Source organism: Ovis aries, chromosome 3 (genome assembly GCF_016772045.2).
Source record: "Ovis aries strain OAR_USU_Benz2616 breed Rambouillet chromosome 3, ARS-UI_Ramb_v3.0, whole genome shotgun sequence".
In the NCBI taxonomy this organism is placed as follows: Eukaryota; Metazoa; Chordata; class Mammalia; order Artiodactyla; family Bovidae; genus Ovis; species Ovis aries.
The window spans coordinates 171,354,834-171,476,193 of record NC_056056.1 but is presented as its reverse complement, the minus strand read 5'-3'; the positions used below and the strand labels follow the sequence as shown (position 1 = coordinate 171,476,193).

General features: G+C 39.0%; 1 protein-coding gene across 3 annotated transcripts; it reads left to right on the top strand.

Moving 5' to 3' along the window:
* Nucleotides 1-12,697: 12,697 nt before the first annotated feature.
* On the top strand, nucleotides 12,698-68,823 carry WASHC3 (WASH complex subunit 3). Of its 3 annotated transcripts, none has more exons than XM_012174918.4 (7): nucleotides 12,698-12,770; nucleotides 13,318-13,416; nucleotides 18,518-18,583; nucleotides 20,703-20,810; nucleotides 24,899-25,006; nucleotides 47,118-47,182; nucleotides 68,578-68,823. In XM_012174918.4, the coding sequence occupies exons 1-7, from the start codon at nucleotides 12,720-12,722 to the stop codon at nucleotides 68,660-68,662; spliced, it is 582 nt and encodes a 193-aa protein (XP_012030308.1). In that variant the 5' UTR covers nucleotides 12,698-12,719; the 3' UTR covers nucleotides 68,663-68,823. The 3 variants fall into 3 exon arrangements, with proteins under 3 accessions (XP_012030308.1, XP_004006720.1, XP_060269117.1); XM_004006671.5 differs by having other exon boundaries at nucleotides 24,896-25,006; XM_060413134.1 differs by lacking the exon at nucleotides 24,899-25,006.
* Nucleotides 68,824-121,360: the final 52,537 nt, after the last annotated feature.

Below are 121,360 nucleotides of genomic sequence, written 5' to 3'. Positions count from 1 at the left end.
TTTAATTAATAATGCAAATAAATATTCAAGTTTTCTTTTCATAAGACATCTTAAGTATCTTATGACACATCTTATGAAATCAAAATTATCTTTGAGAGATACAGAATTGTTACAGGTAATTTTTTTTTTAGTAATATCTTGTAATCATGTACATGTATAAACTGCAAATGTGTTTAATTACAAGGAAAAATTGTATAGCATAGCAGTTCAGTTCAGTCACTCAGTCATGTCCGACTCTTTGTGACCCCATGGACTACAGCACGCCAGGCTTCCCTGTCCATCACCAACTACCAGAGCTACTCAAACTCATGTCCATCGTGTTGGTAATGCCATCCAACCATCTCATCCTCTGTTGTCCCCTTCTCCTGCCTTCAATCCCAGCATGGGGGTCTTTTCCAATGAGTCAATTCTTCACATCAGGTCAAATAGCATAGCAGTTCCCAAGTTAAGTACTGAATACAGTAAAATATTATTACCAAATATTAAAAATATTTTCTTTTACCCTTTCATAAGTAGATTTTTAACTTGAGGCAAAGTTGAAGGAATTTTGACATGGTTCCCATTAACAATCTCTGTGAGGGGACAGAGAACCCTAAAAGTGTGAAGATATACCAAAGACTTTGTAAGAGTTTTGTCATTTTAGGGTGTATGTCAAAAATGACAAGTTGGGTCAGTATATTTGAAAATTGTCTTAGACTTAAGAATTGAGTGGGCTTAGGAATAGAGTTTGGAGAAGTATGTTGGGGCTTGGGTATTTGGGTATCTTGGAGATGGATCCTCTGGAATAAGGGCTTACCCATTTATAAAAGTTATCCAATGAAATTACCCACTGGGCCTGGCGTCTATAGGGAACATACTGAAGAAAAACTCATGGTGATTGTGTGAATACAGTTCTACCAAAGAGAGGCGGTAAGTGTTACCCTCAAAAGAGAAAAGGTGATTACATCTGTAAATTAAGGTGACTCTGAGATAAGACATTCTCAAGAAATGAGAGGGATGTCTTTAGCCCTTTGGGAGTGGAATGCATTTTATCCTGAGTAAACTTTGAGACTATTTCAAATACTAAAAGGTGATGCTGTGAAAGTGCTGCACTCAATATGCCAGCAAATTTGGAAAACTCAGCAGTGGCCACAGGACTGGAAAAGGTCAGTTTTCATTCCAGTCCCTAAGAAAGGCAATGCCAAACAATGCTCAAACTACTGCACAATTGCACTCATCTTAACATGCTAGCAAAGTACTGCTCAAAATTTTCCAAGCCAAGCTTCAACAGTATGTGAACCATGAACTTCCAGATGTTCAAGCTGGATTTAGAAAAGGCAGAGGAAGCAGAGATCAAATTGCCAACATCCGTTGGGTCATTGAAAAAACAAGAGAGTTACAGAAAAATATCTGCTTTATTGACTACGCCAAAGTCTTTGACTGTGTGGATCACAATAAACTGGAAAATTCTGAAAGAGATGGGAATACCAGACCACCTGACCTGCCTCTTGAGAAATCTGTATGCGGGTCAGGAAGCAACAGTTAGAACTGGACATGGAACAACAGACTGGTTCCAAATAGGGAGAGGAGTACGTCAAGGCTGTATATTGTCACCCTGCTTATTTAACTTATATGCAGAGTACATCATGAGAAATGCTGGGCTGGATGAAGCAGAAGCTGGAATCAAGATTGCCGGGAGAAATATCAATACCTCAGATATGCAGATGACACCACACTCACAGCAGAAAGGGAAGAAGAACTAAAGAGCCTCTTGATGAAAGAGAAGAGTGAAAAAGTTGGCTTAAAACTCAACATTCAGAAAACTAAGATCATGGCATCTGGTCCCATCACTTCATGGCAAATAGATGGGGAAACAATGGAAACAGTGACAAACTTTATTTTCTTGGTCTCCAAAGTCACTGCAGATGGTGACTGCAGCCATGAAATTCAAAGACGCTTGCTCCTAGGAAGAAAAGCTATGATAGACCTAGACAGCATATTAAAAAGCGGAGACATTACTTTGCCAGCAAAGGTTCATCTAGTCAAAGCTTTGGTTTTTCCAGTAGTCATGTATGGATGTGAGAGTTGGACTATAAAGAAAGCTGAACACCAAAGAACTGATGGTTTTGAACTGTGGTTTTGGAGAAGACTCTTGAGAGTCCCTTGGACAGCAAGGAGATCCAACCAGTCTATCCTAAAGGAAATCTGTACTGAATATTCATTGGAAGGACTGATGCTGAAGCTGAAACTCCAATACTTTGGTCACCTGATGTGAAGATCTGACTCATTTGAAAAGACCCTGATGCTTGAAAAGATTGAAGGTGGGAGGAGAAGGGGATGACAGAGGTTGAGATGGTTGGATGGCATCACCGACTCAATGGACATGAGTTTGTGTAAACTCGGATTGGTGATGGATGGGGAAGCCTGGTGTGCTGCAGTCCATGGGGTCACAAAGAGTTGGACATGACTGAGGAACTGAACTGAACTGACTGAAGCATTGAGAATTCTAACCTCTTTGTTTAGATCTCATATATAGGCTATCTGACCATTTTGCAGCTTCTACTTTGTTAACTTACTGTGTTCAATTATTGGGTTGGCCAACAAGTACTTTAAATGGTACAAAGATACTCTTTTTCCTTAGTAAACTTTGTTCTTAGTAAACTGTGTTTAAACTAAGATGGGAGGAAATGTTTGATGGGGAATTAACTATGGGTCATCACTTCTAATACCTCATAAATAATACAAGACCTGATTGTGTATATGTCCCCTAGTTTTAGTTTTTCCGTGTTTGTTTGTAAATATGCTTAAGAGGTTTCTCTTTTTTGAATAAGTTTTTCTCAGGATTGCTTCTCTTACAAACATTTTAGAAAGAAGAAAAAAAGATTGTGCTTATGTTCTAAAACTTGTATTATTTAGGACTGTTGAAGCAAAAGTCAGGACATCACAAATCTGCAAGATGTCAGAACTAAATCCTACCCTTTCAAAATGATGGGATCATAAGTCTCATTTTATTTTTATGATTTGGCTTTTATGTTATGAGTATTTCAATGTCTCTCCCATGCCAAAAACACAAAATCGTACACCCATGCTCTCCAATTTGTTTCTTTCTTTGGTAATTTGTGACTACATATTGACACTGACCTTGAAATGTTCCTGTTGCTGTTTTAAATCTCATGTCAGTGGAGAAGAAATTGAAATCTGGTTTCCACATTTGTGTCTGGTTTTCTGTAATAGTCCAAAATCTGACATTATCCCAGAAATGCTGATTGGGAGGTTATGAGACAGTATTGTGCCCAAGACTAATTTCTGAAGAGAGAAATTTGCTCCAAATTATTCCCCATATTTTTTGTACCTCAAAAAAAAAACTCAGTTTAACCCAACTTTAGACTATACCAGTAATATCCTTGGTTCTAGGCCCGAATAAAAAACTTTAAGTAAAAACGATCATTATGATGGTCCATTTCCACACATTCTTGATGAGAGCTTGCTCAGGTCCTCAGAAGCAGCATTCTGTTCCAGTATATTCTGTCAAGCTATTGTTGTGCTCAACAGCAGGGACAGGCGAGAACAACAACCTTGCTGGTTCAAAAACATTTATGTTTAACAGGCATCTGAAAAGAATTTCAAACAAGCTAACATTTGTTTCTAATTATACATCTAAAGAAATGTGCCATTTAAAACATAGGTAGAAGTTTTCTTTTGTTATTATTAATGAGGCTTTAATTTATAGCTACCATTTGTTCACTAAGCACAGTAACACAACAAAATAATTAGGATATCAGCTTTGAGGATCTCATTTCACAAAAGGAAAAACGAGCACACATTTGATGACATATCCATTACTCAGACTCAACAGAACCAATTTCTTTTGCGTGCACTGACACAGACATCATGGGAAATCAAAAACATTGAATTGTCTTGCTGACCTACTCGGCTGTTCTTTAAACTACATTAGTAGTTTAGTAAAAACAATTGTTGACCTTACGAGGATCCAGTTACATTTGCCTGACAATTTCTCTGGATGAGCTTATTTCTGTTTTCACTTATGTCTTTGTTATATAGCTATTTGCCTTGTTGACTCACTTGCAACAGAATACACTACCCTGGGACTTGTAACACATATAAGCTTATAAAATCCATATGAACACTGGTAAGTAAAAGTGAGGTCACCAGGTTTCTCAGCCTTTGCAAACAATTTGAATAACCAATAGACTTAAAAGATCTATGAAACAAGCATTTCTATCAGCTGCAGTTTTAGTGCTATATTGAACTGAGTGTTTCCTCCCTTTGTAATAAAAGACAGTAAATGCTGCTGATCCCTTTGCTTCTAATGGTGGTTAAACACAAAACTTTCATCTTTCTTATAAACACAGCTGTTGTCCTATCAGTAAGCCAAATCCAGACAAGATTAGACTTTGGCCAAAATTAAGGTTAATCTCTGCAACCATCTGAAGAAGAGCTTTCTAATACTGTTTTAGGGAATCTGTTTTTGAGACTGTATCAAGGAAATCAGACCCAGACAACTAACTTCCAAATAAGCCAGAGGCAACTAATGGTAAATTAGACCACAGTGATAAAGAAGGTAGAGACTGTCTAAACAAATTTTTGGTTCATTTTTACTTAGACTATAACTGTAAGAAGTTAATTTCTTAGTTGACCTTTAAGTTTAAACCAGACCAATACAAATTATTTTTAAATAACTTTCAATGACCTTTTCTTACTTTAATGTTTCTTTGTTTAATTGCTAGTTCTTTCTTCCACTAGGACTAATGAAAACTAGGTGTTTATTTTTATTCTGTGATCTAATAGATGCTGGCAATTTGGTCTCTGGTTCCTCTGCCTTTTCTAAATCCAGCTTGTACATCTAGAGGTACTAGGTTCACATACTATTGAAGCCTAGGTGGAAGGATTTTGAGCATTATCTTGCTAGCATGTGGAAAGAGTGCAGTTGTACAATAGTTTGAACATCCATTGGCATTACTTTCTTTGGGATTGCAATGAAAACAGCTTTTCCAGTCCTGTAGTCACTCCTGAGTTTTCCAAATTTGATGGCATATTCAGTGCAGTCCTTAAACAGCATTATCTTTTAGGATTTTGCCGACATCCAGTAGATCATAGAAAAAGCAAGGAAATTCCTGAAAAACATCTATTTCTGCTTTATTGACTATGATGAAGCCTTTGACTGTGTGGATCACAACAAACTGTGGAATATTCTCAAAGAAATGAGAATACCAAACTCTTTAAAAAGCTGGCTTAAAACAACATTCAAAAAACTAAGATCATGGCAGCCAGTCCCATTACTTCATGGCAAATAGATGGGGAAACAATGGAAACCATGACAAACTTTATTTTCCCGGGCTCCAAAATCACTGCAGATGGTGACTGCAGCCATGATTAAAAGACGCTTGCTCCTTGGAAGAAAAGCTATGACAGACCTAGACAGCATATTAAAAAGCAGAGACATTACTTTGCCAGCAAAGGTTCGCAAAGTCAAAGCTATGGTTTTTCCAGTAGTCATGTATAGATATGAGAGACCACAAAGAAGTATGAGTGCTGAAGAATGAATGCCTTTGAACTGTAGTGTTGGAGAAGACTCTTGAGAGTCAATGAGGACTCTTGGACTGCAACGAGGTCAAACCAGACAATCCTAAAGGAAATCAATCCTGAATATTCATTGGAAGGATTGATGCTGAAGCTGAAGCTCCAGCAATTTGGCCACCTGATGCAAAGAGCTGACTCATTAGAAAAGTCCCTGATGCTGGGAAAGATTGAAGGCAGGAGAAGGGGATGACAAAGGACAAGATGGTTGGATGGCATCACCGACTCAGTGGACATAAGTTTGAGCAAGCTCTGGGAGATAGTGAAGGACAGGGAAGCCTGGAGTGCTGCAGTCCATGGGGTCGCAGAGTCAGACATGACTGAGCAACTGAACAACAACAACAATACCAGACCACCTTATCTGTCTCCAGAGAAACCTATATGCAGGTCAAGAAGCAACAGTTAAAACCAGACATGAAACAACGGACTAGTTCAAAATTGGGAAAGGAGTACATCAAGGATGTATATTGTCACCCTGCTTATTTAACTTATTGCAGACTACATCATGAGAAATGCCACGCTGGATGAATCACAAGCTGGAATCAAGATTTCTGGGAGAAATAACAACAACCTCAGATATGCAGATGATATCACTCTAATGGTAGAAAGCAAAAAGGAACTAAAGAGCTTTTTGATGAGGGTGAAAAAGGAGAGTGGAAAGGGTGCCTTAAAACTGAACATTTAAAAAAATGTGCCATTGGTCCCATCACTTAATGGCAAATAGAAAGGGAAAAAGTGGAAACAGTAGCAGATTTTATTTTCTTGGGCTCAAAAATCACTGTGAGTGCAGCCATAAAATTAAAAGATGCTTGCTCCTTGCAAGAAAATCTGTGACAAACCTAGACAGTGTATTAATAAGCAGAGACATCACTTTGCCAACAAAGATCCATTTAGTCAAAGCTATGGTTTTTCCAGTAGTCATGTACAGATGCAAGAGTTGGACTGTAAAGAAAGCTGAGTACCGAAGAATTGATGCTTTTGAACTGTGGTGTTGGAGAAGACTCTTCAGAGTCCCTTGAACTGGAACGAGACCAAACCAGTCCATCCTAAAGGAAATCAATCCTGAATATTCACTGGAAAGACTGATGCTGGAAATGAAGCTCCAATAATTTGGCCTTCTGATGTGAAGAGCTGACTCATTAGAAAAGACCCTGATCCTGGGAAAGATTGAAGGCAGGAGGAGAAGGGAGAAACAGACAATGAGATGGTTGGATGGCATCACTAACTTAATAGACATGAGTTTGTGCAAACTCTGGGAGATGGTGAATGACAGGGAATCCTGGAGTGCTGCCATTCATGGGGTGACAAAGAGCCAGAAATGACTTAGAGACTGAACAAAAACAACAGTGTTTATATATAACAGATAAAATAACTCAGATACAAAGTCACTCAGTTGTGTCCAACTCTTTGTCACCCCATGGAATAGTCCATGGAATTCTCCAGGCCAGTATACTGGAGTGGGTAGCTGTTCCCTTCTCCAGGGGATCCTCCCTACCCAAGGATTGAACCCAGGTCTCCCACAGTGCAGGTGGATTCTCTACCAGGTGAGCCACCAGGGAGGCCCATGTTTTATTATTGTTGTATAATAGCTTGCCTCACTTTGGTTTCCAGCCTACCAAAAAAAGGGGGTGGGGGGAGAGGATTCCATTAAGATGTAAATTCTCTGGCATTTTAGATACTTTGCTAAGTGTTCTGTAGGACTGATCCTCCTGAAAGTTGGACACAAGTGCCTCAAGCTGTGTTGTGAACAGCTAACTTTGCTCCGTTCTCTCCGAATTTATATACTAAAGAGAACATTTGTGGGAGCATCCTTCACTTGAAATCTGTAGAGTTCTAATGAGATTTCCCTGGGAAAGTACAAAACCTGATCATATATACAGCTAGCTGCTTCAGAGGTCTCACCCCATCCTGGGCCTCCCCACCACAAGTACATTAACCCATGTACTTGGACCCATGGAGCAATTATGAAATTCTATCAGTGTTTTTGACCTATTCCTTTCCCTATCATTCTACCCACCTACCACAGTAACTAAGATATGTTTGCCTGTATGTATAATCTTTACAAAACCCTGGGTCATTGCTTCCCAACCTGTTGATCGCAAACAACTGGGAGAATATGAAAGTATTGGAAGAGTTTCTCAATCATCTTACCACTATAATAATCCTCTTCTTCCTTGGAAACTGTGAACTCCTGGGGTCCTAAGATAACATAGATGGCCCCCAAATCAAACTGCCCACATAATTCTAACAGACGTTGACCTAAAGCGTCCTGCCATTTCCCACTTCCTCCCCCAAAACGCCCATTAACAGTAGAAGGAATGAGCCTGCCAATAGGGCCTTCCCTCCAGTTCAAAGACATTGGCTTTTTGAAGATCTCATTCAGAATTCTTGAGAGGGTTAAAAAGTTCCCAGATACATCAAGGTGTGCCTGTCGTCTTGATAACTATTTTGTGACCCAAGGTTTGGCTCGAGTTCAGATGAAAGCTAGAATACTTTATCCCTGCCTATGTAATATGTAAGGCAAGATTTTCTAAAGCAGGATATATTACAGGAAAATGAGCAGGACCTGGCCTAGAAAATAAAAGGAATTGAAATACTATCTTTGAATGAAAACTTGGGATTTTAAGATGGATTTCCAATATAGTTAACCCATTTCCATTTAATATTCTCACTTTAAATCCTCAACAATGTATATGTATTTATTTAGCAAATATTAAATATCAAGCCACAATAATCTGGGGCTCCTCAATATATATTTTTATATTAAAAACAGCTTCTCATGCTATAAAATATTGTGAACCACTTTCCTAGACTAACTGGCTCATAGCCCAGTCATTTTTTAACGGGTAATAGAAAAGGTTCTAACATCATCATTTTGAATTCTCGAAACAAGGCTACATGAAGAAATGTTGACATTGAACTTACAGAGTAGTGTTAAGTGATTTTATGAGGTTGTGATTCAAAATAACCTGACTGCTTTAAGGAGTCCGGGTGCTGAGTCACTCACTGAAACTACCAGAGGAGATTAATTAGAAGCAGCTGATAGTGGCATCATTTGCTCCCTTTTTTTTTAATAAATGGAGAATGTTATTCTGTGAAGAAGACAGGGTACTATAGAAGGTGTACAAAGCTAATGACTGAAGCCTTTCTCATTAATACCCCCACCAATGTGGAAAAGAAAAAAATCTGATTTAGGAATTCAAGATAAAAATACCTTGGTTCTATCAAAATGGTAATGGTTAGTTCTAAGAAGAGTGATTGTGGGTTACATTCTTCCTTCCTATGCTTTTTTATTTATGTTTTCCATAAATAAATATTTCACTTTTAATAATAAATTCTTAACTTAAAAATAAGCAGATTCTGCTATCATGTGCATGGCTCTGTAATAGGTATAAGCGTATAAAGAAATGGACTCCTTGGACTGCAAGATCAAACCAGTCAATCCTAAAGGAAGACAATCCTGAATATTCATTGGAAGGACTGATGCTGAAGCTGAAGCTCCAATACTTTGGCCACGTGATGCGAATAGCTGACTCATTTGAAAAGACCTTGATGCTGGGAAAGATTGAAGGCAGGAGGAGAAGGGGATGACAGAGGATGAAATGGTTGGATGACATCACTGACTCAATGGACATGAGTTTGAGCAAACTCCAGGAGATGGTTAAGGACAGGGAATTCTGGCGTGCTGCAGTCCATGGGATCACAAAGAGTCAGACACGACTGAGCAACTGAACAACAACAACAAAGAAATTGAAACCGGCCTGTGATCTCAAGGAAATTACAAAGAGGTTAACAATACCACATGGTCACAATGTGTTAGGTATCAAATGAGTGATGAAAGCAAGTTGCTCTGTGGACTAAAAGAGAAGTGACAGTTTAGAAGACACTTCGATGGGGGGCACCAGTTCTTCAGAAGTGGGGTGCAATGTTTTCAGTTCAGTTCAGTTGCTCAGTCGTGTCCGACTCTTTGCGACCCCATGAATTGCAGCACGCCAGGCCTCCCTGTCCATCACCAACTCCCGGAGTTCACTCAGACTCATATCCATTGAGTCGGTGATGCCATCCAGACATCTCATCCTCTGTCGTTCCCTTCTCCTCCTGCCCCCAATCCCTCCCAGCATCAGTCTTTTCCAATGAGTCAACTCTTCGCATGAGGTGGCCAAAGTACTGGAGTTTCAGCTTTACCATCAGTCCTTCCAAAGAACACTCAGGACCGATCTCCTTTAGAATGGACTGGTTGGATCTCCTTGCAGTCCAAGGGCCTCTCAAGAGTCTTCTCCAACACCACAGTTCAAAAGCATCAATTCTTTGGTGCTCAGCTTTCTTCACAGTCCAACCCTCACATCCGTACATGACTACTGGAAAAACCGTAGCCTTGACTAGACAGACCTTTGTTGGCAAAGCAATGTTTTAGGAGTTATTAAAACAGGAGGCTTAATTGAGAGTCTGGATAAGGGATGATAAGACTCTGTCTCCTAAATACCCTCCCCATGGTTTCCATAGCCAGGCAGCTACTCCTTCCCCTCTGATCACTTCTTGAGAAACTGAATAAGGCTCTAGATCCAGAAATGAGGTACCTTTCTGAAACTGTTACCTGAAAGGTGAGTGTTCTGTGTTTTCTTGGATTCTGTCATTGTCTTTTTAGCACATATTCATCACATAAACTTATGTTAATTATATGTATAATTATACATAAATATATGTAACTGTATATATAACACTATATTTATGTGTGTGTATATATATATATAAATTTCTGTATCCCTGAAGCTCTGACATATGTGAACTTAAAGATCCTGGGAAAGACAAGCATCTACCAGGACTAGCTAATTCCCAAAGTTAGTCAAACAATTTACTTGTAAGCACGTTTTTCCTACACAAACCAACCAATCTGAGACCATTACCCCCAACCACCTCCTTATCTAAACTTTTACACCAAGCCAATATTTCCCCTGCCATAATTTAACCCAGGGCAAGGTACAGACAAAAGGGACAACTCCTGTGCCCTAAACCCACTCGAATTATTCACACCAGCCAGCCTTCACTTGCTTCTCCTGTCCTGCCTTGCCTTTCAACCACAGAAGTCACAATAAAGGATATGGAATAGGCTTTCCCCTGGCTTTTGCTTCTGTCTTCCTCCCAACCAAAATTTGGTGTTTCCCCTACAACCTGTGTGGCATCACGGGTCCCCTTCTCTTGGGAAACATAAGTAACATTCTTTCAATGGTAATTACCATTCAATCATCACTCATCAACTACATAAGTTAAAGTCCCAGGGTACAACATAGCAAAAGGACCTCCCCCCTACTAAGCAAGTTTTCTTAATCATTAGGCTATATGCTGTTTTATTGGGCACCCCCCAACTGTAAATATATCCAGATATCTTCTCCTGAGGTAATCCACTTTTTAGGGACTACTGCCTACAAAAGCCTACAACCCAACTTTGTAGGCACAATTAAGAGAAGGAGCCTAAAACAATGGATTCTTCACTAGGTTAGGTTATATCTAGCCTAGAATGAATAAAGAGGCTAGAATTCCTTTACTTAACCAAATCCCAAAAGATGATTGAATCCGCTTGCAATGCAGGAGACCCTGGTTCGATTCCTGGGTCAGAAGGATCCCCTGGAGAAGGCATAGGCTACCCAGTCCTATATTCTTGGGCTTCCGTGGTGGCTCAATGGTAAAGAATCTGCCTGCAATGCAGAAGACCTGGGTTCGACCCCTGGGTTGGAAAGATCCACTGGAGAAGTGCATGGCAATCCACTATTCTTGCCTGGAGAATCCCCACAGACAGAGAAGCCTGGCTGGCTACAGTCTATGGGGTCACAACGAATCGGACACATCTGAGAGATCTAAGCACAGCATCACTCCTGGGGGAAGTGGGGAGCAGGGTAGGGGGTATTTAAATTTATTTTCCCACTATGCTGAACCAATACTATACTCCTCTAATTGTTCATCCTGAAGCAGAGCAGAAAGAAAAACAAAGAAATAGGAACACAGTCTTCTCATTTCCCCTACCTAAGAACTGACTCATGATAAAAGTGACTTTCTAGTTATCTGCTATGAAAACAAAGATAACTATTAAAAGATTCTTAAAGACTTTTTAATTTAATGGCTATATGCAGGTGGCATTTCAAATGCCTGACTCTTCAAATCAGTATTCATTACAATTTACTTGCTTTGTCTCCAGAATTTAGTACAATAAGTGAAATCCAATGAGAGAAACTCTAGAGGAAGGATTATATATTCCACAGGATTTCTGGCAGTTGTCCAAAACTTCTAGATATTGTCTTTAACAGCCCTGGAAATTCACTTAAGTTGTGAGTGGCACTGCTGTCAGGAGCTATGGATGATTGATGAACAGTAATGATCAAGGATCCTAGGAGATGGAGAGACACTCCCACTTTTCTGTTAACTAGAAATTACATCTCATAGCATTATATTTCTTTTCTTTTTTAAAGAGCACTTAAAAAATTTTTTTTTGTCAATCGTCCGACTTAGGATAACGTTTCTATAGTTCTCTACTGCTGCTGCTGCTAAGTCGCCTCAGTCGTGTCCGACTCTGTGCAACCCGATAGACGGCAGCCAACCAGGCTCCCCCATCCCTGGGATTCTCCAGGCAAGAACACTGGAGTGGGTTGCCATTTCCTTCTCCAATGCATAGTTTTCTCTATAGATACATATGCTAAACCTCATTCAATCTTTGTATTCACCACAAGGCCTAGCATAGTATCTGGCACTTTTTTTTTTTTAATTAACGAATAACTTAGCTGCATATATAACACACCAGACTAAGCAGGGATAAACTCAAACAGACCCCACGGTTTACTTTTTTATTTTGGAGTGGGGCCAGACTGGAGGTAGGTAGTTAAGACTGCTAGACTACAGCCTTGCTCCACCCGACCCCGCCTTGTTTGACGTCACAATCCGGAGCTGGAACTACCATTCCCAGAATGCCGTGCGAATGGGCCGGCTCTCTGGAAGGCGCCGAGTGATTGGCGGGAGGAGGCGTTTCCTTCCGGCGTTTCCCCGGACCCGGAGGCGTGGACTAGGAGAGGCGTTCGGACGCTATTACCGCGTTGGGCGGGCCTGGCTGGGGAGGGGTTTGGGGGTGAGCCCTGAGTCCCCCGCCCGCTGAGGAGATGGATGAGGATGGGCTTCCTCTCATGGGCTCAGGCATAGACCTAACTAAGGTTTGTAAAGATGGAGTTGGATTTCGGCGACCTGGGAGGAGGATGGGGAAGGGACTCTGGGTTCCCAGAAAGACCCCACCACTCTGCCCAACCCTGGCCTGTGCGTGTCTTCCCCCTCTCTTGGGAGGGAGGGTTCCACAGTTCACCTTAAAAATGGGTCCTTCCCGAGCCTTCTAAGGTGGGGCGGGAGTAGTTTGCCTCTCCTCTCCTTCCCTTCCCGAGTCACGAGTTCTTATGTTCAAGGGTAAGAACTCTTACCTGTTCCGACCTCTTTTATATTTGGCCCTTCCAGTTTTTCGTGTGTTTGTGTGTGTTCCCTTTACCTGCGAAAGTTCGCATCTGTGAATCCAGAACCCGTTCTCAAACTTTGCAGCCTCTGTCATTTTGGACACCCCACCCCCACAGTTTAGGAAAACAAGTTAATGACTATTCGCAGTACTTCCAGTAACTATCACACAGGAGAACGCCTCCTTATTATTAATATCAAGGTGATTTCGTGCTGTACGTTTCGGCCTGTACGGATCATGTTTATTTTTACGTAAAACAGGTGCCAGCTATTCAACAGAAAAGAACGGTGGCTTTTCTAAACCAGTTTGTGGTGCACACTGTACAGTTCCTCAACCGCTTTTCTACAGTTTGTGAGGAGGTAGGTCCTTTGATACTGGTTGAATGAGTGGCCCAATGTCACCTTGCACTTTAGAAGGTAACAAATGAGTAAAGTAAGAATTATGGTGTATGCAGTCATGTACTATGACCTCTTGTCCCCCAGTTATTGTGTTGACATAGCTTAAATCCTCTTTGATTCTATTACCGTCAGTTCCTACAGCTCATCTCTGCTGAATGAACTTTCTGGAGGCTTTGTGAAATAGTTCAGTAAGGTTTATTGTGATTAAACAACAAAAGCAGTTCCCAGATTTCACAAAAACTTCTTTTTTTTAATTTTGAAGTTTCTCTTACCCTAAGGATTGCATTTTAAATATATACTGTTTCAGTTTCTATTAAAATTATGTTACATTGCTTCATGGAAAAGATGATTGGGGAGGTAGCCTAGAAACATAACTTGGGCATCAAATATCATGATAGAAGTAAAAATACTTTCTGCAAATGAGTTGTGAATTAAGGATCAAGTAACCCAATGACCCAGGTGGCACAGTGGTAAAAGAGTCTGTCTGCCAGTGCAGGAGACATGGGCTTGATACCTGGGTAGGGAAGATCCCCTGGACTAGGAAATGGCAACCCACTCCAGTATTCTTGCCTGGGAAATCCCGTGGATAGAGGAGCCTGGTGGGCCACAGTTCATGGGGTCGCAAAGGGTCGGAAACAATAGCATGCACACACAGCCCAGTGACAGGTTAGGTACCATATCCAGGGACACCTGTCTTAACAAAAAACTAAAAGAGAGTGGGAAGGAAAATGGGAAGCATGACTTGAAATTGGTTTGAAGAAAGGAGAAAAAGAGGACAAAGAAGTGGGACAGTGATCTAAAACCAAAAGGTGTTCTTGATCAGTTTTGTTTAATACTTGAGGATCATGTAAAACCTTAGGGCTCCACTTTGGGGTCATGAACTACCTGAGTGCTGAAATTACTGTTCATCATTTGAGTATCCCCCACGATCCAGTCTTTGAATGAGACTGTTCATAGAGGGATGGTTGCTGCCTATAAAGTGTAGGAATATAGATGTCCTTGGGGCCATTATTCTGTGTTAAGAACAGGATACACTTATATATACTTTAATATATTAAAATCATTGTGCTCAGTCCATAGGCTAGAGAAAATTCCCACACAGATAGGACAGTATTTCTCCATAAGCTTGCAAATTCTACTTTACAAAAGGTCAGTGACCACTCAAAATTAAATACCCCTTCTGTGGGGAATCCCCGATGGCTCAGCTGAATCTGCTAGCAGTGCAGGAAACGGGAGACGCAGGTTTGATCCCTAGGTGGGGAAGATCCCCTGGAGGAAGAAAATAGCAACCCACTCCAGTATTCTTGCCCAAAGTATCTCACGGACAGAGGAGCCTGATGGGCTTCAGTCCACAGGGTATCAAAGGGTCAGGTCTCTGAGAGTTGAGCCTCAAAGAATTGGACACAACTGAGCACACATACAGATAGAGTATAACAAAAACTATCTTGTTGATTGCTTATCCATTATCAAAGCGTCATGATTCATTCTTTCCTCCCTTCTGTTCCTCTCTCAACTACCCCCCTCCAACTGTTTTGACTATATCACTATTTCCTGCTGCTTCCTTGAACCCCAGAAAAAACTTTGTTGACAAAAATTCATGAAATTTAAAAGTAGCTAATTGCCTTTTTCTCCTTAATGGATGGTAATTTAGGATTGACTGTCACTCATTTAGAATTCAGCTTGTAGCATTCATCTTGGATGTTTATGTCAATTGTAGACTTTTTACTTGGTGTGATGACAATAATATTTATTGTGTACTTATTCTGTGCTAGGCATTGTGCTAAGTGCTTTACGTGTACTTAATTATCACAGCCCAGACCTTTAAGAAAGGTCCAATTATCTCTTTTCTAGAAACACAGAAACTGAGATGTAGAAAGGCTTAAATCATTTACTTAGTCATTTATTCATGCACTCTTCATATATTTGAGGGCATAGTATTTATAGCTGCAGTAGCTACTTGCCTACATTCAAACAGCTAGAAAGTAAGAGCTGGGATTCCAATTCTGATCTGTTACCTGGTTGCAATCTTCTGTTCTGTTGCACCATCTAATTGAATAAGAGGCATGTTTATATCATTTTCAAGTGAGAGATTACACTGTCTTCTTTATAGCTATTTCAAAATTTAGTTTTTAGATTTGTGTTCTCTTCTTTACCATGCCATTTCTATTTAATAAAATGTCTTTTATATGATAAACTCCAGGGATATAATATACATATTCATACATGAAGGGCCATTTTCTCCCAAGTTAAGATCAGTTTCCAAACTGGGTTGTTATTTGTTTATAGCAGCTATTAAACCTGTGGTCTTTGTTTAGTTAAAGCCTTAAACAAGGACCAAAACCACTCTGTTTCCCTCCAAAAAAAAAAAAAAATTAAACTTCAGCTATTACTTTTTGAACTTAAAGTGAACTGGAGGGAAAAGAAAACCTGGTGGGTTTTGGTTTGTTTGGTTTTTTTTGTGAGAGGAGAGGCTCTTGGGGGTTTTTTTGTTTTAACTTTTTCACTTAATCTGCTTTGAACCAAACCCAAACAGTATCTTCAGTCACAGCTAAACTCAAATGAAAATTAAATTTGAAATCAATAGGGGTCTTTCTTCATCACTAATACTGGTTTTAGAATTCTTTGATAAAGAGAAAAGTGAAGAAGTTAGCTTTTAAAAAACTTTCTGGATACTGAACTACTTTGTAACTCTTCTAATGACTAGAACCAGGATAGTAGAAAAGTTACAAGATGGAGAAAGGAAAGCAGTTGAATCTGACCCAAGTTACAGAGTTACTCAGGGTCTGTCTCCTCTTCCCTCACAAGTCTCCAGTAAGCATTTCTATTCTGGTCCTAATCATCAAAATCTTGTGGCAGTCCACGGGGACAGGGATTACAAATTTTAAATAGGAAGTACGTGGAGAACAGCTCAAGTTCTGCGCATAGCACAGATAAGACTGAGTGGAAGTTTAACCTTATTGTAAATTTTAAAGTTAAAGGTATTCAGCAAGCAGGGCAATCAGGTATATTTGACTCAGACTTGTAACATGCCTAGAATACTGGGATTTTAGTCATTTCTAAATATTGTAAAACATTTCTTTAAAAAAAAAAAACAACAACTTTAAATACAAGCAAAAGCTCTGAGAATTTTCACATGACCTAAAAAAAAAATTTAGTGCTTATCTTTTATGTCCAATTTTTAGGCCCACCATCAGACTTCACCTTAAACCAAATAAGGTTTTGCTGAAAACCCTATTTACTGCTATAACTTTTACAACTGCTTTTAAAACTTTTACAACTGCTGGATTTAAGTGTCAGATGAAGCTTAGTAAAACCATCAGTTGCTTCCCTCTCTGGCTTCTAGGACATACTCAACCCAAAATGACTTATTGTTTCTCTTTTAAAGAACCGGATCTGCAAATGGGATATTTTACAAACCTGAAGTCCCACAGTGCTTTTTTTTCCCATGTTCAACTTTTAGCTCCATATTTCTTCCTCTTTTTTTTTCCACTTGAGTAAAATGCACTGCCTTGCAAATAAGTAGGTGGTGCATCAAGAACTCTTCAACTTTATCTGAAAAACTAGGAACCTTGTAAATTCCCCTGTTGTCCCAACTCAAGATATTTCAGGTTTGCTTTAAATACTTATGAAGAGGATGGATGGGAAAGTAGACATACCTTTCTGTTTCCTCTCTGCTGAAACTTTCAAAGGTGGGGACAGTTACTGTTATTGATCATGTTACTTATATCCATAGTCATCTACACTTCAGAGTAGTAGTTCTCAACCAGGGAACATTTGGCAATGTCTAGAAACATTTTTCATTGTTGCAGTTGGGGAATTTTTGTGGCAATTAGTGGGTAGAGGTCAGAGATTCTGCTAACTATCCTATGGTGCACAGGATAGACCTTTACAACAAAGAATTATCCAGCCCCAAATAGAGCCGGTCAATTGAGCTCAGTCTATAGAGCCAAGACTAAGAAACCTGCTTTCTGGTGGTCTAGGAGTTTAGAAGGAAAATGCAGACGACATAAACATCATAGAAATGCGCTTTAGCAGCCCGTAGATGAAACCAGGTGTATTTTGTCAAGGGACAGTGGCATTTTAGAAAGTACATATTTATGTGTATTATAACAGTAATTACATGGGAACAGACTCAAAAACATTTATTATGCTGAATAATCTTTGAAAAGCAGAGGTTCTTAATTTTGCCATGGATCCTTTGGCAGTCTAGTGAAATGAAATTAATGTTTTTAAATGCATAAAATAAAACATATGGGATTATAAATGATATCAAGTGCATACTTTAAAATGGAGAAGAACATGGCAACCCACTCCAGTATTCTTGCCTGGAGAATCCCACAGACAGAGGAGCCTCGCAGGTTACAGTCCATGAGGTCGCAAATAGACATGACCGAGCGACTAACACACAACACATATATATGGCTAATTTAATGGTACAGAATAACTAGAGCATGGTAAGCTCTTGCTTCTAGTTTATCTTGGGTTTTAATGGTTGGTTGATTCCTTTTGCTTTTTTAGTATTCTTTTTTTTTTCCTCTGTTTTAATTCTTCCCAACATTAACTACTTATCTTCCAATTTCATCTTCTTTTCAAACTTGGAAAGTTTGAATTTGGGACTAGTTGTATATATTTCTGTGTTTAAGTGATATACAAAGGCAGACCCTGCTCCTTTCTGTTTGGGGCTAGTTTTTAATCCTGTGTTCTATGAAGAATTCCTTCATTCAGCAACAAGTAATTATCAGGCTTCTGTTAAGTGTCAAGTACTGCTCTGGTCACAAGGGGTATAACAGTGAATAAAAAACTCTGTCTTCAGAGGAGTTTACATTCTGGTCCCAGTGATTGATTGTGGCTCTGATAATGAGTTTCATAAGACTGAAAATGTAACAGCTTCTCTATGAATACAGTTTTATAAAATAACCATGAAACATCCTAATAAAGATAATTGAATACTTGAGTTTCAATTCTTACTCTTGTAAATAAGAGAGTAGTATCTTAGAAAATCACAAATATTTTAACCATAGTTTTTAACTTTATCCTTTTGTTTCTACTCTTTCTTTTTCAGAAACTAGCAGACCTTTCTCTTCGAATCCAGCAAATTGAAACAACTCTCAATATTTTAGATGCAAAGGTTTGTATTTCTGAATAATTTATAGGATAAACTTGCTGTACATATAGCAACTTTCTCAGTTGCATTTAACTTTAATTGTATTTAGGAATGAATTCAATTTAGCTCCTGCATCCATGATGTGGTGCAGTGCTTTCATTTGTTTAATTTATTATAATTGCAAAGGAAATAATCTTCATTATGAACCAGTAACTGAGTCTGTTTAAATATACACGTGGGTCAAGGTTTCTTTCATTATTTAATCAGAAACATAATGAGTAACATGTTAACAAATTGAATGTTGTATAGTTTGCTTCATTTAATGGAAAACTCACAATTATCTTAATAGTAGTCATTGATAACACAGGAAAAAGTTCTGTAAAACTTTACATGTCTCCAGAACAAAATTTGGAGAAAATCTCAGCTATTTTCCATTTGTAAATATATTAAATGCTAGTGAGTAGTACCAGTTCTGATGTCAGATATCACAAAAGGTAACTGTCATATAAAAGCAAAAATAGAAGGTTGTTTCAGTTTGAAAGCTTGCAGGTTTTGTGTGCTTTTCTTGTATATAAAATAATGGAGATGCTAATATATTTTTGTGACTTTGTTCTGTTATCAAAAAAAACTGACCTGAAAAAATATTTATTGACTATTTATAATCCATGGGCTTGCCAAGAGTTGGACACGACTGAGTGACTGAACTGAACTGAAGGAAGTGAAATTACTAATATCTTCTAGCATAGGGATCAGAATGTCTGATTTATGCTTTTACATCTTCCTGTGGTCTTCAGCTACTGTATTTCCCTCGGAACATTTCTTTAGCTTGTAATTTAGGATATTTGGCCTTGAACATGTTCAAAATAGTTTCTTAGCAGCCATACCCACTTGAAACTATTAGGGCCATAGCCAATGTGCTAAATACTGTCATCAGTCAACAGTTTTCAATGAATATTGTTGCTTTAGATCTTATTGCCATTGTTTTTTTCATTATTCTTTATTATGAATATGTATATTATTTTAATGTTTGTGGAATTCTTAAGTTAGAGTCCACGGTCACAAGTTAAGTTGCCATGTGGACAGGTTAACCTTAATTATTTCCATGACCATAGAGTTAATTCCTTAAAGTTAGCCAAACATTTGACAGATGTGTGTCACTGATACCAGAATGAAATCAGAAAAGAATGTTTGCATGGATCTTGGAAATCCAACCTAAAATGCTTAACCACTGACATCATGCTCATTTTTTATGTATGGAAACTAACACATTGTAGTAACATAAAGTGATATTACTAAAGAAAGAAGAAAAGAATAAGCTGCATCATATGTTAACATGTGGCAAGAGTTTTCTCATTTCCCAGATTATTCAAACTTAAAATGTGCTACAGAGCACATTTTGAAGGGGAACAAAATATATTTAATCAAAATCTTTTTACAAATTTGGGATGTAAGTTTTCTTATCCCCCACTGTACAGGTGAGAAAATTGAGGCCTAGGAAGATTTGCACAGGGTTACATATGTTGTCGGAGAAGGCAGTGGCACCCCACTCCAGTACTCTTGCCTGGAAAATCCATGGACAGAGGAGCCTGGTAGGCTGCAGTCCATGGGGTCGCCAAGAGTCGGGCACGACTGAGCGACTTCACTTTCACTTTTTACTTTCATGCATTGGAGAAGGAAGTGGCAATCCACTCCAGTGTTCTTGCCTGGAGAATCTCAGGGATGGGGAAGCCTGGTGGGCTGCCATCTATGGGGTCGCACAGAGTCGGACATGACTGAAGCGACTTAGCAGCAGCAGCAGCAACATATGTTGTGACTTAAACCTTGGCAATCTGACTCCAAAGCCCATGCTCTCATTCCTTACACCAGGATTCCTTATTAAAAAAATAATAATTCCTGAGAAAGAATGGTGACAACCTAAATTAGATTAGTGAAAAATTCTTCAAAAATATTTTATTTGTCAATCCCTTTCACTTTTAAGTAGTTTATGGCATGGAGAATTTCAACCAAAGATGAGATTTTATGAAACCACTTCTATAGCTTTAAAACTTAAGAAAACTATTTGAAACACAACACATACTTAGAAACTTACTCTTTAAAGATCTAATATTATCCTCATATACCAACATTAATTTTCTCCTCTCAGTTATCATCTATCCCGGGCCTAGATGATGTCACATTTGAAGTATCTCCTGTAAATGTCACTAGGATCACAAATGGAACACATTCTGAAGCCACTTCAGAGCAATCACAGGTATGTAATTAAGTTCCGGGAAGCATGAGCACCTCTTCTTGGGTGAACCAGATAGACCAAATCTGCAGGTTCAAATAAAGAAGCTAAATAAAAATATAGCACTTGATTAATAATATTTTAAACTTTAAGATAAAAAATACAGTTTGAAAAAAGTTATTAGCTTTTCATTTTATTATTCTGAACAGTTTCCTGAAGTTAATATTTTTCTTGCCTATAAAACAGAAATTTGACCTATACAGGACTAGGAATAATCTTGACTATAACTACTTTCTTCAAGTTCCCTCTGGAAATTTTTTTCTTGGTTCTTGTAAGAAATGTGTCTTTTAAATGTTTTAGTATGACATTTTCACACATGAATAAAAATAGAATAGTTCAATGACTAACCAAGTGCCCGTTACCTGGATTCACCAGTTGAGATTTTGTTGCATTGCTTCATCTGTCTTTTTTTGTCACTGAAGTGAATTCCAGGCATCATATCTTTTCACCCATGTATAATTCCCTGAGCATCTATGAAAAGTTCTGACATTTTCGTGTATAACCACAATGCCTTCATCATATACAATATAATGAGCAATAATTCCCTGATAATATCTAACTCTTTGTTACCAAAACTCTGCTCCATGGGCCAGCAACCTACCTGAGAACTTGTTAGAAATACAGAATCTCAGGTTCCACCCCAGACCCACTGAGTCAGAATTTTCATTTTAATAAGATCCGTATGTGATTTGAAGGCTCTTGAAATTTGAGAGGTCCTAATCTAAGAAATACCACTTGTCTCAAAGAGTGTGTTTGGGGAGTTGATTTGTTCAAATCAGCGTCCTTGTAAGGCCTGCACTCTATGTTTGGCTCTTATGTTTTAATGTTCATTTATGCACTGTAAAAATTTAAATTGTGTATTACTTTTTATTTCAAGAAATAAAAATTCTTCATTGTAGAATAATTGCTAGTATATCTCAGTGAGGTATTAAAATCCAAAATAAGATAATCAAAAATGGTGGTCTAACAAGTAATACCAAACAAACAGACTTCCTATGTATATGGAATTTTGCATTTGTACCTGGAGGTACTTTTTATGGGATATCTTTTAGATCATTATGATGTTGACTGTGATTGTAATACCTCCCATGTAAAGGTTTCTGACTGTATATGTGGTGTGTTAAGTGCTTTTTATAAATTAACTCATTTAATTCTCACAACAGCCCTATGAAGTAAATACTTTTATAAGTTCTATTAATACTTTACAGGTATATCAAATGAGATACACAGAGGTTAACTTGTTGAAGGTCAGACAATAAATGTAAGAACTAGAATTTTTACCCAAACAATCTGGTGTCAAGAATCCTATCTCTTATCTCCTACACTGCACTGTCTCTAGCACCTGTGTTGAATTCATAAAACATAACTCACTCCATATTCTTGCATGGAAAATTTCATGGACAGAGGAGTCTGGCGGGCTATAGTCCATGGGATCACAAAAAGTCGGCCACAACTGAGCAACTGAGCACATGTGGTCCAAGGCTCTGTGTGGGAGGAGCTATAATTTAGAAATATTGTATATTCGGTGGATGAATTAGATGACTGTTTACTTAACAGTTAGGCCTTCCCTGATAGCTCAGTTGTAAAGAATCCACCTGCAGTGCAGGAGACCCCAGTTTGATTCCTGGGTTGGGAAGATCTCCTGGAGATGGGAAAGGCTACCCACTCCAGAATTCTGGCCTAGAGATTTCCATGGACTTCTCTGGCCTAGAGAGGTCTATGGGGTTACAAAGAGTCAGACATGACTGAATGACTTTTGCTTCACTTCGCTTTACTTAACAATTAGGTATTAGAAAATTTAACATCCATTTAATTAATATAACAAATTCCATTGTGATGATCACTGGAATATATATAATATACAAAAATAAATTCAAATGTTTAGAGGAGTTTTAACTTTACAAGGTTTTATCAATTAAAGATAAACCATCCTTTTTCTAAAACAAGGCATATGTAAAAGCTATTACATGTTTCCATTCTACCTAGTAGGTATTCTTTGGTGGATACTAGCCATTATTATATTTCTATAAATTTATAAAATGATATCTGACTTTCAGTATTAACTTTTCCAGGTGTTACTGTGCACGCCCATATATAATATGTATTTAAAACTTGTACAATTGTGTTGGTCTTGCCTATTTAAAGTCTCAAAAAATTGATTAATCACAACTGAATATCTAAAATTCAGAATTACTTGATATTCTGGCAATTTTATTGAAAAATAGTTATTAATTCATTGGAGGATTTATGAAGTACTGTTGGCTTCCTGAATTTAAAAAATATGGTAAAGTTGTGTATTGATTGGCTTAATATAACTGTTCAGTATGTTCTTAATATTGAAATCAACTCTTTATTTCTCTCCATTGTTTTTAATTGGTATATTTTATATAAAATATTTTGAAATGGACTGAAGTATTGCTTAACACAGAATTTCCATTGACATTACAGTCAACTTGCTTATCAGTTAAAAGATAATCATGAACTTTTTTTTAAGTCATCCATTCATTGCAATCTCCAATCTATATATGAGTCAAAGACCCAAGGTTTGCATACTGATTTTTCTGCACCTTTAATTTCATGGTTCAGATCTTATCATTACTCACAGTAGAACATCTAATTGTACAGATTGAGATTAATTTCAGAATAAAATGAAGGACAGTTGAGAGATACGATAGAAGATTTAATGGGTCATACAAATAGCAAAGGTGTAAGACCTGATATAATTAAACCTTGTTGAGGTCTTGGTTATTAGGCTGAAGTTAAAGGCTGAGTTTTAAAATCTAGTGGTCTTATATGTAATTACCATTTGCTCCATTGTGCTATTGTATGAGTTTATTGTCCTTATTTTTTTAAAAGCATACATGGGTCTTGTTGAAATTTTTTGTTTAATTAAATGTTTTCAATGTTTTGTAATTAATGCATTGTACAGATGAATGTGTATATGTATATACATATTTACACACACACACATATATGCAGTTTTGTACACTTGACACTGTCATATAACTGGAGTAACCTAAAGAATTTGGGGATATTTTACTTGCTTCAGCATTTAAAAGAGATTTAATCTATATTTGAATTATCTGGGGGAAAACCTTAACATATAATTTATATTCTAATAGCTATGAATACTGAAAGATATTTTTTTATTTATTTGTACTTCAACAGAGATATGCAGACATAAAATTGATATCATTCAGTTAAGGAACTACCCTTAATGCTAACATACAGTAAGTCACTAAGTGGACTTACTATAAATGTTTAAGTTGATAGAAAATCAAGAACTATATACAGACAGTCTTGGCTTTGCACTTAAATAAAGATAGGATTCCAGTTTGGATGAGTTACCGTTTACACGGTACCATGCAAAGTTGAGAACTGCCTATATGATGAAACCATTTTTACCCAAATTCTTCATTATAAGTAGTATTTATAATCTTAACCACTCTTTGGAGAATATTAATAATTCCATAAGTAGCTGAAATATATATAAACATAATTTTGTTTGAGAAATGAGCTTCTCTTCCACAAATTCTCCAGGCCTTGCCTTTAGAGATGTTAGAATAGCCATATCCACTTAGAACAAGATTATTCAATGAATGAGAAGTATAATTGTGTAGATGGTATAGATACCTAGAAAACCGATTTTCTGTCCACTGGAGTTGAACAATTGACAAATCAAATAGCTTTACTAGCTTTATTAAAAGTTTTATTGAAATAATAGGTCCATCAATAATTCATGTTTTGTATCCATACTCAAGGGACAAGTAAAGCAGAATTTTAGCTTTTAATGCCTTGAATATGTTTGCACTTTTGTGGGAACAATATAGTGTTGACATTACATGTAACTTCCTCTGCAATCTTATTTAAGTATTTGTAAATATTTGGGAACATATATCCTGTAATTAAATTATTGGTATTTACATTTAGAATATGATTTTTTCTGATATTGTTTGCTTTAGAATAATAAAAAGAAACATCCCTTTTAAGTAACATGATGGACCCCTTTTGTGAATTGTCTAAAGATTTATACACCATGCTCTCTACAGCAGAACAGTTTACAAGACTCTGGACCACAGGAAAGTGAAGTAACACCAGAAAATATCTTAACTGTAGCCAAGGATCCAAGATATGCCAGATATCTCAAAATGGTTCAAGTGGTAAGCTGATTTGGTCTATCTTCTCTGTCTTGCAGCCTCCTTTGAAATTCTTAACCCTGGAGGTTTCATTGTTATTTTTTCAATCTGAGAAAACTGCTAAACCAAGTGACCAAGTTTTCTATCCTCTTACTTCTTTCCTATGTTTAATGAATGCCCTGATAAAGAGTAAGCAAAAGTCAAATCTTTCTAATGAAAACTGATCTCACACTTCAAATTAGTATAGTTTGATATAGATTTATGTAAACTTTTTGCCTTTCATAATCTTTGCAAATCTTGGATGTATCAGAAGAATGAAAGTGAATTATTCACTTAGTACATCACACAGCTTAATTTCCTATATTCTAACACATGGGTTTTTTGTGTATTTTTATTCTGAATTTCACCTATCAATAGTTTGGTTCACAGAAAAGAGCATAAGTTACTTGGCATATAAAGTAATGCTTTTAATATTATGACTTGAGAATGGGTAATTTTTCTAAGAAATCATCATTACATGGTATGATACAAAAAAATATAACAATATTTGCTGTTTTGTAACAGCAGAAGTTAGTTTCTTTTCATTCCTGTGGAAAGTCCTATTACAGCAGTGGAAGGAGCTAACTGTCTTTTTTCAGTTGATCAAAAAATTAATGCTTTTGTAAAATTTTATTATCAGGCACAAGAAGTATACTAAACAGTTCTGCTGACCTTGGCATTATCACCAAAATAATTTAAAAACAAAGACTGTCTGACAACCAGAAAGAGTAGATTGGCTTATTGAGAAGCTACGGTGGTGACAGTGGAGAGAAGAAAGTACATTCACTTTTTCTAACTATCAGAAGAAATGGCTTTGTCACTTTCAAAATTCTTCATTGGCAGTCAGAACTCTGGGTTTTAGGCTTTGAGGAGAGAAAAACAGACTTTGGAGTGAAAATATATAAATTTTTTAAACTAATAAAGATAAAATGGCACTAGTTTGAGTGTGAATCATGATGAATGAATTTTTAAAACTAGAACCGATGAAAGCTTAAGCTGAGCTTAAAATATGAACTGTTAAAAACTATGTCTCTGACTCTTTCAAACAAAAGAAAACTCAAAAGTTTTAGAGTAACTCTGAAAGGCTTTTTATTTAGTCTCTTCTTGCCTAACTGATATAATTAGGAAATAGTAAAATCTGCTTTGTATCTGTAAGACTACCTTGAAATATTTAATAAAAGACCCAATCTTAGGGTAACTGTTATATTCTTAATACATTGCCTCAAATTTTACAAGAACTTGAAAAACTCTCAATCTCCTTTTTCAGTGTAAATTCATTGTCCATTTATTCCACAAATATTTATTAAACACTTGTTCTAAAGTACCATATTAAGTATTGTCTAGATTTATTTAGCCAGCTAAGGTTTCCAGACACCACTTGACATTTTTATTTTGTTATTAATTACTTAGACAACTTTCACTGCTTTTCAGAATCTCATATATAACATATATGTTTGTATGTATATCTGTAAATGGATTCTTTACATATTCATTCTTCTAATCATATAGCTATCATCTCACTAGGAATAACAGTCAAACTCCTTCACAGGCCTGTGAGATCTTATACAATTCAGCTCCCTTATTACCTTTTTAATCTCTTTATCTTCACTCACTGGGCTCCAGCTCTATAGGCCTCCATGGTGTACCTTAAATAAATCGATGGACAGTTGCCTAACTCAGGGCCATTGCATCTGTTCTCTCTCCCTGAAACACTTTTCCCAAATATCTTTAACATTTTTTCCTTTTATTACTTCAAATATTTGCAGCAATATTACCTTCTTTCTGGTCCCACTCCCTTGACTCCTTCCCAACTGTATTTTTCTTCATATGACCATTCAATTATGTGCAAAATACTACGTATTTTACATACATTATTGGTGTCTCTCCTGCTTCTAGAATATAAACTCCACAAGGGTGGGGAATTTTTTGTTTACTTTAGTATTCCCAGATCCTAGAACCATACCAGGCACATAGGATACACCTATGAATGAAAATGAAATGCCAGTTTAACCTTTGATAGGTTTTGGTGATAGATTACTTTTTTTACACTAGCTCAGTGGTCTTCAGAGTAAGAAACTTTCTGGATACAGGTTGCTAGTTCCCACCCATTAAACGAGAATCTCTGCAGTTGGGACTTGGAGCCAGAGCATATGTGTTTTGGAAAATGCTCTTCTGATTAAGAACTGTTTACAAATATTTTACACTGTTTTATAACATCATTCAAGTAATTTTTATCTAAAAACATTTAAGAAGCAATAAATTGTTGTTTTTCTTATTTTTAAAACTATTTCCTTATTTTTTAAACTATTTTTTAAAACTATAGTTTTTTAAATTATCTTATTCTATAGTGGTACCTGGCTCTTAGCTCAAGCACATCCTTTTTGTTTGGTGTGGCCATGAGCAGGAGTTCAATTTCTTCTGCCTCAGTGTTTTTGCTGTTTTTAACCCAACATTCTTGATTTTAGTCCTCTGCCTCCTGCCTTTGGTATGGGTGTTTCTAATTCCTAAACATTTCCAGGGTTCTGGAAGTGCTGCTTCTTTGTGGTATCCTCCTCTTCAGGCACATGGACTTGGCCTTCCTTTGCTCTGCTAAGTCATCATTCTTTTATCTGCTTTTAATTTCCATTTATTGTGGTTCATGGATGCCTCTTAGTCATTAAAATTGGAGTTCATGTTATTTCTTTTTTGCCTTAGTATTTGGGGGTAATAATTTTCAAGAAGAAAGCAGGGACCAACATCTTTGCTTTGAAATTATAAGTTCATCCAAGTTAAATTTAATTTTATTGTTTTTAGTTCATTGTGCCAACCTGTATCCCAGAACCTTATTACCCAACTTTTGTATCCTATTGCTCCCTGTCCTACATTTCATTCTTCAGAGAAAACCACAAAACTTTCTCAATATAAGCTCCATGCTTTTCCACCTCTGGATCTCGATCCTCCTCTTGATCACTACCTGTCCAAATTCTGCTCATCTGACACATTCCTATGAACACTTTGACTGAATTACCTAGGATCCTGAACCCACTGACATATAAAGCCAGAGGTGATGTCTCCCTTCATTTATCTGTTCAACCACTTTATCTGTTTTTTTTATCACTTCATATCTTGTTCCTTGATAATTTAAAAATATTTTTATCTACTGTGTTGAAAAGAAAATCATGAGCAAAAGACCTATGCCTTGACCAATCTTTATATTCACTTTAACACCTTGCTTATAAGGTTGCTCAATCAATATCTGTTTTTTTGTTGTTGTTCTTTTTTGTTTTTGTTTGACCACACTGAATGGCATGTGGGATCATACTACCCTAGTCAGGGATCAAGCCACCACCTCCTGAAGTGGAAGTGTGGAGTCTTAACCACTGGACCACCAGGGAAGTCCCAGTATTTGTTGAATGTACTATTTTATCCTGCATATTAACTCTTTCCCAATTTGTATCCGCTGGAAGTGTATAAATGTCCTGTTTTTTCAAGTTATTGATTTAAAATATTTTATAGACCCAAACCAAAGATAGACCCTCAAGGTTGATGTGAACTTGCTGATCGTTACTCTTCAGATGACAGTTACTAAGCTATCTATAAATCCACTATTTTTCCTGTCTCCTAAGAATATCATGAGTTACCTTCAAAACATCCAATTGCAGATGTGGCAGCTTGTTTGACAGAGCCCAGAATTGTCTTCCATTGGCATGGTCACTCTAGACTTCTTGTCACTTCTGCATCATCATTCAGTTCTGGCTTTTTGTTTAAACTTAAGTATGAAATCATTAAATCAGTTCCTCTCATTGCTTCCTTTGTTGAAGGATGCGGGAGAAGGCAATGGCACCCCACTCCAGTACTCTTGCCTGGCAAATCCCATGGACAGAGGAGCCTGGAAGGCTGCAGTCCATGGGGTCGCTAAGAGTCGGGCATGACTGAGCATCTTCACTTTCACTTTTCACTTTCATGCATTGGAGAAGGAAATGGCAACCCACTCTGGTGTTCTTGCCTGGAGAATCCCAGGGACAGAGGAGCCTAGAGGGCTGCCGTCTATGGGATCGCACAGAGTCGGACACGACTGAAGTGACTTAGCAGCAGCAGCAGCAGTTTTCAACTTAACTTAGCAGTTTTCAAGGTAACTTAGGAGTCTGTCACATGCTCTGATTTGAATGAAATTAAAGCTGCCAGTACATATAAAGAGCTAATGTCACCTGCCCATCATGGTTGTATCTTATCCTTGTGTTTGTTTGCAACCTGTTTCAGGAAAACTTGACCTAAATCCTCCATCTGATCAGGCAACCCAAAAATATGTCCCCTCTGGTAATACAGCTTTTACCTAATTTTAACTTAGCTTGATGATTCCTTTATCCCATGTTCAAGAATCTCCATGTAGTTTATATGAATTGGTTTAAAGGAATTTTGGTTTAAAGGTATCTTCTGCCTTCCATTATATAACATTGTAACATACTCCTTTCAAATGTCAGTTGCCATTCATGAATTCCTTCCCACTAATGTTAGTCCCTGAAATTTACTTACTTTGAAATTTCAAGTTTGCTATGTACAAATACACACACACACTTTTTTTTAGGTGGTTGGATTTGTTTTCTATTTGTTTATATCTTTTAACTTGATAGTTCTTCTACTTTATTTTTCTGTCCTATAATGTTGTGATTGTTCGTAGTCTCAGAGTTTTAGTTGAGGAATTTTCTTATCCTTTGATTTCAATTTAAAGCCCCTTGATCATACCTGTGGGTCTTGCTAAGCATAATTTTGGTTCTTCTAAATTACTTAACACTTTTCCAGGAGTATAATCATTCCAGTGTCATAAGTCATCCTCTAAAATATGATTCAGCAACATGTGCATAAGCTAGTTGTGGTTCCTTTATCATTGTCTTTACAAAACTATAGCTTTAAAGTACAATACCACCCTCCTTTAGAAAACACCTCACGCAAGTGGAGAAGAGTCATTAGAGACCCTTTGCAATCTGTGGCATTGAATCCTTCAGTTTCTGTCATTAGCATGGGAATAATCTAGATAGCTTTGTATCTCTGTACTCCAGGATAGTAATTTACCTTCCTATTCTAAACAGTTGTTTATTCTTCTAAGATGATTCAGTTCCTTGACAGTGACTGAGAGCAAGGAATATAAGAAAGAAAAATAAATTTGATGTCAGAGCCTAACCCCAGCTAATTCTAGAGGGTAGCTTTATTAGAAATTATCTTATCAATACTAGAAAATGATTCACTTTCCCAACAAGGTTGTAGATTTTCATTAAAATGCCCATTTTTTTTCTCAATTTCTGAGAGTAAGATTTTCTTGCCTACCCACTTACTAAAAATTTAGTTATTAACATAGAGAAAGACCATATCAGCATAATTCGTCAAATGAGTTTTACTTTGTCTTATTGTTATGATCTTAAGTGAGAAGGAAATGGCAACCCACTCCAGTACTCTTGCCTGGAGAATCCCATGGAGGGAGGAGCCTGGTAGGCTATAGTCCATGGGGTGTTGCAAAGAGTCAGACACGACTGAGCAACTTCACTATGATCTTAAGTAGTTTGTCACTCACCATAAACATTACTACATGTTATCAAAGCTGAATTTTAGAAGCCTGCATTCTAGAATTTAAGGAATTGTTTGTACAAAAAAAGGAAAGAGAGCATGGTCTGCAGAAAACCTGTCTTTCTGAAAGAAATCTCTATATACCAACAGTAAAAAATAAATCTACTCCTAAGATCCCCAAAATAACCATTCTGTACTCAAAAGGGAGTTAACAGTGCTGCAGGACACTAATATGAGGGCAGTAATATGATTTCTCTTGTTTTTAATTGTCTTTATATTTTTGTCATTTAAAATTTGAGTTGCTGCTCTATAAGCAGTGCCGTTTTTTTGTGAATTAATTAATTTATTTTAATTGGAGGCTAATTACTTTACATTATGTAGTGGTTTTTGCCATACATTTACATGAATCAGCCATGGGTATACATGTGTCCCCCGTCCTAAACCTCCCTCCCACATCCACCCCCATCCCATCCCTCAGGGTCTTCCCAGTGCGCCAACCCTGAATGCCCTGTCTCATGGATTGAACCTGGACTGGCCATCTGTTTCACATGTGGTAATATACATGTTTCAGTGCTATTCTCTCAAATCATCCCACCCTTGTCTTCTCCCACAGAGTCCAACAGTCTATTCTTGACATCTGTGTCTCTTTTGCTGTCTTGCATATAGGGTCATCGTCACCATCTTTCTAAATTCCATAAATATGCGTTAACATACTGTATTGGTGTTTTTCTTTCTGACTTACTTCACTCTGTATAACAGGCTCCAGTTTCATCCACCTCATTAGAACTGATTCAAATGCATCCTTTTTAATAGTTGAGTAATATTCCATTGTGTATATATACACACAGCTTTCTTATCCATTCATCTGCTGATGGACATCTAGGTTGCCTCCACATCCTGGCTATTGTAAACAATGCTGCAATGAACATTGAGGTACACGTGTCTCTTTCAATTCTGGTTTCCTTGGTGTGTATGCCCAACAGTGGGATTGCTGGGTCATACGGCAGTTCTATTTCCAGTTTTTTAAGGAATCTCCACACTGTTCTCCATAGTGGCTATACTAGTTTGCATTCCCACCAACAGTGTAAGAGGGTTCCCTTTTCTCTACACCCTCTCCAGCATTTATTGTTTGTAGCCTTTTTGATCACAGACATTCTGACCAGAGTGAGATGATAGCTCACTGTGGTTTTGATTTGCATTTCTCTGATAATAAGTGATGTTGAACATCTTTTCATGTGTTTGTTAGCCATCTGTATGTCTTCTTTGGAGGAATATCTGTTTAGTTCTTTGGCCCATTTTTTGACTGGGTTGTTTATTTTTCTGGAATTGAGCTGCATGAGCTGCTTGTGTCATTTTGAGATTAATTCTTTGTCAGTTGCTTCGTTTGCTGTTATTTTCTCCCATTCTGAAGGGTATCTTTACACCTTTCTTATAGTTTTCTTTGTTATGCAAAAGCTTTTAAGTTTAATTAGGTCTCATTTGTTTATTTTTGCTTTTATTTCCATTACTCTGGGAGGTGGGTCATAGAGAATCCTGCTGTGATTTATGTCGAAGAGTGTTTTGCCTGTTTTCCTCAAGGAGTTTTATAGTTTCTGGTCTTATGTTTAGATCTTTATTGAGTTTATTTTTGTGTATGGTGTTAGAAAGTGTTCTCGTTTCATTCTTTTACAAGTGGTTGACCAGTTTTCCCAGCACCACTTGTTGAAGAGATTGTCTTATCTCCATTGTACATAAGCAGTGTCGTATACCTGTAATCCCGCATATACTGTTTCTCATCTTTTTCCAAAATCTTAATGCTTACTAGGCCCTCAACCCTCTTGTAATCTTTGCTTTTCCTTCCTTCCTGAAGTATTACTTAGAACCATGCCATTCTCTCTCAGAAGACAGTGAGTGTGTTTCTCAAGCTCTTTTAGCTTCTCCATTTGTATAGATGTTTGAATTTTCTGACTTCCAATGTAGTGATCACTTGGAAGACACAGAAAATCCTATAACTTACAAACACAAACTTAAAAAAAACATTTCAGGCTTTCTGGGTATCAGGATGGACTACAATCTTTTCTAGCTTTCTTTGTAAGCTACCCTGAAAACTTCCTCTTCCCGCGTCCTAGATGTCTCCTGGATTGTGCTACTTTTATATTAAAATTGGCCTTGCTTCTCCTGTCACATCCCTGTAAATCCACTTTAGAGATGAGGCAATTAAAACGGCTTAATTGATATAAACTGCTTTAAACAGAAGCCAACAAAGTCTTTTAAAAATCACAAGTACCAATGCACAGGGAAATAAACAGTACCTTGGTTTTTAGTCTCATTTGTTTTTTCTTTCACCCCTGGATTACTGCCTTCTGTGAGATGCAAAAATGACTACAGTTCCAGGAACCACTTACCTCTGAGACCATTCAGGTGCCTCCGAGGACACCCAGATCTTTACCCTGTACTTCTGGATGCATCATGCTATACTTTCTTAGCTTTGTCACTCAATCCCATGTGACCATATTCTGACCATATTGCCTCTTAAGATCTCAGTCCCTTCATTCATAAAACGATATCTAAAGTTCTTTCTAGATTTTTGACCCATTAATTGATCTCCAAATTGGATCTCATTATTAACGAATGTTCCTGGAACACCTGCTGGCTTTTTCTGATTTTTTTTTTTCCTTTTAAATCAAGTTTTGCACAAGACTTTTCAGTGAGTAATACTGTTGTGTTCCAAATGTGGCAGATAATTGATTCTGATTTAACGTTTGTTGTCATAATAGTGCAGCGCAAGTCTTTACTAAATTACATATTGCATTTATAACTTAACTGGAATTGTGTGCCTAGATCACTTTTCCAACAATTTCCCCCTTTTTTACTGGCAGAGCTTGGTGAATACTTTGCCAGTAATAAATTGTTCATTGGGAAAATCCGACTTCCACATTAAGAAGCTAATGACTTGTATTTTTTGAAACCATATTTGCCAAAACAGTCTCTTCGGACACTTAGTTTTTTTGGTTTTTTTTTTTGGTAAGCTCTGTTTTCTTTGGCTGGATTTAAATGTGAATTGAATAATCTCCTTGGTTCTGATGGTTCTGATGCATCTGTTGCCAGCCTGGATGTTGGCCTGGGGAAATGTGACTTCCATTACCTAAGGAAAGCATCTCCAGCTGATTCTTAAAATGTGCATCAAGAAATTATACACCTTGGACTTGGGGAAACTAATCAAGCATAAAGTAGAATACTTTTTAGGTAAGGCATAGGTTTTTAAGAGTGGTTCAGGGCTTTAAAACCTCCTTTGTGATATGACCTCCATGTGACTTATCATGGTGTAGAGAGTTCCAGGATAGGTTTCTCATCACTGATTAACAATATAGTCAAAAGGAGGAGCTGCTGGTTCATATGTAGTCAAATGTATGGAAAGCTCTATTGCAGATGTAGTTTTAACAACTCTATGTCACTTTTAAAAAATTTTTAATTCTGTAGGTATTTTAATATGTGTTTTGTTTCCTTTATAATAGCTAACGTTTACTGATCAGTATCAAGGTCAATATTTTTTCATTACATAAAGGTTTAGGGGCAGACAGTTTTCTCTGGTGTTTTAGTATCACACTATTCATTGAAGGTAAAAGCTGGCATGGACAGTGACTGATAAAGAAGAGATAAAAGTGAACATATTTGTCTGTTTAATTGTGTAATTTAGCCAACTTTGAAAATGGAAAAGGGAAAATATTTTTCCTTCCCAGTTCCATTTCCATTTGAATATAACTTTCTTTCCATTTGAAAGAAAGAAGCAAAGCTTAGCAGAATGATAAACCACATGAGTAGTTACTTTGAGTTGACATTAAGTGGAACTCAGTGCTTTCTAGGTGGTGCAGTGGTAAAGAATCCACCTGCCAGTGCAGGAGACAGTTCGATCCCTGGGTCAGGAAGATCACCTGGAAAAGGAAATGGCACCCTACTCCAGTATTCTTGCCTGGGAAATCACACGGACAGAGGAGCCAGATGGACTATAGTCCATAGGGTATATAGGCAAAGATTCGGACACAACTGAGCACTGAGCACACACAGTGGAACTCAGTGACCACAGTTATCCTGTTTCCTCTACATTCTGTCTTTCATCAAACGAAAGATTGGATAAAGATTTTTCCTAAGCTAATGTGACAATTAGCTGCCAATGGAGAGCCCCTGAGGTAACAACCCATGCTTTGCCATGGCCTGAGTAATTAGAAAACCTAGAAACAGGTACTTTTCATTGTATTTGGCAAAGAACAAAAAAAAGCACTACTGAAATTACTTATTCTCTGCTAAACTCAGTGAACCAGCCTCTAAGGAAACCACATGTAAAGAATTATCATGCCAGTTTTCCAGATTATGATTTTTCAATATTTTAGCTGTCTTTTGAATCCTTCCCATGTTGTCTTGAAATTGAAAGTTTGGAAGGTCAGAACCAGTCTTGCCATGAACACATTTAAAGTTAAGAAATTTTGCTTTTGTGATGTATTTGCTCTTATGTTTATTCCTTGCTATTTTATTTTTCTTACATGTTTTTTTTAGAGCAGTAAACAATAATACTGCTAAATTCACGTTCGAAATTTTTTGCTTTTCCTTATGTATCTGTTTTCCTGATTTCTTGTTTTCCTTACAACACTGAAGGGAATGCATGTAGTGGGCAGAGACTACTAAGCTGGATGATTGTCAGTATCCATTTGGTGATTCACCTGCCTTGATGCTTATCTGTTCCTCATATAATCTTCACTAATACCACTTTTGCCCATAACCATACAGCTCAGAATGTTAATGCTTCCATATTTTTTTATTATAGCTATCCTTGTATAGCCTTCAGTTGCCATGAAAGTATTGATTTCAATAATTTGTTTATGGGAACTAGTTGTTTAACCATAACTATTTTTATTTATGGTGTTTATAATCTCTAGAAACATATACATGTTTTGAACTGTATACTTCAGGAGAGTTTAGAATTCTTAGTCATATTTGATGAATGGTCACACATCAACAACCTGATCTACACAGATGCCTGAGTTGTAGAGGGTTATTTGGCTGCCGTATGAACTCTTTGTTGTTTAGTAATGTATCAGATAATTTGAATTAATGTAAATAAAAACTTTTTAAAGGAGGAATAAGTGCCACATAAGAGAATTGGGAACACAAAATAATCTTCTTTTAAAAATAATTGATAAGGTAATAAATATAGGATGCTGAATTTGTCACATCAGTTTTTCTTAAGAGTAGATATGAAAAGATTATATTTCTGCAAGAATTTATTCTCTACATCATATTTTGTATCTTCAGTCTCATAAGTAAAATAATTCAGGTAATGTGAGGGACAGCTTATCTGAAACAGTTCTTTCAGATTTAATTCCTTGTTTCAGTTTATTTATTTTGCTAAGCACCAATGAACTTTACTTCATCTGCGTTACATTCATTATAACACCATAATAGTGCACAAAAGAAAGAAAAAGATGTAGAAGTAAGCAATCTAATAAAGGGGAGATAATTTTTAGTGGATAGGCTTAAGGTAGTTTTAAATTTAGTAGGAATTTCCTTTAAAAAAATTTTTAGGGGTTTTTTTTTAAGTGATATATAAATGGGAAACAATAAAGACCAGGGGATTTAGCAGAAAAATATTTTTATCTTTTGACTTCATATCTTTCATTCCAACTAATGTAAACAACTCCTTAACTCTTAATGATAGAAGTTGTGACAGAAAGAACAGTACACCACTATTAAAGTTCATAAGGAAATTTTTGAAGATTTACTAAGAATGACAGTTTTTAATGCTTGCTGAAATGTGTGCTATGGTTCTTTTACTTTGAAACCAACTATAATTTGGGTAATTTTTTAGTTACCCAACTGATTTCCCCATCTATGTTTTTTCCTGCTGACCACCTATGACAGAAGTAAGGGCCCTCACATAAAAGTTTTACAGATTGGTAAGGAGGAAATAATAGTTAAGTAAATCAAGTAGTTGCTTACTCTTTTTAGAAATACTGCGATTTTCACCTTAACTATAAAGAAGTTGTCTAAGATGTGTAAATTAATGGGAGAAAAAGTAAAGACCAGAGAAGCAAATGAGCTTTAATAACTAAATGGGCTCACCTCAGGTGGGATAAAGTGTCATAGAGGTTTTAGAGACCATCAACTTGAGGAAAGCATTTTTTTTTTTTTTTAATTTTGAAAGTTTATTTACTGGCTGTGTTGCATCTTTGTCATCCTATATGGGATCTTTATTTGCGACCTGTGGGATCTAGTTCCCTGATCAGGGATCAAACCCAGGCCCACTGCACTGGGAAATGGAGTCTTAGCCACTGGACCACCAGGGAAGTCCCAGGAAGGCCACTTTCAGTACCATACTCTAACAAGGATCTCAGCATAGGCATTCACAAGGAGGTGGTCAGTCCTAATATAGAAGATAATTTGTCTTGAATTGATAACATCATTGTGAGTTAATTTTTTGGTATTATGCTATAATTTGGAGAAAATGCTAATATATTTAACTGTATGTTTTAAAGGGAAATAAAGTAGATTTTAAAATACTTAATTTTATTGGAAAAAAAAATGAAAGTTATCTTTTCCTTTACCTGAAGATATCTACCTCTTTTGTATTTATCTTAATACTGCAATTTTTTAAAAAAATTCCAGATGTACATATATTTTACCAAAGTTTTTCATAAGACAGCATCCTAACTTCTCTCTTCTTGTTCTGTTTTCTAGCCCAAGTTCACGAATGACTTTCATTCAGTTGGTTGGTTAGACCATGTGCTGATGACCAGTTGATTCAGTCCCCTTCATTGTGGTTCTGAACCCTCATAGAATGCCTCATCTTTGTCATCTTTCTTTGAATGCATCACTAGGACCATTGAATGAAAGACTCCTGAAACACTAATTCAAACACATTACCACCATCAGACTATTCAAAAGTAAATATTCTGTGATTTTGATCAGTAGAATATCCTTATAATTAACTACTAAGAATTCTGGTATGTGTTTAGCTTTTTTTGCCATATTTGCAGATATTTCACTGAGTCCTTTTTAATGGGCATATATAATAATAAGTTTTCAAAAACTGAACAGGAGTCCATCTGAATTTATTACACTTTTAAGCAGCAAATTCCAGAATGATTTGCTAAGTTCTTTTGATGTTTTTAATTGCTAGAAAGCAAAAGTATAATTAAATTTAGAAAATGCTATTAATACATATTTCAGAGAACAAATATCATTTGCGTGAAATTAGAGATTGTAGTGTAGCTGACGTTTATAATGGAGTTATAGCATTAACTGACCTAACAAAGCAAGACTTCAAATTATAGATATTATCATTGCATTATAATGAAGGGGGGAAAATGAGTCTTCCACAGAGTACTGTGAAATCAACAATTACCTGAGTACAAAGAAAACATCATGTGCTTTTTTGGTCATTACACCTAATAGTTAACATATTACAGGAATATCCTGGGGAAAAATCAACACATGAGGAAATTGATACAGCTGTATTGCGAATTATCTCATCATAATAGATCCCTCAGTTTTTGAAATAATTTCTTTAAGGGTTTTTCTTGATAGGCATTTAGGTTAAGGTCTAAAAGCTATAGATGGAACTGCTAACATGAATGAAGTAATAATAACTGCCTGGGCCTTGGTCATCATGGCTGGTGTCAGTTTTGTCCATTTTATCATATGATTTGTTCTTACATCTTTAAAGATATCTGATGGGCAGTCAGTGAGAAACACTTTCTCACTGGGTTAATAATCACTTGAAATAATCACTGAAAAAGAAATTACTTTTAGCTCCATAGAAACCACTGAATTTAGTGCTAGTCAAGATTTGTGGAGAAGGAAATGGCAACCCACTCTCGTGTTCTTGCCTGGAGATCCCAGGGACAGGGAGCCTAGTGGGCTGCTGTCTATGGGGTCGCACAGAGTCGGACATGACTGAAGTGACTTAGCAGCTTAGCAAGATTTGTGAGCCTCTTTTTTGACCACATTTTTAGGTTCAAATTAATGACCCTTGGTGGCAGCAGTATGAGAGTTAATATCAGTGTCATAGCATTTTCTAAATCTGTACACTATTAGAAATGAAGCTTGCTTTTTTTTAGATAGCCATCATCCATTTTACAGTGATTAAGATAAGAGATTTATTTAAATAAATTTTATATCTCTTCATGGAAAGCTTTCACAAGGAGATAATTGAGCATGTAATTGTTTTTATGTTATTTGTTCAGTAAACATTTATTTATTATATAGACTATTTCACCTAAAATGTTTATTCTAAATGTAATACCTTATATTGCATATAATGGAATATAGATATTTTAAATACAGCACTATTGCAAATCAGAAGGCAAAGGAATGGTTGAGTCCATTTACCTAAATTAAAATTTAAGTAAACACAGCCTGATTGGAGGACTGGCTGCTTTTTTCTAACTCGTAGCATTTTTTTCAATTCCCACTCACTCTCTCTTCCTTCCAAAAACAAAAAGTACCATCTACCTATCAACTCCATAGATCCTTATTGTTTACCTAAATAGGAGATAACATATTTTCCATCTTTAATATACAAGCTCATAAACTGAGAGGAAAAAACTTGGAAATATGTGTCTTATTATTTTTAAAAAGGAAAGTCATTTATTTCTGTTAGATTGAGTAAGAGGGTTATTTTTCCCCCCTCCCTCTTCTAATCTTAAACTGTAGGAGAATTTCAACAGGATTTATAAAGGAATTTAGTATCTTGGTTTTCATTAACATAATAATAAATAGATGTAAATACTGGCAGTCCTATAGGCCTCCCAACAGTTTTTGTGATATAAGAAAATAGTGTTTAACTCTTAGTATTGCCATCATAATTTCATTAGTGTGGCTTCTTTACACACTTTCTCCAGTGACGCAAATACAGACATGATTTTTTGGAACATCAGGCTTATGGCTGCCTTCTCTCTTCTTCATTACTTATGTTGGACAAACTACCATTATCACTTGCCAAAAATAATCCCACAGTTTAGTAGACTTTAGTTTTGAGGTCTCTCATGTCCTCCTTAGACCACCAGTAGCTTTGTCTTTTGGAGATCAGAAATTGGACGCTTCTTTTTGATGTCTAACAAACCAGACTGTTTCTTAACCTCTAAGGAAGAATATAGCAAAACAACATTTTCTAAGCAACATCTCTGGAAATATAGCAGCAAATCTGTTTGAAATAGATTGTTTGGAACATAGGCCAAATTATTTTTGTATTGTGCTTTAATCAGATTTGTGTTAAGGTAATGATAATAGTAAAGTCTTTAATATAGGGTAAGATAGTTATATGTATTTTTCTTTATATTCATATACAGAAATGACTAAAGATGCACCAAATTTTGATAATACCTATATTCTCATGATGTAACCAGTTTTAAGAAACTAAGGATAAAATACAGAGCTTACAGATTCAGGCTTCTTTTATACTGTAACCATTTCCATGAAACTAATGTTAAAATAGGAAGCTTTTCTAATTTTACCAACTTCCCTGTTCCCCAGTTCTCCCTTTCCACCCACTACCTCCCCTCTCCAATCCCGTACACACTTTCTCTGCTATATTTTAGGAAACTTTTTTCAATCCTCATTTCTCCTCCCTTCTGTTTTCTCGGCTTTATAACTTATTTATATAACCTTTCCAATGATATCCTGTGGATTATGCTAAATTATAAAAAATAAATCATGTAGTTGAGTTTCAAAGACCTTATACCATCAAACCATAGTTAATAAAAACTGAAAGTTTTTTTTAAAGTATGACCTTAACTCTGTTCTTTTCCCATTTCTCCCGAGCACTTCAGTGTTTTTTATGCAATGTTTCAAACTCCTAACTTTCCCTGTTATACAAAAGAGTTGAGTGGCATTTAAATTATCAACTAAAAATTTCCAAACTTGTATTTCAAGTGATCAGCTTTCTCCTCTACTGTTAAATAATTTTTATTAAAAAGTTATTATTAAGTACATTTTATTTCAAAATCTTTCAAGTCTTTGCTCCAGGTAATATATTTTTAAAGTGGGGCAGGTTTTAATCTTGAGCATACTTTATTCCAAATGTTAGAGTCTGTTCACACTGGATGCCCTAAAGCAAATAATTGCATTTTTTCTCCCTATCTTTCATTTATCCTTAAACCTCATAAGCTAGCAAAAGGTCCAAAATTTTGTCTTCTATCTCCTTTGTCTTCTAAACCTACCATATTTCACTTTGCAGAATACCTTAAAAGATTGCAGTATTGTTTTGAGAAGTATGGTATTAAAGAGAATTCTACAATGATGCTATTTATTTTCATCCATCTAGTATTTAGGATGCATTAAAGTATCTGTTGCTATCAGAGTCTTAATAGATTAGATATAACAAACTTATAAAACGTAGCAGTTATGAAGGTGAATATGTAGATGGGCCTGTAAATGGCAGCCTTGCCTCTTCCACAAGAGAGTCTTCCTGGTAACCTGTGAATCTGAAAGCCATTGCTTTCCCAGCCTTCTCTAACCTAGCAAGCTATAGAGACCTCAACTTTTTTTCCTCCATAGCCAAAATAAGAGATTATAGTTGTAGAAGGCATCTCTGATTCTTGCTGCAGCTCTCTTTTCTGGGCTTTTTTTCTTTTTAAGTAAGGATTAAATTTTTAATACATTTTCTGATTTTAAAAATAAGGATTGTAATTAAAAATAATTTGAACTTAATTTGGCAAGATTTGTCCCACTTCTTTCCCATTCTGTTGTTTTCCTCTATTTCTTTGCATTGATCTCTGAGGAAGGCTTTCTTATCCCTCCTTGCTGTTCTTTGGAACTCTGCATTCAAATGGTATATCTTTACTTTTCTCCTTTGCCTTTCGCTTCTTTTCACAACTATTTGTTAAGGCCTCCTCAGACAACCATTTTGCCTTTTTGCATTTCTTTTTCTTGGGGATGGTCTTGATCACTGTGTCAAGATCTCTATTCAGTGTCACAAACCTCTGTCCATAGTCTTCAGGCACTCTATCAGATCTAATCCCTTGAATCTATTTCTCACTTCCACTGTATAATTGTAAGAGATTTGACTTAGGTCATACCTGAATGATCTAGTGGTTTTCCCTACTTTCTTCAATTTAAGTCTGAATTTGTCAATAAGGAGATCATGATCTGAGCCACAGTCAGCTCCTGGTCTTTTTTTGCTGACTGTATAGAGCTTCTCCATCTTTGTCTGCAAAGAATATAATCAGTCGGATTTGGGTATTGACCACCTGGTGATGTCCATGAGTAGTCTTCTCTTGTGTTGTTGGAAGACAAAGTTTGCTATGACCAGTGCATTCTCATGGCAAAACGCTATTAGCCTTTGCCCTGCTTCATTCTGTACTTAAAGGGCAAATTTGCCTGTTACTCCAGGTATTTCTTGACTTTCTACTTTTGCATTCCAGTCCCCTATAATGAAAAGACAAGAGATCGCTTCAAGAAAATTAGAGATACCAAGGGAACATTTCATGCAAAGATGGGCTCGATAAAGGACAGAAATGGTATGGACCTAACAGAAGCAAAAGATATTAAGAAGAGATGGCAAGAATACACAGAAGAACTATACAAAAAAGATCTTCATGACCCAGATAACCATAATGGTGTGATCACTCACCTAGAACCAGATATCCTGGAATGCGAAGTCAATTGGGCCTTAGGAAACATCACTATGAACAAAGCTAGTGGAGGTGATGGAATTCCAGTGGAGCTATTTCAAATCCTGAAAGAGGATGCTGTGAAAGTGCTGCACTCAATATGCCAGCAAATTTGGAAAACTCAGCAGTGGCCACAGGACTGGAAAAGGTCAGTTTTCATTCCAATCCCAAAGAAAGGCAATGCCGAAGAATGCTCAAACTACCACACAGTTGCACTCATCTTACACACTAGTAAAGTAATGCTCAAAATCCTCCAAGCCAGGCTTCAATAGTATTGAACCATGAACTTCTAGATGGTCAGGCTGAATTAGAAAAGGCAGAGGAAGCAGAGATCAAATTGCCAACATCTGCTGGATCATGCAAAAAGCAAGAGAGTTCCAGAAAAACATCTATTTCTGCTTTATTGACTATGCCAAAACCTTTGACTGTGTGGATCAGAACAAACTTCAAAATTCTGAAAGAGATGGGAATACCAGACCACCTGACCTGCCTCCTGAGAAAACTGTATGCAGGTCAGGAAGCACCAGTTAGAACTGGACATGGAACAACAGACTGGTTCCAAATTGGGAAAGGAGTACATCAAGGCTGTATATTGTCACCCTGCTTATTTAATTTATATGCAGAGTACATCATGAGAAATCCTGGACTGGTTGAAGCACAAGCTGGAATCAAGATTGCCAGGAGAAATATCAATAACCTCAGATATGCAGATGACACCACACTTACAGCAGAAAGTGAAGAAGAACTAAAGAGCCTCTTGATGAAAGTGAAAGAGGAGAGTGAAAAAGTTGGCTTGAAGCTCAGCATTCAGAAAACTAAGATCATGGCATCCGGTCCATCACTTCATGGCAACTAGATGGGGAAGCAATGGAAACAGTGACAGACTTTTATTTTGGGGGAGCTCCAAAATCACTGCAAATGGTGATTGCAGCCATGAAATTAAAAGACACTTGCTCCTTAGAAGAAAAGTTATGACCAAACTAGACAGCATATTCAAAAGCAGAGACATTACTTTGCCAACAAAGGTCTGTCTAGTCAAGGCTATGGTTTTTCCAGTAGTCATGTATGGATGTGAGAGTTGGACTATAAAGAAAGCTGAGTGCCAAAGAATTGATGCTTTTGAATTGTGGTATTGGAGAAGACTTGAGAGTCCCTTGGACTGCAAGGAGATCAAATCAGTCCATCCTAAAGGAGATCAGTCCTGAATGTTTATTGGAAGGACTGATGCTCAAGCTGAAACTCCAGTACTTTGGCCACCTCATGGGAAGAACTGACTCATTTGAAAAGACCCTGATGGTGGGAAAGATATAAGGCAGGAGGAGAGGAGGACGACAGAGGATGAGATGGTTGGATGGCATCACCAACTCAGTGGACATGAGTTTAAGTAGACTCCAGGAGTTGGTGACAGAAAGGGAAGCCTGGTATGCTGCAGTCCATGGAGTTGCAAAGAGTCAGACATGACTGAGCGACTAAACTGAACTGTACCACTTCGGTGACAGATCATTAACTTTGAAATCTCTGCATATAAATTTATAAGCCATTTTACTCTCATATTTTTATATATACTTGCCTGGATCTCAATACATATTTATTGGGTGAAATGTAAAATAAAATCAGCCTTCTGAAGAGAAATACCTATATTTGTTCTTTAAAGTATTTTTGAAACAAGCTTATATATAATAGATTATTTGAAGATTTATACATATTTCTAAGTCTTTGTGTTTGTTTGTTTTTAATAAATTCCCGTCACCTCTTTAAGACTCACCTCAGCGAATTCTTTGCTGGTTTTCACTCAGTCTTCCTTTCCTTGGATCTCACCTTGTCCGTTATGCAGATCTTTGTTACCAATTTTATGACTGTATTGTGATCATCTTTTTTAACACATCTATTAGACTATACTTTCTGATGGCAGGGGCTGATTGTGTCTTTATTTTCTCATCATAAAGCACTATGCTACCATTGTGGTGTTAAATACTGAGGTGTGGGATTGTGATATTAGAATTCTACTGCTAACCCCAGTAAATTTATTTTCACCCTGTAAGATCCCTGAGACCAGAAAACATACAAGGAACAACTGCAGAAGAAAGCAGGGGAGTCTTACCTAGGTTACTGCCCAGAAACTTCCGGGTAAGGCTCTGTGAAACTGGACTGGAGTGGCCTCTTCTATACATTAGGTTCAAAACTGAATGTCACAACTGACTAGTGACAAGGGAGGGCCAAAGAGAAGAGCACACAACACCATAGAGAGGTGATTGAGATTTTCCCATGTGGACCCTGGCTCAGCTTACCCTTTCTGCCTTGTGGGATGAAGCAATATGAGGGAGAAGGGTCCCCACCATATGTACAACATTTTAAAGCTTGGTGACCTCACTTATTTTGAAGGTGATACAATCCAGGTCCTAACATTTAACACATCAGATTAATGTTTCCTCATCTTTTGGGAAAGCGGAGGAGTTGACAAAGAGACTTGATTGCATCTGCTCCCCTTAGAGCTGTATAAGTGAGCTTTCAATAAATGTTTATATCAAATCAGTCCCCTTTTCAAGTAAATTTATATTTATTTCTGACATATCCTCTTCTGTTTTAATGTTCTTACCCTGAACTTTGAAATTCACATGTTCTCAATATTTTTGTGACTTACACACTTCTAGGATTATCATTACATTGTGTTTGTATTGGTATCGAGACAATATATAATGTAATCCCAGAAGAGTTCTTGAATTCTGTTTGACCTTTGTGCGTAATGTGTCCAAGTGAAATTGGACCGTTTGCTTATGAAAGGAACATTGACATAGCTATACTTAAGAGGGGAAGGCCCTGAAATCTTGATTTGAAAAGACATTTATTCATATTGTTAAGTGTTCATGGCACCATCCCAGCCAAGGCCTTAATCATTTGACTTATCAGTGTTTTCTTTTTTTTGGTGATATAAGAAGAGTGAGAATATGATATCTGGCTTCTATCCAGCAGAATCAGTAATGGATAAATTAAAATGATTTAATTTGGGCTTATGTGGTATTGGATAGCACTGATTCCATTAAGTCATTTAAAATATATACCTTATTAGATTATTCAAGTGCTGTGCACATATTAATATAAAAGCAAAATAAGAGTTATTTAAAATAATTAACCATGTAGAAGGAGGCCTTTTTTCTGGCTTCTATATTTTTCCAGTTTTATTGAGAAATAATTGACATACATCACTATATAAATTTAAGATGTATGATGTTTTAGTTCACTTTTGTCATGAAATGATTATAACAATAGGTTTAGTTAATATCCATAACCTCATATAGCTGCAATATAAAGAAAAGAAAAAAGTTCACTTGTAATGAGAATTCTTAGGATTTACTGTTAGATGGCCCAGACGGTAAAGAATCTGCCTGCAGTGCAGGAGACCTGGTTTCAGTCCCTGGGTTGGGAAGATCTTCTGGTGAAGGGAATGTCTACCCACTACAGTATTCTTGCCTTGAGAATTCCATGGACAGAGGAGCCTGGTGGGCTACAGTCCATGGGGTTGCAAAGAGTGGGTTTGCAAAGAGTCGGACACGACTAAGTGACTAACACTTTCATATCATATAAAAGTATTATCTGTAGTCATCCTGTTGTACATTACATCCTTAGTCCATATTTATTTATAACTTTTACTAGTTTGTACCTTTTGACCATCTTCCTCCAATTACTCCTGCCCCTCCTCTCTGTCTCTGGAACCACAAGTCTGATCTCTTTGTCTGGGAGTTTGGCTTTTTGTTTTGTGTTTAGATTCCACATATTAGTGAGATCATACAGTAGTTGTCTTTCTCTGTCTGACTTATTTCACCTAGCATTATGCTTTCAAAATCCACCCATGTTGTCACAAATGGTAGGATTCTGTTGGTTTTTATGGCTGAATATTCCATTGAGTGTAGATCCATTCATCCTTCAGTAGACATGTTGGTTGTTTCCATGTCTTAGCTATTAAAAATAGTGCTGCTATGAACATGAGGATGCAGACATCGGTTCAAGTTAGTGTTTGGGGGGTTTTGGGATATGCTGTCAGAACTGGAATTGCTGGACCATGTGGTAGTTCTCCTTTTAATTTTTTTGAGAATTATATACTATACTGTTTTCCACAGTGGCTGTACCAGTTTACAGTGTCACAAATGATGTGCAGGGTTTTCTTTTTTCCATATCCACACTAGCATTTGTTATCTTTTAATCATGGCCATTCTAACGGGCATGAGGTGATATCTCATTGTGATTTTAATTTGCATTTCTCTAGTGGCTAGTGATTTTGAGCATCTTTTCATGTATTTGTTGATCATTCATATATCTTCTTTGGAAAGATGTTTATTCAAATTCTTTGCCCATTTTTTATTTAAATTGGTTTTTTTGGTTGTTCTTGAGTTCTATGAATTCTTTATATATTTTAGATATTAACCTCTTACTAGGAATATGATTTGCAAATATTTTTCCCACTTCATAGGTTGTCTTTTCATTTTGCTGATGTTTTCTTCTGCTGTGTAGCTTTTTAGTTTGATGTAGTCTCACCTGTTTACTTTTAACATTGCCTCTTAATCTCTAGGTATGATTTCTGTAAAACCATTACTAGACCCATGTCAAGGAGCATTCTCTGTTTTCTTCTGGGAGTTTCATGGTTTGGGGTCTTATATTTAAGTCTTTAACCCATGTCAAGTTAGTTTTTATGGGTGGTACAAGATAGTGGTCAAGTTTTATTCTTTTACCTGTGAATATCTAATTTTCCCAGCACCATTTATTGAAGAGACTCTTCTCCACTGAGTATTCTTGGCTCTCTTGTCCAATATTAGTTGCTTGGGTTTATTTCTGGGCTTTCAGTTCTATTCCACTGGTTTATTTGTATGTCTTTATGAAGGAGGCATATTTAATAATTGAATTATCTTGTGTTCTTTGTTTAGGGTGTTCCAGTGATGGCAATAAGAAACAAAATGATATCAGAAGGACTAGACCCAGATCTTCTTGAGTAAGTAGTTTTTCTGATATAATGATATTACTATCAAGGTGTTGAATTTATCAGTCTTCATAAAAACATTTCAAGCTCTATATATGTTTTTCCTATACATTGTTTTATGGTCAAGTAAACCTCCTCCACAAATAATGTGTCTTCTATGTTTAAAAAGTGAAAAATCTATGCTATACTACTAAAACTAGCCTTAAAGCAGTTTAGGAGTATTTTCAATAAATTGGTGATAAACTTGTATATGCAAAAGAGATGGAAATTGATGACATTTTTGTTTCACAGCAGTAGTATCCACAAGAAGCATTGTTCCTTTTCTTTCTGTGAGGCATTTTTTTCTCTCCATCCCTCCCCATCCTCTTTTTCTTAATTTGTTGTTGTTTAGTCTCTCTGCAGTTTTTTATGTATAAAACCTTAGTATATAGAAAATTTACTCTACATGACGTAGGTTGAGCCAGATGGGAAAATAAATAGAGTAAGTCTATAGTAATGGTTATTATGGAACTAGATATTGTTTGTGTGAGTTTTATAAAAAAAAATTTTTTTAAATGCTGAAAAGTTGTGACTCAGAAATTTGACAGTTATTTATTCCATCCAGGCAAACCTGGCTACACAGCTCATCCTGGATAAGATATATCTTAATGGATTATTCAGAACTATTCTCTTTTGCAAGTATCTAGACACATGTAAAGAGTCTTTCCAGTATGGGGGTTTTAGTTCATCCCAATGTATTTAGCTATGTTAGCTCTCCAGGCATTCATACTATACTAGCAGTATACTTTGGAATTCTTCTTGGCTCTGAGCCCTTCAAGAAAATGTATGCATTTTTTCTTTCATAAACGCAATCTTTTTCTCATTTTATGTTTCAAAATGTGAAATTTAAAAACATATTTTGAAGTCTAGAAGAACAGATTTCCTGCACGTATCTCCATTTAGTATATATTTCAGTAGCAAACAGTTCAAGTACAATGGTATGGATTGGTAATTTGAACCAAACATCTCCAGGATATTTGGCATTTGTTCTGGAAATTGTTTCTGACACAGTTTAAAAGCAGATGGATTGTGACACATACTTTAATGTGAATTGAACATATGGGTCCAATCCATTTTGGTACTCATTGGAATATATGTTGTAAATATATCTAACATTGACCATGACCCCTTTTTTACTTCTGGAAATACACCGTAGAGCTTCTGTACTAACAGAGAGCTAAAATGACCTTTAAAATGATAATTTTTTCTCTCTGGAGAAAATGTAATAAATGGGAAACTAGCAGCCCTGTTAGCATTAGCATATGCTATTTCTCCATTCCCTCCACACCCTCCTGGCTGCATTGCATCCCCTGCCTATCCTAAAACTCCTTCATAATCCTTTACTTCAACTGGCTAACCACACTAACGACTTGAAAGTCACCCTTGATTCTGCCCTCCTCCCTTCCCCTCACTATGTCAGTCACTGTGGCTTTCTCATTTTTAATCTCATATCTGACCATGTGCCTCCATGCCATTGCTGTTTAGTTCAAGCCCTCATCATTTCTCACCTGATTTATTTTAATTGCTCCTTTTGGGTTTTCTATTCTCTTTCAGTCCGTCACTAAAAACTTAAGTGGATGTCTTCATATAGTTCATCTGTTCATACATACAACTCTTCCTGTGACTCTGTGCTGCCCCTAACATATGCTCTGACATCTTAGAATTGCAAATAAATGCATTTATCATCAAGACTCTGGCTTCATCTCTTGCTAATCATCCATGCATCCCTGTCTCTTACAGCTGTAGCAGACTACTTATATGGTTCTCTGACTGTACCATTTTCCTGGTGTCTTTGAAAGTTTGTATTCTTCCCCATGGAACTTCCTTCCCCCATGTTATTGGCCAGGCTGATTTGATATTCTTTAAGATCCCATTTAGGTATCACCTTTTTAAGAAGTTAGTGGATGACTACCAACAGGAGAACCCCTAGGACCTCCAGTACTTTCTTGATGTATCTCACTTAGCAAGTTTGAGCGCACGTCATTGTCTGTAAATGTTGAGAAACATTCAGCTGTAAGGTGGTGCCAAGTTTTAGAGTAGAATTCCAGTAACAGTTAACATTGTCTTACAGAAAAGCTGCTCCTCAACCACAGCCTGGAGCCTGAATTCTGACCCATTACCTCATGAGTACATGCCATTGGTCACAAGGGGCACTGGTTGGAGTAGGGTGACTCACTATAACCTATCACCACTACAGCTAGAAAACCAGCTGCAACTACATTTAGCTAGATATGATAAGTGGAATCAACCACCTTGTTAAAGAGGACTTCTGTCACTTTAGGAATCATGTTTACATAAAAGTTAAGGAGCCTTGCTTTAAGGGGAAAGTCTGAGATGAAGAAAATGCACCATCCAAGGAAAGAGTGTGCTTTTATTTAGAATATTAGGTACATATTAAGCCTAAGCCAAGAACTTTGAGTAAAGACGGTTCTTTTCTCTTTTAAAGTATAAACATAAACTTTTTTTTTTAGCCCTAGGTAGTGAGACAAACATATGTAACTGTAGGAAGAAGTAGTCTAAATCTGTTTGCACTGAACAAAGAGTAAAACTGAGGTTAATATAGGAATAAGTACTGATCAGAAAATACACTGTTACTCAATTAGCTTGTGTTTATAACAGTTTGGAAACTAAGAGTATGTAACTTTGAACCAAAACAGTTTACTTGATAACGGAGAAGAGAATCTGGCTATTTTCTTACAAAAATGACTATCACTGAATTTTAGAAAGTCTATAAAACTGAAGAAAATGCCAGATAATTACCAAATAAATAGTATTTGTTTGCTACTTCTTAGTGATTATTTAATCTTCTTAAAAATCTAAGTTTTTAAAAATGATGATAGGGCTTATATAACCAAGACTTAGTTCTTAGTTCTAGCTTGTAAAAATTAGTTCTTAGCTTGTAAAAATTAGTTTTAAAAAATGCAGTGAATTAAAAAGATATGTGAAAGAGTACCTTTGTCACCTTTGTCATCATACACACAAATTGATGCAAAGGAAAGAAAATAGAAAATTTTCAGGTTGATCTGTTTTAGAAATACAGAACAGATAAATCATGCCTTATAAATTTTTTCAGTCAGTGCCTAGATTCTCTTACCAAGAAAAAGGAAAAATGTTTCTCCCTATCCTATTCTATGGCTTCATTTATGTCCCATAACTAAGGTTACTATTACTAGTAATTACTACTTTTACTACTCTAAGATAAATAGCCTCTGAACCTGTCTAGCAAGAGATGAAATTCGTGATGGTTAAGTCTCAGTCTAAGGCAGACTTTAGAAATGGTCTGTTTGCTGAGGTCCAGATTCTGTCCTGCTCCTTTCTAGCTGTATGACCCTGAACTAATTACCTAATCAATCTGTGCATCCGTTTCCTCGTAAATGTGAAATAGAAGAGTTCACCCTTTATAGATTCATTCAGACTAAGTAAGCACTCAGCACAGCTCTGAACAAGCAGTAAATGTTCAGTAAATGTTAGTTGTGATTTATGAATGTTTTAATGGAAGAATATGTAGCAAGTTCTAAACAACTGGATTTACCAGGCTCTCAGATCACAACTTGTTTATAGTCCCGTAGTTGCCTGTATACCATTGTGGTCTCAACACAGACATATATAATGTACACAGAGTAATTATCCTTTTGAGTTATATTCTCTGTTTTCCCAAACTGAAAAATCTGTATTTTCAACTTTGTAGTAAAGAACAGACTTCTGAAATTTAAATTTAACTGGTCACATTCTTAATGTTAGTAGGAGAGTACAGTTTGCAGCATACTGATTTGGCTGAAGAAATCAAGTTATGCAGGCTTTAAACAGAACCAGCTAAGTTGGCATTTGTCCTGGATATATCTATTCAAAAGACATTTATACCCTTTTCTCAGACTGTGCAGTGACCATGATTGTGGTTGCCAGGAGTAAAAGTAACCACCTCAGCCTACTTACACTGAGATGAGAGATTTATTAGTGATAAACAAAAGGATATTGGAAAGCAAGAAAACTTTATTTAATTATATTCAAGGCATATCCAGCAGAGTTTCTTGCCCTCTAAGGGAATTCCTTATCTGCCAGTGATTTGCCTGTCTCCTGCTACCAAACAACATAATGGATTAAAGGTTGGATTTTGACTAGTTGAGCATACAATCGATCTCAATTCCCCATCTGAGCAATTCCAAAAACAGGTTTTTTTATTTGTTCCATTTTTCTGGTTCTTGCTTAACTGGTATTTCATTCAAGGTAATTACCAGTCATTGGTGACAGAGGAAGAGACAGAGGGGCAACAGAGGATGAGATGATTGGATAATATCACCTACTCGATGGACATGAATTTGAGCAAACTCTGGGAGATAGTGAAAGACAGGGAAGCCTGATGTGCTATAGTTCATGGGGTCATAAAGAGTCAGACATGACTTAGCAAGCGAACAACAACCAGTCCTTGACCACTGGCTGGCATACTGACTAGAAAGAAGTATAGGACAGGAAAAAACAGTGTCAGAAAACTGTGATTAGTCCACTGTTGGAGACTTAGATCACAAGAGTCAGTTCAGTTGCTCAGTCGTTTCCGACTCTGCAACACCATGAACCACAGCATGCTAGGCCTCCCTGTCCATCACCAACTTTCGGAGTCCATCCAGACCCATGTCCATTGGGTCAGTGATGCCATCCAACCATCTCATCCTCTGTCGTCCCCTTCTCCTCCTGCCCTCAATATTTGCCAGCATCAGGGTCTTTTCAAATGAGTCAGCTCTTTGCATCAGGTGGCCAAAGTATTGGCATTTCAACTTCAACATCAGTCCTTCCAATGAACACCCAGGACCGATCTCCTTTAGGATGGACTGGTTGGATATCCTTGCAGTCCAAGGCACTCTCAAGAATCTTCTCCAGTACCACAGTTCAAAAGCATCAATTCCTGGGCACTCAGCTTTCTTTATAGCCCAGCTCTCATATCCATACATGACCACTGGAAAAAACCATAGCCTTGACTAGATGGACCTTGGTTGACAAAGTAATGTCTCTGCTTTTTAATATGCTGTCTGCTGCTGCTGCTGCTAAGTCACTTCAGTTGTGTCCGACTCTGTGCAACCCCATAGACGGCAGCCCACCAGGCTCCCCCGTCCCTGGGATTCTCCAGGCAAGAACACTGAAGTGGGTTGCCATTTCCTTCTCCAATGCATGCAAGGGAAAAGTGAAAGTGAAATTGCTTAGTTGTGTCTGACTCCTAGCAACCCCATGCACTGCAGCCTACCAGACTCCTCCGTCCATGGGATTTTCCAGGCAAGAGTACTGGAGTGGGGTGCCATTGCCTTCTCCTAGTATGCTGTCTAGGTTGGTCATAACTTTCCTTCCAAGGAGGAAGCCTCTTTTAATTTCATGGCTGCAATCATCATCTGCAGTGATTTTGGAGCCCCCAAAAATAAAGTCAGCCACTGTTTCCACTGTTTCCCCATCTATTTCCCATGAAGTGATGGGACCGGATGCCATGATCTTCATTTTCTGAATGTTGAGCTTTAAGCCAACTTTTTCACTCTCCTCTTTTACTTTCATAAAGAGGCTCTTTAGTTCTTCTTTACTTTCTGCCATAAGGGTGGTGTCATCTGCATATCCGAGGTTATTGATATTTCTCCTGGTAATCTTGATTCTAGCTTGTGCTTCTTCCAGCCCAGCATTTCTCATTATATACTCTGCATATAAGTTAAATAAGCAGAGTGACAATATACAGCCTTGATGTACTCCTTTTCTGATTTGGAACTAGTCTGTTGTTCCATGTCCAGTTCTAACTATTGCTTCACAACAGTGAGAGATAAGAGATAATAAAAATATTGAAGAAGCAGTGTTAAAAACAGTTGGGGTCTGCCAGTGTCTAGCAAGCAAGAAGTTAGGGGAGCTATTGGGATGTAAGAACCCCAAGATAAACGGCAGAAACCATCTTACCTAGGATAACTAGCTTTCTTTTTCTTTATCATATTAGGCATTGTGTTGTTTCTCTGGCTGGGGAATCTGCTTACCACAGCAAAGAACAGGTATACCTGCCTTGATGGGCATTCAGAATAGAAAAGACCAAACTGTGTGTAGTTTGAGTAAACATAGTGCTGAAATAAGTCTTATTAGTTACTGTAGTCAAAATTGTCTTTTTTTTTTTTTTTTAACTATCCCAAATGTCTTTATATAGTCAATGTAACTAGTACTTTGGCCACCTCATGCGAAGAGTTAACTCACTGGAAAAGACTTTGATGCTGGGAGGGATTGAGGGCAGGAGGAAAAGGGGACGACCGAGGATGAGATGGCTGGATGGCATCACTGACTCGATGGACACGAGTCTGAGTGAACTCCAGGAGTTGGTGATGGACAGGGAGGCCTGGCGTGCTGCGATTAATGGGGTCGCAAAGAGTCAGACACAACTGAGCGACTGAACTGGACTGAACTGAATCTTAGTTCAGGAATTCAGTGTTTGGCTGTTTCCTTAAGACCACTTATTAACTATTGCATAGGTGGCTCAGATGGTAAAGAATCTGCCTGCAACACAGGCAGACCTGAGTTCAATCCCTGGGTCAGAAAGATCCCCTGGAGAAGGGAATGGCAACCCACTCCAGTATTCTTGCCTGGAGAATCCCATGGACAGAGGAATATGGTGGGCTACAGTCCATGGGGTCAAAAAGAGTCAGACATGACTGAGCAACTAACACTGAGAACAACACTTATTGACAAGTATCATGTGACATTATAACTGTGTGTGCTATAGTTGATATTGAAAAGTGATTTGAATAACTATCACACCCTATCCCCACAACCCTGCTACTCAGCAGTATTTGCTCTAACCATGTTTTTGGCACTTCATCTGCTTTAAATTCCACTGTTTTAAATGGAAAGAAAATGAAAAATATCTTTAAACTATTTACCTACATAAATAAATGTTTTTCCAAAGAATATTTATAATGTTTGCCATCAAAGTGGTTTTGATTTTAAGCACAAATGTAAATCTCTTTTTAATGAAAACAGATCAATGATATTTATATCTTAAGACTCCTTTATGTACAGGATCACAGAAACGTAACTCAAACTAGCTAAAGTAAAAAGGGAAGTTATTGACTCACATTCCTAAGAAGTCTAAGCAGGACAAAATCAGGGTCACAGCACCATTATTGCTGGCTGGTTGGTATTTTCTCTCACCTATACCTCGGTCTGCCTTTAATCAAACATGGCATAATAATCTACTTTTCTCCTACTGCTAATAAGCTTCCTCCTGGAAAACAAGGAATTAGCAAATAATATATGCTTTATATTTTAAATGGCTGTAATATTGCTAGTTTCACCAACCGAAAGGAAAGAGAACCCCTTCTCCACAGTCCATAGCTCATTTCTAGGGAAGCATTCTGATTGTCCCCGTTTGGCTTATGAGCCCTCCCTTATGCCAGTCTCTTTACAGAGAATGATTCTCCTGACCTGCCAGTCCTGGATTATGTGACTGAAACGAGGAACGGTATAAGGAAAGGATGAAGACAGCAGGGATTGTGGTTGACAGTCTTGTTTATGTAAATGGGAGAAAGATGACAGAAAAACATGCACACAGCATCCTGTTTGCTAAAAAGTACTGATTTGTATATGGTTAGTCCTTTCGGAGAAGGCAGTGGCAACCTACTCCAGTACTCTTGCCTGTAAAATCCCATGGGCGGAGGAGCCTGGTAGGCTGCAGTCCATGGGATCGCTAAGAGTCAGGCATGACTGAGCAACTTTGCTTTCACTTTTCACTTTCATGCATTGGAGAAGGAAATGGCAACCCACTCCAGTGTTCTTGCCTGGAGAATCCCAGGGACCGGGGAGCCTGGTGGGGCTGCCATCTCCCGGGTCGCACAGAGTTGGACACAACTGAAGTGACTTAGCAGCAGCAGCAGCAGCAGTCCTTTCCTTTCTAAATTTTGGCTCAGTTTTAGTTGAGGTCAACCTAGTAATCTATGAAAATATCTCTTTTTAAAGAAATTAAACAGGAGTTTAAAGTTAAGCTTTAAAAATTTTGCTTTTACTAAGACTTTTATTGATAATCTTAATGCCACAAATTATATAAGTATGCTTATTAAAATATAGCTACCAAGATAACACCAAAGATTGAGATTTTTAAAAATATATACATGATAAATCATGAATATGACTTCTTATTTTTTTCTGCATTTTGCTGACGTAGTCATTTTTAGTGATTCATTTATATTGTTTAAAATACTGAGAGTATTATGAAATCTTCATTTCCACAATTTAGTAGTGAAGTGTGACTAGTAAAGTAGCAACCATTTAAAACATATCTTTAAAACTTCTTTCTATGAAAGAAAATTAAAAGGTATGCACGCGTGCATGCACACACACACACAGAATGAAGCCAGAGCAGTTCTGATTATTAAAAAGCCAAATACTATTCCCCCTAAGAATATTAATATGAATGTCCAGTCTGGAAATGTTGTTAAGAGTTTTATTATTACATTAACATTTTTAAAGCTTTATAACTTATAAAATGTTTTCATGTATTAACCTCATTTGATTTTCACAATTTTTGAAGTTTTTTATATAACAAAAGGAACTCTAGTATGTAGCTTTTCTTTTGCTTTCATAGCAATTACAATTCAAAGTAGCTTTAAATTTATTTTAAAAATGAATGAGGGCAAGCAAAACAGTATCAGTAAGAAAATGAAGAAATTATAACCCTTGTACACTCTGGGTGGGAATGTAAAATTATATAATTGCTATGGAAAACAGTATGGCAATTTCTCCAAAAATCACTTCTGGGCATATACTCAAAAAAGTGAAAGCAGAGATTCAAATAGATGCTTGTATACTCATGTTCATAGCAGCATTTTTCACAATAGTCCAAAAGTAGAAACAACCCAAATGCCCATCCATAAGTGAATGGATAAACAAAATGTATTATCTGCATACAATGAAGTATTATTAATCCTAAAATTGAAAACAAATTCTGATACATGGTACAATATGGATGAATCTTGAAGACATGATAAATGAAAGAAGACAGTCACAAAAAGACAAGTATTGTATAATTCCGCCTACATGAGGTACCTAGAGTAGACAAATTCATAGAGACAGAAAGTAGCGGAGTGGTTGTCACAGGCTAGAAGGAGAGAGAAATGAGGAGTTATTGTTTAACTGGTACAGAGTTTCAGTTTCGCAACATGAAAAGAATTCTGGAGGTTGGTTAAGTGGTGATGATTGCACAATACTGTGAATGTACTCAGCACCACTGAACTGTACACTTTTAAATGGTTAAGATGGTAAGTTTTATGTTATGTGTATTACACCACAATAAAAGAAATGAGAAAAGGAAGAAATGAACAAAGAGAATAACAAGTGTTGACAAGGATATGGAGAAATTATAACTCTGATATTCTGATGGTGGAAATATAAAATGATGCATTCAGTGGGGAAAACAGTTTGACAGTTCCTCAAAAAGTCAAACATGGAGTTAACCAGATGACTCAGCAGTTCTACTTGAGGTTTGTACTCGATTATTCTAAACATTCATTCACACTAAAACTTGTACACAGATGTTCCACTAGCATTATTCATAACAGCCAAAAAGTAGAAATAACCTAAATGTTCATCAACTGATGAATGGATAAACAAATTGGTATATCCATGCAATGGAATAATATTCGCCATAAAAAGGAATGAAGTACTGATAAATGCTACAACATGGACGAACCTTGAAAACATTTTATTAAGTGAAAGAATCTTGAAAAACAGGCTAAATATCCTCAATCCTATTTATATGAAATGTCCTGAATAGACAAATCCATAGATGCAGAAAAGTAGATTCATGGTCATCAGAGGATGAGGGTGAAAGGAAATGGAATGTGTCTGCTAATGAGTTTTAGGTTTCTTTTTGGAGTAATGAAAATGTTCTAGAATTAGATAGCAGTAATGATTGCACAACCTTGTGAATATACTAAAACTCTAATTTGTAAAATTTTAAATGGTGAATTTTATGGTATGTGAATTATATCTCAATTAAAAAAATAAATGACTTCTTGAGTGTCCATCAACAGATGAATGGTTAAAGACTTGGTATATATATCTAATAGAATATTATTCAACCATACAAAAGAATGAAGTTTTGCCATTTGGATGGACTTGGAGGGTATTATGCTAGTGAAGCAAGTCAGGCAGAGAAAAACAAATGCTGTATGATACGACTTATACATGTGGAATCTGAAAAATATCAATAAACCCTAGTGAGTATAACAAAAAAGATGCAAACTCACAGATATAGAGAACAAACTAGTGGTTACCAGTTGGGGGAGAGAGGTGGTAGGGGCAATATCAAGAGGGGATTAAAAGGTTCAAACTTATATATAAGTTACAAGGATATATTGTACAGCACAGAGTATATAGCCAATATTTTATAATGACTATAAATAGAATATTACCTTTAAAAATTGTGAATCACTGCATTGTACACCTGTGTCTTATATAATTATGTACACCAACTATACTTAAATTTTTTTTAAAATGACTTCGTAAAACTCCTAAACTTAGTTGTGTGATTTCACTGAAAACTGACATTTCATATAACTTCTCTGCACTCTCCACCTATTGTCCCTACCAAATGACCTAATTTCATCTATTGTTTTACCCCAGTTACTTTTCTACACCCTAGCTACCAAAAGATTTATAGGTCCCAAATGCACTGTGCTGCACCATCCCTGTTTTTCTTTATTCAGAATGCTCTCATCCCCACTTATTCCCACATTTTCTGTTTCTGACAAATTCATGCCTATCCCAACACTCTTCACAAGTGTATTCACCTTTCTTGAGTTTTCTGTGATTAACACTGAAGTGAAGTGAAGTGAAGTTACTCAGTCGTGTCTGACTCTTTGCGACCCCGTGGACCTATGCAGCCTACCAGGCTTCTCTGTCCATGGGATTCTCTAGGCAAGAATACTGGAATGGGTTGCCATTTCCTTCTCCAGGAGATCTTCCCAACCCAGGGATCGAACCCGGGTCTCCCGTATCAGTAACGCTAGTAGAATGAATTACCTTTTCCTTTCAAACAAGTGTAGTTACTACAACTTTATTTTGTGTATCACACTGTATAAGAATAGTTTATTTCCTTCTGTCTCCCCCACTAAATTATCAGCTTCAGAGCAGCAACTACTTATTGTTTCTGTACCTGCAGCACCTAAAAACTTTCTTGGCCAAGTAGTAGGTACATGATAACAATGAGAATTATAATCATAATAATAGATAGCCATTATTTAATATACCTATTATGTGCCACATGACAGACCTCGACATCATATTAAAAAGCAGAGACATCACTCTGCTGACAAAGGTCAGTATAGTCAAAGCTATGGTTTTTGCGGTAGTCACATATAGGTTTAAGAGTTGAACAATAAAAAAGGCTGAGCACTGAAGAATTGATGCTTTCGAACTGTGGTGTTGAAGACTCTTGAGAGTCGCTTGGACTGCACGGAGATCAACCCAGTCAATCCTAAAGGGAATCAGTCCTGAATATTCATTGGAAGGACTGATGCTGAAGCTGAAGCTCCAATACTTTGGCCACCTTATGCAAAGAGCTGATTCATTGGAAAAGACTCTGATGTTGGGAAAGACTGAAGGCAAGAGGAGAAGAGGACGACAGAAGATGAGATGGCTGGATGGCATCACCCACTCAACGGACATGAGTTTGAGCAAATTCTGGGAGATATTGAAGGACAGAGAGGCCTAGCATGCTACAGTTCATGGGGTCACAAAGAGTCGGGACACGACTGAGTGACTGAACAACAACAACAATGTGCCACATATTATTCAGTGTATTTTGCAGTTAGTAATTCATCCTAATATTCGCAACAATCCAGTCAGTCAGTTGGGTACACAGACTAGTTAAATAGTTTCCCCAAAGTTGCTCAGAAACTACATAGCAAGGCTAGGATTTGAACCCAATATTTATACCCACTACCAGTAGAGTACTTGCTTCTGTGGAGAATAAGGAAGACTGTGTTCTCATGTTAGCATTTTATGCAGTGGAGAATCAGTCAAAACCACTAAATGCTGTACTTAGCTCTAACACTTTATTGTACTGAGTACATGTGACTTCCTCATGGGCATAATCTAAAATTTTTTTTAATTTATTTATTTTAATTGGAGGCTAATTACTGTACAATATTGTAGTGGTTTTGCCATACACTGACATGAATCTGCCATGGGTGTGCATGTGTTCTCCATCATGAACACCCCTCCCACCTCCCTCTCCATCCCATCCCTCAGTGTCATCCCAGTGCACTAGCCCAGAGCACCCTGTCTTATGCATTGAACCTGGACTGGTGATCTGTTTCACATATGATATACATGTTTCAATGCTATTCTCTCAAATCATCCCACCCTCGCCTTCTCCCAGAGTCCAAAACACTATTCTATACAACGGTGTCTTCTTTGCTGTCTCACATATAGGGTCATTGTTATCATCTTTCTAAATTCCATATATATGCACATTAGTATACTGTATTGATGTTTTTCTTTCTGACTTACTTCACTCTGTATAATAGGCTCCAGTTTCATCCACCTCATTAGAACTGATTCAAATGTATTCTTTTTAATGGCTGAGTAATATTCCATTGTGTTTATGTACCACAACTTTCTTACCCATTTGTCTGCTGATGGACATCTAGGTTACTTCCATGTCCTGGCTATTATAAACAGTGCTGCGATGAACACTGGGGTACACGTGTCTCTTTCAATTCTTGTTTCCTCGGTGCGTATGCCCAGCAGTGGGATTGCTGGGTCATACGGCAGTTCTATTTTCAGTTTTTAAGGAATCTCCACACTGTTCTCCATAGTGGCCGTACTAGTTTGCATTCCCACCAACAGTGTAGGAGGGTTCCCTTTTCTCCACACCCTCTCCAGCATGTATTGCTTGTAGACTTTTGGATCACAGCCATTCTGACCAGCGTGAGTGAGATGGTACCTCATTGTGGTTTTGATTTGCATTTCTCTGATAATGAGTGATGTTGAGCATTTTTTCGTGTGTTTGTTAGCCATCTGTATGTCTTCTTTAGAGAAATGTCTGTTTGGTTCTCTTGCCCATTTTTTAATTGGGTTGTATGTTTTTCTGGAATTGAGCTGCAGAAGCTGCTTATATATTTTTGAGATTAATTTTTTGTCAGTTGCTTTGTTTGCTATTATTTTCGCCTATTCTGAAGGCTGTCTTTTCACCTTGCTTATAGTTTCCTTCATTGTGCAAAAACTTTTAAGTTTAATTAGGTCCTATTTGTTTAATTTTACTTTTATCTCCATTACTCTGGGAGGTGAGTCATAGAGAATCCTGCTGTGATTTATGTCAGAGAGTGTCTTGCCTAGGTTTTCCTCAAGGAGTTTTATAGTTTCTGGTCTTACGTTTAGATCTTTAATCCATTTTGAGTTTATTTTTGTGTATGGTGTTAGAAAGTGTTCTCGTTTCATTCTTTTACAAGTGGTTGACCAGTTTTCCCAGCACTGCTTGTTCAAGAGATTGTCTTTTCTCCATTGTATATTCTTGCCTCCTTTGTCAAAGATAAGGTGTCCATAGGTGTGTGGATTTATCTCTGGGCTTTCTATTTTGTTCCATTGATCTATATTTCTGTCTTTGTGCCAGTACCATAGTGTTGATTCCTCCAGGTCCATATTTCCATTCAAATTGTGAAATTATTTGTTCTGGTTCTGTGGAAAAAACCGTTGGTGGCTTGATAGGGATTGCATTGAATCTATAGATTGCTTTGGGTAGTATACTCATTTTCACTATATTGATTCTTCCAATCCGTGAACATGGTATATTTCTCCATCTATTTGTGTCTTCTTTGACTTCTTTCATCAGTGTTTTATAGTTTTCTATATATAGGTCTTTTGTTTCTTTAGGTAGATATAGTCCCAAGTATTTTATTCTTTTTGTTGCAGTGGTGAATGGAATTGTTTCCTTAGTTTCTCTGTTTTCTCATTGTTAGCGTATAGGAATGCAAGGGATTTCTGTGTGTTAATTTTATATCCTGCAACTTTACTATATTCATTGATTAGCTCTAGTAATTTTCTCTTGGAGTCTTGAGGGTTTTCTATGTAGAGAATCATGTCATCTGCAAACAGAGTTTTAATTTTTTTTGAGTCTGGATTCCTTTTATTTCTTTTTCTTCTCTGATTGCTGTGGCTAAAACTTCAACACTATGTTGAATAGTAGTAGTGAAAGTGGGTACCCTTGTCTTGTTCCTGACTTTAGGGGAAATGCTTTGAATTTTAACCTTTGAGGATAATGTTTGTTGTGGGTTTGCCATATATAGCTTTTATTGTGTTGAGGGATGGCATCACTGACTTGATGGACATGAGTTTGGGTAAACTCCAGGAGTTGGTGATGGACAGGGAGGCCTGGCATGCTGCAATTCATGGGGTCGCAAAGAGTCAGACACGAGTGAGCAACTGAACTGAACTGAACTGATGTTCCTTCTATTCCTGCTTTCTGGAGGGTTTTTTAGTCATAAATGGATGTTGAATTTTGTCAAAGGCTTTCTCTGCATCTATTGAGATAATCATATTGTTTTTATCTTTTAATTTGTTAATGTGGTGTTTTACATTGATTGATTTGTGGATATTAAAGAATCCTTGCATCCCTGGGATAAAGCCCACTTGGGCATGATGTATGATCTTTTAATATGTTGTTGAATACTGTTTGCTAGGATTTTGTTAAGGATTTTTGCGTCTGTGTTCATCAGTGATATTGGGCTGTAGTTTTCTTTTTTTGTGGCATCTTTGTCAGGTTTTGGTATTAGGGTGATGGTGGCCTCATGGAGTGAGTTTGGAAGTTTACCTTCCTCTGCAATTTCTGAAAGAGTTTGAGTAGGATAGGTGTTAGCTCTTCTCTAAATTTTTGGTAGAATTCAGCTATGAAGCCGTCTGGTCCTGGGCTTTTGTTTGCTGGAAGATTTCTGATTATAGTTTCAATTTCTGTGCTTGTGATGGGTCTGTTAAGATTTTCTGTTTCTTCCTGGTTCAGTTTTGTAAAGTTATACTTTTCTAAGAATTTGTCCATTGCTTCCAAGCCGTCCATTTTATTGGCATATAGTTGCTGATAGTATTCTCTTATGATCCTTTGTCTTTCATTGTTGTCTGTTGTGATTTCTCCACTTTCATTTCTGATTTTGTTGATCTGATTCTACTCCCTTTGTTTCTTGATGAGTCTAGCTAATGGTTTGTCAATTTTATTTATCTTCTCAAAGAATAAGCTTTTGGCTTTGTTGATTTTTGCTATGGTCTCTTTTCCTTTTTTGCATTTATTTCTGCCCTAATTTTTATGATTTCTTTCCCTCTGCTAACCCTGGGGTTCTTCATTTCTTCCCTTTCTAGTTGCTTTAGGTGTAGAGTTATGTTATTTACTTGACTTTTTTCTTGTTTCCTGAGGTAAGCTTGTATTGCTATGAACTTAGCACTGCTTTTACTGAGTCCCATAGGTTTTGGGTTATTGTGTTTTTAATTTCATTCATTTCTATACAGATTTTTATTTCTTTTTTTATTTCTTCTGTGATTTGTTGGTTATTCAGAAGCATATTGGATAGCCTCCATGTGTTGGAATTTTTAACAGTTTTTTCCCTGTACTTGACATCTAATCTTCTGCATTGTGATCAGATAAGATGCTTGGAATGATTTCAATTTTTTCAATTTACCAAGGCTAGATTTATGGCCCAGGATGTGTTGTATCCTGGAGAAGGTTCCCTGTGCACTTGAGAAAAAGATGAAATTCATTCTTTTGGGGTGAAATGTCCTATAGATATCAATTAGGTCTAACTGGTCTATTGTATCATTTAAAGTTTGTGTTTTCTTGTTAATTTTCTGTTTAGTTGATCTGTCCATAGGTGTGAGTGGGGTATTAAAGTCTCCCACTATTATTGTGTTACTATTAATTTCCCCTTTCATACTCATTAGCATTTGCCTTACATATTGCAGTGCTCCTATGTTGGGTGCATATATATTTATAATTGTTATATCTTCTTCTTGGATTGATCCTTTGATCATTATGCAGTGTCCTTCTTTGTCTCATTTCACAGACTTTACGTCAGAGTCTATTTTATCTGATATGAGTATTGCTACTCCTGCTTTCTTTTGGTCTCCATTTGTGTGAAATATCTATTTCCAGCCCTTCACTTTCAGTCTGTATGTGTCCCTTATTTTGAGGTGGATCTCTTATAGACAGCATATGTAGGGGTCTTGTTTTTGTATCCATTCAGCCAGTCTTTGTCTTTTGGTTGGGGCATTCAACCCATTTACATTTAAGGTAACTATTGATGAGCATGATCCCGTTGCCATTTACTTTATTGTTTGGGTTTGAGTTTACACACCCTTTCTGTGTTTCTGTCCAGAGAAGATCCTTTAGCATTTGTTGGAGAGCTGTTTTGGTGGTGCTGAATTCTCTCAGCTTTTGCTTGTCTGTAAAGCTTTTGATTTCTCCTTCATAACTGAGTGAGATCCTTGCTGGGTACAGTAATCTGGGCTGTAGGTTTCTCTCTTTCATCACTTTAAGTATGTTCTGCCATTCCCTCCTGGCCTGAAGAGTTTCTGTTGAAAGATCAGCTGTTATCCTTAAGGGAATCCCCTTGTGTGTTATTTGTTGTTTTTCCCTTGCTGCTTTTAATATTTGTTCTTTGTGTTTGATCTTTGTTGATTTGATTAATATGTGTCTTGGGTGATTCGCCTTTGGTTTAACCTTTTGGAACTCTCTGGGTTTCTTGGACTTGGGTGGCTATTTCCTTCCCCACTGTAGGGAAGTTTTCAACTATTATCTCCTCAAGTATTTTCTCATGGTCTTTCTTTTTGTCGTCTTCTTTTGGGACTCCTATGATTCGAATGTTGGGGTGTTTGACATTGTCCCAGAGGTCTCTGAGATTGTCCTCATTTCTTTTAATTCTTTTTTCCTCTCTGCTTCATTTATTTCCACCATTGTATCTTCCACCTCACTTATCCTATCTTCTGCCACAGTTATTCTACTATTGGTTCCCTCCAGAGTGTTTTTGATCTCATTTATTGCATTATTCATTATTGATTGACTTTTTTATTTCTTCTAGGTCCTTGTTAAACCTTTCTTGCATCTTCTCAATCCTTGGATTTATCTGTAACTCCATTTTGTTTTCAAGATTTTGGATCATTTTTACTATCATTATTCTGAATTCTTTTTCAGGTAGACTCCCTATCTCCTCCTCTTTTGTTTGATTCAGCAGGCATTTATCATGTTCCTTTACCTGCTGAGTATTTCTCTGCCTTTTCATCTTGTTTAGACTGCCTGTGTTTGGGGTGGTCTTTCTGTATTCTGGCAGTTCATGGTTCTTCTTTATTGTGGAGGTTTCTCCCTGTGGGTGGGGTTGGATGAGTGGCTTGTCAAGGTTTCCTGGTTAGGGAAGCTTGTGTTGGTGTTCTAGTGGGTGGAGCTGGATTTCTTCTCTCTGGAGTGCAATGAAGTGTCCAGTAGTGAGTTTTGAGATGTCTTGGGTTTGGTGTGGCTTTCAGCAGCCTGTATATTAAAGCTCAGGGCTATGTTCCTGTGTTGCTGGAGAATGTGCATGGTATGTCTTGCTCTGGAACTTGTTGGTTCTTGGGTGCAGCTTGGTTTCAGTGTAGGTATGGAGGCTTTTGGATGAGTTCTTATTGATTAATGTTCCGTGGAGTCAGGAGTTCTCTGGTGTTCTCAGGTTTGGGGTTTAATCTCCTGCCTTTTGTTTTCAGTCTTATTCTTACAGTAGCCTCAAGACTTCTCCATTCATAAGCACTGATGATAAAATATCTAGGTTAATGTAGAAAAGATTCTCCATAGTGAGGGACACCCAGAAAGGTTCGCTGAGTTACATGGAGAAGAGAAGAGGGAGGAGGAAGATAAAGGTGACCAGGAGGAGGAGAAGGGAATCAAAAGGGGAGAGAGCAATCTAGGCAGTAATCAAATCCCTATGTGCTCTCCACCGCCTGGAACACCCAGAGAGGTTTACGGAGTTATATAGAGAAGAGAAGAGGGAGTAAGGAGATAGAGGTGAACAGGATGAGAAGAGAGGGGGTCAAAAGAGAGAGACAGACCTAGCCAGTAATCAGTTCCCTAAGTGTTCTCTACAGCCCGGAATACCCAAAGAAATTCAGAGTTGAGCAGAAAAGAGAATGGGGGAGGGAGGAGATAGAGGTGACCTAGGGGAGAAAAAGAGTAAAAAGGGGGAGAGGGCAATCAAGCCAGTAATCACACTCCTAAGTAAAAATGGGTACTGAAAATTGGATTCTTAAAGGTACAAAATTGATAACAAATACCAAAAAGCAAAGATTAAAAATCTAGAGTAGAGGTTGCTGCTGCTGCTAAGTCACATCAGTCGTGTCCGACTCTGTGCGACCCCATAGACAGCAGCCCACCAGGCTCCGCCGTCCCTGGGATTCTCCAGGCAAGAACACTGGAGTGGGTTGCCATTTCCTTCTCCAGTGCATGAAAGTGGAAAGTGAAAGTGAAGTCGTTCAGTCATGTCCGACTCCTAGCGACCCCATGGACTGCAGCCTACCAGGCTCCTCCGTCCATGGGATTTTCCAGGCAAGAGTACTGGAGTGGGGTGCCATTGCCTTCTCCGAGAGTAGAGGTTAGACTCTCAAAAATACAATATTAAAAAAACAAAATCACAAAAATTATATTAAAAAATAGATGAAATTTGCTTTAAAAATAGGGTCCTTTTTTCTTGAAAGGTAATAGTAGGTTATAAAATGAAAATTAAAGGAGTAATAAAGGACTTACAATTTTTTTAATTAAAAAAATGAAAATAGAAAAACATATCTAGGAATTTCTCTGGAGCTGTTGTGGGCAGTGTGGGGTCAGTTCAGTTTCAGATAGTTCCTTGTTCCAACTTATACTTCTCAGGGTCTATAAGTCCCTTCCAATGTAGTTGGTGCTAACTACAGGGTTTTAATCTGTTGAACCTGTCACTTCCAAAGCGGTTCCCTCTGTTTATTTTGGCTTCTTCTGTTTGCAAGTCTCCGGTGTCTAATTTCCACCCTGACACAAGGGGGTGGTGGTGATCACTTATTTAGGCTCACTTAAATATCACTGGTGTGTGTGGGGAGTGCTCGCATTGTCACGGCCACACTGGGTTTGCCCCAGCTCACGGTGTGTGTGCTTTCCCAATCTGCACTGCTCAGACTCCAGGTTGCTCTGCAGGCGAACTGTCTAAAGCGGGCCCTGGGTTGCGTGCACTTCCCAGGTCTAAGCCGCCCAGGCTCAGGTTCAGGTTCTCGGGTACTCCACAAAGGTGGAGACTCAGTTGGGCCTACGTTTTGTGCCTTTCCTAGGTCCAAGCAGCTCAGGTGACCAGGTGCTTGGCAAGCGCACTCTCCCCAGGTAGGGCGGGGCGACTTGTCTCCTCCCCAGTCCCAGCCGCTCACAGGCGGAGCACCACCTCAAGTGTGCTGTGTGTCTCCTCTGGGGAACTGATCTCTGGCTGTGACCTTCCTGGCAGATGTCAACTGTCCAGGATCCCAGGAAGACTTGGTTAGCAACTGGGAGCCTGCTCACAGTTTGGTAGAGGATGCCATCTCTGGGGCCGAGATTGCTCCTTTCTGGCTCTGGCTATTGCCTGCCTGCCTCCCTGCCTCCAGCAGGCAATGGGCCAGTCCAAAGACGGCTAGCTCTCCTGTGGTATTAGCTCAGTCCTTTGTTCTGTGACCGGGCCGGCAGTGCCTTTGGTTAGAGCTTTTTATGGGAAAGTTCTCTCTTTTTTTCCTCTCTCTCTCTGGCTGTCACACTGTTTGCATTGCTGTCTCACGTTAGCTCCTTCACATTGGCCTCAGGGCATTCAGGCTCAGGCCCTACCCTAAACCTCTTCAGCACCCCCTTGCTGGTGGCAGATGCAAGTATCTAGGCTACTTCTCCGCTGGGAGTTGCCGTTAGGCACGTAATCTGTGGGTTTTATTCATTTTTCCTCCCAGTTATGTTGCCCTCTGAGATTCCAGAACTCCCCACAGACCTGCCAGGGAGAGGGTTTTCTGATGTTTGGAAACTTCTCCTCTTTTAGGACTCCCTCCCCAGAACAGGTCTCCATCCCTAACTCTTTTGTCTCTCTTTTTGTCTTTTATATTCTGTCCTACCTCATTTTGAAGACAATGGGCTGCCTTTCTGGGTGCCTGGTGTCCTCTGCCAATGTTCAGAAGTTGTTTTGTGGAATTTGCTCAGCGTTCAAATTATCTTTCAATGAATTTGTGGGGGAGAAAGTGGTCTCCCTGTCCTATTCCTCTACCATCTTAGGACTGCCCCCCCATAATCTAAAATTGTACAGCAGAGCAAAGGGGTTTATATTTGACCCATTGCTAAGGAGCAGTGCCAGCATTTCTTCTGTTTCATAGCACAACACACATGGTATTAAAAACTAAGTCAGAATTTGGCCATAATTCATAATAACTAATAACATAATTCATAATAAGTTAGTAGACTATACATTTTATTTTAGCAATAATTATTATATTTGTGGCAAAGAAGAGTTTTGTTTGTTGGTATCTTAAATCTTATTAAGAATCAAGGAGCCTGAGAGAAAAATAAGTTTTGTAGCTTTTAATTACTGAAACAGAGCTGCTGTATTAGTCTTCCTTTCCCTCTTAGTTTCCCCCAGGTATACTTTGCTTAATTTGCTTTCTTGGTTAGAGTGAATAGGTGCTGAGTGATAGTGCTGCCACATTGATTAAATGATTTATTAACAAACACTATGGAACTTATCAAGTTGACTGTTTTCAATGACACCAATGAAAGACATTATTTTTATGAACTAATTCTTCTTATGTTTATCTGATGATAAAGCATATAAGTGAAAACACTCAGCAGACATTAAGAACCACCTTTGAACAGTCACTCTCCTCCCCTACAAGATTTCTGTATTGTCTGTGTTTCTTACTGGGCCGTTCTTGAAATCTCTTCCATTTTTAAATTACTCCCTTCAGCTTTCCTGAACATGAAGGTTTTCTTTTTTTTCCCCCACTTCTAGCTTTTCTCTCTCTGTACCTTACGGACACTTGGAGGCTGCAAGGATTTAGCACTGGTCATGCCAGCCTCTCCAGATCACATCTCTGTCTGTCATTGGGTCTCCGTGGTAATGAGAAGCAGAAAGTGCTGAAGTAGCACACTGTGTAAGGACTGGCAGGAGGAAGTGGTGCCATGGCCTGTACAGGAATAGCACTGAATCCCCATTGTACTGGAGAAGCCTGCGAGAAGCATGCTGTGGTAGAGAGCAGGGGGCTCTCAGTTAGGGATGCAGACTTGGCAGATTTATTAGCAGCAATATTCTAGGATGAACCTAATTTACAGTTAGTGATTTTTTTTTCAACTGGAAAAACCGTTAAATTTCTTTTTTTTTTTTTCCCTTCTCTTTCAGGAGGCCAGATGCTCCAGTGCCTGATGGTGAAGGTGAAAAAAACACAGAAGAAAGTTCAGATAGCGAATCTTCTTTTAGTGACTAAGCTTAATTTTCATAACAATTACATATACACGTGTTAGTACACCTTTACATTCTATAAGACAGCATGAACTAATTCTTAGTTATAAAAACATTAAGTGGCTACAGATCTGCCACCAAGCTTCCTCTGTGTTAAAAAATTAATAAATAAAGCATTTATAATAAGCTGGCATTGTGTCTTGTTACCAAAATAAAGGTCCCTGCTGAGAAATAGAATAGCCTAAATAAAGTACGAAGATGGAGTATTTCAGAGATGCAAGGAGCATGTAGAATGAAGTCAGTGTGAGGTTAGTGTTCAAAAATAGACTCAATGCAAAAAAAAAAAGTGAATTTGGCAAAGTGAATGATTCAATTTTTGTGAATACTTTAGCATGATAAGTATTATGTACACTTGTATCATAAGAGTTGTTAAATTTCTGTCAGAAATTAATACTGGATTGAAATTTTTTGTGACAACTGGAAGCTTATATATCACGTTTATTGTGGGTCTGGAACTTACTGGTAGTATTTATTAGCATGTAAAGCTTTTCACAGCTTGTGCATTAGTTAGATATACCATCAAAGTCAGATATTTGTCATCAGATAGAAATTAAATTGTAGGTAGTTTCAGTGTGGTTCAGAGTGAGCTGACAGCAGAAGCTGACAGAAGGATGTGATGTGGGACAAAAGAAGTGTTTTCTGCTGTCTACCCCTGGCCCTTTCAGAATCGAGTCCCATGTTAAGTCTACCCATCACCATATCTTCAAAGTGATGAGCAGTCACAGTCTATTGAAGACTACCCAGGAGGATTAGTGAGACAAGCTATAGTTCCTGTTGCTACAACTGAACCAAAGACCAAAACTCATATTCATCATCTCCTTCCTGCACTACCAATTTGAGACTTTGCTTGCTCTCTTCCAGAAATTCAGCAGGTCTAGTTTAGCTGCCTGGTAGAGTGATCCAGACCTTCATCCTTTCAGAGATCTAGGGCCTTGGTTACTGTGCCCCTTTACAGTTACCACATTTGTCTGTTTGCTGTTCACACCAGGCATGGAAGCATCAGGAATCAGGCAAATCACTGAATTGCATGACTTCAGATACATCTTCCTTGTTTCATTTTGTAGTTGTAATCTTAGCTCCTCGTTAACCAACACATTAACTCCCTTTTTTTTTTTTTTTTTTGCTTGTTGCCCCAGAGACATGAGCAGTCCAGCAGGATCAGTTGGCAGAAGTTCTGTTTAAATCTTACTGTGCTTCTTGATAGAAATGTGCTAGCTTTTTCCTGTTCCCTGGAAATAACCTCCAATCCCAAGGTCAAGGTGACCACCTTGGTAACCTCCAAGGTGGTAAGGGTGGGAAGCACCATTATGCCTGTAGGTCACTGAGAATGCTAGAGGGCCAGTCCTCTTTCTATACCCTTGGCTCTTCGCTGCATGAATCCTAGCAGCTGGGGACGTGGAATCACATACTGGCTTTTGGTACAGTGCATGTATCCCATCCTGAGAAACAGCACCCCAACCCTGCAGGCTGCCGTCTCCAAGCTGGTATCTAAGCAGACGCTGCAATAGTTCATTTTGTGGTTCCTTTTTGACTGCTTCCAGATAACACTGTATATGTTAGGATCATGGATCCAGTAATTCATGTTGCTCTTCATTTGCCACAAAATAATTCCTTGATCTGAGGTGAGGTAATGCAAGATACCATGTTGGTAATAGTCATTCTGTAGACTATCAGTTATGATGACAGAGGGACTGATGAAAGGGAAAACAAGAATGCAAATTAATTACAATGGGAGAGAATTGCTTCCTCCTCCAAGATGGGAGAAAATTAATGCAAATAACTTGCTCCATAGTGACTAATTTATCTTCTGGAGTGTTACAAAATCATTGGTCTCTACTGCTGACAGGTCGCATATTCAATAGTGGCAAAACTACATTCAGTTCAATTCAGTTCAGTTCAGTCGCTCAGTCGCGTCTGACTCTTTGTGACCCCATGAATCACAGTACGCCAGGCCTCCCTGTCCATCACCATCTCTCAGAGTTCACTCAAACTCAGGTCCATCGAGTCAGTGATGCCATCTAGCCATCTCATCCTCTGTCATCCCCTTTTCCTCCTGCCCCAAATCCCTCCCAGCATCAGAGTCTTTTCCAATGAGTCAACTCTTCGCATGAAGTGGCCAAAGTACTGGAGTTTCAGCTTTAGCATCATTCCTTCCAAAGAACACCCAGGGCTGGTCTCCTTTAGGATGGACTGGTTGGATCTCCCTGCAGTCCAAGGGACTCTCAAGAGTCTTCTCCAACACCACAGTTCAAAAGCATCAATTCTTCGGCGCTCAGCTTTCTTCACAGTCCAACTCTCACATCCATATGTGACTACTGGAAAAACCATAGCCTTGATTAAATGGACCTTTGTTGGCAAAGTAATGTCTCTGCTTTTGAATATGCTATCTAGGTTGGTCATAACTTCTTCCAAGGAGGAAGCGTCTTTTAATTTCATGGCTGCAGTCACCATCTGCAGTGATTTTGGAGCCCCCCAAAATACAGGCTGACACTGTTTCCACTGTTTCCCCATCTATTTCCCATGAAGTGATGGGACCAGATGCCATGATCTTCGTTTTCTGGAAGTTGAGCTTTAAGCCAACTTTTTCACTCTCCTCTTTCACCTTTATCAAGAGGCTTTTTAGTTCCTCTTCACTTTCTGCCATAAGGGTGGTGTCATCTGCATATCTGAGGTTATTGATATTTCTCCTGGCAATCTTGATTCCAGCTTGAGCTTCTTCCAGCCCAGTGTTTCTCATGATGTACACTGTTTGTAAGTTAAATAAGCAGGGTGACAATATACAGCCCTGATGCACTCCTTTTCCTATTTGGAACCAGTCTATTGTTCCATGTCCAGTTCTAACTCTTGCTTCCTGACCTGCATACAGATTTCTCAAGAGGCAGGTTAGGTGGTCTGGTATTCCCATCTCTCTCAGAATTTTCCACAGTTGATTGTGATCCACACAGTCAAAGGCTTTGGCATAGTCAATAAAGCAGAAATAGATGTTTTCCTGGAACTCTCCTGCTTTTTCGATGATCCAGCGGATGTTAGCAATTTGATCTCTGGTTCCTCTGCCTTTTCTAAAACCAGCTTGAACATCTGGAAGTTCACAGTTCACATATTGCTGAAGCCTGGCTTAGCCTTAGAGAAAGCCCAAGTTGTTGGATTCATGCATAACCTCTGTCTCTACCATCACACTTACTTCACTTAATGGGTTTATTGTGGAAGCCTCGAGTGGTCAAGGACAAGGCTGGCTGAAATCTACTGAAAGAATCATCCTGTCCACCTAATCTTTGCCTCCTCAGCTGAGTACTCTTTTGTTGACATTCCATGATACAAAAATCTACACACTTTCCTTTAAAAAGTTATAGAAAAATTCATATTTATCCTTAACTCAGGCCGCATCTTTCTCCATCACCGTGAATGACCCAAGTACACTATCTGAAGCTGTGTCTGTCAGGAAGATTTTTTCCCAATCACTAATCCTAGCCACCTCTGAGAGAGGCTAAGTGTGAAAACCAGCCATTTTTGACTCACACCAAGATATCAAACTGGTCCACCCAGGAACAAGGCCCAAATTTTCCTTCTCTGCCATCTGCTATTTAATACCTCAGCAGTACCCTTACTTCTTTACTTCTCCTTGTCTCCATACCCTTTCTCATAAAATTCCATTGCCTTTGCTTTCTGGGTGGAACATTCTGCCTCACTTGAGACTTTGAACTTAGACATGTGATTTCTTTGGGTCAATAGAATGTTAATAAATCTGATCCAAGCAAAAACTTGAAAAATACTTGAGTGATTGGTCTGCCTTCTCTCATGCTTCTGCCACTGATATGGAAACATGACTGGGATAATCTGATGGAGAAAGAGATGTGTGGAGCAGAACTAAGTTATTCTAGTGACTTAGCAGCTAATCCCAGGATGTGAGAAAGCCCAGCCAAGATCAGAAAATCCCCCTAGCCAATTCCCAGCTGGCCCTTGACTCCTCAATAATGAATGCTCATGGTTGAGTATCAGAGATTTCTTTGGTTATTACAAAATATTATTGCAGCAATAAATACTGATACAACCGACCATAGGGGATTCTCCATGGATCACAGGAGTAGGTTAAGGAGCTACATCACTGCATGAGAAGTAAATGATACGGGAACCTAGGCTACTGTCTATGTAACTTACATGTGCCCTCTGGACTTGCTCAGGCTTGATCCCAGATGTATCATTTGCATCAAATAATGGATTGTTACTGTTACTATCTGACCTTATGATTTGATGAACCTGACACCTAGCTCATGATGCGTAGCTCTGGTTCATAACTTGATGTCATATGGGAGCAGATTCTGAGTCTGTTAGGCATAGAGGCATGCCAAGGGTTGCTTTTCAAACGATGAGAGGGCAGGCCTTTATTCCAGAACCTAATGGCTGTACTGTCAGTCTTCCGTTGGAGCTTGTCAGAGATGCCATAAAATGTCCTACCACATATATTTGTAGCATTGATACTCTGTCATATAGCCTGAGCAGGAGAGCCGCTTGCATCACAGCCTGAGCCTGCAGCAGAGTACTCTCTCTTGCTCTGAGTCCCACTTCAAATGAGAAGCTTCTACTCTTCCCCAAATATTGAGTGAGAGCAGCATTTAACTTCAAGAGTCAAAGTTACCATCTTAATGGTAGAGGGTTCAAGTTCAATAACTTATCCTTAACTTGGAGGGCATGTCCCAGCATCCTCCAGACCATTGGACCCCTAAAATCTGCAGGGTCTGAATCTTCCATTCTCCGGCTTGTGTGTGTCTTATAGAGCACCAGGAGTCTTTTCCACTTCCTTTTCACCAGATCTGATTAGCCTGATTTATCAGCATAGGGGAACAGAATGAGGTTCTGTGGAATCACAAGATGAACAAGATACCTGCAGACGTCCCTGTGGAAGAGAGAAGAGTAGAGTGACAATACGTTAACATGCATTGTGCTATCCTTCCTATGTTAATATAGCACTTTTGATGTTCTTAATGATTGGAAAAAAAAAAAAAGTTTGTCAAATCAGCAACCACATGCCATGCCAGAGCTTGCATTGATACGTTCCAGAAAAAAGTATATTAACTGTCATGGCAGCCACGATCAGTTCTGACACTTTGTTGAGTTTATGGTAGTCAGCTGTCTCCTACCATGATGCTTGTGGTTTGAGCAGGGGCCTTACAGGTGAATGCAGAAGGTGCCACCTGTGCATTCTTTATGTCTTTGAAGGTGGTGCCCATCTCTGCAGTTCTACTCAGAGTGCAATATTGGTTTTGGATGACTATCTTACCTGGGGGAAAGAAGTACAATTTTAGGGATTTCTGCCTGATCCTCCCCACCATATGGATTTTATTCCACATGGCAGGGAACCAATGTAAAACTGTTAAGAAAATTTCAGGGACCCATCTGACTGCTACAGGGACCCATCTGGGACTTCATTTATTACCTGGCATCTGTAAGTTCCCACTCTTAAGTGTGGGACATGACATTTTAGATCACTTGGTATCAAGTCAATTCAGCCCTCTTATCCAACTACCTTTGAAATGATTGCATTGGAAAGTTACTTTGATAAGTTGTTTATGGTACTCTAGAGAAAGTGGGCAAATATTTATTCTATATATTTGTAGTGGCTTAGATAGCATCCTTCAAAGAGCACTGGCCACCTTTTCAACCGATGGACATAAAATAATAGTTATAGGATAACACTTTTCCATTATATAACAGTTGACATCAATTTTCTGCTAACCAGCTCTTGCTTTCTTGGGTTTTATAAGTAAAACTACACTCTAGTCTACTGCCTTCCACCTTGAACATGAGGTACACTGTGCTCCCTACACATCAAGGAACCTCAGTTGCCCCTTCAGCTTTGCTGCTACTTTGCCAGAGATATTTGGGATACTACCTGCCCCTGCCATTACTCTATCATCTCAATTAATGCAAGAGAGCCCAATCTTGTGACATCATTTCCAACTGTGAATTCCGGTCTAGGTAATTCTAATTTTCTCAATGATATTGTTGCCATTCTCATTAATACAGTCTTTAATGCCTTAGTAAACAGAGTAGTCCCTGGGCTCTTCCTGGGAAAACAGTAGGCTAGTTTTCTCAACACATGACATAAATCCATTCTAACATTCCTGCCTCTTCTTTAGTACTTTGACAAGGCAATTCCAGCATCTCCATCTCATTTGGTGTAGGCCACCAAATTTCAAGAAGTCATTCCAATACCCTGTTAGCACCTACTGTCCTTGCCAGGTTGTTAAATCTTAAATCATAAGAGAGTGTTCCCATATCAATAAACTCTCCTCTATCCAGTCTTGTATTCTGCCACTCTGGTCCAGCACATTCAAGATCTGTTCCCACACATGTTCTCCAAACTCCTGCCAGTAATTATTAGCCAGTTCCTACAGTTCTTTCAGTAAAAGCTATCTGTTCCCAAATCAAGAACTATGTTTTCTCTCTCAGCTCAGACTTGGCATTAGTTATTCTTCTCATGGCAATGGGAGGAAAATAGTCCACTTTTGAGGTCATCAGAGTCATCTTATAAGACATCTACTTCAGGTGGCCACTGCATAGTCTCCAGCTATGGGGAGGCTGCTCTTCTCTAGAGAGGGAGAATGAGCTGCTTTGTCTGGTGTGGAAGATTCAGAGAAAACCAGGAATTCAAGCTGTTCAAACACATCTCCCAAAATCATCTTAACCCAAGCGTCAGTCCCTGTCCTTTGCTATCAGAGCTATGATACTTGCAAAGGAGACTTGTGCAAGCTGCAAATTTCATCTCCTTTGAAGCTCTGCCACCCTTAAACTTACACTCTGAGCCTGATTATCACTATGGAAGTCCTATGGCTAAGGAGATATTGGTCACTCTAAACACTGCCAAGGTGACCTTCTGGCTTTCAGTGTGCCCTAATTTGACAGTTGGCTGATCAGAATTTGTTACTTTCTTTTTGCAAGGCTTCCAAGACAGTTAACAAATGCTAGCAAATTCCAAAGTCCTTTACCCCCAAAACATTCTAGGGACAGAGATACTGGATAACCCATTTCTTCTTGTTTCATTCCATCCCAGGTGAGATTCCCAGGAACTGAGATGCAGGCCAGGGATTACCACCACCCTGCTTATCCTATCAGTGAGGTAAGTGATCCCATTCCAGAATCCCATCCTCATGGTCTGTTGTGAGGATCACTCTCAAACCAAAATCATGTGTTATAGTCCTCCAAAACAGACCTTGAGACAAACATTTGGGTACAAGTAGTTGATCTGGGAATTAATCCTAGGGAGTAGGAGGGCAGGAAGAATGAGAGAGGGAAGAAAATATAACACAAGGATGTATTATCAAGATATCTGTTGGGAGTGTTTGGGACTTGATTCCAGGACAAGGACCTATTTATTTATATATTGGCTATGCCGGCTCTTCATTGCTGCCTGGGCTTTCATCTAGTTGCAGTGAGTGGGGGCTACTCTCTAGTTGTGATGCGTGGGCTTCTCCTTGCTGTGGCCTCTCTTGTTGAGGATCGCAGGCTCTAGGGCACTCGGGTTTCAGTAGTTGTGGCTCCCAGGCTCTAGAGCACAGGCTCAGTAGTTGTGGTGCATGGGGCTTAGTTGCTCCACAGCATGTGGGATCTCCCCAGATCAGGGATCAAATCCACTTCTGCATTGGCAGGTGGATTCTTTACCACTGAGCCACCAGGGACATGCCCAGCACCCCTTTAGAAATGAGCAGGTGCTTCTCAGAACTGTCCACCAGAAGAACTAGAGGTTGGATTGTATATCCACTAGTCTGGATCCATTAGTTGAGGACATTTCTCCTCTCCACTTTGGGGATACATTTGCCTTTAGGCCTCAAGGGCTCCCATGACCTGGAAAAGGACACTGTTGGGAAGTGGAGAGATGAGGCATTCATTTGAGGGGGGTGGTTGTCAGTGAGAGGTGAGTCTGAGGTTGAAGTGAACTGTCCACTACCTGTGGCTGAAGTCTAACGTGGGCCTGGGGGAGGTGTTTCAAGGCACTACCAGAAGCATCCAAAACACCAAACTGACCTGAACCTGTGTGTGGGCTAAGTTGCTTCAATCGTGTCTGACTCATATGGACTGTTGCTCACCAGGCTCCTCTATCCATGCATGGGATTCTCCAGGCAAGAATACTGGAGTGGGTTACCATGCCCTCCTCCAGGGATCTTCCCTAGCCAGGGATTGAACCCGTGTCTCTTACATCTCCTGCATTGACAGGCAGGTTCTTTGCCCCTAGTGCTACCTGGGAAGCCCAACCTGAATTTACCTTTATTTAAAATGTATAATTTTCTTCTGGGATAGAAAGACAAACTGAATGGTAAGCCACCCTCAAGATTTCCAGAACCTTTTCATTAAAATTTTTAATTTTTAGTTTTAAAAATCTTCCAAGAATGAGCAAAGGAGAAACAATGACTTCAGTTCAGTTCAGTCACTCAGTTGTGTCTGACTTTTTGCGACCCCATTTATCGCAGCACGCCAGGCCTCCCTGTCCATCACCAATCTATATCTTTATACAGTATGTTGTAATCATAATATGATTTTTAAAGGTTTCCTTTTAAATATATTCTACCAAGACCCTCTGTGAAATGTTTTTATCTGAACTAGAGCATGGCTCTCATCAAAGAATAAATTGTGTCCATGTGCTGGTGAAGTGCCCAGACAATGTAACATTCAGCAAAAACTGTTTTGTTTCTGATCAAGTTCTTCCCCGAAACAAACTTGATTTTCAGAATTCCTGAAGAACTTAAATTCCCACAATTTAACCCTGTACTTTAAACAAATGCTGCAATGGTGCCAAGGTATCCTTTCAAAATCATTCCATTTTACCTTTCTTTTTAGTAAGATTAATAAACAAAAGAACTGACACTAAAGCAAGTGTCCCTCTGGCTTTGCTTTCAGATAGATAGCTTTAAATTAAGCATTTATCTTCCTTTGGAACATGAAGTGTAACAATTTTATTTGTGACCCCATTTCTTCTCTTCCCCAAACAATATTACTTTCAATTGGCAGCTTACAAATAAATAAATTTGGAAAAAACTCATTTCACAAACTCTCTACAAAATATTTACTAGGTATCTGTGTATACTTATGTTTAAACTAACATAATTAGATTAAAGCACTTTAAAAATAAATACTTTGATTCACAGTTAACATCACGAGCTTTTTTCATGGTAAGTTCTAAGTATTGGAATAATACCATTCTAGAAGAAATGTTAGCAAAATATCTAGTCTAATTGCCTCATTTTTATCAGTGAATAAATTGAAGCCCAGAGGAGTTGAATGATTACCCCCAAGAAAAGTAAAAAAGAGAACAGGTTGACCTATATAAACAGAAGTGCTTAATCTATCAGTAATATTCTTATCTTAAATATTAATACTTATAGTTACTAATAGTTATTAATACAATAATACTAATAGTTATTTATACCAAAACAAAACACTCAAAATTTCAGTAATCTTATTAAAATTTCACATTGTAATCTGCAAAATAGAGTTGTGAAAAATGTTTTATAATTAAAGATATTCTAATATCAATATTTCAATTTTTTTACTTATATTAAAATATGTGACCCCATGACAATCAAGTAATGCTACTTTTACATTTTCTTAGGGACATCTTAACCGTACTAGTTTATACACTGTTATGCTATCAGTCTAATTTTCCAAATCAAACCTTAGAAAATTCTAAGAAACTGTCAGCATAGTTTTTAAATTAAATGGCCTATATAAACACAGAGTACCTAGGGAGCAAAATTTTTAAAACCCCAAGGGTAAAATCTATGACAAAATTCCACAAACTATCAAAAATTACTCCAAAAGAAATAAATAGTTTGAATAGCCTTATATTTATAAAAGAAATTGGATGTATAGTTGAAAAGATTCCCATAAAAAAAACTGGACACCCACATGGATTCATTGGTGAATCCTCCCAAACATTTAAGGAAGAAATAATGCCAATTCTACACAAACTCTTCCAGAACATTGGAAAGGAAAAACCACTTCCCAGTTCATTCTGTGAGACCAAAATTAATAGGATACCCAAAGCAGACAGACATTGTAATAAGATGATAGACTAATACCTTTCATGAAAACAGAGGTAAATATTCTTTAAAATATCTTAGCAAATTGAATCTGTTATTATAGAAGATATACAGATTTCTAATAAAAATATGAAAATTGCTATCATCATATATCATTAGGAAATTGCAGATTAAAACTACAAGGTGATTATACCACATACCTATTAAAATGATTAAAATCCAAAATACTGATGGGGCTTCCCTGGTGGTCACGTGGCTACTCCTAATGCAGGGGACCTGGATCCAACCCTTGGCCAGGAAACTAGATCCCACATGATGCAACTAAGAGTTTGCATGCCACTACTAAAGATCCCATGTGCCACAACTAAGACCTGGATCAGCCAAATAAATTAATTAATTAAAATAAAAAAGTTTAAAAAGATGAATGTTCCACAAAGAATACATGTGGAATATTTTATGGATGTACTGAGGAAGGACATCTAATCTCACCTTGGAGAAGGAAAGTATCAGGGAAATTGTTTAGGTGGAGCAGTGGGTGATATGAGTGTTAAAGAATGCCATGAAGAGGGGGCAAGATCAGTAGAAAGAGGTTCAAGGACAAATACCAGGATATATGAGGCATCCAAGGAACTGAGTAATTCTGGATGAAGAGAGAGAGGAGGTGGGCGGTTGGGGCATTATGGGTCATGATGTGAGTTTTGAGTTTTATTTGGACATCTGTGGAGAGCTATCAAAAGATATTCAATTCGAGATATGGAAGTGACATAATTGGGTTCCACTTTAGATGCATCTACTTGATGCATGGACCTGACTGAAAGAAACCAAGGCCAGAAGCAGGGAGGTATGACTAATGGATCCAAAAGAATTATAAGATTGAATTAAGGCACTGGCTATAGGAATAAAGACTCATTTGAGACCCATCAAAGCAAATCAATACAATTTGGTGACCAACTGGTTGTGAGATTTGAAGGACAGAGACATTGAGGATGATGCCAAGGTTTAAGGCTATGATGAAGTGAAGTGAAGTGAAGTGAAGTCGCTCAGTCGTGTCTGACTCTTTGCGACCCCATGGGCTGTAGCTGACCAGGCTCCTCTGTCCATGGGATTTTCCAGGCAATAGTCCTGGAGTGGATTGCCATTTCCTTCTCTAGGGGATCTTCCCAAGCCAGGGATGGAACCCAGGTCTCCTGCATTGTAGACAGATGCTTTACCATCTGAGCCAATGACAAGGTAGCATGTACTAATTTAAGGACTACAAAGGAGAACAAATTTAGGGTAAATAATAATTCAATTTGAGACTTGTTTATTTTGGACCACTTGTGGACATCCACATGAAGCTGTTCAGTAGAGCAAGTCTGGAGCTTAGGAGAAAACTCTGGACTGAAGATATAGGTTTGGTTGTTACAGCCTGTAGTACAAAGATGGAACCAGGGACCTGGATGAGATCATGTGGAAACTTGAGATATAGATTCAGAAGGCTGCCAAGGAAGGAACCAGAGGGAAAGGAACCCCTGTACTCACGGGACAGGTAGAGGAAGAGCAGGCCAGCAAAAGGCCATTAAGGTATAGTTAGAATTAGGTAAAGAGGGTCCAGAAAAGATGGCATCTCAGAAGCCAATATCAAAGAGTTGTTCAGATGGGAGGGAGTAGCCACCATCAACCAAGGCCATATCTTGTTACTTAATTGACTTCCATGCCAGACTTGAGCTCTAGGAGGACTTCTGTACTTCTTACCATCATATTTCCAGCTCCATGTGCACAGCATATATTTAATAACATTTGTTGAATAAACAAAGATTAAAGCTTAAAGAATCTGCTGGATTTGGTAGCAAATAGGCAACTGGGCAACTGAACAACAGCAACAGGTAACCGGAGACCTTTATGAGAACAATTTTAGGAAAGTGGTGAGGGGAAAACTATAAAGCAGTGGATGGAGGTATAAGTGACACTGAGAAAAGAGAATCTTTTCAGAGATTTAGTTAAGAAGAGGAAGAGATGAAACAATAGCTAGGAATCAAGTAGGGTGGAAGGAACATGGGAAGGTTTTAGTCGTTAAACCTTTAAATTTTTTTGGCAATAGTAGATACCTGAATAGGAAAAGAGGAGACTATTCTGAAGGTTGAAGGGATAGAATCCAGAGCTTGGGTGAAAGAAAAACATAAACATGGCAACTCACTCCAGTTATTCTTGACTGGAGAATCCCATGGACAGAGGAGCCTGGCAGGTTGCAAAGAGTCGGACACTACTGAACACACACACACACACACACACACAATGCTACAAATAGAAACAACTATACAAGAACTCCTGTCAACATGATTAATTGTCAAACAAATGGTAGTTAAAAGGGATCCATGTCAGGAAAGGATGAAATCAGTTGCATGGGACTGGGAACTTTTGGGGAGACTGTAGGATTTGAGCTGGATCTGCTGGATCTTAAAACTCTGTGCTGGGGGGCGGTCCTAAGATGGTGGAGGAATAGGACAGGGAGACCACTTTCTCCTCCACAAATTCATCAAAACAACATTTGAATGCTGAGCAAATTCCACAACACACGTTCTGAATACTGGCAGAGGACATCAAGCACCCAGAAAGGCAGACCATTGTCTTCGAAAGGAGGTAGGACAAACTATAAAAGATAAAAAGAGACAAAAGAGGTAGGGAAGGAGTCTGTCCTGGGAAGGGAGTCTTAAAAAAGAGAAGTTTCCAAACACCAGGAAACACTGTCACTGGCGGGTCTGTGGCAACCCTTGGAATCTCAGAGGGCAACATAACCGGGAGGAAAAATAAATAAATAAAACCCACAGATTACATGCCGAATGGCAACTCCCAGCAGAGAAGCAGCCCAGACGCTCGCATCCACCACTAGCAAGAAGGGGCTGGACAGGGAGGCGTGGGCTGCATTGCTTAGGGTAAGGACCAGGTTTGAATGCCCTGAGGGCAATCTGAGGGAACTATTTGAGATAGCAACCCAGACTTGAGATAGCTATCCCACAAAAAGCCCTAACCCAAGACATTGCCAGGCCCACTCACAGAACAAAGGACTGAGCAGAGCTAGCCAGCTGCGGACCAGCCCATCCCCCGCCAGAGACAGGTGGGTGAGAGCAGCCACAGCTGGAAGGGGGGCAATCCTGGCCCCAGAGAGGCATCCTCTACCAACTGCAAGTAGGCTTTGTTGCTAACCAAGTCTTCTTGGGATTCTGGATGGTTGACATCCGCCAGGAGGGTACAATTTTGTACCTTTAAGAACCCAATCTTCAGTACCCATTTTTACTTGGGAATGAGATTACTGGCTTGATTGCTCTCTCCCCCTTTTGACTCCTTTTTCTCTGCCAGGAGGCCTCTGTCTCCTCCCTCCCCCTTCTCTTCTCTGCCCAACTCTGTGAATCTCTGTGTGTGTTCCAGACGGTGGAGAACACTTAGGGAACTGATTACTGGCTGAATCTGTCTCTCTCCTTTTGATTCCCCCCTTTATCCTCCTGGCCACCTCTGTCTCATTCCTCCCTCTTCTCTTCTCTGTGTAACTCCATGAACATCTCTGACGGATCCAGACTGTGGAGAGCACATAGGGAAGAGATATCTGGCTAGCTTGCTCTCGCCCCTTTTGATTCCCCCTCTTCTCCTCCTGGTCACCTCTATCTCCCTCCTCCATCTTCTCTTCTCTTCTCCATGTAACTCTGTGTACCTCTCCAGGTGTCCCGCACTGTGGAGAAACTTTTCGTCATTAAACTAGATGTTTTATCATTGGTGCTGTATAGATGGAGAAGTCTTGAGGCTACTGTAAGAATAAGACTGAAAACCAGAGGCAGGAGGCTCAAGTCCAAATCCTGAGAATACCAGAGAACTCCTGACTCCAGGGAACATTATCAATAGGAGCTCATCAAAAGCCTCCATACTTACACTGAAACCAAGCACCACCCAAGGGCCAGCAAGTTCCAGAGCAAGAAATACCATGCTAATTCTCCAGCAAAAAAGGAACATAGCCCTGAGTTTCAATATACAGGCTCCCAAAGTCACACCAAACCCACTGAAATCTCAGAGCCCACCAGTGGACACTTCATTGCACTCCAGAGAGAAGAAATCGAGCTCCATCCACCAGAACACTGACACAAGCTTACCTAACCAGGAAACCGTGACAAGCCACCCGTCCCAACCACACCCACAGCAAGGAACCTCCACAATAAAGAGGAACCACAAACTGCCAGAATACAGAAAGGCCAACCCAAATACTTCAGTTTCTTCAGTGTTACTGGTTGGGGCATAGACTTGGATAACTGTGATATTGAATGATTTGCCTTGGAGATGAACAGAGATCATTCCGTCATTTTTGAGATTGCATCCAAGTACTGCATTTCGAACTCTTTTGTTGACCATGATGGCTACTCCATTTCTTCTGAGGGATTCCTGCCTGCAGTAGTAGATGTAATGGTCATCTGAGTTAAATTCACCCATTCCAGTCCATTTTAGTTCGCTGAATGTTGACATTCACCCTTGCCATCTCTTGTTTGACCACTTCCAATTTGCCTTGATTCATGGACCTAACATTCCAGGTTCCTATGAAATATTGCTCTTCACAGTATCAGATCTTGCTTCTATCACCAGTCACATCCACAGCTGGGTATTGTTTTTGCTTTGGCTCCATCCCTTCATTCTTTCTGGAGTTATTTCTCCACTGATCTCCAGTAGCATACTGGGCACCTAATGACCTGGGAAGTTCCTCTTTTGGTATCCTATCATTTTGCCTTTTCCTTCTGTTCATGGGGCTCTCAAGGCAAGAATACTGAAGTGGCTTGCCATTCCCTTCTCCAGTGGACCACATTCTGTCAGGCCTCTCCACCATGACCCACCCAGCTTGGGTTGCCCCACAGGCATGGCTTGGTTTCATTGAGTTAGACAAGGCTGTGGTCCTAGTGTGATTAGATTGACTAGTTTTCTGTGAGTATGGTTTCAGTGTGCCTGCCCTCTGATGGCCTCTTGCAACACTTACCATCTTACTTGGGTTTCTCTTACATTGGGTGTGGGGTATCTCTTCACTGCTGCTCCAGCAAAGCACAGCCGCTGCTCCTTACCTTGGACAAGGGGTATCTCCTTACCGCCGCCGTTCCTGACCTTCAATGTGGGATAGCTCCTCTAGGCCTTCCTGTGCCTGCACAGCCACCACTCCTCGGGCTGCTCCTCCCGGCCGGCCTTGGGCGTGGATGGCTCCTACCAGCTGCCGCCCTTGGCCTCGGGCTCTGGGTGGCTCCTCAAGGTCACTGCCCCTGGCCTGGGGCATGAAGTGGCTTCTCCTGGCCGCCCCTGATCTTGGACATGGGGTGTCTCCTCCCGGCCGCCACTGGCCTCAGGCACGGGATAGCTCCTCCAGGCCACCGCCCTGACCTTGGATGCGGGGTGTCTCCTCCTGGCCGCCACTGACCTCAGATGCAGGGTAGCTCCTGTCTGCCGTTCCTGCATCGTGGCAGCCTGGCACTCTAGGCCGCTGCCCCTGACCTCGCCGCCTGCGCTTTAGTGCGCTGGCTCGCAACCAGTAACGCTGAAGAAACTGAAGTTGAACGGTTTTATGAAGACCTACAAGATGTTCTAGAACTAACACCCAAGAAAGATGTCCTTTTCATTATAGGGGACTGGAATGCAAAAGTAGGAAGTCAAGAAACACCTGGAGTAACAGGCAAATTTGGCCTTGGAATGCAGAATGAAGCAGGGCAAAGACTAATAGAGTTTTGCCAAGAAAATGCACTGGTCATAGCAAACACCCTCTTCCAACAACACAAGAGAAGACTGTACTCATGGACATCACCAGATGGTCAACACCGAAATCAGAGTGATTATATTCTTTGCAGCCAAAGATGGAGAAGCTCTATACAGTCAACAAAAACAAGACCAGGAGCTGACTGTGGCTCAGATCATGAACTCCTTATTGCCAAATTCAGACTCAAATTGAAGAAAGTAGGGAAAACCGCTAGACCATTCAGGTATGACCTAAATCAAATTCCTTATGATTATACAGTGGAAGTGAGAAATAGATTTAAGGGCCTAGATCTAATAGATAGAGTGCCTGATGAACTATGGAATGAGAATCGTAACATTGTACAGGAGACAGGGATCAAGACCATCCCCATGGAAAAAAAATGCAAAAAAGCAAAATGGCTGCCTGGCGAGGCCTTACAAATAGCTGCGAAAAGAAGAGAGGTGAAAAGCAAAGGAGAAAAGGAAAGATATAAGCATCTGAATGCAGAGTTCCAAAGAATAGCAAGAAGAGATAAGAAAGCCTTCTTCAGTGATCAATGCAAAGAAATGGAGGAAAACAACAGAATGGGAAAGACTAGAGATCTCTTCAAGAAAATTAGAGATACCAAGGGAATATTTCATGCAAAGATGGGCTCGATAAAGGACAGAAATGGTCTGGACCTAACAGAAGCAGAAGATATTAAGAAGAGGTGGCAAGAATACACGGAAGAACTGTACAAAAAAGATTTTCACGACCCAGATAATCATGATGATGTGATCACTAATTAGAGCCAGACATCTTGGAATGTGAAGTCAAGTGGGCCTTAGAAAGCATCACTACGAACAAAGCTAGTGGAGGTGATAGAATTCCAGTTGAGCTGTTTCAAATCCTGAAAGACGATGATGTGAAAGTGCTGCACTCAATATGCCAGCAAATTTGGGAAAACTCAGCAGTGGCCACAGGACTGGAAAAGGGCAGTTTTCATTCCTATTCCAAATAAAGGCAATGCAAAAGAATGCTCGAACTACTGCACAATTGCACTCATCTCACATGCTAGTAAAGTAATACTCAAAATTCTCCAAGCCAGGCTTCAGCAATACATGAACCATGAACTCCCTGATGTTCAAGCTGGTTTTAGAAAAGGCAGAGGAACCAGAGATCAAATTGCCAACATCCGCTGGATCATCGAAAAAGCAAGAGAGTTCCAGAAAACATCTATTTCTGCTTTATTGACTATGCCAAAGCCTTTGACTGTGTGGATCACAATAAACTGTGGACAATTCTGAAAGAGATGGGAATACCACACCACCTAACCTGCCTCTTGAGAAATCTGTATGCAGGTCAGGAAGCAACAGTTAGAACTGGACATGGAACAACAGACTGGTTCCAAATCGGAAAAGGAGTACGTCAAGGCTGTATATTGTCACCCTGCTTATTTAACTTCTATGCAGAGTACATCATGAGAAACGCTGGATTGGAAGAAACACAAGCTGGAATCAAGATTGCTGGGAGAAATATCAATAACCTCAGATATGCAGATGACACCACCCTTATGGCAGAAAGTGAAGGGAACTAAAAAGCCTCTTGATGAAAGTGAAAGAGGAGAGTGAAAAAGTTGGCTTAAAGCTCAACATTCAGAAAACGAAGATCATGGCATCTGGTCCTGTCACTTCACGGGAAATAGATGGGGAAACAGTGGAAACAGTGTCAGACTTTATTTTGGGGGGCTCCAAAATCACTGCAGATGGTGACTGCAGCCATGAAATTAAAAGAGGCTTCCTCCTTGGAAGAAAAGTGATGACCAACCTAGATAGCATACTCAAAAGCAGAGACATTACTTTGCCGACTAAGGTCCGTCTAGTCAAGGCTTTGATTTTTCCTGTGGCCATGTATGGATGTGAGTGTTGGACTGTGAAGAAGGCTGAGCACCAAAGAATTTATGAGCTTGAACTGTGGTGTTGGAGAAGACTCTCGAAGTTCCCTTGGACTGCAAGGAGATCCAACCAGTCCATTCTGAAGGATACCAGCCCTGGGATTTCTTTGGAAGGAATGATGCTGAAACTGAAACTCAAGTACTTTGGCCACCTCATGTGAAGAGTTGACTCATTGGAAAAGACTCTGATGCTGGGAGGGATTGTGGGCAGGAGGAGAAGGGGACGACCCAGGATGAGATGGCTGGATGGCATCACGGACTCGATGGACGTGAGTCTGAGTGAACTCTGGGAGATGGTGATGGACAGGGAGGCCTGGCATGCTGCGATTCATGGGGTCGCAAAGAGTCGGACACGACTTAGCAACTGAACTGAACTGAACTGAACTGAACCCAAATACAGCAATGTAAACAAGATGAAAAGGCAGATCCTCAGCAGGTAAAGGAACAGGATAATTGCCCACCAAACCAAACAACAGAGGAAGAGATAGGGAATCTACCTGATAAAGAATTCTGAATAATGATAGTGAAAATGATCCAAAATCTTGAAAACAAAATGGAGTTACAGATAAATAGCCTGGAGACAAGGATTGAGAAGATGCAAGAAAGGTTTAACAAGGACCTAGAAGAAATAAAAAAACATCAATCAATAATGAATAATGCAATAAATGAGATCAAAGCACTCTGGAGGAAACCAACAGTAGAATAACGGAGGCAGAAGATAGGATAAATGAAGTAGAAGGTAAAATGGTAGAAATAAATGAAGCAGAGAGGAAAAAAGAAAAAAAGAATTAAAAGAAATGAGGACAACCTCAGAGACCTCTGGGACAATGTCAAACACCCCATCTTCGAATCATAGGAGTCCCAGAAGAAGAAGACAAAAAGAAAGACCATGAGAAAATACTTGAGGAGATAATAGTTGAAAACTTCCCTACAGTGGGGAAGGAAATAGCCACCCAAGTCCAAGAAACCCAGAGAGTCCCAAAAGGTTAAGCCCAAGGCGAATCACCCCAAGACACATATTAATCAAATTAACAAAGATCAAACACAAAGAACAAATATTAAAAGCAGCAAAGGAAAAACAACAAACAACACACAAGGGAATTCCCATAAGGATAACAACTGATCTTTCAGTAGAAACTCTTCAGGCCAGGAGGGAATGGCAGAACATACTTAAAATGATGAAAGTGAAAAACCTACAGCCCAGATTACTGTACCCAGCAAGGATCTCATTCAAATATGAAGGAGAAATCAAAAGCTTTACAGACAAGCAAAAGCTGAGAGAATTCAGCACCACCAAACCAGCTCTCCAACAAATGCTAAAGGATCTTCTCTAGACAGGAAACACAGAAAGGGTGTGTAAACTCAAACTCAAAACAACAAAGTAAATGGCAACAGGATCATGCTCATCAATAGTTACCTTAAATGTAAATGGGTTGAATGCCCCAACCAAAAGACAAAGACTGGCTGAATGGATACGAAAACAAGACCCCTACATATGCTGTCTACAAGATATCCACCTCAGAACAAGGGCCACATACAGACTGAAAGGGAAGGGCTGGAAAAAGTTATTCCACGCAAATAGAGACCAAAAGAAGGCAGGAGTAACAATACTCATATCAGATGAAATAGACTGTAAAATAAAGGCTGTGAAAAGCGACAAAGAAGGACACTACATAATGATCAAAGGATCAATCCAAGAAGAAGGTATAACAATTATAAATATACATGCACCCAATATAGGAACACTGCAATATGTAAGACAAATGCTAAAAAGTATGAAAGGGGAAATTAATAGTAACACAATAACAGTGGGAGACTTTAATACCCCACTCACACCTATGGATAGATCAACTAACAGAAAATTAACATGGAAACACAAACTTTAAACAATACAATAGACCAGTTAGTCCTAATTGATATCTATAGGACATTTCACCCCAAAAGAATGAATTTCATCTTTTTCTCAAGTGCACAGGGAACCTTCTCCAGGATAGATCACATCCTGGGCCATAAATCTAGCCTTAGTAAATTCAAAAAAATTGAAATCATTCCAAGCATCTTTTCTGACCACAATACAGTAAGATTAGATGTCAACTACAGGAGAAAAACTATTAAAAATTCCAACATATGGAGGCTGAACAACACGCTGCTGAATAACCAACAAATCATACAAGAAATCAAAAAAGAAATCAAAATCTGCATAGAAATGAGTGAAAATGAAAATACTGCAACCCAAAACCTGTGGGACTCAGTAAAAGCAGTGCTAAGGGGAAGGTTCATAGCAAGACAAGCTTACCTTAGGAAACAAGAAAAAAGTCAAATAAATAACCTAACTCTAAACCTAAAGCAACTAGTAAAGGAAGAAATTAAGAACCACAGGGTGAATAGAAGGAAAGAAATCTTAAAAATTAGGGCAGAAATAAATGTGAAAGAAACAAAAAAGACCATAGCAAAAATCAACAAAACCAAAAGCTGGTTCTTTGAGAAGATAAATAAAATTGGAAGACCATTAGCCAGACTCATCTAGAAACTAACGGAGAAGAATCAAATCATCAAAATTAGAAATGAAAATGGAGAGATCACAACAGACAACACAGAAATACAAAGGATCATAAGAAACTACTATCAGCAACTATATGCCAATAAATTGGACAACTTGGAAGCAATGGACAAATTCTTAGAAAAGTATAACTTTACAAAACTAAACCAGGAAGAAATAGAAAATCTTAACAGACCCATCACAAGCACAGAAACTGAAACTATAATCAGAAATCTTCCAGCAAACAAAAGCCCAGGACCAGACGGCTTCACAGCTGAATTCTACCAAAAATTTAGAGAAGAGCTAACACCTATCCTACTCAAACTCTTCCAGAAATTGCAGAGGAAGGTAAACTTCCAAACTCACTCCATGAGGCCACCATCACCCTAATACCAAAACCTGACAAAGATGCCACAAAAAAAGAAAACTATAAGCCAATATCACTGATGAACATAGATGCAAAAATCCTTAACAAAATCCTAGCAAACAGAATTCAACAACATATTAAAAAGATCATACATCATGCCCAAGTGGGCTTTATCCCAGGGATGCAAGGATTCTTCAATATCCTCAAATCAGTCAGTGTAAAACACCACATTAACAAATTGAAAGATAAAAACAATACGATTATCTCAATAGATGCAGAGAAAGCCTTTGACAAAATTCAACATCCATTTATGATAAAAACCCTCCAGAAAGCAGTAATAGAAGAAACATACCTCAACATAATAAAAGCTATATATGACAAACCCACAGCAAACCCATTATCCTCAATGGTGAAAAATTGAAAGCATTTCCCCTAAAGTCAGGAACAAGACAAGGGTGCCCACTCTCACCACTACTATTCAACATAGTTTTGGAAGTTTTGGCCACATCAATCAGGGAAGAAAAAGAAATAAAAGGAATCCAGATTCGAAAAGAAGAAGTAAAACTCTCACTGTTTGCAGATGACATGATCCCCTACATAGAAAACCCTAAAGACTCCACCAGAAAATTACTAGAGCTAATCATTGAATATAGTAAAGTTGCAGGATATAAAATTAACACACAGAAATTCCTTGCATTCATATACACTAATAATGAGAAAACAGAAAGAGAAATTAAGGAAACAATTCCACTCACCATTGCAGTGAAAAGAATAAAATACTTGGGAATATTTCTACCTAAAGAAACAAAATACCTATATATAGAAAACTATAAAACACTGGTGAAAGAAATCAAAGAGGTACAAATAGATGGAGAAATATACCATGTTCATGGATTGGTAGAATCAATATAATGAAAATAAGTATACTACCCAAAGCAATCTATAGATTCAATGCAATCCCTATCAAGCTACCAACGGTATTTTTCACAGAACTAGAACAAATAATTTCACAGTTTTGTATGGAAATACAAAAAAACCTCGAATAGCCAAAGCAATCTTGAGAAAGAAGAATAGAACTGGAGGAATCAACCTACCTGACTTCAGGCTCTACTACAAAGCCACAGTCATCAAGACAGTATGGTACTGGCACAAAGACAGAAATATAGATCAATGGAACAAAATAGAAAGCCCAGAGATAAATCCACACACCTATGGACACCTTATCTTTGACAAAGGAGGCAAGAATATACAATGGATTAAAGACAATATCTTGAACAAGCGGTGCTGGGAAAACTGGTCAACCACTTGTAAAAGAATGAAATGAGAACACTTTCTAACACCATACACAAAAATAAACTCAAAATGGATTAGAGCTCTAAACGTAAGACCAGAAACTATAAAACTCCTTGAGGAAAACATAGGCAAAACACTCTCCGACATAAATCACAGCAGGATCCTCTATGACCCACTTCCCAGAGTATTGAAAATAAAAGCAAAAATAAACAAATAGGACCTAATTAAAATTAAAAGCTTCTGCACAACAAAGGAAACTATAAGCAAGGTGAAAACACAGCCTTCAGAATGGGAGAAAATAATAGCAAACGAAGCAACTGACAAAAAATTAATCTCAAAAATATACAAGCAACTCCTGCAGCTCAATTCCAGAAAAATAAACGACCCAGTCAAAAAAGTGGGCCAAAGAACTAAATAGACATTTCTCCAAAGAAGACATACAGATGGCTAACAAACACATGAAAAGATACTCAACATGACTCATTATCAGAGAAATGCAAATCAAAACCACAATGAGGTACCATTTCACCCCAGTCAGAATGGCTGCTATCCAAAAGTCTACAAGCAATAAATGCTGGAGAAGGTGTGGAGAAAAGGGAACCCTCTTACACTGCTGGTGGGAATGCAAACTAGAACGGCCACTATGGAGAACAGTGTGGAGATTCCTTAAAAAACTGGAAATAGAACTGCCGTATGACCCAGCAATCCCACTGCTGGGCATACACACCGAGGAAACAAGAATTGAAAGAGACACATGTACCCCAATATTCATCACAGTACTGTTCATAAGAGCCAGGACATGGAAGCAACCTAGATGTCCATCAGCAGACAAATGGGTAAGAAAGTTGTGGTACATAAACACAATGGAATATTACTCAGCCATCAAAAAGAATACATTTGAATCAGTTCTAATGAGGTGGATGAAACTGGAGCCTGTTATACAGAGTGAAGTAAGCCAGAAAGAAAAACACCAATACAGTATACTAACGCATATATATGGAATTTAGAAAGATGATAATGACAACCCTATATGTGAGAGAACAAAAGAGACACAGATGTATATAACAGTCTTTTGGACTCTGTGAGAGAGGGAGAGGGTGGGATGATTTGGGAGAATGGCATTGAAACATGTATATTGTCATATGTGAAACAGATCGCCAGTCCAGGTTTGATGCATGAGACAGGATGCTTGGGGCTGGTGCACTGGAATGACCCAGAGGGATTGGATGGGGTGGGAGGTGGGAGGGGGGTTCAGGATGGAAAACACATATACACCTGTAGCAGATTCATGTCAATGTATGGCAAAACCACTACAATATTGTAAAGTAATTAGCCTCCAATTAAAATAAATTAATTTATAGTTTTTTTTTTAAAGTCTATGCTAAGCAGAGAAGATGGAGAAACAGAAGGAGAGCCTTCTACCTAAAGAGGCTTCTGAGATAGTGCTTTGTATAATAAAAATAATTTTTAAAGGGCTGCTGATGGCTTCCCTGGTGGCTCAGTGGAAAGAATCTGCTGCCAATGAAGGAAACGTGGGTTCCATCCCTGGTCCTCGAAGATCCCACATGCTGTGGAGCAACTAAGCCCAGCACCACAACTGTTGAGCCTGTGCCCTAGAGTCGGGGAGCTACAACTACTGAGCCCACGTGCTGCAACTACTTGAGCCTGTGTGCCCTAGTTCCCGTGCTCCACAACAAAGGGTAGCCCACACTTGTTGCAACTAGAGAAAGGCCCTCACGGCAATGAAGACCTAGCACAGCCAAAAAATATTTTTTTTAAAAAACTAGCTATGGTTTAAAAAAGAAAAAAAAGATCCCCTGGATCTTTTTCCAAGCCATGCTTCAAATTTTATCAAACATGGAAAAGTTCAGCCATTGTTTCTTTTAAATATTTGGTCTGTCTCCACTTGCCTCTCCTTACCTTCTGGAACTCCAAGTACACATATGCTGGGCTGCTGGGTGTTGTCCCATAGCTCACTGATGGTCTATTCATGTTCTCCAGTCTTTAAATCTCTGTGTTTCATTTTGGGTAGTTTCTATTGCAGTCTTCAAATTCACTGATCTTTTCTTGCCATGTCAAATCTTCCATTAATCTGTGTCCCATCCAGTTTGCTTTTCAACTGTAGATGTTCGACTTGGGTCTTTTACTCTTCTGGTCATGCTCATGCTTTCCTCCCAACTCCTTGAACACATGGGATATATTTATAGTAGCTGTTTTATGTCTTTTACTATTTCCACCATCTATATCATTTCTAAGTCTGCTTCTATTGATTTTCTCCTCATACTGAATCTTATATTCCTGCTTCATTGCACATCTGGTAATTTTTAATGTCAGACTTTGCAAGTTTAATTTTTGGAGGGTATTGGATATGTTTGTAATCCTTTAAATATTTTTGTACTTTCCAATAAGATGCAATTAAATTACTTGGAAAGAGTTTGATATTTTCAAGACTTGCTCTTCAGCTTTGTTTGGTGGGTGCAGAACAGCCTTTAGGGTTAATTTGGGCCTTCTATTGAGGCAATATGTTTCTGAAGTCTCCCTCAGTTCCTTGTATGTTTGGAAGTCTTTCTATTCTAGCTAGCAGGAACAAACTATTCCCAGATCTCTGTGTGCTCTGGGAACTTAGCCACCATCTCCTTTGCTATGGTTTCTTCTCCAGTGTTGGTAGTTTCCTGAATATTGTGAAATTTGGGAATTATTATTTAACTGAAGACTCAGGGAGAACCTCTGAAGATATCTGGAACTCTCTCATTGCAACTTCCTTCTCTCAAGTTCTATGCCCTGTGAAGTCTATCTGCCTGAGCATCCCTGAACTCTGTCCTGCAGCTCACGAAGATCACCCAGCCTGCTGGTATCCCCTTCTCTATGCAGGACCTGAGAACTCCCCAGGCAGTAAACTGAAACATTCATCGGGCTCATCTTAGGCTTTCTTCCTCCTTTTTGGCAGAAAATTCTCTGCCCTGAATTGCCTATTTTCCAATGTCCAAAAACCAGCTTCATAGATTTTGACCAGACTTTCAGTTGTTTAAGGAGGAAGGATACATGTGGTCCCTGTTAATCCTCCACAAATTCAAGTGGCAATTCAGTGTGTCAACTTTGTGTGCATGCTAAGTCACTTCAGTCATTTCCAATTCTTTGTGACCCTATGGTCACAAAGAACCCACCAGGCTTCTCTGTCCTTGGGATTCTCCAGGGAAGAATACTGGAGTGGGTTGTCATTTCCTCCCTGAGGGGATCTTCTCAGTTCCCAAACCTGGGATAAAACCCATGTCTCTTATGTCTCCTGCATTGGCAAGCAGGTTCTTTAACACCAGCAGCCCCTGGGAAGCCCCATGTGTCAACTTTAGACCCTTAATGTTGAAATATTCTGTGAGCTTCTGGAAATTCAGCTACCACCTAGAACAGTGCTTAGCACATCATAGGCATTCAATAATTTTTTTGAATGAATGGGATCCTCTTTCCTCCCAAGTTTGTCCTCAATGAACTTTTCCTCTTTTAATTCTAACCATTTTCCTAATCTGCCAAGAACATTATTGATTCTCTTCTCCAAAATATACCCTGTTTTTTCCTATATTCATCTTGGTGTAGTTAACATTCATCCATATCAGTTCTAAAATGTTTAGGAAAAGACTTCCCTGGTGGGGCAGTGGACACAGATTCAATCCCTAGTCCAGGAAGTACCCATGAGCCACAAAGGAACAGAGCCCATGCATCACAAATATTAAGCCTGTGCTCTTGAGCCCAGAGCTGCAACTACTCAAGCCCCTGCCCCTAGAGCCTGTGCTCCACAACAAGAGAAGCCACTGCAATGAGAAGCCTGCACACCACAACCAGAGAGTAACCACAGCTCACCACAACTAGAGAAAGACTGTGTGCAACCAAAAAATAAATAATTAATTAATTTTTTAAAATAAAATGTTTAGGAACAAAATAAAAGATCCTAAGAGAGAACCTGCATAAACTGTAGGTGCCTCTGGTTAACTTACAGAGGTATCTACCGATACCTCCTTGAGCAGCATTTCTAATCAATTGTGTACCCATCACATGGTGATCTAATCCAGTGGCCTTAGTTTTCCTCAAAGGAAATGCTTCATATGCCTCATCTGCCAAAATAAGTTAGCCTGGCCCTGGTCTAACCCTGTAATTTATGGCCTGAAGACTATAAAGTGCTTAAAAAAAAAAAAAAAAAGGCTAATATTAGCACATTGACTCTGTTACTTCCAGGCTACCAGGCTAAATGCTAGAAGAAAAAAAAAAAAAGTCTTGAGTGAAATCATCCCCTAAATCAGATCGTCTTTTAGAAGGATAAAGTAAATTTGGTTCAAAGCTAATAACTGTATTAGTACATAGTGAGCATTTGGGCTTCTTCCATCATCTCTACAGCTGGTCTTCTTTTGTCTCTATTAGCACATTTGCTCTTTTGAAAAGTAGAATGACATGAGAATAAAACTACATATATCATTCCAACACTAAGAGGAAAAAATCTTTTCCCCCCTCATTTTTTATAAATAAGATGTGGAATTAAATGGAAATACATTTTAAGTGAGAATAAAATTTTTGGTAACATATTCTCCCCAAATTAAAATGGAACATGGCATTGGGTGAGAGTGCCACCTACAAGCCATAGCATATGTGACTTTTTACTGATACTTTCAAAGGGAACATTTCCCAACTTATTGTCCTTATTCTACTTCCATTTTTCACTCTGGAATAATGAATATGGACCCTTTATGTCTTGGGAGAAATTGGCAGCACTCGAAGTAACTTTGCTGACAGTCCCCAGACTCCTAGGGCTTATCATAGCAAGATATGGAAGAATGGTAAGTCTGAAAGGGTATTGGATATTTCTTCTCAGATTTTGATGGAAAAAGCAGTGAGTCTGTTTATTTAGGCTCACCGCTGAGTCAAAATTAAGCCACAAATCTATTTCCTGATTTCTCTGGGGCATAATATGTTTGTTTTTAAAAATTTTCTTGTATATGAGCTATCAAGTCAAAATTCATTTCTCATATACACAAGCCTTATAATAGCCCTATATTTCTAGAAGTCCATGCCTCTTCAAATTTCTCCCTTTAGACATCAGAATCTGAATGGGGGAAAAAATAATTTCATAGTGTTTCTTTCCTTTAAGTCAAAGAATTTAGGGAGCTCCCTGGCTGTACAGTGTTTAGGATTCAGTGCTTTCACTGCTGTGGGTGGGATTCTGTGCTTTCACTGCCTTGAGTCGAGGTTTAATCCCTGGTCAGGGAGCTGAGATTCCACAAGCCACGTGGGCAGCCAAAAAAAGAAAAAAATATGATTTAAAAATTTAGGGAATACACTGCCCAAACAGGGCAATAAAGCAATGAAAATATAATAGTAGTAAAACAAAGCTCTGTAAAACTAAGCAGAAAAAGAGTTTGATTTTACAGATGAAAAAGGTGCTGAAACATTTTGACCACAGCTTGTGAGGTGAAGAAGGGGCGGTAACAAGAGGATGAGAAGGCTGTGTTTAGTTTATTTCCCCTCATTTTGTTTGCACGAGTAATTGAGGGAAGAGTTTTTCAATGCTGGCTATAATTATTAGGCCAAGAAATTTTAGTTGACATAAGGTTGCAACATTCAGTATGCAGGAAAAATAGGGCAAGTCAAAGTCAAAATAAGTTTCTCCTCATGGAGCTATGAGATGAGTGGGAACAGCTTGTACACTAACTGCACAGATGAAGTCATCTTTGTTGTACCAATATTAAAGGCTTGACATAAGAATCTTTCAGTTCCATCTTGCTCTGCCATGTAATGTTGGTGACAGGTATTTAAGAACTGCCTGTTCTGTCCGAAAGGTTCAGTATCTACTGAGCACTATCAGAGTGTCTACATAATTACTGCTCCCAACTGCTTTGAAGCACAGCAGACCATCCATGTGGCAGGCACCACTCAGGTTGTAATTCTCCCCTTTGAATTTCATAGTCATCATTTAACATATGAAAAAAAAATTTTTTCTCACACTTCAAAGACAGTGAATAAGACTTTGCTTTTTTTTTTTTTGAGGCCATTTTTATTTAAAAAACAAACTTACTTGCTTTCTACATGCAAAGAGCCTTACAGAAACATAGTAAAATACTTTATGTGATGTCTCAGAACCTTCCTCAAGTTTATTTTCATTGCATAATCAGTTCCATTTGGTGGAGAATCCTTGAGATTATTTCACATTATGTTAAATGCTAAACACACACCAAATACATAGAATCATAGGAGTGTGAAGCAGGATGGTTCTGCAAAATTAGGGGAAATTAAGCTAAAGATCAGTATGATACTCAGGTGTTACATTTTCCACTAACCCACAGGGAAAAAAGAAAAGAATTGGAAGCCTTGCAGTTGAATCCAGGTATGCTTTTTCTGAACAGTTACTTGGTGTTTACCAATGTGAAAGCAAGCTGATCCTTCGAGTACTCTGGTTTGAGAATTCCCAATTGTTACTTGATATTCTAATGGAAGAGATATTGGCTCCAAGTTTTGCAAGAGAGGGGTATTTTGCAATAATCTCTTCTTTAGAGAAGGGGGAAAAGTGGAAACAGTGACAGATTTTATTTTCTTGGCTCCAAAATCACTGCTGTTGGGGACTTCAGCCATGAAATGAAAAGGTGTTTACTCCTTGGAAGGAAAGCTATGACAAACCTAGACAGCGTATTAAAAAGCAGAGACATCACTTTGCCAACAGAAGTCTGTATAGTCAAACCTATGGTTTTTCCAGTAGTCATGGACAGATGTGAGAGCTGGACCATAAAGAAGGCTGAGCACTGAAGAATTGATGCTTTCGAATTGTGTTGCTGGAGAGGACTCTTGAGAGTCCCTTGGACCACAGAAAGATCAAACCAGTCAATTCTAAAGGAAGTCGGTCCTGAATATTCATTGGAAGGACTGATGCTGAAGCTGAAGCTCTAATACTTTGGCCACCTGAGGTGAAGAGCCCAACTCATTGGAAAAGACCCTGATGCTGGGAAAGATTGAGGGGAAGAGGAGAAGGGGGAAGCAGAGGATGAGATGGTTGGATGGCCTCGCTGATTCAATGGACATGAATTTGAGCAAACTCCAGGAAATAGTGAAGGACCGGGAAGCCTAGCATGCTGCAGTCCATGGGGTGGCAAACAGTAAGACATGACTTAACAACTGAACAACAAACAACTTCTTTAGAAATATTGAGTCCATTCAAATATGTCAAAATACAGCTTGCCCTGATATGAAAGTTATTAACATGGGACCTTTTCCCTTCCTTATCTTTTCTTGCCTTTTAATAACCTCCAGAAATGAACTGTTTCAAATGTATATATATAATTTTTATATTCTGCAAACTGTACAGAACACCATGGCCATTAACATTGAAACAAGCTTGCTGCTGCTGCTGCTGCATCACTTCAGTCGTGTCCAACTCTGTGCACAGGTTGAGCTAATATCCATAGTAATATTGAAAGGCAGATAAACAATTCTGGATAATAGACATGAATACACTAACCTGTTTATTACACTTTTAATTTCTTCCTAGTACACATGTTGACAGCTTCACTACAAGGAAAAAGTTCAGAAAAATCAGAGGAGATAGAACTATTTTATTTTTGCAATAAAAAATAACACTGAAATTTCTATAGTAGTCCTGTCCCACAGAATAGAATATAGGCTACATAAAATTGTCTAAAATTTTCTAAAGAGCTTCATTTCAAAAAGTATACTTTAATAATACATTTTGCTTGATCTAATAAATCTAACAGTATTATCAACATATAACCAATACAAAAAGTATTCATGAGATATTTTAGATTATTTTTCTCACACTAAGTCTTTGAAATCTGGTGTATATTTTATACTCACAGATAATCTGGTCACATTTCAAATGCTTAATGTCTAGTGATTACTGTGTTGGACAGAATGAACCTATAGTGCAGTACATATTCACTATGTTTAAACAACAAATAGAGTCTCTTTAACAGAGCTCTCTTGCAGTTTTCCCTTGAACTTTTTAGAAACTCCATTGTGCCCCGCTACAAAGGACTTGCCATGTCCCTGTCCAGTATGACTATGCCTCAGGGTGCTCTGTATGCTGTAAGGAAGCAGATCAACCAAAAGCTGGTGGTATTTCACTTTCATGTATCTTCTGCATTAAAATGTGCCCCAAGCCAAAGATAAAACTTGGCTTCTGGCTACATTATTAATCTTCTAGTACCTTTCACACTTCCTGCTTCCCTGGTGGCTCAGATGGTAAAGAATCTGCCTGCAATGAGGGAGACTCGGGTTATATTCCTAGGTTGTGAAGATTCCCTTGAGAAGGGAATGGCTACCAGTATTCTTGCCAGAAGAATTCCATGGACAGGGGAGCCTGGTGAGCTATAGTCCATGGGATTGCAAAGAATCAGACACGACCGCGCGACTAACACACACACACACACACACACATACACCCTTCACATTTCAGGGCATCTGGCCCAGCAACCTACTGCTAGAGCTGATTTGAATCCAAAAGGAGGCTCATCCAATTCTGATGGGTGGGTCAAACGCTGCTGTCAACCTGAACAGTCTATGAGCTAGCGCACACTGAGTATCTACTATAGGCTAAAGTGAAAGAAGTGAAAGTGTTAGTTGTTCAGTCTTACTGACTCTTTGAGACCCCAGGGACTAGGGCCCACCAGGCTCCTCTGCCCATGGAATTCTCCAGGCAAGAATACTGGAGTGTGTAACCATGCCCTTCTCCAGTGGATCTTCCCAACCAAGGGATCAAAACTGTGTCTCTAGTATCTCCTGCATTGCAGGTGGATTCTTTACCATCTGGGCCATCAGGGAAGCCCATTATAAGCTAAACTAAGTTCATAATCTCATTTACTCAAATCCTCAATTGCTTTCAGTAGTACCTCAAAGCATCCTCATCTCTGCTTCTGTTCCTCCATTCTTAAGTCATCCACGAGAGCCACCAGAGTTTGCTTGGACACATCTGATTGTCTTGCCTCCCCAGCCGGCCCCTAGGATGGCTCCCACTGTTAGTAAAGTGCAGACTTTATTTAGTGCTGTATATGAGGCCCACCCCACTCCCTGGCCCCAGCCCAGCTCTCAAGCTGCAGCTCTGTCTAGTTCCCTATTGTGTGGCCTCTCCCTCATATTCTCTACACACATGCTCCAGCCAGATGGCTTCTTGCCATCCCCTGATGGTGCCATATCATTCTCTCATGCTAGGTTTATATACACAGCTTTCTTTGCCTAGAATGTACTTTCCCTCTTGTTCACAGGTCAGAATCCTATATTTCCAATCTACAAAATCCAAGTTAATATTCTAGCTTCCGTACTTGTTCTTGTTCCATGGAGGGAAGCTGCCTGCTAATCTGAAAACACCTTTGTTTCTGATGGTAGAAGTCAAATCCACCTGCTGTTTGGGGGAAGTTTTCTCAGTGTATTTCTTGTTCGCTGTCTTATTTCAGATGAGAGCTGCTACTAATCCATGAACAATTCCAATAATGCTCAGGTAGTATTATAGCGCTGACTCTTTATGTCTGACTCTTTGCGACCCCATGGACTGTAGCCTACAAGGCTCCTCTGTCCATGGAATTTTCCAGGCAAGAGTACTGAAGTGGGCTGCCATTTCCTTCTCCAAGGGATCTTCTCGACACAGGGATGGAACCCAGGTCTCCCGCATTGCAGGCAGACGCTTTACCATCTGAGCCACCAGGGAAGTTACTAATATTATAGCGCCAGTCTTACCAAGAGTAATCTTGATAAGAGTATCAAGATTACTCTTGATAAGAGAAGGAAAAACAAGTAGAAGTTTTTTCAAAGTGCACTTGAAAGTAAGAATGACTATTACATTTTTAACTCTATTTTTTAATACAGTCATGTCAAGAAAGAACTAAAAATAGGACATTGACCTTTTAACTCCTTTTTGTGAGCTGAGCTCACGTAAATCCTAATTTTATATTTGTTATCCTTTTAGTGTTTTTCAGGGCAGTTTCCCATTCATGCTTTTCACAGCAGAGCTATCAACAATTGACTCTCACACCTCACCATGTCCCAAGACAAACTCATCACCATCTCTTTAAGCCTGTTCTTTTGGACTCTTCTAGTTTGTTTTGGAAAGTTCATCACTTGGAGTTATACCCAACATGTCCTTCTCCATCGCTCCTGACAAAAATAAGCTGCCACGTCCTCTTATTCTACCTCTGCAGTGTCTCTGACAATCACTCCTTCTCTGCTGTTCTCACTGCCTACATCCTGGTTCAGGCCCATATTGTCTCCCACTTGTGCCCCTGGAATTACCTCAGCCCTATTTCCCTTTAACTCCTAAATTCCAACATTTACCAAGATTTCTAAAGCCCAGCTCAAAGCATGTCATCTCCCAGCTCAAAAACCCTCAGTTCCTCCCCATCACCTAATAAACAAAATCCAGACTCTTTAGCCTGATAGTCAAAGCCCACCCATGCTGTGACCCCAATATAATGTTATAATGTGATCTCCCTACTCCCTTCCATGTACTACAGTCAAAATGTACTAGTTGTCCCCCAAATACGCCCTGCCCATCTTAGCATCTGGCCTTTGTGGGTGGTGTTTTTGTTTCTTTAACTTCTTGCTAATTGAAATATGACCCCATCCTTCAAGTCCCAGCCACAACCACTGCCTCTTCCATGAAGACTTTCTGCATTTTCCAGCAGGAAATAATCTTTTAGTCCTTGTATATACCTTTTTGTATTTTTGTTTTAATCCTTCAGTTCAGTTCAGTTCAGTCCAGTCGCTCAGTCGTGTCCAACTCTTTGCGATCCCACGAATCACAGCATGCCAGGCCTCCCTGTCCATCACCAACTCCCAGAGTTCACTCAGACTCACGTCCATCGAGTCAGTGATGCCATCCAGCCATCTCATTCTCTGTCATCCCCTTCTTCTCCTGCCCCCAATCCCTCCCAGCATCAGAGTCTTTTCCAATGAGTCACCTCTTCACATGAGGTGGCCAAAGTACTGGAGTTTCAGCTTTATAATCATTCCTTCCAAAGAAATCCCAGGGCTGATCTTCAGAATGGACTGGTTGGATCTCCTTACTACAGCTTATATTGCAAGCTTGTTTGTGTATGTAGGTGTGTCAATATCTTGTATATGCTCAGATAATAAAGTTCATTTCATTGATGAACAGATATTTCTTGAGTACCTACTATATGCTACTACAGAACAGAGAGTAAGCTGGACAATAGAGTACCCATTTTAAATACCCAGCTTACAGCACCCAGCATGTATGTTGCACTTTGTAAGCACTCAGTGATTCCTTGCCAAACTCATGGCTAAATTCCTAATTGATCTGAAAATGAATTTCCAGAAAGTTTTACTTTCAGACCAGAAAAGCAAAAATGGAAATTAAGTTTAAAAGGCTTCAGAGCAGCTGAACTAGGAGTTCATAACATATATATGTATTTGTCTCTTGTGCAGTTTAGCCCTGGAGACCCTGGCAAGCCCTCACACAGAGCCCTTTGCTCTCGGATTACACACATCCTTAACAATAACAATCAAGACAACAACCACAGCAAGCTCCAGTATTTGGTTTACAAGCTCATTTCAGATGAGAAGCAGCAAATTAGGAGCAGGGAATAGACATGGCATAATCAGTCACATTGGCATCAGTGAGACTGACAGTCTAGCAACAAAGGAGGACCCAAAAGAAGCTAAAAAACAAAACAACAATTAAAAAAAAATAAAACAGTGATCTGCAGCCATTTAGAACAGAGACAAACAGTTCTGCATACCTCCAAAGAGCCTGAGGGCTTCTCAGCGTAATAGCACAATACTACAATTTGGATGATGTTTACAATGCATTATTTTAGAAGGCAGGGAAGATTAATATACTGGAAAGGTTTCCATATAAGATAATTAAAACTCTTGGTATTTAAAAGGATAAATCCTCAGCCATCTATTAAACTCATTTGTCCAGAACAACCCTCTTGCACCCCCACCCATAGGCTTTGGAGCCAGGGTTTTATTGTACTTCCTTGCATTACTTGATTCATTTGCCTCAGAACATTCGTTGGCTCTCAGCATTTAGTTTAATCTTCATTAGGTAAGTTTTATTCCCATTTTATTTGCACAACACTCTACAAGGGCCAGTAGAGAATACAACAGATTGGAAAAGTCTAGACCCTAGGCTTGTCCTGGAGATGCTCAAGGTCTTGTTAAGGAGATAAAATTTATATCCTTGAACCACATGAAGACACAGTTGAGAAATGCAAATAAGTGTATACTGTGAAACAAACTTTGCAGTGAAGGATCATTTGGGAAATAACTAGGCCTAATCAAGATTACTTTGATATGAGCCTCTGAGCCAGAAGTGGAAGCTTTGGGGTAAAGAAAATAGCACAAAGAATGCCTACCAGAGGCAAGAAAGAGCAAATCGTGTGCTGGTTTTGGCCAGGAGCCAGACTGACAGACCGAGGCTGAGGCCCCTGCTTGAGGATGATAAGAGATAAGTTTGAAGTGTTCCACCTTCTTGTATTAATACAAATCCCTTTGCATTAAAACAAATCATCTTTCTTAAATCATGTCTTAGTCTATCCAGGCTGCCATAACAAAGTAAGATAGACTGAGTGACTTAAACAAAAACATGTTTATTCTCATAGTTCTAGAGGCTGGGAAGTCCAATATCTAAGGAGCCATGTTTCTGGTGAGAGCTGCTTCCTGATTCATAGACAGACAACTTCTTGCTCTGTCCTCACATTGGGGAGAAAGAGAGCAAGCTCTCTAGTGCCTCTTCTTATAAGGACACTGATAACATCATGAAGGTCCCACCCTCATGACCTCATCTAACTCTGATTACCTCCCCAAAGCTCCATCTCCAGATATCATTACACTGGACGGTAGGCCTTAAACAGATGAATTTGGTAAGATTGGGGGTTGTAGGTAGAGTCACAACATTTGGTGCATAACCGGTCATTTGAATGTAAATCTCTGCATTTTTTGAAAAGCTCAAAAAATCAAGTTTGATATACAGACTAGTATTTATCTTCAGGGTTTCCCAGGTGCCCATGGTGGTAAAGAACCTGTGTGCCAGTGCAGGAGACACAAGAGATGTGGGTTTGATCTCTGGTTTGGGACTATCCCCTGAAGGGGGGCATGGCAACCCACCTCAGTATTCTTGCCTGGAGAATCCCATGAACAGAGGAAACTAGCAGGCTACAATCCTTAGGGTCGAAAAGAGTCAGACGCTACTGAAGCAGCTTAGTGCACACACGCATTTGTCTTCAATCATGTCATTTTACAAGAGAATTTGTGTAACAGCTAGTTACAAGCTACAAAGCTGACTTGATTTGCTTTCTCTACATTCATTTTACAAAAAGAAAAAAATCATAGGAAGTAACATTCTCCTTTGGTTAGGAGCTCTGGAAATGTTCTCCTTCTAGAAGACATTTTCCAGTGTATCTGAAGATTTGGATGATGGCTAACAGATTCATGAGTTCAGTTCAGTTCAGTCACTCAGTCGTGTCTGACTCTTTGTGATCCCATGGACTGCAGGACACAGGCCTCCCTGTCCATCACCAACTCCGGGAGCATGCTCCAACTCATGCCCATTGAGTCGGTGGTGCCATCCAACCATCTCATCCTCTGTCATTCCCTTCTCCTCCTGCCTTCAGTCTTTCCCAGCATCAGGGTCTTTTCCAGTGAGGCAGTTCTTCACGTCAGGTGGCCAAAGTATAAGTACAAATAATGGACTGAAACTTTCTACAGCTTGTTAACTGGTAAAGACTGGAGATTTATCAGCCTGTTAAAATGAGGTTCTAATAACTGCGCTTTTACCTAAACTGTGAACTCTGTGAGCATAGGGTAAGTGTTTTCCCCAAGAGTCTAAGCCATCACCTACCACAGAAATGGGACTTAGTGTTAAGCAGAAACCAATAAGTGATTGAATGCAAGACAAATTGACTTGTTAACATTTGATTAAAGTAAAATTCTAAGTTTCTCAAAATTAACTTACCCTGAATTGGCTGAGATGCTTATAACTGATGGATTATGCCTATTTAACAAATTGAACACAAACCACAAAATCAGGGATTTAAAACTAATTTTTTCACAAACACATTTGTTGTAAATCCAGTACATGTATCCTTTTGAATTGGCTGCTTTGTGTAATTGAGAGCCAATTTCAATGTTCACATGACAATGAAAATCTCAAGCTTAAATTTATTAATATGTTGCCTTGGCAGAACACCAGGCTTCTTAGTAGCAAAATATGGAGAGAATGGATATTAGTCTCCAAAGATTTGAGTTTGATTTTGAAAATAAACTGATGTTGTTCTTTAAAAGATCATTCATAAGGAAATATAACTGTAGAGATGTGGACTAGAAAGCAATTTAAATGAAAATATTTCAAAGGAGAGAGAATCAAAGTTTCAGCATGGTATTTGGTTGGAAGGCCCAGGGATCAAAATATTTAACTGTTTTAAGTCCCACCTGAGCAATTCAAATCCTGAATCATTGCTCATGCATCTATCTGATAACTCCTAATCTAGACATACTTAACAAAGAATTTGTCAAACACACTAAAATAGGGAACAGAAGAACTACGCATTCAACCAGACAGACCCCAGAAAAGAAGAATTCATCATTTCTAATAGCCAAGATTGTAATTTATTTAGCACACACCAGGTATCTGTGCAGCACTGCCAAGTGACACATAGGATTATCTAATCCTTATAAAAAGCCCATTGAGCAGATAAGGAAACTACGGCTTAAAAATAGGTTAAGCAAATTACCCCAAATCAACAAGCCTGTAAATGGCAAAGGCAAGAGTTTAGCCTTTGTTATTGACCACTCCATTTTGTTTCACTGCTCCTCAAGGGGTGGTCCTTGAACTGGCAACATCAGCATCGCCTAGGAACTTGTTGGAAATCAAAGTCCCAAACTCTACACAGACTTACTGAATGAGAATCATTGGCTGTGGGGCCCAGGAATCTGTTTTAACTAGCTCTGCAGGAAATTCTAATGCACACTAAAGTCTGAGAAGTACAACTCTATCCTACTCTATTTCTCCAAACTTTAGCAAATATATATATTTCACTTTGCCAAAAATTAATATCACATCCGTTTCTTTGTTTGAACCATAACCACTAGAACAGCAACCTTAATTCTGACAAATAGAATATATAAAATGAGCCCCAAGGAAAACAGCACAATGGCATTATTATCCATCTATAATATAAACGAGGACTACGGTGAATTGGAATTGGAATTCTTTCAAGACCTGACTACGCATATTGATTTAGGATTAGAATAGTAATCACTTAGCTCATTCTAAGCTTTAACAGATAAAATAGATTTTTAATATAAGCTCAGAAATGAGTATATTGCCAAGAGGGCAAGAGTAACCATCCAATGTGCTTTGACAAAAGTGAAATATAATACATGAAAAGGGCAATCAGAATCCCAATCTATTGCTATGAATGATTGTCTTGCCGGGAAATGAAATGTATTGACATTGCTGCTGAGCTGTCATTAACATGTTATGCAGACATTGAGATTTTTCTGAGCAAAGTTACTGGAAGTCATTCAAATATTTATAATGGTGTAATGGGTGAACTGGAGATTTTCTCTTTCAGGGAAAAAAAAAGTGTGTTCCAAGCTCCTTGATGAGAAAATATTTGGAATAAAACACAATAGATTTATATACAGACTTATAGGGTTGAAATTGATTTTTGTTTCCCTGGGAATTTAAGAATCTTTTTAATAGTGGAGAGCTGGTGTACAGCTGCAAGAGGTTGGCTTAATACGGAGCCAATATTTATGCTTTCTTGATAGAACAAATGAGAGTCCTTGCTCTGTTTTCCATCTTACTTTTGTTGAAAGTCTGGCAACACTGGGATATAATACTTGCTTCTTCAAAATGTTTCTAAATTGTTCACTGTTTTGCATTTAATCTTGAGGCTGCTTTATTTATAATATTATTAAACCTCAAAGAAACCCATATGGTGGAAGGGAATGGAGAAATTTTGTGATTTCACTGTTTTGTTTTTCTTTAATAGAATTTATGTGAAACCAAAAATCATTCAAGTTTGTGTTTTTATTTTCAAGGAGTGTGTCCATGCCTTGCAACAGGATGCCTTAAACAGATGGATAAAATATAGAACATAATAAATTTTATGACTAATTTATAATTCTGCAGAAATTGCCCTCTTTCTAACAGGTGAGTGAAGGTTTATATAGAGATTTGTTATCTCTATATTTAAAGTAAGAAACTACAGCCTTGAAAAAATATAAACATATCTTTGTCCAAATGCATATCCAACACATAACTACCAGCAGCCTCTATTTCTTAATAATTTCTAGGTTTACTCAAACCTTACTTATTTATCCCTACTCCTTACCATTTGCCTACTGTATTCAGGATCTACTACAGGCCAGTAGTATGCTTGTGTTTTACCTAGATATCAGGTATTCAGGCACAGTACTTTGACATATGATAAGCACTCAAGCAAATATTATTATCTATATACAACTGCCAAAAACACAGAATTTGTCTGTAAACAAAGTAATTTATGCTTCTTGGGTCATTGGCAGAGTTTTGACATCATCTGTACCATCTTTTAGCATGCATAACTGGAATCCAACTGGTCAGTGTAAGGTAGTGGCTAAGATCATGGACACTGGTACCATAAAACCATGATTCCAGTCTGTGTTCTACTGCTTACTACCTGTGTGACCCTGAACCAGACATTTCAGCTTTCTATGCCCTGTTTCCTATTTCAGAGTTGTTGTACAGATTTACTCAGAGGCTGCTTGGAAAAGTGTTTGGCGTGGAGTAGGTTGTCAATGTTTGGTAGCCATCATTGTTATTCTCTGGGCCCGTTAAATCACCTGTAAATAGATGTAATAAACAAACCTATGGAAGGCTCAGACAGTAAAGAATCCACCTGCAATGCGGGAGACCTAGGTTCAATGCCTGGGTTGGGACGATCCCATGGACTATGGTATGGCAACCCACTTCAGTATTCTTGCCTGCAGAATCCCCATGGACAGAGGAGCCTGGCAGGCTACAGTCCATGGGGTCGCAAAGAGCCAGACATGACTGAGACTAAGAACACAGTACACATGGAAGGCTAGGGGTTCCGTGAGGCCAAGAACCATGTCTTTTCACTATTGGATCCTAGCACAGAGCTTAGATCCCTGTCTCACAAATAAAAAGTTAAGTAACTTAATAAATGAAATATATATATATATATATGAAGCAACTGGCACAGCGCCTGGCACATAGCAAGTGTTCAGTAGATGAGGGCTGTTTTAAGTATGTTTAACTATTTTGTGAACTCCATTAATAGAGTTTTAGTTCAAATCTGACCTCTGTCCATAATACTGGTAAGTCTTCGGGGGAAGTCTTCACTCCCTGGAACTAAGACATCCAGGGAGCTCTGTCCAGTTGCATTATGGAATAGCTCCTTAAGCCTTAACTAGAAAGGAGTTAGTGGTAAGGGCATTGGGCCAGAAATACAGAAGATTTAAGATTCAAGTCCTGGCTTTACAGTTACCTAGTTATATGGCCTTGGACAAGTCATATCACCACTTTGGGTCTGTTTCCTCTGTAGTAAGATGATTGGCTTGGATTGAGAGAAACTCTTTGAATTCTGGATCTCTATAATTTTAGAAACTGTACCATAATTCTTTGTTCCTGAGCACGTAAACAATTTTTATGACTTACCTCTCATGTATGTAGCATATCTGTCACACACATGTGAGTGCACACTCATGCACACACACATGTAAATGTGTATATATGAGTCAGCAAAGTCTGCTGTGAATTTTTCATCCAATAGAGGAAATTTTCTCCTAGAACAATGAATTCTTCTCTCCATGTATACCTTTCAGGGTGATGCCTGCATGTGAATTATACATTTAGATTTGGCATCCATATTAGATTAGAACTGAGAAATGTTTCAAAAGGAAGACTAAAGAAAAATTAATGACTTATTTTGTCTGCTCCAGCCTAATATAATTTCCCTCCTCCATACTAAACAATTTTTCTTATCTATGCCAATTGTTTGCCATTTCTTAAACATCCAACTGCTCAGATGTGTGTGTGTGCCTTGTCTCCCCATGTAAGAAGAGCTATCACTTATTAAACACCTACTGTTTGCCAGGCACTGTGCTAGGAAATGCTCTAATTCTTTCAGCAATCTTCAAAAATTACAGATGAGGAAACTGAATTTAGGTGTTTAAGTAGGAGCTCAAGTTCGAACCACAGTCATTGGTGAAGCCTGCATCTGAACCTCATAAGACTCAGTGCCCTATCTTCTCTATAGTATCTTTTAAACAACTACTTGCCATGTCTAATCCCATCAATCTAAACATTTCCCTGGAAGCAGATCTGTTTATTACATTTACTTGAAGTCCATCCTTCCAAACATACACACAGAGTTGTGAACATAACAGGTGCAATATAACACCATAACATGAAATGTATGTTGAATAAATGGAAGAGAAAAAACGGACATACTGGGCCTTCTTCAGTTTTGTTGCCTCATTTCTCTCTTAGGGTTCCTTTTTTTGGATCAAAACAGGAAGTGGTAAGGTTGCCACATGAGTACAAGCCATTGAGTGGTGACAAGTACCAATCTGGCTCAAGGCATTAAGGAAGTCAAAACTTAGTTCTCCCTATTTCTTTCCAAGCATTCACAGACCTAAACATCAGCCACCTCATCCTAGGCAGCCTCTGTAGGTAATAGACTGGTTAGCCTGGTCCTAACCAGGCATGCAGAGAAGGCAATGGCACCCCACTCCAGTACTCTTGCCTGGAAAATCCCATGGACGGAAGAGCCTGGTAGGCTGCAGTCCATGGGGTCACAAAGAGTCGGACATAACTGAGTGACTTCACTTTCATTTTTCACTTTCTTGCATTGGAGAAGGAAATGGCAACCCACTCCAGTGTTCTTGCCTGGAGAATCCCAGGGATGGGGGAGCCTGGTGGGCTGCCGTCTATGGGGTCGCACAGAGTCGGACACGACTGAAGCGACTTAGCAGCAACCAGGCATGGGGATCCCTAGACATTTTCACATTCTACACCAAAGAGTTTTCTCTGGGTTTACTAAAGTATATTTTGGGGAAGTTGATCAGCTCTTTGGTTTTGTTACCACTCATATATATTTCAAGGACTATAAAAGTGAGAGATTAAACAAGCCATTATTTCTGACCATGGAGATAAGAGAGCTCATACTTAAACAGAGTAGTAGATTCAGTTTTGGAATCTACTGGGTACTCTTGAAAAGTAGGTCATCATGATCAATCTAGGAAGGTTGCCTTAAACTTAGCACTTGAATTAGTCAAGTTTAAACTGACAATAATAAAAAACAGTCTTCAACTTCTTTCTATATTTTTAGGACCAATCTCATTTTTAATAACGTTTAAAAAAAGGGGGGAAAAGTCTAGAGGAAAAAATTCCTCTTTTTGCCATGTGATGTTCCAAAAGTGTAGCTGTAGAAAAGTTCTTGTCAGTTGAATAAAAACCACATTTGATAGAGAAAAAGAAAAGTTTATGGCTGACACATGCAATAGTGTAATGCAAGTATTCTTGGTTAGTCAATGATGCCCTAAATAGTATCTCAGAGACCCAGGTTCTTTTGTCTTTGAAGTGTTACCTCTTCGAGATCTTCAAAGTCTTCTCCACTAAGCTGCAGGAGGGAAAGAGAGAGACTGGAAGACTGGACGATTAAGCAAAAAGTTTTGTAGAACAGACTTAGATATATATCATTTCCCACCCACGTTTCATTGGCCAGAATTCAGTCATATGGTCCTGCCTAACTTCAGGGAAGACTGGGAAAAGCAGTCCAGCAGAGTGCCCAGTAAGAAAAGGAACTAGGGTAGAGTGAACTCACAGCAGTCTGCCATAGCTCTACATGTGTACTTTCCATCCAGCATCATGCTGCTAACAGGGTTCCATGTAAAGGCCAATAAATGGTTGCTCTTGTTGTTAACAATCAGTACATCTGATACAAGCTAATAACCATTATCTGAGACTATATGGAGCAAAGCCAAGTGTTAATTGTGGGCCGTGATAAGACAGGACCTCACTCCCTAAGAACTGTGTTCTAAAATAGAAACGCTTAACCAACTCTCTCTCTCTCTCTCTCTCTCTCTCTCTCTCTTTTTTTTTTTTTGGTTCCGTGCCCTGTGGCTTGTGGGATCTTAGTTCTTTGACCAGGGATTGAACCCAGAGCCCCTACTGTGAGACCACTGAGACCTAACCACTGGACTGACAGGGAATTCCCTTTTTTTCTTTTATTTTTTCAACCAACTCCAAAATGGAAAAAAAAATAAGGCAAAGATAAAATAGAGGTGAAATTCTTTTTGTAAATAACATACATTTCATTATATGTCTGTTTACCCCAGCTTTAAGTCACTCAAGACTGAGACCTGATAACATACCTTTGTGTCTGTGGTCTTTATTCAGTGCCTGGCATATAGTGGGTATTATAGAAGTGATTTTTAAGGAAATAAAATAAAGAACCATGTTGAAGTTGTGCAGAGAAGAAAAAATTACTTATGACTATATAACTTTATATACATTTATATAACTTTAGGAGATGCAATTCTGTAGTCACTGTGAACAGCTCTGCTTGCAGTTGTGTAGTACACGTCCTGCACAGCTGTAAGAGGCAGCCCTGGGCAAAAGAGCAACCAGAAAATGCATCCAGGGAAGCATGAACATTGAACTGAGTTTTGGCATGTATTAATACAAAGGATTTCTACATGTGAAAAAGGAAGACAAAGCCATTGTATGCTGAGAAAAGAGCCCATTCAGAAATGAGAGTCCTCAAAAGGGAACTCATAGACCGGGTAGCTGGGAGTTATAAAGGAGGAGTTACTTTGTTCCTCAACAATGAGTGGTATGATTACCACAGTGAGAAGTGTGAAGTGACTCATTTTAGGAAGGCCATTCTGGCCATCATGTGGAAGGTGGAGGAAAGAACGGATAAGTAAGAAGACCACATGGGAGGCCACCATCATAATGCAGCTGAGAGATGACAGAACTAACCAGAACCATGACAGTGGGGAGAAAAAAGAGGATTTTGTGACTTACTGGCTGCCCCAGATAAGAGAGAATAGTGAAAAAGTACTCTAAGGTGACTTGGTAGACAGTGGGAGCAATTAATTGCAAAAAAGAACAGGAGTTTGTAAAAAGGAGATGATGTGTTCAGTTCAATATGTGTTGCACTTGAAGTGTATTGCCAGTAGGACTCCTATGTAAATCTATATAATAAATACCAGGTCCAGAACTCAGAAAAGAGGTAAGATGATTTCTGAACTATCAACCCATCATCAGTGGCTGGAACCATATAAGCCAGGTAGACAATATAGGGCAATAGTTTTTCACACAGTTGTATGTACGCATGGAGAGAGAGGTTGGTCTGGTTTACCTGTTTTTGTGTAACAGCTACCCCAAACTTAATGGTTTAACACAATCATTTATTTTGCTCATGATCTTGTGGGCCAAGATTTTGGTAAGGACTAAGCTATATAGTTTTGTTCCACATGGTATTAACTTTAATGGTTGGGCCTGGAAGAGCCACTTTCAAGACGGTTCTTCATTTACACATGGTGCCTCAGTGTTCTGCATGTAAGGTTTTATCCTTTGGGCTGCTCCATATGACTTGGGTTTCACATATCACAGTAGTCTCAGGATCTCTGGTCACACTTCTTGCAAGAGGCAGGAGTAAAGCTACCAGGTCAGTCAAGGGCCATGTCCAGGACTGGCAGTCTCACTTCTATTAAACTTTGCAGAACCTAACCACATCCAAGAGGCTGAGAAATAGATTCTACTTCTTGATAGGTAAAATGACACAGTCACATTGTGGAAGGGCATGTGAAATGGGAAATACTGGGTGTTTTCTTTGGAAAATACTATATGCTACTGGAGTGTCCACCAAAGTCACATGAGGAGCTTTTTCAAATCATGACTATTATGCTTCCAAACTTTAAATAAGTTCTATGAGGAATTCTGATACATATTTCTACCTCAGACCCACTGGTATAGAATAAAAAGAAAAAGAGGCTCAGGGCCAAAATGTAAAAAGGAAAAGCAACTCTGAGTAGGGAGTTTCTGCTGATAGGCCAGAGATGAAAGAAATGAGCTCAAAGCATGATGGGAGCCAAGGGAAGAGTTGGTTTCAAGGAGGATGTGATCAGAAGAACCAATGCTAAAGAAACCTTGAGAATGAGGAGAACTAGGCAGAGGAGTCCAACTATGGCTTTTAAAGCTCTCCAGGAACTTCCTTGGTGGTCCAGCGCTTAAGAATCTGCCTTCAGGGCTGCATGAGTTTGATTCCTCGTTTAGGAAGATTCCACGTGCTGCATAGCAACTAAGCCCCTGTGCCACAACTACTGAGCCCGTGTGCCTGGGGCCCATGCTCCACAATAAGAGAAGTCACCAAAATGAGACCCCCTCACGCTGCCATGAAGAGTGGCCTCTGCTTGCCACAACTCGAGAAAGCTCATGTGCAGAAACAAAGACCCAGTGCAGCCAGTTTAAATAAATAAATAAGTAAAATACTTTTAAGAAAAAAAGGTCTCTCCACATCTCTGTTTCAGTTGGAGTTGGAATCCAGAATCAAGCTTAAAAACTGAGTTTTCAATCATAATATGTTCCATTTTGAGAAAGGTTGGTGACAGACTTTACAGGTAAATTGTGAACTTCAAAAAAATGGAGATGTTTCCCTTCTACTCCTCCATTTTATCTTTGTAACTAAGTTCTTTGGCAGTTACTTTTCTTTGTTTGGGATATGAAGTCAAAATCAGTGTATCAGCTGACTCTTGCTGTATAACAAATCGTCCCAAAGTCAATGACTTATAATGAAGGGTTCGCACACTACAATCTGTGAGCCAGACGCTTGTCTTTGTAAATATAACTTTATTTGGACATAGCTGTGCCTGTTAATTTACATGTTATCTGCGTTATATGTTTGTCTGTTTTTTACACTACAATAAACCGAGGGCTTTTCTGGTGACTCAGTGGTAGAGAATCCACCTGCCAATGCAGGAGACATGGGTTTCATCCCTGGGTTGGGAAGGTCTCCTGGAGAAGGAAATGGCTACCCACTGCAGTATTCTTACCTGGGAAATCCTGTGGACAGAGGAGCCTGGTGGGCTGTGGTCCATGGGATCACAAAAGAGTCAGACACAAATCAGTAAAACAAAAACAACAAACAGAAGACAGTTACTATAGAGCATAGGCCTCATGAACCTATAATATTCACTATCTAGCCCTTTTTAGAAAAAGGTTTGCTGGAGTCTGCTTAAAGAATAAGTATATTTTATTGCTCATGAGTCAGCTGGATTTTCTGGTCTCAGCTATGCTCATTCATGATCAGCTGTGGGCTCTGATGCTCAAGTTAGGTTCTGTCATATGTCCTAGTTGACTGGTTGTTGGCTAGTCTGACTTTAGCTTGAGTAACTTGGATCTTCTCCCTGTGACTTTTCATTCTCTATCAGGATGGTGTAGGCTTGTCCTTATGGTGTCAGTAAGATTCCAATTGAACAAGTGGAAACACTTAAGAAGTCTTGAGATTAAGGCTCCAAAGTGGTACCCCATCACTTCTATCACATCCCACCCTTCTACTACATGGGATATTGACCCAGATTCCAGAGGTGATGAGAGGACCTGCTAAGTTATACTGCAAAGATGTCAATGCGAGAAGGCATGAAGTATCAGAGCCATCTTTGCAATCCATCTACCACATGGAGCATAGAAAGAACATCAGGCTGAATTGGAGAGAACTGAGTTCACATCCTGAATTGGCTGTAAACTCACTCTGTGACCTTACACAAGTCACTCAAGTCTCTCTGGGCCTTAGGCTGCTTAGCTCTAAATTCTACATTCATATTAAAAAAATGCCATATTCTGTTCTTGTTTGCATCCAACAAATGTTTATTTTCTTGAAATACTTTTTAAAGAGACTTGAAAATACTCTCTGTTTTCTAATGTGGTATTACTTGGGGCTAGCATAAGGGAAAAACATCTGCTTTTATTTCATTCCTTTGACAGGGATTCTAAATATTTGTAATTTGCATGAAAAAATTACAACAGTCATACTGGGTTTCTTTCAAATATGAAGAAAGAGAAAAGGTTTTGCAAATGAAAATGATAGAAGCCACCTTAGCAAGAGAATAATCTAAAGATGACGCTTGCTGAGAATGACTCAAAAAAGTCCCCAAGTCCTTGTCTTTACCAGGAAGTCCTGGTAGATAGGTAATGTAAGACAGATTTAGGTTGATAAACTCTCTGGAAAATTTTGTAAGGTGGGTTATGATGACTGGGTGTGCTTTATGCTTGTCAATCCCTTTCCAAATGAAACTAGTAAGAGTGGTGCAAACCTGGATGTTCCATCAGTCACTGGGAAGATCTCAAGCAGTATCTTTCCTACCCAGCCCCCAACAGGGCTCCCTAGGCATCTACCTTCAGCAAGGCCAAGGCAAAACAGAGTTTACACAGCTGCACCTGGGTTTCATGCAGATCTTCCTTCTTTGTAATCTGGTTCTAAATGCTACTTTGGGATACCTCTGAAGATGGGGAGTCTATTTAGCAGGCTGAGTAATGTTCAGAGTGCTTGTAAGTCAGGGTTCTAACCCCGCGCCCCTGCCTCACCATACATGGACACACACACACACACACACACACACACACACACACAGAGAAACCTCAGATTCAATTAATGTATCCTGAATTTTGAAATGTAAAAATCTAGAAAGAATTTATTTTAGCACATGTAACCTTTGAGACATTTCAAGAAATAATGTTCATTCTATATCACATGGGGAGAAGGGGCACAAAATGGGTACTTTTTTCAGTTTAGGGTTTTTTAGAGTTCTTGACTTTGTAATGATCTCTCCTCTGAAATGATATGGTGCTTTCTTGGCATTTAAATTGTATATTGTCATGTGTATGTGTGTGACCTAGTGGCTGAGCATATGGACTATTAACTCTGACCCCCACGAGCTCTGTGACTTTGGGCAAAGTATTTGTGGCAAATAGTCTCCAACCATGGCTGTGATCAACTCCTTGCCTCCCTGCTGCTCCTCCAAAGTGAAGTGAAATTTGCTCCATTGTGTCCGACTCTTTGTGACCCTATGGACTCTACAGTCCTTGGAATTCTCCAGCCCAGAATACTGGAGTGGGTAGCCTTTCCCTTCTCCAGGGGATCTTCCCAATCCAGGGATCGAACCCAAGTCTCTCACATTGCAGGCAGATTCTTTACCAACTGAACCACAAGGGAAGCCCACCATTGAGAGGTGAAGTGTGTTTCCTCTTCTCTTAAACCTTACTGGGCCTGTAACTGCTTTGACCATTGGATCACAGCAGAAATAATATTATGAGACTTCTGAGGCCAGGCCTTAAGCAAACTGGAAGGTTCCATTTTTTTTCCTCTTGCACCGCTCCTTCTCAGAGTCCAGCAGCCATCCCAAGAAAGGCAATGGAAGAACATGGATGTGCTCTGATGGGCAGTCCTGGTTGTGCTCCTAGCTGACATTCAGCACCAGTTGCCAGCCATGTGAGCAAGCTATCTTGGATGTTCTAGGAAAATGGAGTCTTCAGATAAATGCACATCATCATGGGCATACAACATCACTTGGAGAACTGACCAGCTGAGCCCAGACAACTCAAAATCATGAGATAAAATAGTTATTACTTCAAGCCACCAAGTTTTGGGGTCTTTATTATATAGCAATAGATCTTTGAAATAGTGTTTAACCCTATTTAGGTTTGGTTTCTTTCCCTGTAAAATGGGGTCAATAATGGTACCTATGTCATAGGATTGTTTTGAGGATTAAACAAGATGAAATATATGGTACAGTACTTAATGATGTTATGCTATATATTTATGTTGTACTGATTACATTATTTTATATTTTATTTATTAAAAATTTTGGCTATGCCATGCAGCTTGTGGGATCTTAGTTCCCTGACCAGGGATCAAACCCAGGCCATGGCAGTGAAAGCAAAGAGTCTTAACCACTGGACTACCAGGGAAATCCCTATTTTTAAATATGCAAGAAAAGGCTCTGTCATTGGTGAAAAGATTTCAAGAACCAGAGAGCAGGAGATAGTGGGGCAGGAGTGAAAATGAAGATATAGAAAATAAATGGTACTAATATTTATTGGTAACCTCCTATATGCCAGGCCCTACACTAGGTTTTTACACATATGATCGCACATGCTCATCACATAAACCTTGTTAGGCACATGTTTTTAGTCTTTATACCACTGAGTGGAAGTTCAGAGAGGTTAAATAATTTAACCAAGGTCCCACAGCCAAGAATGACCAGAATGGAGTGCAAGTGGGCTTCAAAGTGCACCAACTGCAAAATCTTTTCTTATTTTTTTTAATCCTCCAACACATTTTGGATAGAGGAGCTTCCTGAGATCTTTCAAAATGCAATTACTATTTTCAATGAGAAATTAAACATTCAGTCAGACTCTATTCAACCCAACCAATATTCTGCCTCTGGTAGGAACACTGATGAAAATTTAAGAATATCCCCTGAAGTCCTTAACTTCCAGTAATTAATTATTAGAAACCTAGTACCAAGGAATCTAGATTAATCTTTCATGATACTAGTTATTTTTAGCTTATGTTACATCTCTGATAAACAAGTTCCATGCATGTGAAGCTGTAATTCCTTTTATTTTTTTCTAAAATATCACTTTTAACCCTCCAGGAAGGGCTGCCCCATTATGTCTGTATACATTGCTGCTCAGTTTTTAAATGAGAAGTTAACTTGTCTTTTCTCATGGACACAGTTTGCTTGGTAAGGTCAGCAAAATGCTAAGAAAACCTGTATGATGCCCCTCAAGCGGGGCCTCTGAGATCCCAGCTGAAGGCTCACCACAGATCTGTGTCCAATAATAAAATTCTCCTTGAATCTGGGAGCACTCAGCTCATTCCTGCTTTTTCAATCCTTTAAGTGCCTCCTTCCCATGCTCCTTCTTTTCCTTCTTTCCCCAGCCTCTCGCAAAATCTTGTTCCAAAATGTCAGTCAACCATCAGCTAATGGGATCAGAAGTTGCCTCACAGTCACAAAATCTCCTGGTTCCCGGCCCAAGGGCCCCCCGTTGCATCCAGTGTCCCAAGATGACCTCCCAGCCCCCATGACGTAAGGAAACATTTCAGAGCAGCTTTACAAACGGAGAAACTCATTCGTTATTTTTTTTCAAGGGACTGAGAAAAGAAAATGTTATGAATAAGAAAATCGTTGGTGGGTCACTGGCCAGGACTCTGAGACCTGAACAGTGAACAATTAATTTGAGGATAATATAAACAGGTTTCATTGTACAGACTTTAGAAATATGATAGGAATAGTCTGTTGCTTTGAATTCTAGAATGTTCCTCCCCTACTGCACCCCTGCCCCCACGCCAGGCTGTCTTACTATGAGTCGGCATTCTCCCAGGTTGTTTTCTCCATCTCAATCCTCTGGTAGAGCACAAATGAACTCACTCTGTGATCGGCTTCATGTGGTTGCCTTGCCGTTTATTCTGGTTTCCTATTGTGTTGCCGACACACATTTTTAAGAGTTCCATTATATTAGGGTTTTTTTTTTTCCTATTCTTTTCAGAAAAAAAAATGACTTTTCAAAGGAATATTAAAAAGAATTTTTTTGTTGTTTAGAGAAATAAGGTTACTTCTAGTTCTTTGTCCTCTTTCACAATCGCAGCCATGTAATCCATAAGGAATCCATTAACGTGCAAGATGCATTGAAGCTGCTGGATGGGTATGTGTGTCTGTGTGTGTGTGTGTGTGTGTGTGTGTGTGAGCACACGCGTGCACTGTTTTTTTTTCTTTTTCTCTCAGAATCTTGCCGCTGCCAACCACTGATTTAGGAATGTTTAGGGGTATATGCCAACACAATAATCAAAATCATTTTGGTACTGGGAACCCAACCTTAGTCTCTGTAGACCAGTGGAATTTATTGCTTGCTCCAGTTTATTAAGTAATAGTACCAACAATGTTTTGAATAAAGAAGAGTCTGATAAGATGTGATAGAATGTCAGGATAATTCATTCTGATCATAAAACAATGCTTGTTTTGAATTTGAAATACAAAAAAGCACGAATAGCCTGATAGTCCTCGGCTCCCTTCCCCTGACCTGATACAGGAATACGATTCCTAGCTCACTTCACAAAAGAGGCTCAGGACAGACTGCTGGTTTTCTGCTACATCCACACCCCTGTATTCATTCCCCAAATATGTATCTAGTATCGACTATGGGCCAAGCACTGGCCTAGGCATTGGGACCACAGAGGTGAAGAGGATAATACAACTCCTGCCACATGGCACTTTCTCAAGGAAGATAATCTTGGCTGCAAAGATTTCTGACTGTTGAGACATTTGAGGCACATGCTAAACAGAGTAATTAATAGTGAAGCTTGTGGGCTGAGCTCAGATCCAGGCTATACCACCCTAAGCTGTTTTATCTTCAACAATTGACATGGCCTCACTAAGCTTCAGATTCCTAAAGCAGTGGTACTTACCTCATAGAGTTATTTTGAGAGTTACATGAAAAAGTCCTCGTACAGCTTTTACCATAACACCTGGTTAATAGCCATGAGTTAGTGGTGTAATAGTGGGGCTTCCCAGGTGGCACTAGTGGTAAAGAATCCACCTGCCAGTGCAGGAGACACAGGAGACTTGGGTTTGATCCCTGGGTCCGGAAGATCCCCTGGAGTAGGAAATGGTAACCCATTCCAGTATGCTTCCCTGGAAAATTCCATGGACAGAGAAGCCTGGCGGGCTACAGTCCATGGGGCTGCAGAGAGTCAGACACAACTGAGCACCACCATAGTACCAGATATTAGTAGTAGTAACCATAGAAGTAGTAGGTGGGTCATATTGTCCCTCAGCAGAGAAGGCCATGGCAAGTTCATGGACTCAGCCATCACCAGGAGGTCACGGAATCATCCCACCCTGGGAGTCTCTTAAATTTGAGGGGAAAAAAAAAATAGGCTTGCCCCATGCTCAGAAGCACAACCTCTGCCTTCTAAAGCTGTAGTGGCTCCTACTGCTCATGGGAGAAAATGCAGCTCCTTCTACCCTGTGTTTGCCAGCTGGCTATGACCAGGATACCTCACACTGAGCCCTGACTTCCCTGACCCCAAAAAATGTGAGCCCTCCTGATCACAGCAACTGTGGGAGCCTGCCATTCAGTGATATAGACTCTTCTCACTCACTCTCCCACTTCATAGCCTCATCCTGCTCCATGTTGAGCCCAGAATAGCAGATCTGAAACTTCTAGGGTTGCTGGGGCTTCAGAGCTTATAGAAACCCATCTTCCTGATGGATCTTGGGTTGTTTCTCCCCCTTCACCTATCTCCAAAAGAGCACCAAACAGTTTCCATATGGCTGCCATGTGCCCTCATGTTTTGGTTGAGACAACATGACTGCCATACCTAACCAGACCTTGTCCAGAATGGTCACGAGGGTCTCCTGGACACAGCAGGGGCTGCTCTGCCCAAGCTGTGATGCAGAGCAGAAAGCACACCGCCTGGTCCCTCTGCACCCATGCCTCTCCAGAGGCTGCATCTTCTACCCAGCAGGGAAAAGAAGTTCACTTGGTTTCCATTATAGGGATCTAGGTACAAAAATAAACCGTCATAGCTAACTGGCCCACTCCTTTCCCTGTGAAGTGGACAGGCACAGTAAATCCCCCCACCCTACCCAGCTTATCTACCCCAAAGGGCCTTACCATAGCTAGCCGTGTAGGAGGAGAGAAAATTTAAATGAAATCAATATGAGTTTCCTCTTAACGATAATCAGTTCAGTTCAGTCGCTCAGTCATGTCCGACTCTGCGACCCCATGGACTGCAGCACGCCAGGCTTCCCTGTCCATCACCAACTCCCGGAGCCTACTCAAACACATGTCCATAGTGTTGGTGATGCCATCCAACCATCTCATCCTCTGTTATCCCCTTCTCCTCCTAACAATAATAGTTCTATCCATTCAACACTTACAGAGTGCCCAATCACCTGCTTGGTGCCAGAGGAGAGACAAACCCCAGCCACCCCCTCCGTAGTTTGGCAAAAGGCTGGCTGAGAGGGTCTGTGTCCACTGGAGGGAAGAACAGCCTTGTGCAGCGGCTGAGCTCTAGAAGCACTGTCTTCCAACCAAACAGCTTCTTTAACCAGGAATGCCTCCATATTACCTGCTACACCAGATCAGTACAGAGTGGGACCCTTCCCCCAGAATGGTCTCCAGGGTGCACTCAACTTTGGTTGGTCTAGCACATATTCTCTCTGTTAAATGGTGTAGGCCCAGGGTACATCCTCATGTGTGTGTGCACATTCACTCAGTCGTGTCTGACTCTTTGCAACCCCATGGGCTATAGCTTGCCAGGCTCCTCTGTCCATGGGTTTCTAAAGGCAAGAATACTGGAGTGGGTTGCCATGCCCTCCTCCAGGGGATCTTCCCAACCCAGGGATCGAACCCCAAGTCTCTTGTGTCTCCTGCACTGGCAGGTGAATTCTTTACCACTAGCGCCACCTAGGAAGCCCCACTACTACACCACTACTCATGGCTATTAACCAGGCATTATGGTAAAAGCTGTACAAGGACTTTTTCACCTAACCCACATCTCCTGAATTGCAGGCACATTCTTTATCACTGAGCCGCTGTGGAAGCCCAGGTACTCACATATTCTCTAGACTCTCTGTTTGGAAGCTTCCCCAGGAAACCATGCTTTACTTCCTGCTGCATGTCACCGGTCAAGTGTCTGTGCCACCTTGGTGTGACAGCACGCAGGTGTGAAGAACACACAAG

Bases quoted from the DNA above. Each gene is read 5' to 3' on its own strand.
- WASHC3 (XM_004006671.5), top strand. From the start codon at position 12,720: ATGGATGAGGATGGGCTTCCTCTCATGGGCTCAGGCATAGACCTAACT. The intron at 13,417-18,517 runs GTAGGTCCTTTG...TTTCTTTTTCAG, and splicing joins TTTCTACAGTTTGTGAGGAG to AAACTAGCAGACCTTTCTCT. The intron at 25,007-47,117 runs GTAAGCTGATTT...TTCTTTGTTTAG, and splicing joins ATCTCAAAATGGTTCAAGTG to GGTGTTCCAGTGATGGCAAT.